At 40.1% G+C, this 124,499-nt stretch overlaps 2 protein-coding genes across 3 annotated transcripts; one reads left to right on the plus strand and one right to left on the minus strand.

Moving 5' to 3' along the window:
• Window positions 1-17,197: 17,197 nt before the first annotated feature.
• Window positions 17,198-96,971, minus strand: ctnna1 (catenin (cadherin-associated protein), alpha 1). Of its 2 annotated transcripts, none has more exons than XM_041047558.1 (18): window positions 96,902-96,971; window positions 94,904-95,021; window positions 94,525-94,720; window positions 88,264-88,430; window positions 87,477-87,596; window positions 85,372-85,641; window positions 79,875-80,078; window positions 54,898-54,978; window positions 54,431-54,583; window positions 47,629-47,721; window positions 45,728-45,884; window positions 44,740-44,940; window positions 42,215-42,366; window positions 38,761-38,871; window positions 36,388-36,569; window positions 30,556-30,661; window positions 20,453-20,587; window positions 17,198-19,197 (listed from the first exon to the last, which is right to left on the minus strand). In XM_041047558.1, the coding sequence occupies exons 2-18, from the start codon at window positions 95,006-95,008 to the stop codon at window positions 18,907-18,909; spliced, it is 2,724 nt and encodes a 907-aa protein (XP_040903492.1). In that variant the 5' UTR covers window positions 95,009-95,021; window positions 96,902-96,971; the 3' UTR covers window positions 17,198-18,906. The 2 variants fall into 2 exon arrangements, with proteins under 2 accessions (XP_040903492.1, XP_040903491.1); XM_041047557.1 differs by having other exon boundaries at window positions 96,684-96,961.
• Window positions 59,186-62,420, plus strand: lrrtm2 (leucine rich repeat transmembrane neuronal 2). The gene is made up of 3 exons (XM_041047923.1): window positions 59,186-59,338; window positions 59,555-59,645; window positions 60,778-62,420. The coding sequence occupies exons 1-3, from the start codon at window positions 59,186-59,188 to the stop codon at window positions 62,418-62,420; spliced, it is 1,887 nt and encodes a 628-aa protein (XP_040903857.1).
• Window positions 96,972-124,499: the final 27,528 nt, after the last annotated feature.

The following is a 124,499-nucleotide window of genomic DNA, read 5'->3' on the forward strand; positions in this document are numbered from 1 at the left end:
AATTGTTTAGTTTACCCTTCACCACAAAAAAATCTTTAATGTTGCGGTGTGACAGTTCACCAAAGGTCAGACCAATAAAAGGAACGAAAGTAAGTCGCACTCACTTTCTTGTGATTTATCTCTGCCCTGTTTTTCCTTGTATCAGTACAAGACAGATCCAGTCTCCATGCCGCACTCTGTACACTCTTCTTCTACACAGCAGTCCTTCTGAAACAGTTACTTGAACTTGTAGCTGCTTCTTGCAAAAGAAAAAAAAAAAAATTCAAAAATTCAAAAACAGTCCCTGCTACACTATTTTCACTGACAGTATACTCGGTCATAGGAGCCTAAACGAGGCAAAAATTCCACAATGTTAACCTTTCACCTTTCCTCTATGGTCTGTTACTCCTACTCCTTGTTATTAGTGTCAAGTGAACAGGTCAGCACAGGTTATGTGACCTACAGAAGGTCTGCAAACCTACACATAACTAGAATTTTACAGAAATCATAGGATATTTCTTGAATTTCTTATGAAAGAATGACCTCAGGCTACATGAGCAATAGCAATTGTAGTATTATAAATAAGAGAGAGAGGAAGTTTCAGCTGTCAAGTCATTTAAAAACTCCAGCATCATGAGAGTCAACTTCAAAAGAGGAAACAAACAGGCTTTGTAAATGAGCTGTGTCCACTTTAGCAATGATTGGCTTGTGCGGCGGAAGTGACAGTCCATCAATAACCTCAGCAGCGGCAGCTGGGCTGCTGTTATCTGTGTGAGCCCAATACTTCAACGCTGCTAAGCAGGTGTTTTACTTGTGCTTATTCTGCTTTAGTCAATAGCTGCATTAGAATAGGAACCAAATCGAGCCACATCTGTATGCTCTCTGGTAAGGATGCAGTTTTATACCAGTTATGTAAACACAAATAACATTAAAACAAATTCCCATCTCTGCTCTAAATACTACTGTAGATATCTGTGGTAACTCATGTTTGCCTCAGCCAGAGACTTCGCTCTACTCAGCCGTAAAGCTACTTCAACATGGACACAAAATATAAATAATGTGAATAAGAAAGTGTTATCAAAGTACAGCACATTGTCCGCACCGTGCACCAAGCTGTTCTGTCAGAACTATGATTTCAGAAACCACTTTAGTAATTTTTTTTTTTCCCCCCCAAACAGGACAGCTGTGTTGGGAACACAACACTGTGTATAATAACTGTGTGGTGTGACAATAAAATAAAAACAATTACTGATCACGATCTCCTATGAATGGCATCACTTTAGTACTTATCTACTTACCTATTATCATAATTTTGGTATGAATGGTTGCACTAAATGTGTCTAATAGCCTGTGCGATTCACAGTTTTGTGTGTCAAAGTGGTATAAGACACATCTGCTGAGAGAGAGTGTCACTAGTTGTCAGAGAGCCCAGAATTCATAGTGGCTCTCCTCCAGACAGTGCTGCGTGGCTGTGCAGAAAAAAACATCAGATATAAGTCACTTCTACATTTTAATAGCCTAAACCTTAATTATACAATGTACTTTCTGTAGTTTACATGAAGGTACAAGTCACTTACAAGTCAGTCAAGTCAATTTTAATGACTTCACTTCATCTCTAACAACCTTAAATCAGCACATCACAGAAGGGGATTTTGTGGGTTTATGAAGAGATGGCGAGATAGAAATTCATATCAATGTCGCCACTGCTGGTTTTACTTCATACATCTCTGAGTTTGAAAGGATAAATAGAGAAAAATAATGACTTTTTTTTTTTCCAAACCTCTCAAATGGAAGAGGTTTAGCAATTGCTAAGTTACGGTTGCTATGGCACAGAATAATTAGAGAGTGTGCACATGAGGGTGTGACTCAGCACTATCAGTGTACGAATGGGAGCCAGTGAATAAACATTAAGAGGATGTGAAATAAAGCATTGTTTATGCAGCTGCTGCCTCCGTTGAGTAAGTAGCCAATGCCAGCATCTCAATTCTATTCCTGTTCTTCAAGACTGTCCAAGGAAGAGGGAAGCAAAAAGACCAGAAACCAGCTTTTATGGTTGCTTATATAAATGCAGATGAGGAGTCCAGAGTCCTTAAATCTGTGAAAAAGTGAGTACAGCCTCCAGATACGATGCAGGGGTTTGTGCTTTGAGCTGTGAGAATGCAGTGATCTGTTCACAGCGTTGGTATATTTAGCAGAGATTAAAGAACCATGTGATGCAACAGCAACACAAATGGTTGAAAGATGCACTTTCTGTTTTGTGATTTTGTGAGGTTCACTGTGTAATTCATTTAAAAGAGGACGAGTCGATTCCACACAGTGGCAGGTAACATTAAAAGATGACTCATTCAGCACTTCTCCACGACAAGGTTCTCTCCTGCCTCTTCTCTCTCCCTTTCTGTTCTACGCTTCAGGATGAGCATTACATTCTCCTAATACATGTCATGTATATGAAGCCAGACCTTGATTCCCTAAGCTACACCCTCTACAATTTTCCTTTTTCATTTTCGGATGAATATCCTCTCTAACATTACATTTCGCTTAATAGTATGTGAGAATTTATGTCCCTAAGGATTTTTCACACTAGAGCTATGTAATAACCACACAGTGAAAAAGCAGCTCCAAACATCCATCATTCCCTGCTCTGCTATGATCCAGTTTAAACACTACTGGGCTTTAGCAGCAAAGCTGCAATAAAAGCATTGTCACATTGTCACATGATTCCCTGCCGACAATAGTCTCTCTGTGAGACCTCAGCACAGGAGGGATAAATCGAAATAAGCATGGTAAATACATTAAAACGTTTCTATGAAAGAATTTGCACGACGCAATGTTAGAAAGTTTTCTTGCATCTCACCTCTGTGTTCCTGTCATGTAAACTACACAAGCTCTTCAGTTTGAGGTAGTTTTCCTCAGGGTCATCCTCAAGAAAAGAACCGTGTACTTTAGTAGAGGTAAAGGGAGATCTACTGGTGCATGGCCCGATCAATAAGTGAGACACGAGCTGTAGGGTTGGGGTGTTACGAATTTCTTTGCATTTATCTATCTAATTCTGCCAGCAGCAACAAATGAATCACTGTCAGTCTGCAACTGGAAAGTCTGCAAAAGAGCAAGACTCAGCCAGTTCCAGGTCACATGGGGTGACGCGCTGGACTTCACAAAACTCTCTGAGCAGGACAAGCGAGAACTGCCAGAGGCAGTGTGGTGCAAAGCCTTGGATTACACCCTGGTGGAGAAGCTAATTGGCCAGTAGTGTGTTTTAAGTCAAGTCTGCTCATGATTTAACTCCCTCATTAATTGGTTCTTGCGTGTATGTATCCTCTGCAGTTGCAAGAAACTAAAATTAAAGTGTCTATGGAAATGATGTACCTACCCGCGATGAACCTCATTTATGAAATGCTCAGTGAGGAAGCGCATTGTGTGCTGCGGCAGGACTTAAAACTGCTGTCCTCTGAGCAAACGCTTTGTGTGCGTGTGTGTGAAAAAAAAAAACAAGCGCAGATTAAAGTTTGATTGACCAGTCTAGTGGGAAATTTTGAATTAGCCGATTTTTCAGATGTACACCTTTGGTTGCAACAACCAACATTCAGCACGTTGAGACATTTTAAGAAGCAGCTCAGGTCCAATTATTGACTGAGCAGATGTTGTGTTGCTATTTCGGGGCACGGTTGTCATGTCAACCAACAGAACTCAAAGGAGCTCATCCATTTCACTTTTAAGGCCAACACTTACTGAGGGACAAACTAATAAGGTTTTGGGATGTACTGCATTTACTGTTCTCCAGCAGAGGCCTATTTTTATAGTAAAAGGCATTTTTGCCTGGAAAAGAACAAATGTGACCAAAAGAAAAACAAGATCAGGACGACGAGTGTGCGTCTATTTAAAAACGGACACAGCGGCCGCTTTTCGGGGTACTGGGGGCAGCCGCGGCCTAGAGGTTCGAAAGCCGGTTCAAATCCCTAGGTGAAACAATATGGTTGGGAGGAGTGAATGAACAGCGCTTTGTTCTCCCTCGACATTCACAGTTGAAGTGCCCTTAAGCAAGGCTCCTAACCTTCCCAATTGTTCCCCGGGAGCTGCAGCTCAGCTACAGCCCACTGCTCTGGGTGAGTGTGTTTACTACTCATGGATGGGTTAAATGCAGAGGTCAAATTTTCTGTGTGTGTGTGTGTGTGTGTGTAAAACATGCTGGACAATAAAATATTGTTCTTCTTCTCCTATTTGGATTTGTCTGACCACGCAGGGAGGCTAACATGGGCCGCTGAGTTACTGCAGGTCAATTAACCAATGATTTTTGCAGTCATGGGCACTGAGTTCAGCACAACATCAGTTATGATGTGCAGTGACGGCTGCCAGTGCAGCTGTCACACCGAACACCAGTGCAGTTTCAGGTGGCCACTGGCTGGCCATGGGTGACTGCTACTAAACATTACATTTTACAGACAACGCCATCACACCTCACTAAAAGACGATTTAATATAGATACAACCAGATGGCAGAACAGCGAATGCATTCGAAGATGAAGCCGACCGGTTGCTCTTATTTGCATCCTGTCGTAAGGGCGTAACTTTATGTCTTATGTACACATTTATGCAAATGGCTGCTTCGTGTAACATTTAATTCAAATTAGAGGCTGTATCCTTATCACATATTCATAGGGCCACTCAGCATGTTATGAAATATTTACATTAAAGCCGTTGGTAAAAGATTTTACATACTGGAGCACTTCAACTTAGTTGCACTGCCTGGGGCAAGAGCAGAGGCAGGAGGCCTCTGCCACCGATTCAGATGCCATCGACTCACTGATTACCCAAAGTCCGAAAATCGCAGCTGCCACAAGAAACAGCGTGTGCTCTTCATTTTGCTGCACACCTATTACTTTGCACTCTTTCTGTCTGGGCAGAATCTATAGGGCAACAAAAATTACCCGCACGCAGATGTTTGAGTGTTTCTCCGAAGCGTTTAAGGCTTGATGTATGCCATTATAAAAGCAGTGTGACGGTGGCTGCATTGTCAGCACTTTGCGGTTCTGCTGGCTGATGGGGGCTGGGGGCTGTTTGAGAACAGGCTGACTGAGGATATGACAAGATAAAGAATATTAAATTACACACTTCCAACAATAATTACATTTTAAATTAAGCATGTACGTATTAAGGGATACTGGATAATTTTAATGATTCTCTCGAGACAACTTGCACTTTTGTTTTTCTGTTTTTTTTATTTGACATGGTGATTACCACATCCCTAAATTTAAAATGTTTTTTGTTTTTTTGTTTTTTCAGTTGACAGCCAAAATAAGACTAATCCATATTTCCAACAGGACGAAGTTGCTACTAGGGAAGCCCTGCACACATTCACTGATTCTCCTGCATGACAGACACACATCAAGACGTCAGTCATATTATGCTTTAAAAAAAATAAAATCCTATTTGTTGCTTTTAAACTGAAGATACGTCTGCAGCATCATCCTCCACGAGCTGGTGTGAAGTAGCTCTAATGAGGCTGAATCATGTTGAAATATATGACTTCATTCTAAGCCTATTTCTGTGCAGCGGAATCAATCTCCAGGAAAAACAGGATAGGACTGTCTGTGTGTGTATGTGTGTGTGTGTGTGTAATGCCATGACAAGTTCACTCAACCCTTAGACAAATCTAATAGCACTCCCTCCCTCCACTTTCATATTGAACTGTCGTCCATATTACGGAGCCTTCGAGGAACACAGGGCAATCAAGGCAAGAAAGCGGACGCTCCTGATGCACTGTTCCAAAGCAGACCCTCATTTCTGTGTCGTCCTGCTTCCCCCTCCGTCAGTGAATCACCCTGATTCACTCGCCATGCAAAGGGTTACTGCTAACAGGGGGAGGGTGGCGGGTACAAATCCAAATTTAATGTTATGGGTGGTTTTCTAAGGTGAGAGAAACACTCCCTCTCTGATAAAGAGAGTCTCTCAAGTGTGCATGATGACTGAAATCAGCCGTGGAGAAGAGTACCAGGTCGCACCGTGAGGCTGAGCCGAGTTCATGGCACGATCACCACAGAGAAATTATTTAACATCACTTTTAATTAAGTCAGCCTACACAGCAGCTCGTTACAATGGAAGGGTGATTTACTCGTGTATTTCGAGCTCAGTTCAGTTCAGTGGCGTTTACGCCTGTGTCTGTGTCCCCACCCCCTCCCAGGCTCGCTGGTGTCACTGCAGGCCTACAAACATTACAACCCGCTTGACAGCAGTAATATGGGAACTGACAGCAGAGTAAGAATAGCACTGGTCTTTGCGATGCATTAGTCTAAATGACCTCCAAACAGATACCACGTAAAGGCAGCTTAGGCGTCCTGGTGCATGCATTGTTTTTCTGAAGGTTAAACCTACCCTTCATGGAATTAATTCATTCTTAATGCACCAGCCTGGACCTCAGAAATGTCGTTGAATAAGGATGATGTGTGCTCCGTGCACAACTAGTGGGAAACTTTTCCCAGCATTAAAGGAATCGTACTGTAGGTTGACACTGGAAGAGCTGGGGTCGGAGATGTGAATCACCCTGTGCTTTCAGCTTCTCAACTTAGGTTCACCTCCCTGTCTGTACCATAAGGATTGTATTATGCCTGAGGCTGATTTTTTCCCCCCAATATACTTATATGACACTGATCAAACTGCTGTACATGCTTAACCATAAAGGAACATTCTGAATATTGTTATCCTTTGCCTTGTTTTGACAATATCTTTACTGTAATAATGTACGTCAGGTGATAGTCTGTAATTTCTGCCGGTGTAACCTCTAAAGCCTCTGTGCCATAGAGCTCCAACACTCCAATGAACCGCTCTGTTACGTTGGGTGACATGTTCCTTCATCCTGATAAACATGGGCACTGTTCACTGCCATAAATGCTCATCAGTGCACCAAGTCCACAGCTGAAAATAGTCCCCAAATTTACTTCTGTTTGTTTGCTAAAACTTTTACGGCTCCCGGCTGTTAAAGGAAATTAACCGGAATTTAGTTGGAAAATATACATTTTAGTCGTTTCTGCAGGAACAAATGGGCTCGGAGCTGAGAACCAAAGATAGGCTCGGCAAGTCAGAAAGTTTAGAGAGTTGGACTAAGACGTTGGTTTGGGGTTTTCATGGGATTTGTTAATGATAAGAAAAATATAGAACACTGCTAACAGTAATAAAGTTAATTATTCTTTGAGTTCAGTGGCACCAACCAGCCACCGTAACCACAGTTGCTCTGGTTGCTTACACTTGACCACTAGCTGACACTTCCACATGTTGCACAGATGGAAACGGCTTGTCCAATCTGTGTTGTCGCCACAGTCCAATTTGTGGTGGAGGAGCATTATCTTCATACAATTCCTGTCCACGAGAAATAATTTGCATCACAAAGTTTGTGCCCATCTCACCGAATTTTACGAGGCTCTTTTGGAAGCACTGGCATTTAGCTCATTAAATATTGAAATGCACATAACGTGTTAACTCCCCACCTGAGGGCTGTATTAGCCACTTGCAGTTGGATGCAGATAATTTAGGCCAACACAGCAAAATAGCTGCTTATATGGCTGGCAGAGAAAGCACTCTTAGTGTGTGGGGGGAAGACAGAATAAACAATTCCACCAGAGAAGAGGGGACAGGTTTTACAGCAGGTACGGCTGAGAACTGGGGAAGGATTAATAAGTGGAGAAATAAGCTGGGTGCTTTGCTGCTGGAGTTGCTGTTGTAGGTCTCACTTATGATAATTAACATGTGACAACAGCGGTACACAGCATCACAGGCAAAGAAACAGACCAATTAGTGATTTATATTGCCACTACCCTGCTCTATCACTTCTAATTCTGGCTCTATCAAGAATATGTCTGGACTAATAAATTGGTTATCATGCATGTTCCTGCCTGGATGTCACAACTTTCACAGGTAACCATGGTGACAGAGGCGACTGCCCGATTGGTAAATCATTTCTTTCCGAGAGATGCCTGCTCTCCCCTCTGGTACAGTAATAACTACACTACATGCTGGTACTCTGTACTGTATTAGACAGCCTTTGCTCTCTAAGGATAAGTGGTCCCGCTGTGTTTTGTGGCCTTTGTTTCACCACCGGCCAACTCACTGCCCTCTGAGCAAACACACATTTTTGTGGTCTAACTAACTCTCGCCCTAATTAGCCACAAATCACTGAGTGCATTTGAAAATCATCACTAAGCTTACCTATAAAGAACACCAATAAAAATGAGCAGGTCTTCGATTAAAGCATTTAAAGCCCATATGTAGAGTGGGGCAGTGGAGTACATTAAGTGATTGTAGTGGATTTCTATTGACATTATGCTATGAACAGAGAGGAATGCACACACACCCACACAATATTGCAACCATGACCTATGAGGTCCATGGTTTCTCTGCTAAATTACTATATTATGTAGTGCTGGGCTCTTCGCCTCTCAAAAAAAAACCCAAAACAACTTCCAATCAAAGTATTCTTTTGCCTTCCTTTGTACTTCTCAAGGTCCAGAATCACATTTCTACTTTAAGAACCAGACACTATTCGCAAAGTAAGATTTTTTTCTTTTTTTTTTTTTCAATGTGCTTTTGATCGGTGTCTTGACATCATTTTTATGCTTCTCAGTATTGTCTAAACACACAGCAAAAAACACCAAACGAAGATAAATGTGAGTAATATTAATATAATCAATAGGTCACCAGAACGTTTCCTGGCAGCATATATCTAAATAACCTTCTTTCTGGCTCATATTCAGAGCTCTCTGAAATCCTCTTGCCCTGTCAAATCTGTGTACAGTATGTGTGAGACGCTTACTAAACAAATAACTGCTGCTTCACAGCCTGTTACCACAGAGGAAGACATGTAGGACACATTCCCTCAATCTCCAAATGCAGAGAATATGTCTGGCTATTTGATTAATGCTGCAGCTGGGAGCGAGATCTAATTGTAAAAGCAGGATAAACACTTGCTCGGAGAAGGAGGAGAAGGAAACGGTGCAAATCAGACCACTCCCCAGAGTATTGAGGAAGGAAATTGGTTTAAGGATGAGACACATGCTTGCGTACCAATGCGGAGCCCTGTCACCCCTCTCTTCCTCTCTCCATCTACCCCTCTCTACCCCTACTGCGGCACCTTTGATTCAAATTTTCACTAAAAAGCAGGAATGTGACACAGCTCTTTTTTTCTTTTTTCTCCCCTCTGTATTAGCTATGCTTGCCCAGCAAGCACAAAGTCAGATCCTTGGATCTGATTGTAACTGATGACTTGGGGAGATATAAATCACACTTGAATTGCAGCCCTGAGATGTCAGCCATTAAAATACAGTGCCGGCTAAAGTGGGTACCCGGAATACATATGAGATGATTGGTAGTCAGCAATGCCGTATGACACTGCTGGGTTACCTTATGCAAAGGTGCTCGACTGAATGTTTAGTATCTGGGTCTGTTTAAATAGCTGTCAGCATGTATTTCAAGTAAAGCACCTGAGCGTATCATTGAGGGAATTTTAACGCCAAGAGTAAGGAATATATATTCAAAGCAGCTCTTCCTGAGGGTCACAGAAATCACTCCCACACAAGAGAGAGCTGATCGAACGAGTCCGGCTCAAGAAGCTGGATTTAGGTGTTTGCAAATAATCCACTGGCCTTGACTGAAGACAACACCGTGCCATGAGGGAAAACCTGATAGCCACAAATCACTCGAGCCAAAAGTCAATTAAAGAGCCAGCTAAAAAGCATTTTACATCTAATTACATCGCACAAATCGTCCCAGACAGCGCGCACATGTTCACCACAGCCATTTATTTCCAATACAATGATAGCAGCCCTCACTGCGAGGCTTACAGTATTAAGCTTTTTCTTCCGAGCTTGCGTTGTGAAAGGAGTTTTTAACATAATTACCTACGTCTGTGCCGCTGCTGATTCTATTACTTTTTACTGCCCTTTTTTTGTGATTCCTTGGGAGCTGATTATAAAAGTGACTTTAAATGAAAAGATAGTGCTCTTCTTAATGCTGGCACCATTTCACTGGATTACATAGCATCCAGCTCTAGTCTAGTCTGTTTTCAGACTCACAACCGCAGGGATAAGTACCCTGGGCCTGCACTCACATTAAAAAGAGGTGATTTTAGGATATAGATTTTATGTAACTGGACTCAGAAACCATGTCATGAAAAGGTAAAGATATGAAAATGTGTTCAGTGTGACAACTACACATGTGGGTGGGTGGTGGTGGTGATGGGGGTGGGGGTGGGGGTTGTAATGGATTTCACAGCTAGATGAGGCTTTTCCACCTGTATTTACTACCTGCAATTTTCATAATCATCACAAATACCAAAAGCGCCATTAAAAGTCTCATTTTCATTTCATACCGTGGAGCTCAGTCACAGCTCTGCCACCGTAACCAGTCCTGACAGGCTGAGTAACAGTGCTGCACGTAATGCATACAGCTCCTTCCTCGTCTTCGGCTAACACGGCTCACCACTGGCAGGCTCGCGCCTATAAAAAGACCGGCCGTAAGACTCAGCAGTCACAATAAAAAATCTCTGACCAGCCAGCAGGGGAGGAATTTGAAACTTTATGAGATGAACGCTAAGGAGATTGAAAGCCCCATACCACATCACTAATTACACTGAAAGAAAAGAAAAATGAAATCCCCCAAAGGATAATACTTCCATTAAACATGATAAGTGGGTTACCATGCTACTATAAACCTGACACAGGCTGCCCAATATACAAGTCAGTGCCTTTCAATAGTTGCCATTTCTCCTGCTGGCTGTCAGGTAATTAATGATCTCCCAAATTCCCAGACCTCAGCCCTGTAGCTGTGGCTTTAGGGGACTTCTGGAACCTTTTTCCTCCAGACAGCTCCTGGCAAAAAGATTTTTTTTTTTTTTTTTTAATTGATTTGAAGATGTCACTATCAATGATGATCTGGTCAGAGAAAACTGATGGGAGACCTACAAACTGGATTAGACACATCCCATTTATGTTTAGCACTTTGCTCAGTGAAACGGAGAGCAGACGTTTCATTGTCTGTGCTGTGACTGTAAAGTAACTCATCTGAATAAACAGAGTTATGATCCAATATCTCATTTGGTTTGATATTGTACATCTGAAACCTTTTCCAGGCAAATGATTCCACTACAAAGTAGCTCAACAAATGAAAAGAGCCGCTCTGGTGTGTTTGCAGGCAATGGAGAGTGGTAAAGCTCCAAAATAAATGAGTCTCCCCGGGGGTCCTGCTGGACTCGCTGGTCTTGGATTCCATGTAAAGCTATTGATATTTTAGTGATGACTACCTTATTTGGCAGTTGCACTCCGGCATCTGTAGGGTGTGGCTCACTGGACCTTTCAGCCAGTCATACTTAACGTTTATTTTCCAACAGAGCCAAGTCTATCTATGGGAGACGTCCACCTCGGCACTGACAGATTGTCAGTCCAGCAGCCTGTGTTTATTGCCAGTTCTCAGGGCTAATACTTCAGAAGCTTCTCTATTCCTGTGTTTATGTACAGCATAGCCTGACAGCTAGAAGCCCAACCCACCGCTTCCCCCGACAACCTGCTCTCCCCCTCCACTCCCTCCCCTCCCTCCAGCCTGGGTCGCTCCTAATTTTAAAATAATGGAAATCCCTAGGAAAACTTACTCTATTGATTAAACTGTCACACCTGGCCACTGTGATTGATAAAACTTCATTCAAACGTGTCATGCGACGACATCAGTTTGAGTGACACAGCAAAACACAAATGGTAGGAAAGCAGCAGCGGGGGTGGGGGTGACACGAGGGGCTGCTCTGTTGCTGTCATCTCTGCATCATATCTGCATTCAAATGCCTCACACAACCACACTGTATTGTTTTACTCTACAAGGCCTCGGTAGATTTAGATCTCCCGTTTCACATCAGAGGGGAACCTGTCTTCTTATTATCTGTCAAGACTCAAGTAGTCTCAAGGGGCCAGCCATACTCGCAGAGATGTATTCGTCTGAGGACGACTGTGGTGGTTTCTGCCTTGAACATGAGGTGGGGTGACAGCAATGAAACGCTAAGCCAGGTTTAGAATCTCCCAGCCTGGACACATAAATGTAAATATATGCAGACATGTTTTTTTTCCCCACATGCCTCAGACAACTTTAACACTAATCGTGTTCTGCGTGACCATTTTGCTAACGCCACATGAATAGAGCATGAATTCAACAGAAAAGCAGTGACAAGAGAAACAAGGGACTAAACCATTTTGAGGAACGCCCTGAAAATGTGCTCTCTTGGTATAAGCTCATTCGTATAATGGACGGCACCAGGTCTTGCCAATTTGTGTTCCAAGTCCTACTGAAAGGGCATTACGATGTATGGTTTTACAGTTGCACGATGGCATCAGTATATCATATCATATATTCACTACAGTTTACATGGTGACATCTGCAGGCTGCAGCTCTATAGAAGTGTTCAGGACCATTCCACATAAGTCTGGCAGTATGATCTTGTCTTTGGCTGATCCAGTACGGTCAAAAAAACACTTCTGCTCATTGATTTGCAGCTTTGACCACAAGGTCCTGATGCACCAAGAGACATCAAACGGATAACTACCACAGTACAAACATACTGAGAAAATCTCTGATGGTAGCCAAATGTATATTTTCTCACAGTATATACTGTCATACTGCCCACCCCTACAGCTACAGTGAATGTAGTTTAACTGTGAAACTGTGATCAGCACCACAACAGACTGGACAGCTCCAACTCAGCTTCACCGAGATTCACTGTCAGCTACGTTTAAATATATAAACAACAACAGTGTTCAACATGTAAACGAAGCACTGAGTTACACTAATCTGGGATTGGTGGTATGTTTATGTATGGTATTACCTACAGAGTGTAAACTAATGTGAGGCCAATACCGTAAAGTTGACAGCTGTGATTGGACCATGTGGATTTTTGGTTTGCATTGATAAGGAACTGCACACAATGATATCAACATCACACAGCTCGGGGAAAAATGTTTTGCAGAGGAATGCAAAGTTTTATGGGTGAAGGCAAAGCAAACTATTACAAGAGAAAACAAAAGTTATTTTCACAATTTCCTACCACGACCCTTGAGGGACTCCACAAAACACGGGCAGCATTGCAAAGTGGTGTAGAGTGTGTGCAAACAGTAATGTAAGCAAAATCAGAAGATACTGCAACGAAATGTAACATTATATTTACAAAACAAAATCCCACTGTGGCCTTGATTGAACTCCAAAGGTTGAAATCTTTAACTTTGTGGGGAGATTTGCTGTGGATAAGACAGACAGACAATGGTGGAGCATGCCCCGAACAGCAAGGCTTTGTGCTTTCGAGTGTGACAGAAATCAATTGCATTTCTCAGTCAGTTTGCGTTACAATCATTTAGTCTGCATTGTTGTCTGTACACTCTGTACAATTTCCAGTGACCACAGTTTCCATTGTTCTATAAAGTTTCTTACCTAGGGTCTACCTGCGCATAGTCAAGTTTAAGTAATTTCAACTTTTGACAGACCAGGTTACTTGTTTTTCTTTTTCACCTTGCACCACAACACTGTCAACCCGTGTCAGAGGCTACATCAACACGCAGAACTCTGTGAAATACATATTACCATTAACTGACGTGTGAAGCCTGCACGGTTTCAAAAGTTGAAACTTCTTCTTTATACAGGTCGACTCTATCAAACCACCCCTACAAACACTGCAGGCAGCAGAATTACTTTTATCATGGCCACTGGTAATAGTCAGTGAGAGCCCTCTTTACACAAAGATGAAGTGGAAGATTTAAATTTTATTCATGATAATGAGTGTGGGTAATACTGAATGGGTCATTATGGAACTCCAGTCCTACAATGAATTTAGGATACAAGCCTAAATACCATTGAGAAATGTGCAGCACACATTGACTTGGTCTGCCCTGGCAGTTTCCTCCCCCCCCCTCCTCTTCCTTTCTTTTTTCAGTAAACAATGTTTGTATGGAGTCACATACTTATTCACTTTATACAGTACAAGTTCCCAGAAGATGTCAGGGCCTGGTGTCAGTCACGCTTCTGGAGTCAGTAGGATAGTTTCAAGCTTGTGTGGAGGCACGGATACTTTTCAGATCCTGTACGTGATTAAAAGTGGCAACAGCCTGAAAGTTGTGCATCACAAGTCTTGCATCCAGACTTTTACATCCAGACTTTTACTTTACACAATTTTTGGCCCTCATTCAAACAGCACTGGCTAAAAAATAAACTGTATTCTGACACATGCTCCGGACACGACGCAACATGAGCATCCCATTGTTTGACACAACTGCATGAGCAACAAGATTTATGGACAAGCTTCAAGGCTGCTGATCAAGGAGGAATCAACCAGACTCCAAGGTAATCAAGGGTATTCATACCAAATCAGAACTACATGCACAGCACTGTCTGCAAGTTTTAGGCACTCTACATGTTTAGATTCATTCTGCAGTGGGATACTGACTCCAAATACACAGCTAGAGTCACAAAGTACTATCTTCAGAGACAACAAGTAGCCAGAGTCCTGCAGCAGATGGCCTGGCCCCCACAGAGCCCTGATCTCAACATCATGGAGTCAGTCTGGGATTACATGAAGAGACAGAAGACACTGATACTGCCTAAATCCACAGGAGGACCGTGGCAAGTTCTCCAAAACGCTTGGAACAACCTACCTGCCAAGTATCTGTGCACAAGTGTACCAAGGAGAACTGATATGGTTTAAAGACAAAGGATGGCCACAGCAAATATTGATTTGTTTTAGTTTTTCTTTTTTTTTTGGTTTGTTTACTGCACTTTGTATGAAGCTGATAAATAAACGTTTCTGGCAGTGTTTTTAAAAGCATACACACTTCACTTTCAGTGCCACAAACATTTGCACAATGCTGTAACACACAACCACATCACGTCCCAACACACAAAAGAATGTGAAACACAAGTGTAACCAATGCATTGGTGTCTCACATCCATCAACAACAGATAGCAACATCGACGTTGACACAAAAGTTGACTGTAGCACGCAAGAAGCGCAATAAGAGCAGTGATAGGAGACAATAAATAACACATTTTCACTTACCATTGAAACTTGAGAGGGCAGCAGGTGCAGGCGCTGAACCCATTTCCAGATAACGCCATTCCAGTTATTATCCAGGTGAGGTTGCTCTCACGGGTCAACTAGGCCTCATGTTCGGCAGCTCGTTTAACTGGTCCTTCAGCGTGTACATCGTGGCTTCTTTGTTTTTTTAAACAAATAGAGGAGGAAATGCACTTTAAAGATGGCTCGGTCCCTGGATGTGCAGAGCTCATGACACAAACCTATTCCTGTCCGCTCTGACACCTCAGCGCCATTCACCTTAGTTAAAACAAACTGGATGTAACCGCACTAGGTTTGGTCTGACAGTCGTAATGGCCGCCGCAGAGCAGCAGAAATGGCGACAGGTGTGGGCGGAGAGGTGCGTTTGAGTGACCGCACCTGTGCAAGGTTTGCGGCAGGAAGTGTTTGCTTCACTGACGCAGGTGCAGTTATGTTAAGAAGACAGAGGATTTAACAATCTTCTTGTCGCTATCGACTGGTGCGCAAATCGCCTCTCTGCTTGTTTACACTTTTGGGTCAAGAATTTAGGCAAAACAAGAAGCCAGACATGGCTGTTAGAGCACAGGTAACTAATATCATTAATGATGGCTGCGCTCCCTTTAGGTGAAGCCATTACAGGGCTCTGGTCTTGCGCATGCTCACTCACTGACTTCGCTTACACAGTCACACTTAATGGAAGGAAGCCATTGTTATTGTTTTCCTGCTTTGACAAGTTAAAATTAGTTATATCATCACTCCAGTGGACACATTTTCAGTTTTCCAACACTGTGCCCCGTGCACCCCAACACAACAGGACTAAACCATCCGGTACTATGGACAAATAAAACAGCAGATGTCATTTTAATATATTGTCATTGCATAGCATGTTCTTTGTCACACACTGACCTCCATCTAGAAAGGTATGGAGCAGTGATGTTTACTGGGACCTCCTGCATCCTTCCAATTCACTGCTCACATGTGTTCTTCCTGCAGCTATGCACTCAGTTGTTATTGTTCACTGAAGTTGGATAAAATATCTAATTGCAGTTTTAACATAGCACTAGGTCGCAAGGGATGTTATGACCTATGATCTAATCCAGGGATTTTGTAACATTCTCCCAGAAGACTTTTATTATTGTGCAATCCCAAACCAAGCGGAAAAAAGGTGTCATCAGAGATCAAGTCAGTACACATCATATATACAATTAAAGAATACTTAAGTATACCGTTTATAAAAGTTACACATCTCTCAGGTATGATTCTAGCTTTCATTTTCAGTCGAGTCTGTGATCAGATTGTTTTCATATATTTTCCAGCAATCTGCACATAAGCATCCTATTTGAGTCAGTGTATTTTGCTAATGTCCACCTCTGGTTTTCTAAAACTTTATCTGTAACCCTTTGTTTTTAGTTTACATCTGACCTGACAAAGTAATCTGTAAAACAAATCCCAAAGTAATGCAGCTTTCAGGAGAGGTTCTCCACTGTTTAACATCCAATTTTCTGTGGGTTGTTCAAAAGTTATAACAGAAAACTTAAGAAATGGGAATCTTAAGTGGACGTAGGAGTCTACCTAATCAATACAACAAATAAAAGTTGTATACTTAAACTGACTTGTGTTAGAATATGAAAAGGTGGATTTGTCTGCTCTGTGATGACTCAGACAGACTCTGATGTGCAATTACTACATCACTGGGGAAAAGTAGACAATTCATTACAAATACTTTGTTGCTTCAGATATATTGATTTTCCCATAGTGCACTTAGATCTACCCCTGCATTTTCTTCACAGGCAGTTGTTTAAGAAACACCACCAGAAGACTGAAGAATGTGTTTGATGTTAAAAGCTGTACTTATTTTTTTTTTCTTAAAGATCAAATACCCCACAACAGTAGAACAACCCAATTACAGGAATTACAAGAGCATACTGTATAAAGCCCTCAAGTCAGTAGTGCAGACTATATGGAAGGCATGTATACATAATATAATGTCTTAATTATGCACAGCAGCATATTTGGGGTGTGCTAAAACACACTTTAGAGTGAAATGACTCTTCAGGGCTTTCACTTTCAAAATACTAAACCTTGTTACTGCAACACAAACGCACACAAGGAAAGCATGGGTTCAAGTGAGGGGAGAAAACATCATTTCAGTCTGCAGTACAGAGCAAATGAAAATGAGAGGTTTTATTTCAATTGTTTATTAAGATATAAAGCAGGCACATGAATATAAGAAACGTGTGCACTAATAAGTCAGCTCTCAATAACAAAAAAAAAAAATCCACAGCAAAGTAGTTTGATATCACTCCAGATTCAAATCCAAACTCAAATACAGCAAAAGACGAACTGTGAGGAAAAACGTACTGAAAAACTCTCTCGAAATGCTCAGTTCTACAGTAAAAAATATCCACCTGTCAAATGACCATACTTGCTCATCCTGCTGTTGTTCACAGATGTCAAACGAGCAAAACAAAGATTCAGCCCCAAGACCAAAGCAGCAGGATTTCAAAGCCTCCCTGTACAACAATGCACCACTATGCAGCAGAATGCTATATGTGACTGGAGAGCAAGCTGCATAGAGCATCCATCCCACAGTTGTTACCTGAAGTAAAAAGAAAAAAAAACTTTATCCTATTTCGCTTTAAAGCTCCAACACCTGGCAACTTGTTTCCTGTTTTTTGTTGTTTTTTTTTTTAATAAAGATTGTGCATGACATAACAAAATCTCCATTAGTGTTTAAGCTTAAGGACAAGCAATACAAACAATAAAGAGAGTTTAAAGTCTGGTCTATCCTCCTCTTTTCCGCGCCTACCTCCAAGCTGTGGAGAGAAAACATATTGATCCCTCAATTTGGACACATTCTTAGATTGTGGAGGTGTTTGGTCTCATTGACAGTTAATGAAGCTTGACGGCTTGGGAGAGTGGCGACACATGGTCCGCTTACTATTAAACCCACTGGGCTCTTCCAGAGTCAAGAGGCATCGAGGCTTCTTTACAAAGTTTGACTGGGTAGATCTGTATGATCAAGCACATGTACCAGTCATGTAGCAAAACAAAAGGCTGAGAAGAATACTCTGTTACCTTTGGTTTGCTGCGTCATGCAAACATGAACAAATAATGTGGGATGCTTAAATTATAAAGAAATGACGTTTACCAGTCAAATGTTAACGTGGGAGGAACAAATCATTAGTTATACAGCACTGAAAATAGTGTTTAACGTCAGTTTAAACTTATTTGACTGTTTATAGTGGCATGACAATGTATCAAGGTAGAAACATACAGGCACACACGGAAATATATTGACCTTGGTTCGTTAAGGTCGAACCAAATCTCAGCAGTTAGCCCAGCACGTCCAAATTAATTACAATTATTGCTCGAGTTAAAATAAGGCAGTTGAGATTTTGCATAGTTGATATTTGCAGTACAGAAGGTATTTTGCCATAATCAAACATTATAGTGTAAAACACCAGAGACCCTGTGGTATTACTATAAAACTGGTTAGAATACAAAATAATCAAAAGCTTCTTGGAATTAATTCTTTTATCTATGAAATCCACTCCCCTTTCCTCCCATAAACATGAAAGAAAAAAGGAAAAACATTTTTTTTTAAAATGCCTTTGTCCAGTTGATTTCCCTCTAACTGTATTTTCCAGATAAGAGACCCTTAATGCTACAGACTAGAGCACATCTGAACTTATGGAATAGAAATGAGGCAGTGTAGGAACATAATGGGTCAAACAAACAAGCAGTCTATTCAAAGATAGAACAAATATGTTAAAACCTTTTCATTTTAATAGAATGACAAGCTCAATCTATTCAGAAACTCATTGGTCAATATTTTGTGTTCTCTCCAATCAGAAATCGGCGAGTCTAGATGCTATCCATGGCTTTGAACTCGCTCAGAGCCTGCACAGGGTTGATGTGTTTCTTGTGAGACGATCTCTTGACTCTGTTGGTCTGGCCGTCATCCTGCTTCTCTCTCTTCACCAGAGGCTTCTTCTCAGGAGCTTTCATCCTCCAGGAGATAGCTGGCATATTGAGGGACTCCATGCCTTTGCTCTTCTGGTACTTAGTAGATGCAACGTAGGAGGCCTTGACGGTGGACACCACTGTGTTCATCAGGTTCTTTGCAGCCTGGATCAGGGACATGGCGCTGTCCAACTGATTATGCAGGAGAGACATGAGAAAAGAGCAGAGAAGCAATTAGCCTTGTTAAAATGGTGAAAGCAAAGCCTGTTGTTTTTAATTTACATCCTTTTTTAACTCATGTTGGGTGAAAGCAAACAGCTCCCGTCCTTCTAATGTCGCCCAGTTTTGTTGTGCAAGTTTTCCAGGGGAAAACCAAAACTCAAGTGTTTGTCCTGAAAAATTAACGACCTTTCCAAGTTTGTCTGGCGTACAAACAGATGTGAGAAATTGGAGAGTATGGAAAAAGGTCACACCAATTTAATCTCCACAGTTTAATAGCCTCAGAGACACTGGTGACACTTGACTGGGAGTTTTGGAAGCATACTCAGCACCACAGGAAGGAGGGAGGAATTCATTATTTCCCACACACAGGCGCAATGTGTTTTAATTAATTTGACTGGCAGGTAAGTGGTTAATTAATGCTTAAAAGGGTTTGTAAACGCCGGCCTTGTACAGTAGGAACGTTAGGAAATATTTGGGCAACATAAGGCAGAGAAACCCATTATTGGTGTTATCTGTTTATTCGATAGAAACCATAAGCTGCAAATTACAGTGCAGAGAATGAATCATTAACTCATCACAACCAACAGCTAATGCTATTAAGTCCTAGTATTTTTAATTTATTTGGGCAACACCAGATAATAAAACTTTAGAAAGTAGCCAATGCTTTCTATTGATTTAATCATCTTTCTCGCTAGGAATTAAAGGTACCCTGTGGAGATTTCACTGAACACAAATGCAGTTCTGTTTATATTCATTGTTTCTCACAAGAAATACAATGTGTGTGTCCTTGAGGCTTCAGAAAAGGACAGCATTGCTCGCCTCACTTTTCTTCCCCCCTCCCTCCCCCCCTTTTGAAACCTGCACCGTTTGCATCAGTCTTCTTACTTTCCTCTTTTACTGGCAAGTTACTACCTCTGAAACTGAATTACTGCCAACAACTCTTATGGCCCTCTGCAGTCATCAAAACAAGTTTAGTGAATAGTTAAGCTTATTTCAAGTTTGACTTAATGCCCCATTTCAACTGCTCTTTAGTTACAGTTGAAATGGGGCATTAAGTCAAACTTGATGCCCCATTTCAACTGTAACTAAAGAGCAGTTGAAATGGGGCATTAAGTCAAACTTGATGCCCCATTTCAACTGCTCTTTAGTTACAGTGAGACCTAAGCATAATGAAGACTGTAAACTGTAGACAATGTGTCCACGACTCAAGTGATGTTGAACTTACCCCTGAGACAACCAGCTCTCCTCCCAGGTTCTGAACCTCAGCCTTGACTTTGCTGCAGATGTTGAGCTGGTGGCAATACAAGGCAATACGCTGCAGGTAGGCAAGCAGGTCCTGCTTACAGGTAGAGTCAGGGCACTGCAGGAGGGAGAAAGACAACGTGTCAACTAATATATACATCAATTAATATATAAGCACAAACAGGTTTGTTTATTATAATACTACCTGTTTGCAGGTGGTACAATGAATCAATTTCTGTCACTTATTCATCTGCTGCTACTACTCAGTCTGAATATTGATGTGATTCTACAGACGCAATGATCTCACACTTTATCAAGATGAGTTAGTACCAGTGTGACAGGTAAGGCAGACACCCACATAAGGGACGTGCTCAGAGCCAAAATGACAAACGCACGCCCACAACCTGGTAGATTGATAACTCATCTTCACAGTGTTAAGCACGATCAAGTCACACAAAATGCAAATTCTATTAGGAGGCAAACACTGCTGTCAATCACTTACTTTTAGGTGGTGGTAATAATCTTGTGTGAAGTCTTTCTGGAAACAAAACTACTTGTTTGAAGTGTCAACAGCAGCCTTGTTCATAATTGAGGACCATTTAAAAAATTAAACAGGTGAGAGTCATAATCCTAGCTGTCATTAATCTGGATTCTTGTAACAAAACTGTTTGAGAAACACTCTATTCCAGCAACTTGAACAAAGACTTTAGGTGTGAAGGTGGAAATAAACTGTTCAGCGTTGGAAAAGAACTCCAACAGGCTTCAGTAAGTACAATTAATTCTCTGAGGAAACATGCAATGGATGAGAGAAAGCTTAAAATGTGTGGCAAAGCAATTTTTTAGGTCATAGGTTCAGTACCAAGTTGAAAAAGCCTCTTATTCTTGTTTCCAACGAGGCAGAACAATACTGTCAAAAGTCAACTAGGGACACAAAACAAAATACATTGGAGCCATAAAAAAAATCAACTTCAAGAAATCCAATAAATTATCATAAATCCTTCTTGAAAGTGGAAGTACGTGACGAGCCCCACAATTGCACCTTGTTTAGAACTGGCAATCTTTCTGAATCATTTCATCTCATTATAATTAGTCTTGGGCTCTACCTTGGAGCATCACTTCCAACCCCCTTCCTAGTTTGCTCAACAGGTCCCCTGCCAGCATGATAATTAGGCCACAGGACTCTTCTTAGCCGCTCTTCAAGTGGGGGATGTAAACACCCTGATGGGGCCCTGACACTTAGCATCAGAGTGACCTGACACACGCGGAGGGTATGTCAGCAATTACCATGACATGGCAAGACTGACTCTGTTACAAATAATCAGTGGCTGGCAGATTTTCACATCACCAAGCTAACTATACCTGTGAAAAGCACCGGGGCGACCATGTGAGCGTGCAAGCCAAGAGAAAGTACTGGCTAAAACACCAGCATTTGCAGGTGCTTGGCTGTATGGAGGAGGAGTCATTTGGCAGCTGTTAATTCTGAGTGCAGGGAAAGGTGAAAGGGAGGTAACAGCCGCCAATATTTTAATTGATGGAATCTCTACAGGAAGAAGCTGGCGAGGCCAGTGCTGTGGAACTTAAGTATGCAGCGTGTTTGCATGTGTCTTGATGAAATGAAGATTGTCTATAAGTGAGCAAATGACACAGAGCTCGGACGTCATAGTTTCTTTACCATTTGTCGCTAATGGCCATTACCACCATTCAAGTGCTCTAATCCCCAGACGATGAGGAAATCCCCGTAGGACGGGGAAAACATATTTGGAATCATAATTTCTGGACACTTCAAACAGACTAGGACTTATCATGTGTCTAATCCTGCTGAGCGTGTCAGTATCCCTGGTGGGAGAGTAGAGTGCTCTGCTGAATATAGTGCACTCACTCCCAGACATACAGCCCTGCATTTACACACCGCCTCAGACAGCACAGCTATGCTTATTCATACACAGCGCACAGCAGAACATGACAGACTGTAGCTGAATATAAACACAAAGAAATTTATCAATAACATGTCCTTTCACCATACTCAAAATAAACCCACTCTATCTATACATGTAAACATAAATTTAAAGTTCACAGAAAGAAACAACAAAAAGCTATTACAATTGCATCTTACTGTTAAAAAAAATGATCTTCTCTAGCTCTACCATCCATTCCTGATTAATAAAAGGATGAGCTAAGTAGAGAGAAGGGAAATTTAAGAGTTGGCATTCTATTAAAGAAAGGTATGCAAGAGGTGATGAGGGGAAAGGGAGCTGGAGGGGATGATCATCATACAGGAGAGGACTAATACATGGCTGAGAGACTGGAGAAAATGGAAGAGGGAGGGGGGTAGAAAGAAAAACAAGAGGGAAGAACTAGAGAAAAATAAGTAGTTGGTGAAAAGACGAGGATGAATAGCGAGCCAGAGGGGGAACAGTATGGAGAAGTAAATAAGGGGGAGAAATCCAACTGGGGAAAGGGGACGCAGACAGGAGGATTCAACTGTAGTTGGGAGGGGGGTATAAGTAAGTAACAGAGTGTGTGTGTGTGTGTGTGTTTGGATGCACACATGCAATAGCAAAGACCTGGGATGAGGCTGAATGCAGCAGCCATGCTAATGAGGGCTTGGGGAAGTATTCAGACGGCTGAGCGCAGGGCACTGTGAAAGCATCACTTGTGCTCATACTCAGCTCAGCTGCTGGCTTCACTCAGCACTCAGGAAACTCTGTAAGGCTGCTCTGACTGTGACATGTGAATACATAAGTTGCACAGAGAAGAGACAAGAACACCTTGGATTGTTTTGGGAATGCAAACAAAAGCCCTGTGTGTGATTAACTCGAGGGGTATTCACAATGTGATAATTGTTTCAGAGACTAAAGTAGCTCACTGACTACCTTCGCTCTGCTATATTAATGGTCCCAGAAACCACATGTATCAGTAGGTAACTCACATTTCACCACAAAACCTTTTAGGCCCCTGCTTCTGTACTTGAAGGTATGAATAATTAATAGTGCGAATATCAATAAATGGGGCATGTAATGTAGGCATTTGCTCAACTTATATGTTAATGTAATGTGCAGGTTGTGCAAACAAAATCACATCTCGCCTCACAATTTAAACAAATCATTTCCATTCCACAGGACAAAATCTGCCGGTGTGAAAAACAAAGGGGCCATCACTCTTGTTCCCACTGAGCGATCCTCTCTTCTAATAGTGACTTCGGCCATTAGACTCAATCATTGCCATTTTTTGTCATCTTGTCTGAGTGCAGCGGTAAAATGTCCCTCAGGCCTGATGATATAGCCTTTTTCCCACAAGCTATGTGGCCAGTCATGGACTGGGACAGTTAACCTTGCTTGGTCAGCTACTACTGAGAGATGGCAAAGCAGGAAGAGGAGCACTAGAGACTTCATCACACAACTCTGGATACCTTTTCAAGGCAAACTAATAGAAAAGGTGAGTCACCATCTTTCAAGTGGAGCCAGGAACACAGGTAGAAATGTCAATGATTCTTGTGTAGTTGTGCTTGTCCCTCCACTGCTGGTTTTAAGAGCCTTCCCAGGAAAATACTAAAGGTGAAACATCAAAGTTGTGTCAAAAGGTGGCAGATCATTAGTTTAATTTGCTAATTCTCTTAATCTCTTAGGTAACAATTCTGTCCATGACTTTTAGTATTTTCCATATTCATGAGGGTCTCACTTCGGAAGCGCGTGGGTAGCGCTTCCTTTCTTTTGCATTCGTTACCATTTAAGCTGCTGCTCTCGTGGAGGTTCGGAGCACAGTGCAAACAAAATACAAAATCCACAAAATAAGAAAAAGGAAATGAGGCAGCAAGAATGACAGAGCAGGATGTTGAACAAAAGGATCTCACTGTGCTACGTGTTGGGTAATGTCCCTGATATAAATGATGATCAGGAAGGTCAGGTCCCATCATTGGAAATGCCATGCAGTTCCTCTGAATTCCATTATATAGACCAGAGACAGAGGCAGAGCCACTGTGCTTCTACCGCCCAGCACTGACCTTTCAGGACGCATCACCCAGAGGAAAAGCCAATTTCCAATATTTACTGACACGGCAGCATTCTAATGTGCCGCTACAAGCAACCTGTTGGGGAACGCCACAGGGCTTTGAACAGAGAGCGCGTTTTCTGATATGTTTTTGATGATATTGATACATACGCTGTTCTAAGATCGAAGTGAGGTGATTCTGAGTGTTTTTGCTGAGTGTCCTCATTGGAGGGACTCTGCCTCTGGACTTTAGCCTGGTTAATGGGGAACCAGAAAATGTGAAGCTAAGCTAAGCTGCTAAAAAAAAATGACAGCATTTTTTTCAGTTCACCTGTTTCATAAAGCTTATTTTTAGTTAAGCTGAGAAACTACACTGAAAAAGGAGAACAGACAGCATCATTTCTAAAGGTATACTGATATCTATGCTTCAACTCTATAAATCACTCTATATCATAATGTACTGACAGCCCAATTTGTCCTCCTGCCACAAAAAAACAACCTGAAAGAAACACAAAACCTTCATTCAAGCGAGAGCTAGAGTGTGTGGCTGGATTTTCACAGCTCAAAGGGAAGAAAATAAATCCAAAACCTTACACCAGCCAGCCCATTTCACCATGCAGCTTTACTACTCTGACATATAAAATATCTGGGGGGCGGGGGGTGGATCTGACATTTGTGTGTCTGTGTGTGTAGTAGAGGGTTGTGGATAATTAACTGTGCCTAACCTGAGAAAGGACCTTCAGGACAACGAGCCACAGGGCGCCTTTAGGTGCCATTACACCTCAAAACTGCAAGAGGGGCTGCAGGGATGTGGAGATATATGTTACAGTGTTCTATGTGGCATTGGGAAAAACAGTGTGACTGAGGTCCATGGCAAAGTTTAACGAGATACAGGGAGCAAAGTACCAGAAAGATCATTCTGTTACTTTAGGCAGGAACTGAAGCAGGAGATGGGGCTATGCGGGGATAGAACATGATCGATTCATGTAGTCCATAGATACTTCAGGATGAATGCACTGTAACATAAAACACGTTTAATATCTAAAATGATATTTAAAACTTATGAAAACAGCAGCGGTGGATAAAAATGGCGAAAATGACCATTTGAAAGTTTAAGTGAAGTGAAGTCTTCAAAGTCACAGAGGAAAGTGAAGTTCAAAAAATCTTGCAGTAAGAAATTTAACAGAGTTTTACCGTTGGATAAAACCTTGAGCAGACTTTCTATTTACAAGACCACTGATGAAGTTGAGTATGTTAGTGTTTTCTGTGCACGACCTCGATATTGGGCATTACAGTTAATGTGCTGTACATTAGATTTCGACCGTCTGGTGCTGATTATATTACTGTTGATGGCTAAATATAAATCTGCTATGGGCTACCAATATCAATCAAGATCCATTTCAAACAGAATGATGATAGCCAGATCTCTTCTCCTCCCTGCATCTGCTAAAAAGATGCTCCATATTTGCGTGGGGCCAATTCAATCACACTGGCACTTGGGAATGTTAATGTGACATTGAAGCAGACAGAGAGTCTGGGTATGACAGGAGAACATCAAGCTGGGGACAAGCCAAAAAGACAAACTTTAGAGGTAACCACAGGGACCAATTAAGTGGCCCTCATCAATTTTTAATGTCCACGCTGCACCTGTCTGTCAGGAATTTCACTGTAACACTTGTAGGTAAAAGTGATAACACGGTTGCTACAGAACAAGTAAGTACATACAGCCACAACATTCAGACACTGACTTTAACTTGGCCTCACCCTTTATGGCTTTTTGTCTCAACTGATACCTCAGTGCTCCTCAGATTTGCAACTGCAGGTTGAAAAAGCAAAGACAAAGGCCTTCAAAGCTTTCAAAAAATGTATGCAATAGCTGAGCACAATTTAGTCAGCCCAAATTGTAGTCATCCATTTCTCTTTTGAAGTATCAAAAGTCTGTCCACACATAAGTAACCTACAACCTCATACAACTATCTCAACACGGTGGGTATTCTTTCCCTCTCCTTCTGTTAAATTCTCCACCACTAGTTCTTTGGTTACAAAAGATGGTTCTTTCAAGGCCAAACTTCAGGACAGACAAAAAACATTAGAATATTGAATTGTCACAGGTACATGCTTTTCAAAACTATCCATGGGGAGTTTATACATTTCCTTTACCAGCAAAAAAAGTGGGCTTCACTTGGTTGGGCTGAACTGCAGTTGGCTGAAGGCTGACCCTTGAACTGCTGAGCCGAGAATTTGTGGGCTCTCTGGGTGATTTTGCTTCTCCACTGCAGTAGGTAATTTACAACCCTGTCTGCTGTAAAGCGTCTAGGGCCAGAGCTGGGATTAGACTGTGACCAGCAACAGAGCCCATGGATCACCATAAATCTCCACTGATTGAATGCAAATTGGAAAAGTACACTATGTATGTCAGTATACATCATGAGAATAAAGCTTGCACAACAAACACACACACACAGCAAGTGCATGCCCATTCTCTAAATATGCAAGCCTTATTTTATGTGCACGTGTTTGTATGTGTACATGCAAGTGTTTATGTGGTGAGCAGGCAAGCAGCAGAAATTTATGGGCTACATAGTGGCTAACACATTTGCATTATAAATCTCAATTACATAGCATTATTTGTTTACCAACCCGCTCAGATGGAATTCTCATAAGGTGCCCTGCAGAGGAGGGTCATAAATTCTTAATAAACTGCAGTGCAGACCTTTGTATGGAACTGACCTAAATCCTGCAGCTCATCTCTGCACTACACTCATTTCTTTAAACTTTAATAAGGCTCTATTACACATATTTAACTGTTTTTCAGAAACCCCAAACTAGACCATGTCCACCTGCATATTTCTGTTGTACACAATATGCACGTACCAAAACATGCGGTTGACACGGTCTTGCAAAGGAAAATGTGTGCTAAGACGCTGTGCTATCAGTCTGGGACCATCTGCCGATGTGTTTTATATGAGGAATAAACCTTCGTAGGCCCTCCAGGCCAGAGGCAAGGAGCGCAAGTAATTAATATGCCTAGGTTAATGAGCAGTCCCAGCATTGCCTTTGCTCCTCTGACTCTGTCAGTATGTGTGCATCTTGGTGGTGACTCACTTAACTACTACTGCTGGAGTATGTAGACTACCCCAACATGCCATGTCTTTGCTGAAAGTGGGCCTGTGGCATCTCCTGCTTTGTTAGAGATATGGCCCTAAATATAAACCGCCTGTGTAAATAAATAAATTTGAAAAAACTGCCACCTGGCAATTATACTGCTAATTAAAAGGCGAAGCACTCTTTAATGGATTCATCTCTCAGGAGGGATGTTCCGCTCTCCACACAAATGCACTGCCCCCCTCTTTCTACCTCCCCTATCTTTCCATCATTCTCCTCCCCTCTACCCCATGTCCATCCCAGGGAGCCCTGGCTGATGTGTTATGGGTGAGTGTCGCCAGGTCTGCTAGTGTTTTGGTCTCTGCTGAGAGAGAAAGGCTAAGGGGGACAGCTGGATGGGTTCGGAGGCTGGAGGGGTCCTCACTCTTGGCAAAGACTTCTGTTCCAACAGCCAAAGCTCTTCATTTATTCATACTTTGAGTGCTTCAAACCCCAAAATCCCCTAATAGTGTACAGACACAAACATACACACAGGCAGAAAAAAGATAAAGAAACCAGTGCCTACAAATAGTTGAGGATGAAAGAATAAAACAGTCACCAAAATCTAACACATCCATACACATGTGCCTGCAGAGAGGCAGGCCAGTCAACAGACATGTTCGTATGTAGCAATACACAAACAGGAACACATATGCACGCTCACACACCTACACAGTTGCCCATCTGTTTTCTTTGGGGGATTACACTGTTTTCATTAAAGTGAATAAGCATCTTCAAAAGCAGCAGTGAGGCATAAAAAAGTCACTTTCCAGAACAGCTTATTCCCTGTTCAGATGATTCGGATGCAATTAGGTCAGTACAGGTAGGACTTTCACTTTATGATAGTTGAGGGCCTGTAATATTAAGGATCTGAGGGCGCCTTAAATAAAATATCACACGTGCTGGGCCAGCAGCTCATTATGTCAGACTATGAGGGAGAGATCTCTGCTGAAAGCTAAATGCAGATGTTTCCAGCATGCGCTGGAATAATTGAAACCCCTGGTTGTGCAGAAAATCAGACAAAGGTAAGTGATATACCCCTTACACCCCCTTAGAATCAGAACAAAATTTATGGAGGTGTTTTATAACCATGTGCCTTTTTTTTTTTTTGCCAGTATGTGGAATATACTTCACATGTGCCTCAGCTGCCCTAACACATCTCTTCTACTTACAAACAATCCGCAGGAAAAAAAAGCTATGACTTAAACTACATGATCCTTAAAACAATTATTAACTGTCACCTTACATAGGAAACCCTTGACTGTTTAGAAACAAATGTTGAATTATCATGCATAGCTTCTAACAGATTTGATAATTGCTGATGTAGAACATTTAAATCCATGTGTTGGAGTCTGCCCTCAAACATTAAATTTAAATGAACACATTATTTAACAAACAAACTTTATGCTGTTACAATAATTTACCAACATGATATCAGTAGAAATGCCAACAAAACCGGAGTAAAAGAGAGACTGACAGTGCCGCCAATGTTATCGAAATTGAAATCTTACGGCAAACATCTAATGTCAGTTTGTGCCTTCCTGAGAGACTGTGTTCTTGGACAGAATTGGAACAAACCCACAGCTGGTACATCTCAACCAGAGATGCAATGTCTTTACCAGAAAAGACCACGTCGTGTTCAAAACATCACAACTAAACTCTTCCATGATTTAACAACAAAATGTATACATATTGCGGACATGGAGGCAATAAGTCTCCGCCTAAGAGATGGCACATGAATAAGTTGGAGGATAAATCATGTACAGTGTCTCCCTGAGGAGTGGTACAGTGCAAGTATTTAAGTGAAATATGAGGCCATGGATAATTGAATGTGTGTTTCCCCTATGTCAAGGACCATAGTCTCTGGGGTAAGGGATAGACGTGGAGAGATGATGGAATCAGGGAATTGGGGGAGTGGGAGATGGAATGACGAGCGAGAGAGGGAGGGAGTGTTTGATCCTGAAAGAAATTGGTAAAGACTGGTAAGGGTTGTCTCATGAATAACACAAATCATCGCAGTTGTTAACATGTGAAGGGCTTTGCTGTGCGAGTCCTTTACTTGGATTTGATCCTAAACGTGCAAATGAGAAAAAATGAAAAAATAAAATAAAGAGCACAATTTCATGTATTGTTGTTTTGTTATCATTTTTTTGTGGACATGGCTTAAAGTAAAAAGAGCCCAGAATATTCCAAATGAAAAGTTTGCCTCCTATTCTGAGTCTTTAAATCCAGCTTACACGCAGTGCAGTTAAAGGACAGCATTTAAAAACAAAAGGAAGGGCTGTCAAGATGCAATCAGTATGAAAGGTTTTTGCTTTTTCAAACTTGTTGTGAGCACTACAGCACGCAGACATGTCAGTTCCTTCTGCAACACAGGGGCTGAGAACGAGTAGTGCATTTGGATAATGAAAAACTTTACTCAACTCCAACTCGATGTCAACTTTTGCACTGAAGTCAGAACATCCATGACTTAATAAATCTAACTTCTGATGCAAATTAATGACCACCACAATGATGAAATGCATCCCATTATTGATACATAACTGAACGTTGTGTGGGCAGGAGTAGTGAATTGTGTGCCCCCATTTTCCTAAACACAGCAATCACAAATAGGTCAGATTAATTAAATTGATACTTTAAGAAAGAATTTACAAAGAAAATAACTTATTTTGGAGCTTCTCATTTAACAATCTTTCATGTAAACCCCTTGTCTTAAAGATGTAATTTTGCAATAGCTTAGCTTAAAAACTTTGTGCAACACATTTTTCTATATGAGAAAGTGAGCAACTTCCCTTTATTTGTCCTTTGTGTTGCTGCACTTGTTGCTAATTTATTGGACCCTGGCAGTGTCGATGTGGCAGATCTCTGCGATTCCAATTATATATTAGGGTCGCAGGCACAAAGGTGTAGTCTACATCACAAACCCTTGGGGACGGAGGTTCATTAATAACTTACGTTGTCAGCGATGGTGCGGCCCAGCTTGTCCATTCTTGAGCCTGCCTCCGCAATTTTCTTGGCAGCGCTGATGACATCAGACGTATTCTTCAGTGGCCCTTTACCCCTGGGAAGAAAAAGTGGAAGGATCAGTCAGTGTTTCTCATTTACAGCAGCCTCATTCAATATGCAGAAGCAGCATCTCAGTCATGGAGCTGCTGTTTGTGTCTCAGTTAGAGGCAAGTATGGATAGGGTAGCATGACCTGTGGGAGTGGTTCAGAGAAACGTCACAGAAACATATGTGTTTACTGATGAACATATGATAAAAAAAAAAACATGAACACAGCACAGCACCATAATGTTCAGTCAGAGCTGAGAATGTTTTATAACCCATTAAATGTAGAGAGGAAGCTTCCCTCTCAGGGCTGGGAACAGAGTGGGATCATAGAGTAGCACTATCACAGCCTTCTGTAGCCACATCAGCCCTCTTGCTGAATATTTAGGTATTAAACCCATTTTCCAGTAGTTCAGCATTTGATAGATAAAATATATTGATAGAGGGCTTTTAAGAAACTGGCAGCAGGAATTCTGGGGTAAAGCCTGATTAAAGAGACCATCATATTGTACTGGTCACCAGTGCCATACGCTTTCTTTCACAACAGAAATTCTCAGTTCAGTCTATTTGGCCCTTTTTATTCAAGCAACTCTGCAAGGTTTATTAGAAGGCTAAGAAGCAAATCAGACTGGTTTCATGTCTATTTGCGGAGAAATATTGGTTGCCCCCCGAAAACGCTACGTGCATACGGAGACACACACCAGCTCTTCATTTGCATGGTCAATTTCATCCAGGTATGGGATTAAGATGAGTCAAAGGAAAAAAAGAGAGAACTGAAAATAGAGGGATGAGAATACAACTCAGTTTAAAGGTTGGTCTGTATTATGTTAGGACTGGTCATTGTCCTAACACAATACATCCATCCTTGACCCTTCTTGAGCCAAACAAAGACAGTCCCAACACGGGTCAGTCCAGCCCTGACCTGACCCACTGTAAAGCTTGTCAGCCATTTTCCTTTTTTTTTTTTTTCTGCCACCACAAGGGACCATGGGACACAGTTGGCAAGAGGCACAAATTGGATTCAAAGCTTCTCTCTCCAGGCTAAAAAATGAGCCATCCAACCCAGAACAGATGGAATTTTGTGTTCTGTTCTTTCGCTTCCTCTTCCCTCCCCTCCTATCCCCAACCCTTCCCCTCTCCTGCTCTCCCTCTACTGCTCTGCTGTAAAGCAAGTCAGGGTCCTAGTGGAAGAGGCCATGCGTCAGAGCACACACTGGAAGTTCTCTGGGGACAAGTCAACCCCTGGAGACAGAGCTGGAGGCACTCTGATGGCTTCTGGAGGAGAAAAAAAGGCAGCATGGGGCTTTTTTTAATAGAGTGTTGCTAGTATAATGCTGCTTGCCCTGATAAAAAAAAACACCACATCACAATGCTTAAATACAGCCCCCACTGATTCCTCCCTAACCACTGATTTCTTCCCTAAAAATATCCCTTGCTTTAGCCCTAAGAAAAAAGGGCTAGATGCTCTATTTCCTCACCACTTCCAGCTCTGTCTAGGTGGCAAAGTGACAATTGGGAAAGGCACAAAGAGGCCATGAAGATAGACAAGAGAGCTCCTGAGAAGAGGAGACTCTTGTAAGATTTTCATAGTGGATTTATACATGGAGAAGAGGCTGGGGACTTCAGGTCCATTGACAGCTGCGGGCCTCCAGATGGGTATAAGCCACATCGGACTGAGCACTCCACAGCACAGAATGCTCTAAGACAGGTGGCTCCCAAATATGTTGCATGTTTCCAAGCCACACATCCCTTATTCATGAGAGCAGCCATAAGCGATGCAGGAGTCAACAAGAATCTCTCTCACTCTCTGCAGATTTGTCAGGAGAGAGGTCCAGATCAATTACCTCATACAGCATTAACCTTGGCAGAGCTTTGTGCCAGCTCAAGGTTGAGGGGGCAATAACTTGGGCGCAGGCTGAATTAGCCAGCTACTGACCTTCCATGTGCTACTGCCGCATGAGGGAGTGAGGGCATAATATGAAGATATATATTCAGCACAACAAACATCCAAGTGTGTTTCCTCAGACACACACGAAGATATGCAGTGTACAATCCAAAGTTTGAGTGTGCCACATAAGAAAAGTTGCGCTAGCTTTCTTTTACAAAGTATTTCAAATGGCAATAACAAAGCATAGAGAATATAATGTGACTGAAAATTTAATTCTGGCTGTGGTGACATCACTAAGGTCAAAGACGTTAAAGCTTATTACAATGATTAAAACTGTTGTTTTTAAAGGTATTAAAAGTCTGAGCTAAAAAAAAAAAAGTATGCTTCCTACATATTTAATTTGCAAAAATGTAAAGAACAAATAAGCAATTGTTACGAATTGCCATCGTAGTTAGGTTTCTAAAATGCAAAACTGGATGTATCCGGACCCCATCCGCAAGTAAATTTAGAAGAACCACATGAATAATGCACATAAGCTGAGGACATCACGTGGCTGCAGTTGCTGGGTAACAGCGGTTAGCAGTGGTGCATAACGTCCGATACACATTTAATTTGGAAAACCTCAGCTATTGGTGAGATCTAACTATGGAACTGCCTTTCAAATTTCAAACATCTTGTTTTTCAAGCCGATTTAGAGTGGTGTTTTGTTATTAAATCCTAGATGAAATATGCAGGGGATAAGAGGCTTGGAATATTTTTATAGTTCAAAATCCAGCCACTGCCTATAAAAAATGTCCCTTCAGGCATCCAATAGAAGACAACATTTCTCTTCTTGCACCACTCACACGTAAGCTACTGTAAAGCAGCCCACAGGTCATCATTCTCTTGAGCCTAACTTTCCAATGAATGAACTGATAATTTTGTGCTCATGATTGTTGGTTACAGGGTGAGAGGTGAGAGGTGAGCAGTTACCATTTTAGCAAGAATGACACCTGATGTTCGGCAACAACCTAATACTTTTTTGATGCCTTAGTGTAAAATGCCAAAATTCAGTGCTTGACATTTCAGTACTCAAGAAGTGTTAAGGACCTGTGCTGTAATTCTCAAACATTTATTCACAGCTTGGCTCATATTTGGTTTTTCTTTGATTGCTTTTTGCGGAGGTATAATTTGGGGTCATTTTCCAGCTGCAGTATAGACTCCTTCTCCACAAAGATGCAAACCAGAGGTTAAAGCATGTCTCTGAAGAATGGAGTGTAAGGCAAAACACCCTCAGATTTGAATATTCCCCCCACCATGTTTCACTGTCAATTTGATAAACTGCAGCATCATTCTCTCCTGTTCGTCTTCTTATATATACCCTTCTGTTACTGCCACAAATCTCAAACTTAAATTTATCAGTAAATAGGACTTTTTTTTTCCCAGTCATTCTCTGTTAAATGATGTTATTTCTTAGCCCATTCCAAGCATTTGTCCTCGTTTCCCTCCCTGAGAAGTGGTTTAGAAACTGCTACTTGTCCTCTGAGACTATTACAAAACAGCCTTCATTTGATAGTACTTTTGCTGATTGGAGTCTTGCATTTGTTTTTTGTTTTTTTGTTGTTGTTTTTTTTAGGAGATTAGAAGCTTTTAATAAGAAAAAACATGGCCAGATGGAAGCAGCATTATTTACATTTAATTTACATCTGTGTCTACAGTCAATGTAATGTATAAGAGGTTATTTTTTCTTAGTTCTTCTTTGGATGAATAGGAAGCAAATAAATAATTCCAGGGTTCAGTGTAACCTCAGTAAAATCCTGGCTGTGTTAATATTCTGAACTCTGCTACAGCTTTCCAGTATTCTTTGGCCAAGGAGACTGGATTTTTTTGACCCATTCAGAAGATGAAGGCAGAGTGACAGCATTTCATCGTCATTACGGATGTGACTCACAGTTAGGCACAAAATGTCCTCTAAGTAATTCACTCGAAAATCTAAAAAGACACAGTCATACTAATACAGTCAGGCGCAAATATAGTCAGCCAGTTAAAATGCCCCCACACATCCTCCACACACACACACAAATTAATTTACATCATGTGAGCTAGATGGTCAAGTCTAATGAGAAAGCGTCATTACCACACCCAGTCAAATTTCAATATCATGTACACACATGAATCCTCACTGTCGTACACGCAAAATATGGCAGGGATTTTTAGATGATGGTTATGAGGTTACAGTAGCTTCTGTCACATTTAAATAAAAAAGGTTAAAAGGTATCTGGATTCCTTCATTACTATAATGTTTTTTCTGAACCAGGCTTTTAGGGACTTCAGAATCTGAAGTCCCTAAAAGCCTGGTTTATCAATGTCCCATGCCTTGGCAAAGGGTTGCCAGGGGAAACAAAACATTAGGACTTTATGGCCGCTTAGCTAGAGGCATGAGGTAATAGGTACAACTATGAAGAGTAAAACTACGACAACTTCTTGTGTTGTGGTTCTTTGAACATACAGTGCATTTACATAGATGTGGACCACACTTATATAGGCAGTTTTTTTTTTTTTTTGCATTATGCAAGAGTCTTTGAGAGCCTGTGATAATCTAAGCACTGTGCATTGCTAAAAGTACTTGGGATTCATTACACTTGTCTATCAACACAAGGGGGATTTACAGTACTAATAAATTAAAAAATAAAAATCATAAAAAATGTAAAATCTGTTGTGTTTCTTGAGGGTTTACGAACAGCGCTTAGGAAAACAAACTATATCAGATATCATTACTTAAGTGCAGTGTGGGCAAGAGTACCAATTAACTTAGGAGTGACTAGCCTTTTGTTTTGTTTTGTTTTTTTATTTTGGTGGTAGCGATACCCGCTTGTTTACATTTGGATCACATATTTTGCTTAAAATGTTAGAAAACCTACATGATGATTAAATTTTTTCATCTCATTTTTCATCTCTCTCACGTAGTTGGTTACACTAGAAAGATTTGCCAAGTAACAGCTTTTCTCCAAAAATCAATACTTGTGAAATATGAACCAAGTTTGTGAGTTTTCAGTAAATACCCACAGCTTGTAACCACAGAATGTTCCAGACACGTACTGTTTTTAGTAAGGGCAGATTTTGAAGCCATATTTACTGCAAAGATGTTTCATACTATTCCAGGACACACTGTGATTCCAGAGATTTCTTTAACCACCTCTCTACCATCTTTACAGTCTCAACAAACCACTGACGAGGGTGAATATGGCCACCCTGTAGAGGCCCTGCATTTAAGATTTACAGTGCACACCCAGCTTTATTCATGAACCAGAGGGAGGGAAATTTGATGCACTGCTTATGGTTGTGCATATTTAGATTAAGGAAGGATGGAAAAATAATCAAGAAGAAAATCCCACCTTCAGTGCTACTTAAGGAAAATGAAGAGCATTGATGCATGAATAGTAGTGTTCCGGGTGCATAGCATTGTGCAGATATGGGCAAATGTTGGGAAACAAATGTAGCCTTATTGGGTGATGCTGGGTGTATTTGACACAGGCTTAACTTAAACACACATTCTGTCTTGGAGGCATTTTGCTTGAACTGCACAACTGCTGGAATATTAATGTGAGGAGAAGTTAAGATGGCATTTACATGTCGGCCCGGTGAATGAAGACGGCACAACAAAGACTCAAAGATCAATCTGCAGACTACAAATTTTGACTGATTGATCTCCTATAAAAGGGATTATTTAAAGTGCGTAGCCATACTACAAACCATTCATTCAGATGCATTTTGAGGCCAGAAAAATATCTACAATTACAAAATGAGCCATCATTTTCTAGTGAAGAAAAATGGCTCCGGGTGTGAGCCAAGCTGTTAGTCCAAACTCACCTGGTGAAGTCTGTCATCTCCATCATGATCATGCACATCTGCTTAGCCAACACAATGATGTCATTGCCGCTGTCATCCCACTTGGATACCTCAGCATCCAGCTTGCTCTTCTCTTCCTGGAAGCTAGCCACCTGTTCTGCAATCTTCGCCTTCTGCTCCTGGGGCAACTGGGCCATGATAGCCTGAAGGAGGAATTATGGAAAGCAAAGAGGGTTAGCACACTAGACCTCAACATACTGTTACTGAGGCCATTTCTGTATCCCCAGGGCATTTTGTTTTACATCATCCCCTATGGTTTCCATGGATGCACAAGAGTCTTCTTGCCAGGCAAGCGCATGAACCACTGTGGTACTACAGTGTACCACGCTACCGTGTTCCTAGTTTGATTTCTTTCATACATTCTTACATGCTAAAATAACATGCTATACTCCCTCACCACTTTATTAAGAACACCTACACAATCTAATGCAATCCAGTACCACAGGCTGCCATATTCCTCCTGAGCATTATTTTCTTTGTAAAGGCAGAATTTATGGCTATGCTGTGGTAGTGGACTACATCAGATTGTACCAAACAGAGTAGTCTCTGAGTGAATATTTATTAGGTCAGTCAATGTTTTTTATAACTATTACTGCTTTATTAAGCAATCAAAATACAGAAAAGGTAGGTTGGAGGTCTTATGTCTTAAGAATGAAAAATGACTACATGAATTGCAGTGTCTTCTCTATAAAAAAATATGCTATAAGACATATCTCTGACTGACCCAGGTTAAGTGGGGACTTTTTTTATCTTTAACTACAAAACCTGGGTTCAAAATGAGGTTCACAGCCACTAAGTAATATAGTGTGACCCCTTCTGAAAAAATATACATTTATTAAACTCAGTGCTTCTGGCCGCGGAAGAGGATCAATATAAGGGCATTTGTTTAGCAGGACTTAATATCATGTGCAAATGTGTTTAGCACCATTTCTATCCATCCTCTTGGGCTGGATGGTTAAAGGGCAGTTTCCAAACAGGCAATCAGACATTCAATAACTGGGCTTGTGAGGCCGAAGTGGGCAGACACTTAAGAGCAGGAAATCGAATATCATCGCAAGACCGTTCATTCCATTACTGGTAAATAGGACTCTTTCTCTCTGGAGTCACCTAAGATTGAGTAAAGCTGTCCAGGGAAGTGTAAAACCCCTCCCTAACAAAACAGTCATAATCTCCAGTGGACAGAACAAACAGCATGTAAATGTGCTGATGGATCACTCCACCATTAGAGATTTTTAAGATTAAATCATTACTCTGTATTTCTTAAGTGATAAAGGCACTTAGCCTCTAAAGTTTCAGTTAAGTGTGAGTCTAACATGGACAAAACCTGTTTGTCAAGGGGATAGATTCAGATTACAGATGCAGTGGCAATGCTGGCCTTTCTAGTTGATTACTGTATAGTACAACCACTGAAAAGAAATATACAGATAGAGCAACAAATTAAGCACACAAAGCTCAGATTCACACTTTATTTCACTACTTCTGTGAAGAGGGCAAACAACAGCAGACTTATTATCACCTGAGAGTCTTTTCAGGTAGCCTACTGAGTGCTTGAAAAGTCTGACCTGAACTCAGTTTGATTCAGTGCATCAACCACCAAATTCACCGGTTTAGACTAGCACTTGATATCTGAAAAACAGATGGCGTGAATGATTGAAATAATTCTGAAATACTAGAAGATGTGATGTGCAAAAGATTAATTCATTTAGACTCTTATGGCTACTCAAGAGTCATCAGGCCTGAAGCCTGTTAGAGCATGGATTAGACAGAGGGAAGGATGACATCATAATAAGATCAATAGTCTGTTATAGGACAAGAGGCTGAAGTATAATTCTGCCTTCTGACTTCTTTGGTCTCGGGCTTAATTGACGTGCAGGTCTTTGAACTGTGGTTAGCCCCATAAACATATCTGCATTATAACAAAAAAGACTATTAAAAAGTATGAATGTTCTCTAAAACTATGGCCGTATTTCCATGTACCATGTGACTGCTTTTTTCCTCCAATGCATTGTCAAACATGCCACATGAACTTAATAAAGTGGATGGCAATATTCAACTTAATAACTGAAGCATATAACACACACTAAGTCAATATTTAACCATCTTCAAGTCTGCTTCTGATCTATGGAGCACTAGTAAATGCAATTTCCTATGTGGACAATATTATATTCTATTATAAGAATATAATTGTGACTACTTTCAATATGTATATGTGTTTTCTTTTGCAGGTTTCCCATTTCTCACAAGGTAATACCATCCGATAACGAAAAAGTCTAGAGGCAGGAGATCAGACTCAGGAATGTCTGTAAATACTACAAGAAGCAATGTCCAACTTACCCGTGCGCTCTGGCCAGCAATAAGCTGGTCATCCTCTGTCTGCACGCTGGTCCTGCTGCGAACATCAAAGTCCTCAGTTTCAAAATCAGAATCGTCCAATTCTTCTGGAGTCTGAATTGGAACAACAAAGAAGAAAGAAGAAGCAAAGGGAGGGCAAAGGAGGTGAGACAGATCAAAGAGTAGAAAAAGGAGAATTGGTTAAGAAAAAGCTGTTGGTTGTTAGTGGAGGACATAAAATAATATTGGCATGCTACAGCCTTTTGAGCACTATTAAATAACCAACCTGCTTACTATCTATGAGAAATGCCTTGGCGCTGCCAGCCAGGGCAGCATTAGTTAAATCTCTTCTTCCCCATAACTTGGTACAAGAAACTGTAAACTCTAAATGAATTTGTAAATCAAGCGTAATGTGCTGCCTGTGCATTTTGAGAGGGAAAATGAAGGTATGAGCTGCTATGAAACATATTGGGAGCAAAACGCTTCAGAGTTCCATCTGTCGGTGCTATCTGTAGAAAGGCGGGTGAGGCATGAGTTGTGTTCTTCCTGAGTGTTGCTACTTCATCTCAGATTTTTCACCCCGTCCCTGACACTGAATGCAAAACAAGCCACGAGCAGCACTTTTTCCATAAATATTAATATTCAAAAGAATTTCAACAGGTCATGCTTATGGCAAAATACAATACTGACTGACAGAAAAATGTATTTGGTGTTGATATGGGCACAGGGAAGATGATGTGGACAGATAAAGGTGCATTATCACGCCTGTGCCGCTACTTGTGCTTACCCAGCTGTCTCAGTACCTCCCTTCTGTAATGGATTTGGACCCCTCACATCTAAAAATAGCTGAAGGTCTCTGAACAACCTTACACAGCTTTATGTAGAGATGCTCTTGTTCCCAAGGGAATAGGCATATGGTTTCAGATACAAAGCTGTAGTGACTCACGGGCATCTCTTTCAACCCAGACAATGCTGTTCAGTGGGGCAGAGATATCACCTGCTGTGGCCTGTGCAACAGATAACCTGTGAATGTGGGAGGCTCAGAAATGATAGCTCATGGTGAGCTCCCAATGGGAAATTACTGTAGAAGAGCAACAATAGCCTGCAGTTTAATAAAACAAGGGTTTTGACAAGGTAGTGCTGCTGTCACAGTAAATGAAATGTTAATACTATTTTACATGCTGTGGCAAAATCCATTAATCAGTATTTGATTTTGCAATGTCCAGCCTCTCCAGTGTGTGCATGAAAGCTGAAATGCTCAGTTTCACCTCTGTGATGCATATATAACTAGATGGTACCTGAAGTGCAATAGTCAAGAGAAGATGGGGACAGAGTCAAAATTACAGTATCATGGCAGTGCTAGAGAGTAGGCCTTAGCCTTATCTAGGATTTTCGTCTGCTGCTTTAGATATGGACAGGGCAGCCCTTTCTGTGATATTCTGCTCATTGTGAGTAGAACAGATTTTTTTTTTTTTTTTTTTTGAGGACAAAGTCAGCAAAATCACCTTGGGCTGTGGCGCACTGCACAAATCATAAGGTAACGGCAGCTGCCCCCTGTATCTTGCTGTCAGCGGCTCCCTGACTTTGAGACAGTTGATGTCTGGGAGGCATATTCTCTAATGTGACTGTAGGTGGGGAGAGGGCTCTGTCCACCTGTCAAACCTCTGAGGGGACATCCAACATAGACCGTCTGTGCACCACTTACAGAGGTTAAAGACTTGTCTATCTTAAGTAGCCCCAAACACACGCTTGTCTGTTTTGATTTAAGAGTAGGTCACTGTGCAGCACATGCATGTGTGGGTTTATAGAAAGATGGCTACAGAGCGTGTGCTGGTGTGTGTGTGTGCTTGTGCTTGTGTGTGTGTGTGTGTGTGTGTGTGTGTGTGTGTGTGGACATGCCCTGTTGAGAAGTTATGTCACAGTCAAGCTGATTTGCAATATTTCATATTTCTTTAGCCTCAGAGCTGAAGATCCCCAGTTTCACAAGTACTGAAGGACAATTCAGCCAAGTATTGTGTTTTTTCTAGATCGAAATGAATGTTTTTGATACATCTGTCTAATCTCATTACAATCAACAGCAATTAAGAGTAAGCTTAAGGAGACTGCTGTGTGGATGCTACCGGAAATTCAATAACTATTTCCAGCTGAATAATGACCACAAAACCCGCGATGATTACCTCTCACACCTGATCAAGAAATCCTGGCAAACCCAGGGGAACTGAATCATTTTTCTGTCTCATCGCTATCTCCTGCTCTCAGTTAATGGCAGACTGAATCGGACGGATTCATTATAAATCAGCAACATTTTTTTCATAAATCCTCTGTTATTTTTAACACACATGCACTCCTACACACACCCATCCACCAGGTAGTGTTCAGCCTGCCCTATAGGCCAAGTGTTAACAGCTTAATCAATCTGGATAACAAGCGTGGAGCAAGGGCAGATGGAAATTGAATGTAGTTCTCAGGCTTGCAGTCCAACTAAAGAATGCAAATTAAAACTTCCATCTTAAATCAATTGCTTATTATAATGCAAATACTGCATAATGGCCCCTCTCTCATTTGTTTTTTGTCTATGTCTGTGCAGTATTATTAATGAGAGCCCGGGCACAGTTTTGGAGCACCACTGTCAACACCAAATGTGCTGTCAAGACTAATGATTCCAATTCAAAAGATTAAAGTGTTGAAAATAATGGAAGATGGCATAATACAACCAACCAGTACATTGTAACTCAACGTGGTAAATACATAATTAGGTACAGTTACGCATGAGAAGCGGTTTAAACAAATCAACTTAGTTCTTAATCTATGACAAATCAAATTTGGCAGTTTGAAGTAGATAACTAGTTATATTATAAAGCTTTAAGAACTATCCATTTCTCTTTACAGCTGGAGTGTGTTTTGTTGTCAGCTCATTGTCAGTCAATTAGGTAATGCTTCAATGGTACCCAACTACCATCTGTCTCAGTTATAGTTCTACTCAAGCAAAGGCCATTAACCCACGAACAACTAAGGCTGTTGTTACACTAGATTGCAAGTCTGGTCAATTAGGTCGGCTCTTGCCTGAGACAAGTTAATCATCAGCTTCTAGGACTGCACGCATATACTGCTTCTCACATACCATTAAAAACAGCATCTGGTGCACAGACCAATACACTATATATATATATATATATATATATATATATATATATATATACGCACACATGTGTGTGTGTGTGTACATAGACACACACATAAATGAAAGATGTTTTAAATGAAACCACATCACATTGATGCAGCCTATGTTTACTGAATCTTTTTTTTTTTTTACACAAGGTAACTCGCACTGTCCAGATTTAATCCCAAATAGGGACGAGGACATGCTATCATTTAACATGAAAGACTGATTTTCACCCTGCTATGAGCTTAAAACCAAGTCTTATGATGCTTGAGTGGCAAAAACAGTGTGACTTACTCTGATCATGAGGACAGCCTTGCGAATGTCACGAATACCATCATATACCAGACGGGATGCGTCAATGAACTCATTCTCATCCACAGGTTGTGACGGGTTTGCACTCAAGGCCTCCACTGCAGACTCCACCTGCTCTGTGAACCGTGGCATGACTGAAGGAAGGTGAGGTGAAAGGTGACAGGAAGAAAGGAAAAAGGAGAAAAACATCAATCATACAAAAAACACAGAGAGGGAAGATACATAACTAAAGAGTAAAGCACAGTGTAGAAGACAAACTGTACTCACATATCTTGAATAAGGCATGGCATGAACCAATGGGTTTGTGACTGCATTAGCACTAAGATGAGAATTCACATCTATTCTATGTCTATAACATTCCTCCTGACAGTGCAGGTTATCACAAGCTACTTGACACAAACCTATCAATGATCTCAAAAGATACTAGAAAGGCTTAATTCTGTTCTGCCGAAAAAAAAAAAATATTTGTGTCATTGAAAACAGTTGCCTCTGAATAATTAATTAAAAAAATGCAGTGATCACATCTAACTCTGACATATGGAATTTTGCACTATTGATCAGCTTATTCACTGCCTTGTATGGTCAGAGGAAAAATGTGCAGCTAAATGCTGATGGGAATAGATCCCAGATTTGGCATAACAGAATTTTCCAATAGAAGGTTTCACTAAGCCGTCCCAGCAGACATGTATTTTGCCACACTGATGATATAATAACAGCTCCAGAGGGCTCTCCAGCACATCTGCATTAATAGTATTTCAAATTCAGTACTGAGGATTCAGCTGGGCCTTTATGGGAGAGGCATGGAAGTCAGGATGCAGATGTGGCAGCAGAGAGCAGCAGGGGTAAGAAAAAAAGAAGATTATTTGGTTTCGTGCTTTTAGGCCATTTATAACCTGCAGGCTTATGTAGGAAAATGATGTTAAAAAGCCATGTGAAAATCTGGTCATATTGTGATTGTTACAGTCACAGTGATCACTTCCCTCAACCCACTGCTCTTTCATATCATTTCAGAGACAAAATGCACAATGTACAAATAATGAACTCTGCAACCAACCTTCAGTCACATCATTTTTCTTAGTGGCACAATCCTATCATACCCAACGCATTATACTGAGATCATGAACTAAAATAACCTTTTGCAAATAGATGCCAATGTAGAGAGCTTGTGATATTTTCACTGTGATCAATATATTTTATTCAATCACCTAATTAAGACAAGGTTGCGGCTTTTATTCTTAGTGTGTTGTGAAATATATTCATACTTTGAATTTTGTCAAGGTAATAAGCTTTTTGCGATTATGATCCTTAATGAACACGTACTATAAACCCATAATGTCAACAGTTATTTTTAAATCAATGAATGAAAGAAAAAACTATTTCGACTTTAAGTCAGAAAGACTAATGAAATTCAAATTCTTTTAATAACCTACAAGTCTCTGAAACTTGACTTTCCTATGAAATACAAATGTCAGTTTAATACACTACTATGTGTATATAGTTACACTTGCATACCTATATATATTACACAGATGTGAGTGCATGTCAGAGCAGATATTCTACAATTAAGGTGAGATTGTGTTGAGCCTGAATCCCGTCACTTTGTTGTTGACAGGACGTGAAAGAATATGACAATAGTCTCAAGGCAGTCTACGTCTCCGGAGCTCATCACCACTCTCAGACTAGACAGGAATCCTGCTTGAACTACAACAACTACAACTGAGCAGTGACTCCTGTGCAAATTAGGAGTGTCAGTTGAGTCGCAGGTGGATGAATCTCACAATGTACCATTCATAATAAATAAGGGAATGGCTGAAAAGAGTCTCAATTTCAGGAAACAAAAAAATTCATTGTCTACGCCAATTCTGGGTATATCAGCAAAAATGCTCATTTTTTAAAATGGCAAATCAAACTTGAAATAACAGTAAAGACAAATAGTCAAACAACATAACCCCGTAACAACAAATATCTGGATGTGGCTTTGGCTGACACTATATCAGGCATAAAGTGGACACTCATACCAAGATAGATGGATTCAGATAATTTAATATATGTTGAACCTATAATGACCAAACATGTAGAAAAACACTCAGGGTGGTTGTACAAGTTCACTATGTCTGTCTCACTAACAAAGACCATGTAAGGAAATAGTTTAAGAAAGAGGGAGGAATGTTTGACCCTCCTTCTCATCACACTGGGCCAAAACATGGCATCCCTGGGGGGCCCATTGCATCCTGGTTTTATGTGTGCAATCCACCAATATGGATGTAGCAACTGTTAAACAGAACGTATAATTTGTCCCTTTTGAATATATCCATTAACTGTATCTGTGCACAAGCAGAATCATCATCAGCATTATTACAAAGGCACAAACATGCTGCAATAATTCAAAAGCTAGAGCAGTAATCCTGGTATGTCCAAGTCTAAGCTATGACAGTTCAATGACCTGAACTCTGTGTTATTAGTCAAATCCTTTAAGAACGTGTTCGACAGAAACAGATTCAACGTACCTGTGTTAGTGAGGAGCTTGGTAGCCTCTAAGACCTTCTCTGTGTAGACTCCAGGTTCATAATTGTCCATTTCAGAAGTGACCACATGGACAACTCTGGCAGCTCGGCCTCGAATAGCTCCAGCAGTGCGATCCAAACCATCAACATCTTTCTCCTGCAGAGCGATGACACACTTATTCACATCCTCCAGGATGTGGTTCTCTGGGGATGTAAAACAATGATGCAGTTAGTGGTGTTTATTTTTTATTAGTTAAACACATTGCTCTAAACATGCCATCAGCCTGCCTGGATACAAAGAGGTCTGTATGAAAGTTTAACTTAAAACTATATTTTCTTTTTTTCCCCCATCCACAACATGATTTAATCAAATATGGAACATGTTTATATGAAAAATAATAAGAAAATAAATATAGTCAGGAAATTCTCAGCCTTTATACTGTGTTTGCATAGGGCTGAAATTAAGAGGGCAACTGAGAAGCTCAGTTATAGGATGGGGAGGGCTAAAGATAAATTCTCAGACTGCTTATTAATGGGGAGCTCGCAAAATGCAAATGTCCACTGTGTAAATTACAGTCTGTTCTTAGCTGGAGGTGAGAGAAGTCACTCTGCTTAATGCTTAATGAGAACTCTTTAAGGGCATGCCTGACAAACCATTTGTGTGCTTTAACACACGTGACAGAATGTCAATTTCAGACGTAGTTCTGCTGATGCTTCAAATGCTTTCTTCAGTCAGCCTTGGTATGTATGGCGCTCATCAGAAAAGACTAATACCACAAATCCTTTACAGCTGTTTTACCTCCTCTTAAGAATGGTCTTAAATGCTTTGTGCAAATCTTTCTTAATTCTGACCAAAACCTGCTGTCTACCAGTAAAGAGCGCACTGTCTGTTTTCACGTTTTAAAACATCACAAATCCTGATCATTCCAAAAGTACGAAACACTTCTTTTGTTTCTGCACTGGCAGCGACATGCAAATGAATAGTACTCACCAGACACACAAAGGAAGTCATCAATGGATGTTATGTCATCAACCGCGTCAGTGAGGACACGGACCTGCTTCTCCCACTGCTCCTTGAACAAATCCATATTGTCCTGGGCCACCTTACTGTTGGGTTTGGCAGCAAGGGCTAACGCTGCATTAATCACCTGTAATCACCCAATTACAGCCATTAAAGCTCCATTACAGCATAGCCCTCAGCCACAACATTTGCATAGGTTGATTGCACGAAGCCCCCCGCTCTCCCACCTCAGTGTTGGGACTGCAGCATGATGCCAATTCATTCCTGGGAGTGATTATAGACACAGGGTGTTTTGAAGGATTGAATGAAATAAAACTAATAGCTGCTTGTTTTTTGGGGAAGAAACATCTGTGGGTATCAAAGCGCACAATGAATGGGAGTCATTAGATGAGATTAAAAAGAGCAGCAGCAGCATAGTGGAGAGAGCTGGCAGAGCTCAGAGGTACAGATCAGGGACTGGTAGTTAGCATGATAAGAGGTATAAAAAGATGGGCTCTGAAAATAGGTATGAAAAGATGGTGGACACGTGGACAACAAGACTCCAGGTACTGATGTTTTGGGGTTTTTTTTCCCTTGCACTATCTGACTTCTCTTTATCCATTATAGTATGCATGAAATTAAAACCATAGAGTTGTGTTAAACCATTTACAGGTTTGATAGGGACAAATTAAGTATCTAAACTGTTATATGAGGAAATGCAGGTTATTGGCTGGACCACAACTATAGGGCCATTGGCTACTACCAATGGCTTTTATTGGCCATTGCCCTTTTGAAACATTTAGTGACTTTTTGAACAGGCTACTGTTCAAAAAGTCAGCTATTTCCCAATGAGTTGTTTGCAGCAGTTCCATGACGGTTTTCAGCTAAGTCCTCAGTAACCCATATTGACCATACACAGGCCAGCCATTTACTAAGTCTTGATCTAGTCTTGTTGCACATGGATGGAAGATCGTTTTGGAAATGGGGAAGGGGAAAGTGCAATATCAGAATCAATGGCATTCAGCGAGTCCAGTACAGATTGAGAGTTGAGGTGGCGTGCTTTGATCTAATATATTTGTTGCACAGCTTAACAAAGTGTGTTCCATGTTTATTCCCCTTCTCTGCAATACATCTTAATGGTGAGGAGGAAGGGGTGCAAAAGTTGATGGGGGATCACTTCTAACCAGCAGAGAGACCTGTATTTCAGTTCCAGTTAGCATTACCTTTGCCATGGTTGCATAGTCCAGCGAACACACAAGTCAGTGTTTACAGGTGAGAAACCAGTGGAGGATCTTGTCCTTGTCACTTTCCTTCCAGCTCCCTGTTTTGTTTTGTTTAATCATTACCACTAGCTATGCTTTGTGTGGCATGTTATGTGAGTGTTTTCCATGTTTCGTTTAATTTCAGTATTGTTAAAAAGAAAATAAATACACTGTTGGAAGAAAGACAACACCCACACCATGTTTCATGTCCAGTGCACTCCACCACCTTTCTGGCACAAATGCAGAATCACAACACTGCATCTTTCCCACACTAATTTAAAAGACTGACAAGTAATCCAGGTCTGTTATTATGGTAACTGACTTTGACCTTAATTTGGTAACTCAATTACTGTGTGAACATGGCAAATCAAAAATTACAATTTTTGTAATTAAGATGTAAAATAGTTAACTGCATTTAAGTAGGCCAGAACAACTGAAGCCTTTATATCAAAATCATGATTTGGAAAGAAAAAAGGGGAAAGCTGCAATCTTAACTATAGTCTGCAGTAACATTCATAAACTGTAATTTTTATACTGGCAACTCTGGCGCTGGAATTAAAAGACAATGTGGCAGAGTCTCAAAGAGGTGCAGTGAACTGGATCGAAGTTGGAGCCAAAACTGGCAGGTACCTGTGGGCAAAGAGTTTCCAGTTGAGATGCTGCCATGCGGACCAGCTTCACTCCCTCCTCATTGTTGGAGATGGAGCATGCCAGGTTGGCCACCTAAACAGAAAAATAAAATGCACAAATTTTACTTTTTAGCCACTGAGAGGGATTCTGACACAGACTTATTTTGAGAAAAATAAAGTGTGAAATACATAGATACATAATTAAACTAAGATAAGTTCATTACAGTAGCCTAGTTTAGAGATTCTTTCTCTATCAGAAATGGAGCAGCTCTGCAACACAACTAATCCCTGTGGAATACAAACCCACTGCTGAGGATTAATTTATAAAGCTGCTAAAATGATACAATATGATGCCACAGAGGGGGAAAAATGAGAAGTAGGAGGGAAAACAAAAGCTAAGCTGCTGAGTGAATAGATAAAATAAAAGTTTTGTATTTGTTTTCCAAAAAAATAGCACATTTCTCAAAATGCAAATGTAAGTTTTAGCTCTAGGATGGGGTTATTCTCAGCGACTAAATTACAAGGCTGCCAGATTGCCATTACACTCCTGGAATCAGAGAGGCAAATATTCCTGACACTTTCAAAACCCAACCAGCCGAGTGAGAGCTGGAGTGCTGAGGTAAGCAAGTCTTGCTTTGCGGCTGCCAGCATCATGGGTTTGTGAGTATATTTTCATGTACTGACCAACAAATCAAGCGCTCCCACAATTATTTCTAAATATTCTTGCATCTCCCAGAGTAACATTATGCTTCTACTCAAATTCACAAAAATTTAGGTCAGAGACTTTGAAGATTCCCATTGGTTGGTTGGGATGTGCTGGCAACAATGCTGAAACAGAATGCCTGGGATGTGAGGAACTGTGCCAAAGTGGGATTATCCAATAGACAGAAAATGTGCTGAAACATAATCAATTACAAAGGCAAAAACCAACTGCTGATTGCACTATATGAGGAGCAAAAGGGTTTTTTAACAACCTGGGTCTTATTTTTGTAGTTGAAGCCATCAATGTGTGTTTTTTTAATTCACCAATTTAAAGACTCAGATCTGGGTCAGAAACATAAGCAGTGAGAATCTCATATACATTGTATACAAATCCTAGTTTTACCATCACATCTAAAACCGAGTGCGACAGAGGTGTCAGTTATGATCATGCACTGCACTTCAACAATACATGCAATTCAGACTGAACAAAGCCGAAGCAGAACGATACGTCTGAAAAACAAACAGATGTTTAGAATTAACAGCTTGGGCATTAATTTTAGTTTTTGTTACAAATACTAATTTTTACTCAACCTGTGTGATTGCTCATGTTTGCCCTACTGAACTCCACTGGGTTCTTGGGTCTAAGCTACTAAAAGGCTGAAATTGTACTATGAAAGCATAGAAATGTGGGGCAAATCTATGAAAAAAAAAAAAAATCCATTAAAGTACTGGTGGCAGAATGCCTCACTGGCTACAGGGGTGGCAGAGTGAATGAGAGTGTGAAAGATCCTCTCCTAAATTCTACGGGATTTTTGCTTATCGAATTTTACAATTTTGCTGATGAGAAGCACTTATTCCAGTGCACTGGTGAAGCACTGAAACATTGATATAAACATATCCTACATCAATCACTATGCAAACACGTTCAGGGACCACAGAGAGAACATTCAGGAACCCCAGAGGAGGGGTGAGAGAGTGGTTACATAAAGAAAAACTGGCACTTTACTGAGAGACCTGTGTTTTTACTTTCATGATCTTTCACATAAGCTTTCCCTTACTCTCACTGTGATACCACTGGGACAGGGACTGTGGAGAAAGTCAAATAAGGAAATTCTACCCCCAAGTCAACTGACGCCATTCTACTTGCCATGCTGTACCATACCATTTAAAGCGTCATGGGAGTCAAGCATTTAGCAAGTCTGTGCAACCAATTACCAAAATGGTCCAGTCTTAATTCTCAATTTGTTTGAGCCAGTTTAAAAGCTTACATGCATAAAGCCTCACAATAAATACGGTAGAAAACAAATTATCTCAGCACCTTCATTTAAATATGCTAATATATAAAATTGTATTGCTTCATATAAATGATGTTGCAAAACCCTGTTTTCTTCTGATTTACATTACTGAAAGCAAAAAAAACCCCAAAATTATTAGATGGCTTAAAAGTTAAAGTACACTGAACGTTTTCAAGCAGAATATCAAAGTTGCCTTGTTTAGTCTTTCGCAATAATTTCTGTTGGTAAACATAATAGATACAAGGAAGTAAGTTTGGTGGTGTAGGTGTGTATGGTGTGTGACTAGACAAAATTACAATGTCATGGAGAATTTATGGGAATTGGTTGAATTTGTGTTAATTGTTGCAATCGCATCATCCTGGAGGGACTAATTATATAGATTTAAATAGATGAGCACTTGTTGTGATCAGAATTGTGTACTACTACTGTCTCATTATTTCAAAATTATGCACTAACAGCATGTTCACACTGTATCTCACATATCATGCCAAATAATTACTTTTCTTCTTAATAAAAAAGGATTTAAATGCTAAGAAAATGCAGACAGAATGCTTAAGGAAGTATAGCCAGACAGGGGTAGATACTAGATTGTAAATATTTCCCTTTGGCTGCCAGGAGAGGAAAGAGGACAGGATGAGAAGGGGGAAAGGAGGAGAATGTGTTTTGGAAACTAAATATGCAATGTCATCACTTTACTAAATAAAATCAGAGGTAAAAACGTGTAGCTGTATTTCTTTTTTAGTAGCTTAGTGAAAAAGGCTGGAATCTTAATAAAAGGTCTGTCATGCAAGAAAAAAAGCTTACGCCCTAATTTCTTGTCTTATTTTCAACAGAAAAACTCACTATTTTTATATACAGGAAAGGCATTAGAGTTGAACATCAAGTTGTTCATCATAAATTAAATAAAAGGAATGTAAATTTAAAAAAATCATCTTACTATATTAGAGTACATTTCTGTGTAAAAATGAATGAAAAACAAGATTTTTGCCCAGTGTAATTATTGTGGAAAATAAAAAAAATCCAGAGTAGGGTTCCCCCAGCACTGGCTTTAAACAGCTGATTATTTCATTGGATCACTGGTCACACCTGAATTGAATCTTAACTTTTCATGTTGCAGATCTAACATAGGACTTCATAATAAAAACCAAATGTTCACTCAAAACAAGCATACATATCTAAATAACATGAAGTAACGTCCTACCCAAGGTCACTACTGTCCCTCTGCCTGGTTAAGAGCCTCAAATTTTAGTGTATGTCAAACTGAATCCACCATCATTTCATCTTTTCATTGGGATGAACAGACAGCTGGTTTTTGTCATAAGGAGAGAATTCAAATGGGTTTACAATATCTAATGAGGACATTCAACTGCCTTTCTAGTTCATTTTCTTCCTCTGCTAACTACATGCTGAAATCTCCAAAGCACCCTGAGCACCCTGGAACCTTTAAGAAGATGGCCTTGAGGTAAAAATATTAAGCTTTTTTCACAGTCTTTTTTTTCACAGTGCAGTTAAGATGGTGAATTTCACTGCTTAAAATGGCTACAAACATGGGAAAACCATTGGATTTGGCAATAGCAATGTTTATTGCAATAAGTTTCTTTCCAATATGACTACGTTTGAACAAAGTTAATAGCATTAGAAACGAAGTGAGTAGATTATGAATCCAATGTGGAACATTTTTGTCCAACTCCCATGAGCAAAGAGCTCCGGTGGTGGCAACGTCTGTTGTCAGGTCAAATAACCTTGATTTAATTCACTCAGACATTTTTACGTCATACAATTACAGGCAGCTGTAGCTCGCACAAAAGCCTATCAGCAGGATTTTAACACTTTAAGTAAATGAAATCCATAAAGTAAAACATCAAATGCAGCTTTATTTAATGATATAAACACTAAGTTTCAAAAGAATAACAAACAAGGGTAGAGGAGCTGCTTAAAGGGGCCTACAAATGAATGTGGGTCAGTCATGATGTTGCTTTCAAACAAATGTGTGTGAATTAATGGACCATTTGCCTCTGGGCAGCCCACACTTGCACAACTCATGATGTCATACAAACGGAGCCTGAGATTGGTGGCACTTTGCTGTTCCTACCTCTGAAACGAGGACATATTACAGTTTCAACATATTCACAGGCTTATTTGATAAGTAACCAAACATTTTGTTACTTTTCACTTCGTTTCAACACAATTCATTTACATCTGTAATGTTTGGCAGAGGCTCTTTTCCTGGGCAACTCACAGTACCGCTCAATACCCACTTTGCAGAATGCATTTGCAGGGAAATGTCAACCATTTTCAGGGACAGGTGAAAGCCAAGAGTCCTACTGTGACTTACCTATTGCTCAGCAGACTGCATTAATGTTGAACTGCTCTAAAGGAACGATTTTCATGAAAAATGATACAATGCTAGACTGTGTACTTTTGGTAATTACATTAGCTTGTGCTGAAAAAAGAAAAAAAGCTAAACTAAAACTAAAGTAAACTAAAATGATAAAAATGCAACATTGGATTCTCCTAGAAAGACTGCAATTCTTAGCCATAATGAATACATTATGACATCCAACCTCTGCATATTTCATTACAAACATCCATCCATCCATTTTCTATACCGCTTAATCCGTCAGGGTCGCGGGGGAGCTGGAGCCTATCCCAGCTGGCTATGGGCGAGAAGCAGATTACACCCTGGACTGGTCGCCAGTCAATCGCAGGGCTTCATTACAAACAACAAAATAGAATCTGAAAGTAATTAGTACCGCTGTATCAGCTCCTCAGAAAAGAGACTATGCATTTGTCAACTTACTGATAACATCCTCACTACACACAACTCACGCAGACACATCTCTGCCTCAGTTTACGACAGCAAGAGTGAATAAGAGTGAATAAGTGCCTGGTTGCACCTGCTCCTGCCTCCACTTTGCCTTTGGATGCAATCACCCCTCCTCCACAGTTCATTTAGAATCTGAACATATTTGAACATTAATTCAGTTGTCTACATTCAAGTCCTTTGTTTGCGTCGTGTGTGCATTATCTTGAAATGTGATTTGAATGTGTTTATGAATTTTATATATTTTAGAGGTGTCTTGATGGGATGTGATTGCATCACTAAGAATTTTTAAAGGGGAACATATGCTTCTCAAAAAAAAAAAAAAAAAAAACATAGCAGATTCCTGCTGTTCCTGCACTTCAACAGTGTAATAAAAGATAAGCAGGAGACACAAGACTGTAGTTACAACTAAACTGAGCTATCAGGTAGTTTTGGATGTAACCAAGACTGCCCATAGCTTACAACAACCTAACAATCACAATTATGTGGGGGGGGGGGGGGGGGGGGTTGTAATCTATAACCTTCTATAACCTATAATTTTATAACCTAAACCTGTGTCCGTGCTGTTCTGTTATCTTGATCTGACTCCCTCCTAGGTTTAGTAACAACTGAACTTACGTATCAAAGCACAGCAACTATATGCTACTCAATGGTGCTCCTCAGACATATACAACTGCCATTCCTAATTACTGTGTGAACACAGATACTTTTACTGATTAACTGATAAGATTTAGTAAGATTTGGATCAAGCTAGAGGTTTACATGGATATCACTCAACACTGCTTCATTCAATGCAAATGTCTTAAAGTTGATAGTGAGAGGAACTCCATCAGATCAAACTGCATTTAACAACTGGGAAAGTATGTTTCATTTGATGCCATCCATCTGTAACATGAGTAATTTTTAACCATAGCTGTACCTCTTTGTGTTACCCATTCAAGTGTTAGCAGGAGTAGAACCCGCACATTAGGTCCATCAATGTCATGCTCTAATGCCACTTCTGACAGTTTGGCCTTAAGAAGCTACTTAAGGGTCTATTCCCCAGTGTGGTCCCCTTTTCCCTCTGATGCTTCAGCGGTTTCCCCAGTGAATGTTTCTGCTGCTCTGCACTTGCTGGACTAACCGATCCAACTATACTCATGGTCATCAGCCCATGGGGAGAAGTCACTTTCAAATGTCAGAACGTGATGCTCTGATGTTTTCGTTAGCTTGTTGCTCATCATGACTTGCCCATCACTTTGCCTCACCCTTGCATCTGTATTCATCTTGTCACGTTATATAGCGCTGGAGACACAGAAACCCCTGTCATTCTAAATAACATGCTAAGACATGTTAATACATGACACCAGTCACAGTAAGGGATAAGAAGCAGGATGCCGTAAGTCCTATTGAAGATGTTTATCTTTCTAAGTATCACTACAGCGCACAGGGAGTTTTTCAGTAAGAAGTCATACATCAATCTGTTGGGGCAAGGACGACATTTTCCCAGAGGTAGCATTTATCCTTGAGTTGTGGTTGTTTCTCTCTTTTGGTTTTGCTTAAAAATTTGATTTGTTGCTATAACCAGAAATGGCAACGTTCTGTTTGTCGGCTCTCTATAGCATCACAGCATCAGATAAGAGTCGAAAGTGTTGTGTGTGTGTGTGTGTGTGTGTGTGTGAGACATACTACGCACACATAGTGAAAGACAAAGATAGCGACCACAGAAAATAATTTCAATGTTTACGGCTTTGTTTTCATTAGGGAAAAAACATCCCAGATTGCTGTTTTCAGAGGCCTTGTAATCCTAAAGTTGTATCACGAGGGAATCTCTGAGAAAAGAGCCACAAATAGAAAACAGAGAAGCTGGATGAAGACTGATGTTTACTATAAACTAAGATAAAATGCCCATCACCGATGAGATGGAAAGGAAAAATATGAAATGTTCTGTATTTGGGTCACGTCAGGTTTTGACTGTGGAAGCACAAAAAATCCTGCATTACCTCAATCAGCTTGTTGGCATGCTCGCGGAACACCTGTGCATATTCCTTGACTTCTTTCTCGTTGCCATTCTTGGCAGCTTCAATCAGGACCAAGAGAGGAACATTGGTCTCCAGGAAAGAGTCAGAGACATGGTCCATCACGGCTTTACGCAGCTGTGAAGTAAGACATTTTGGAAAAAATTAAAAGGCATTATTAAAATAATACATCCCCTTGTGTACATGCATTGACATCTTACAATACAGCTCGCTGATCTGACCACATAGTATACTTTCCCTTTGTGTACAAGATGGAGACACCAGACTTGTAAAAGGAAAGCTAATCAACTGTATTAATAACACTACAAATTAAATGTGTTCTGGTGACAAAATGATAAAAATTGTTTGTATTAAAATCTCAGTGAGCTCAAATACTGAAGTTATGTGCAGACTGATAGAAAAAAGTTTCAAACAGAAAAAAAATAACCAACCTGTCTGCGAAGGTCCCTGGTCTTCTTTGTCATCCTGTCAATGGCTGTGTTCAGAGCATCACTCCTTTCCTTCCTTCCCGCCTGAAACATAAACATGGGAGAGGAGTTAGTATGGAGTTGCACAGTGAAATCCAACCTAGTTATAGCTGAGGCTTATATAAACCTACATTCTGATGAGAACAAGGATCATACTGAATTTAATTAATCTGTGTCTCAGGCTGGAAAAGAACAATCTATGGACTGGAGCGAATGAAGGCAAAAAAGGAATAAATCTACAGATATACCGTAGTCAGAATTTACAATTAACAGGAATGTCACATATCACTCTGACATGGTTACTTTTCAGCCCACTTGAATTTGTTCTCTCTTTCCTTCCTTATTTTTTCTTTAACCTTTTTGGACTAGCAGGGCACTTGGGCAACTGAAAAATGCTGTTTGAACATTTTTGTGTGTGTTTGCTGTCTAAAATGACAGAATTGGCAGTAGGTCCTTTAAAAGAACTGCAATTTGTGTCTTTTTTTGCAGTAAGATGAAAAACTTGTGAGTTGTAAAAGAAAATTGTTTTCAGAACTTTCTTTATGAGGTCAATAAATTATGCTGTTAGATGCTGGTGAGTACACATATCAGAATCTTTAGTTTATTATTTATTAATATGTCTGAATAATGCTACAAGGGATCCATGATGTCAGTGACCAGACACAAAAATAAAACTAGTCATTCCTCCATGCATTCATTCACAAGTAGTAAGTTTCGACTAGAGTAAAAGTCATCTTCAAATTTTAGAGAAGCTAGTGTTGTGCAGATACCCAGCCTGATCCACTTCTGATCCTTTTATTTATTGTGAACCACTGTGCTCTGGGTAGACCAGCTGTCAAAGGCACCCTATTGCTCTCTGTTAAAACACTGGAATCATTTCCAAACTCGCAGCATTGCGAGTGAACCATGGAGCACACAAACAAACGGTGGCCAACTGTTTCATTTAATAATATACGCATATTGAAAGCATGCATCAGTAAAAGGCACAGCTGCTTTGCATCTGTATCAGTGCTATATTTCATGGGCACCACATCCTCTTAATTGTTCATGTTTGAAAACTGCATTTACATCTAGTATTTAATTCATAGACAGATCAAGAGAGGGTATCCAAATCCTGACCAAGCCTTCCTGCTACCGCTGCTCTTTGTGGATACTGTACAGAACATTGCACAAAATCTTTGACTAAACATTTAAAGGCAACCTGTGACCATTATAAATATTTAATAACTTTAATAAATAAATAATCAGATAAGGACAAGGGGCAAGTGAAACTTGATTTGGGCATCCCACATTTTAAATAGGTCTGTCTTAGTGTTTCGTATTCATTTTTAATCCATTCTCACCTAAATCGTTTCGTACTTTAAGAAGTTATTTGCAAAGTTCAATATCACATACACTTTTTTGGGCTAAATAGGCCAACATCAGTAACAGCTCCCAGTTGCAGAGAACCTGGAAAAACCATTGTCAACATAGCAAGGACTGGCTTGTGAGAGAAAGTTGACTTCCTCACACTGTTACTAAGCAAAGGCACGTTGCCTGTGTTTGAGAAAGGCTGACATGCTGAAAATCCCGTCAGCATTTTCACAAAGCTCTGTTCTTCAACCTGAGATCAGTGTTTTCACAAATCACACAGCAGCGAGTCCACATGCTGTTTGTGGATGGAAATCCAGAACTAAGATTTAAAAAAAAAAAAAAAAAGCATGTATTTATAGGTATCCACATCAGTGTGGATAAGGTCTACTGTTAATAAAGAAAAAATAGCTGTAAAACGCAGGGATGCTCCAATCCAATATTGATAATTCATATCGTTCCAATACTGACTCAAAAAGCTGGATCAGCAGTGCACTGCTTAACCCGTTTCTTCAAATTTTGAAGATTTTTTGCAAAGCTGCTTGTGCACAATAATTTATTTATTATATTATTATTCATAATGAATAAAATTCAGTAAATTTATATATATTTACAAGTTAGCAAAGTAATGTTTGAGTCAAGCCTGATGTTGCCATACACATTCCCACATAGTGAGGCATACAGCTCATCAGTTAAATACTGGTGTAAGTGCAAATCCCTAGTAAAAAGGCTAACTGCTATGACAACACTGGGCAATAACAATGTAAAACAAAACTGAAATAAATATTCTAGTCTCTTCTCCACATTTTTTTTCTCATCTGAAATGAGAAATGTGTGATTAAAAGGTCACAATTTACTCGACATGGCTAAATGTGGAAATTAAGTACAGTAACACTGCAACACCACTGGCAGCAGTCACACAACTAAGCACTAGGGCTGTAGTCAAAGCCCTAACCACTGCTCCCCACTGAGAGCAAAGAGATGTTCAGTCACATTCTGCAAACTGCTCAAGCAAAAATTGAAAGTATAAAACTTTCAGGAAGGATGGAGAGATGGAGCGAGAGAATGAGAAAGAGAGTGAGAGACAGACAGACAGATACTGAAGTATAATAAAATTAGAGCAAAATTAGATGAAGAGGAAAGGGCAACAGAGAAAAGGCAAAGAACCAGTTGGACTCTGGGCTGTTCATCCCCCTTATAATGCTTAAATCAACTGCGACATAACACCATGGATGGTGGTGGCACTGACCTACCCCATCCCCCACTGCCCTTTGCTCATTGGGGGGTTGTGTACATAGTTAGGGGCTGCAGAACTCCAATGGCACTAATCCCCTGTGATTTTGTGCCGGCTGGGTGCACTGCTGTGGTAGGGTTTTAGTCTGTTTTGCCCCTACTCTCTCAATCTTATTTCATTCACGCCTAGCCTATATTTCATTTCCACGCCAGAGGGTTCTAAAGCACTTCTTCAGGTGCTTATTATGGAGGCAGTTTCTCTGCGGCATCTTTTATGATACTCAAGTGAGTCTCTATCCATCTCCTTCAGGACAGATTTAGGAACATCCCTTTTCTACAAAACCACTAGTCCGCTGGATTATAGAGAAATTCAAAGGAAATAAAGTATGCTCCAAGCGTCGAATGATCACTGAGCTCGGTGGTATTGCTTTTTGATATTTCGGCAAGTTCACTTAATTGGATGTCCATTTATAATTTTAAGTATTTCTTCCTGTAAAAAACACTTTTTAAACAGTTTAAATTTCAAATGGCAAGCTGGCACCCATCAAACAGAAGGAATATCCATCATGCCCCCTGAGATTTAAGCGTTTTTTCCCCATGTTTTCCACTCTCACATTCTGCAGAAGAGTCCCAGAGGGAGATGTAGTCTGCCACAATAAATGTGGAGAATGACAGCAGCATGCTGGTCAGCTGACCTGGAAAGTCACAGCCAGATGCATGTGTTGTCTTAAGAACTGAGAATTATGTTATACAATTAGGGAGAAAAGCTTTGTTAATAACATTTTTTCTCTGCACAGTTCAGAGACTCAGAGACTGTGGTGTAAGTTAGATGTTCTGCATTCAAATTTCAATTAACAGTAGGAATTTAATTCTTTGCTTTCACTAAGTACAACTTATTACCTGTGACAGGTGCAACAAGGGTTAAAATCCCTATCAAATAACCAATGTAAATTTAAGTATGAAGCAGAGAGGGGCGTGGTTCTCTCCACCAATCCAATGTCATGTATAAATAAAAGATGCTTTAGTAGATGGTAGCAGAGGGATGACAGGGGATAGAACATCAAAATCTTAACAGTTTCTGTGCTTCATATGTTCTGGTATCTAGTCTATGGCTGCTCTGAATCTAGTTCATTGTAATTACGGTCACACCCATCTCCACCCACATTAAATAATCAAGGAAAAGTCAGTATTTTCAGTCACTGAACTACAGACATCATATTTTGTTTAGCACTCTAACTGGTGCTGAAATACATCCTTCTTTTAACAAAACCACATATCAAATCCATTTGCTCAAGATCGGAAAAAAAAATCTCATTAACAGCATTTTACTACTTACTTTGATCTCACCTGGTGGATCACACTATCAACCAAGTAGTTGGCCTTGTCTATTACATGTTAAGAGCTTGCCTAGTTTAACTTCAGAGTAGCTGGCCATACATCACATGCCAGTGCTCAAAAATTAAAGCACTGCAGCCAGGATATGTAAATTATGAATATAAGCCAGACACCCCACGTTAGCAGTGCTATAGCATACTCCTATGGCAATGCAGCACACCTTTGTTCACCCTCACTTATGTTTATGTTGTTTAGAGCCACATGTTATGAACTATATTTAGCTTTGTTATGCTGTTTTGTTTATGTCTTGGGTACACACATTCATACATATCGCATGCAGGACAACGGCAAGGCGAGGCTGAGATTTACAGCTGTGGTTAATTTCAACAGCAAGCTACCGCAACACGTTCAAGATATCAATATTCTGATGGTGACGAGCCAGTGGGAGGGAAGGGGGGATGCCAGAGGGAGGTGGAGGAAGACTGAGGTGCACAAGCACTGTGTATGAGGCAGAGAGCAAGTGACTGAGCAAGAGAGTGAGAGGGTGTTTGTGTGTGTGGGAGGGAAAAAGAGAGAGAGAAACAGTAGTGATGATCGACGCCAGGCTGCCACCACTCTGTAGCAGTGAGTGGCTGCAACAAAAAGCACAGAATAACATCCCTGACTCCCTGCTCTGCTTTTTTTCTCTCTCCCTGCGTCTCAGCTCGCAGACGAGGGCTCCACTCACAGCTCTGCAGAGGCTATGCTGAGACTCAGCCGGCGTCGGAAGCAGGATCTCTGGCTGCCATCAACAAGTTAGGGTTGGAAGACCACAACCATGGAAGAGGAATGCTTGATCTTCAATTAACCATTTGAGCTGACATCATTGCGGTGGAAGGGAAACAAAAGGGTAAAAAAAAGAAAAAGAAAAAAAAAGGAGAGGGGGGGGTCTGTTCACCGGAGTCACTCTGGATGCAACTGATCAACTTAAAAAAAAAAAATTATAAATATTTACTTCAAGGATTCGTGGGATGAAGGAAAAGATTCAACCCTTTCTTTAAGCTTGGATTTTAAAGGACTCTTAAGCAAAATAAAAGGAATAATCATCATCTTGGGACATGGAATTTCATATTTTGTTTCATTTGGGTGGGCTCAGAATTGCTTTATTTCCAAAGAGGCTGATTCCTTTTGTGCTTATTCAAAAGGGTTTTTTCCCTTTGGATTTTTCTTCCATCTGGTTGCTCCAAGAGTCTGCGGAAAAGGACAGTTGAATGCAGCCTCCGATGTGCACAAAAGAATGGGTAAGTTAGCCCCTTTATATGGCAGGTCGGGACATGAATAGGGAATACAAGTCAGAGCGAGGGAGGCTATGGACTAAAAGCTCTTCAGCCTTGTCTATTTTCTGCAACTGCCCTTCATTTTTCCTTCTTCACTCATGTGAATGCATACTTATTAAACACCATTAGGATTTTACAGCAGACCTCTTGAGCAACGAAAAAAGCACAATTTAAAAAAAACCTAAAGATTGAAAAGACGACAGTGTACTTGAGCTGCTCAAATGAAAAATAAAAAACATACAGCAAAACTGATAAATGAATGACAGTAATCAGCAGAAAATAAGTATTTATGCCAAATTACAGTGTACAAAATAGGAAGAAAAAAGACTAAATATAAATAACAAGGGAGTGGAAAGTCCAGCTCATGCATGCATTTGATCATTAGATGCCTAAGTACATGATATCTCCATTAAACCTCAGCTCTAAGTAATCATGTTTACATACACTGTGAAAGTTGTCAATGTAAAATACGTAAACTGGTGTGTGTATGGGAAAGAACGAGAACACACACACATAAAGCACAATCGGCACCATGAATTAGTAATAAGTGCTCTGCAGAGATTAGCTCTGCCACCCGACAGTTCATTTTCTTATCTTTGAACCCACCTAGGTTTCCATTCAAGGTGGCCATTGGTGGGACCTGCACCAGCGGCTCTGTGTCTGTGTGTGATCAGCATGCTTCTCGTGTGCCTGCTGCCTCCTGCATCGTGCACAACCTGCCCTCAAAAATGCCGCTGTGAGGACCTGCAGTTCTACTGCGACACCCAGGGGCTTCAGGCACCCCCAGATGGTGTGGACAAGGGGGCCCTGGGGTTGTCACTACGCCACAATAGCATCACTGAGCTCAGCCCTGATCAATTCTATGGATTCAGTCAGCTCACCTGGCTGCATCTAGACCACAACCAGATTACCACAGTACAAGAGGATGCCTTTCAAGGGCTCTACAAGCTGAAGGACCTCAATCTGAGCTCCAATCGTATCACCAAGTTGCCCAACACAACCTTCATCCACCTCATCAACCTCCAGATACTGGACCTGTCCTTCAATCAGATGACTGCATTGGAACCAGAACTGTTTCATGGACTGAGGAAACTCCAGATACTCCACCTTCGCTCCAATTTACTTCGCACCACACCTGTTCGGGCATTCTGGGACTGCCGCAGCCTGGAATATCTGGGCTTGAGCAGCAACCGTCTACGGAGTCTGGCCCGGAATGGATTTGCTGGGCTCATTAAGCTTAAAGAGCTCCACTTGGAGCACAATCAGCTGACCAAGATCAACTTGGCCCATTTCCCTCGCCTTGTTGCCCTGCAGTTTCTATATCTGCAATGGAATAAGATCAGCAACCTAACATGTGGCATGGAGTGGACCTGGACCACTTTAGAGAAGCTGGACCTAACAGGAAATGAAATTCGTGTCCTGACACCTGATGTGTTTCAAACGCTGCCAAATCTAAAGATTTTACTGCTGGATAACAACAAACTAAGCAGTCTGGATCCCCAAGTCATGGATATGTGGCAGTCTCTAGGCACCATTGGGCTGTCTAGCAACCTTTGGGAATGTACCAAAAGGATTTGCTCTCTGGCCACTTGGCTAAGCACCTTTAAGGGAAGGTGGGAACATTCGATTCTCTGCCATAGTCCTGAGTATGCCCAAGGCGAGGAGATACTTGATGCTGTTTATGGATTTCAGCTTTGCCAGAATTTTTCAGCGCCAGTTGTTCAGACCATTAGTACAACCACAGACGCTACTACAGCTGCAGAGATCACAAGCTCCTTGTTTGGAATTATGCAGCCGACACCCACGCAGGACTATGCAGAGGATTTTGGGAGCTTTACCACAGTCACTACCACGACAACCACAACACAAACACCACGCAGCACTCAAGCAACTACCACTACATTGGAAGAGGCAGCTGTAACGGATGACTCCTCAGTAATGGACAACACTGTTATGACTCATAGGGTTATCATTGGAACTATGGCCCTTCTATTTTCATTCTTTTTCATCATTTTTGTTGTGTATATCTCACGGAAGTGCTGCCCTCCCACCCTGCGCCGGATACGCCACTGTTCGGCTATACAGAACCGCAGACAGATGAGGACCCAGCAGCGGCAGCCTATGGCAGATCTAGCAACACAGGTACCGTATAATGAGTATGAGCCCAGCCATGAAGAAGGGGCACTCGTGATCATCAACGGCTATGGGCAGTGCAAGTGTCAGCAACTGCCTTACAAAGAGTGTGAAGTATGAACTCTTATTTATTCCTAGAGCATATGGTTTGCCATTTGACCATTTCAGATGATACAGGGTTTGCTTTTTTGATTTTTTTTTTCCAGTTTATGTAAAAAGCATAATTTCTACAAGTGAGATTTGAGAACATGTGAGAAATGTTGAGTGCTACAATGACAGAGGTTGGACGTGACAGTTTAGGGATAAGGTAGAGATAGTCACAAATTTATTTTTCTATGAATGCAAGGTTGTTCATATCAGGCAGGGGGGCAATCATTTTAAACAAGAAAATTGTAAACTGTGAGATTTGTCTCCACATTGTCTCTATATTCTGCAGCACAGAGAAAATACTTAGCCAAATGGCCCTCTGCTTACGGAATACATTAAGTGGAGAAATGTGATTTATGTCTTATTTCTTTTACAAAGTAAATATTTGAAATCATGTTTCTTAATGCACCATGGGCACTGTAAGCCAATCACTCAATCACTGGGGCAAATGAACTGGATCGGTTATCATAACATTTTTGTTTCACAGTTTCATTGTTGTGGGGGGACCATGATACATTAAAGGCTACTAAGACCAAACTCAAACTCTGAATTACAACTGAAAAATAAATGTCATTATTGTTATTATGTTACAAATAAAAATAAATCCTCTCTTAAGGAGAGAAGAACCCTGAAATTCTATTCAGTATACACTAATGACATTACTTTTGCCAAGTCTATAACCTTTCATCAGATCAAAAGGCTCTCAGTGTTTCCTTTGTACAGAATTTATTTGGGCAGTCCACCCCAAAAAATTGCTGTCCTTAGCCAAAAGGGGATTATTTTTTGTACTTGGAAATTTGGGTTTCTTCCCAAATTTCCTTTGTGTGCAAAGGCAACTAATAGTATGTACTGTCAGAATGTTAAATTTATGTTCAGTTCCATGAATTGGAAAATAACCCCTTCAATAAGACATCAGCACATAAACACAATGCTGTTTTGCAGCTGGCTCTCAAGTTGTTGCATGTTGGAACTCCCACCCATGGGGTGCCACAAATAAATTCTCAACCTGTGGGAAACACTAAGCATTGTTCGTCTGTGGTTAATCTCCAATATGCTACACTGCTTAGCTAAACACAAGGATGTCTTCCACACCTTGGACATCAAGAACAAAATTATTAGACCTTTAAATGTACCATGACTTCTACATGGATTCTCTAGCACCCAAATGCCATACACACTGTGACCATAATATTTCCAACAGCCTCATCTTGTTATAACTGTTTGCTGATCTCCTATTACCAATATACCAGGATCAATATACAGACAAGCTGCTGTGAAATTTGAAGGTAGCAAGTGAAAGGGTAATGAACAGTGCAAATGCCAGATAGGAGAGCATTTCACTCTGAAAATAAAACCGTTCCCGGTAGCCCAGGCTCTTTAGTGCTTATACTCTAATCAGGACTGACAGGCTCAAGATTGAACCAATTAAGGCGAGGCAAAAAGAATCTAATATTCTGTCACCCACACCAGTGATCCAGCAACATTTAGCTTGTTGAGCCACTCAAAAATAGTTCTAGTAGAATCATCCTGCACACCACGCAAAAACATCATTGAGCCTCATATTTTAAAACACTGTTCTTGTTAGGGATACTGAGCTGTCATTTACAGTTAAAAATGGGGTTAGGGTGAATAATAAATATTAAAGCAGTTCCTCGGTTAGCAGTCACGAGTGTCAAGTTAAACTGTGGTCAATACCCTGAAAGCAAATGGAGATCCAGTGATAAGCAAACAGCAAGCCTGGGTCAGGACGCATTTGCATGCAGCAGGGAGAGGATGTGCATTAGCATCAGACTAAAGCTGCTGCCGCAGCTCCGCACTTCTTTGTGTTCAGTTTGGTGGTGGGGGCAGGGTGAAAGAGAGAGGAATTGAGAGGAATTGATGGGACGGTGAAGAGGGGCAACTATGGGGTAATGTTGTAGTTTAACAAAACCAATGAGCATCTCTAGCCAAGTAAATTTGGTAGAGAACAGGATGATGAATACTGACTCACAGCACCTTGGGCTTGAAATGTACACTGACCACAGCAGCAGTGAATAGATGAGCTGTCCAGCATTTGAATAGTGCAAAAAAAAAAAGAAAACCAAGCAAAATTCTTTGCACTGGAATTCAAAGTATGTAATTTTCTCAACAATTCAACGTTTGGCTATGTTTAACATAATCAGCCATTAAGACAGTAAGATGTTTCTGACAGCACAGGATCTTGGAGTGAGATATCAGGTTTTGAGCAGTTAGGATGCAGTTCGTTTGGCTGGTGCCCCCTAGAGGTAGCCGGGGGGGACCATTTGTGGCTTAGTCTCTTGTAAGCCTGCCAAATTTGGCTTCAAACTTCTCAATGAATGTTTGTGTCAATATTTCTCGGCACATGCTCAAAGGATGCCTAGAACAACTTCTAAGAAAGTGTGTAAACCAAAAATTGTTACACTTCACATTTGAATTCAACGAAAGACATTGCAAACACTGATCATACTGATTTCCAAAGCCAAGCACCTCCACTTTGTTTCTAATTTTATTTTCTTTCAGCTTCGCACTGCTTTGACTATTGCCCTTCTAATCTGTCTTGCATGTTCAAAAGTCAAAACTGAGTTGAATATTTCTTAATGTCATTCAGCAAACATTATGGGGAGACCTCATTTTTGACAACACCAAGAATGGGGATGTATGTGGAATTCCTATTAAGTTCTGTCAATCATTTGACATTTCACTGTTTATGACTACGGTTGTACTAAGTGACTGAAAATCCACAAAATTTGTAGAAATATGCATCCCTTTGCACTCTGGCTCTTTGTAAACTGTTTTTGTTTCCTCTTGTCATCCTCTAGCCCTGGTCCCCACCCTGCCTAAAAATAAAAAATAGAAAAGAAAAAAAAAACAAGTGAACCAATCCCCTCTCTCATACCCAACCTCTTTGTGCAAAATGGATGCTTTTCTCTTCCCATTTTCCTTTTGTATTGTAATATGTACAATTTCATATCTGTATAGTGGATAAGATGTGCCAAACTGAAAAAAAAAACATTTTCCCCTCAAAACATATATTTTTTAAATAAAATGGTTATAATTTACAGAGTGTTTGCTAAATGATGGATGCTCGCAACATGGTTTGTCTTTCATCACATTCTGGTTCAATGTGTAACTCTTCAGTTCTTAAAAAAAAGCCCTTGATGAAGTTGATATGCAAAATTATATTGTGAAAGTAAGCTTTGTCTCAATTTTAAAATATTCATTTTTTAATTTTTCTAGTTCCCGTTTAAACCATTAAAGTTTAAGAGATTAATTAAATTCTAGTTCCCTTCCACTAATGTATGTCAGCACGATGACTAGATTATCTAGTTTACAAGTCAAAAAAACAAAACAAACACTTCTGGATGCCTGGACCCCTTTGAACAAATACTGAGTGGATCCAAAGTATTATCCTTACCCACAAGTTTGTAACTCTGCTTTAAGAAGCACTGTGTGTAACATTCAGACACCAGTGGCCATTAAGTGAACTGTAGTCAGCATCCTGTTGCTCACATGCCACAGATAGGTGCAAGCAAGCATCCTGGGCATCAGCCCAGTGACGTGACACAGAAGAGACTGAACATTGATTGATTGACTGGAATCACATTGATAAGCTAATGAAAGTTATACTGTTTACTGTTGTTTGACAATAAACTATATTTAAGACCAGAAACTATTTGACTCTCCAGCGATGGTACAACGCTAAAACGCAGTGTTTGGAAATAGGTTTGGCTAAGCAACGCTGTAGTTTGACTAACATTACCTTTTTTTGAAAAAGGATTTACAAAGCGTAATACCATTATCTGCTTGCTAGCTAGCACACCACAGGCAAGTGTCGCTCAACTAATCCAGTCTTGTTACATGATACACTGACTGCCTTTATATAATAAGACAAATAAATTGCATTCCTTCTAGCTTTCACCGAGAGGCTCAACATAATCAGCACAGCCAAATTTAAATTACAACGCTAACAGTTACTGAATAAGACAGAATATTATGAGTAAGGTGTGCTGACGCACTTCATTGTTGACCTGACAGTTTCCATCACAACTCTCATTTCGCTAAACATATGATAATAGAGAAGATGTTTTATGTTTTTACATAAAATATAACATAACATAAAACAACATAAAAATTCCTTCGCCCATTTGAGGAAAAAAATGACTGTTTTCTACATGCAATGTTCACCTAGATTGCAAGAGGAGAAGCAACACCCATGTCTTACCCGGTAAGTCATTACTGTTTAGATGCACTGCAAAGATGCCAAAGTATATGCAGAGGGTAGAAGTAAAGAATGTAGCATCCAGACCACAACTTGTTGAAGTAAGAGTTTGGGTGGTGGCACTGAACCCATCCCCAGTGTTGGTCGTGCTGTTCACAATCACTGCAACACTTATATGCTGAACTGACAGCAATTAGTACCAACGTAGTCACACAGTTATATTAAGAAATATCATGCTGCTATATTTAGAATACCCCCAAGAGGATTCTGTACAAAATTGAAGAAGAGAGCTTCAAAAGGGAAATTGTCATTCAAGGTCCATTTTCCTAATGCAGAGGCACTCTTCTGTTGAACTATTTTTATTAAATTGGCTTGACCAATTTCAGTGTATACTGTGTCGCTGTTTTATGTTAGAATTAGATCAGATCAGAACTTGATATTGGTAGATACTTAGTATTTCATGACTGATGTGGCAGGGGACAAAAATACCACAACTTTATCAGAAAATCTCTAATCCAACCTTTGCAAATTCATCTGAAAGTCCCCACGACAAATTTAATGTGCTCAAAAGAAAGAATAAGCTTTTCCATTAAAGGCTTCGGGTAGCCAGTTTCAGGCAGACATGTTTACTGATGTATACATCATCTAAAGGCAACTTATTTTATGTCAAGCAGTTCTGAGCTTTGAAAGATGCAAACACAGTGACAAATATAGGCTGACATGGCTATCCAACTGTAAGAACCACTTCAATTTTACCTGCTCTTTTTTGATGAGGCCTACAGAATGCAAGCTTCACTAATTAACCTGCAGAATGTACCCAGGCGAGGGAGGCACTAAACTCATGAGTCTGGCTGCATGGCTTCAGTAGTCTGCAGGGTTCAAGGACTCAGAGCTCATATATGCTTCAGGTATTCATTATGAGGCCTCCAATAAATCTAGAAAATGCTTAGGAAGGACATATTGATCTGAACTCTCATCAGCAAATACCCCACTAATGTATTTATTGCTTAACACATTTAAAGCCATTCCTCAACCACATCTTTGGAGGAGGGCGTCCAAGCACAAACAATAGAGAGGTGTGCATAACAAAAGTCCCTTTCAGAGTCTGTGAACATGGAAAACAGCAAAATGTTGAACTTTCCAGTTGGTCTTTTTAGAGAAGATGGGATTTCTTCTTCAGACACAGAAAGAAGCATTTTGGCTATCGACATCTTCAGTACATTCTTTAGATTCAAAATAAAATTCAAGGATAAGAGCAAAGTCAGCAGCAGACCCAGATACAGAATAGTTTTGTTTGCAAACCCAAATCTTTCAAGCAGTCATATACTGACACACCTTTAGAGATTAATGCCTCAAACTGCAGAAGAGTATATACTGAGCTAACATACATCTGAGCATTAACATTTGAAAGCAAAACTAATGAGCCAATTGTAGAACAGCATTGCTATCACCCATCAAGACTAGGTGTCTATACTGATGGCATCCATGACTGATAACATCAGCCAGTGGCTCACTCACTCACAGCAGCTGTCAACAGCCACAGACCCCAGTTGTTTAGTTCAGTTCTAGTTATTGTTTCCGTCTTTGTGATACATTGAGTTAACATTCAGTTAAAAAGAGGCTAAATAAGAAAAATCCACACACTCAAATATTGATAGGTTACCTCAATACTTTTCCAAACCGCCATATTACAAACAGAACTGGCTAGCACTGGTTTCTCAAAGCTAGAAGGACCTTTACTCAAATCCAGCTAAGGACTTTTCTGTATGGAGTCTGCATATTTTCCCAAATGTCTGCTGGCATCACCTCCAGGTGCTTCGGCTGTACTATAGTTCAAAGATATGCACACCAGGTGAACTGGAAAAACCTACTGCCCACAGGTGTGAAAGTGTGCCAAAGTGCTTGAATGTGTTAGTCCTGTGAAAGAGTGGTAACCTGTCCATGGTGTATACTGTTTCTCACTCAATGCGTGCCTGGATACGTTTCACCATCAACAGGATGTAAGGTGTAGATAAAGGGTGGATGGATGCTGTTAAATGTTATAACAAAAATATTTAACGTCTTGAACATGTAGAACACAACCATGTTAGAAAAGTAGGTATAGAAATGTACATAATTTTTAAAAGGAGTGCTTTTTTCTTGACATAATAAAGTAAAGTAGTCTCCATTCTCCTTTGTCATTTAATATCAGAGCTTCAAACAGTAATTTCCTGTTGCCAAGGTCAATGGCATGTCTGATGAAAACAAAGGGACCTGCTACAGCTGAGTATCTGAGTGAATGTGTGTGCGTGTGTTAAAACATGCATAGATGTGGTTTGCCTTCCAGTCAGGCGCATTCATCACAGCTCAGTTCACTTTGGTTCTATCTCACCTTCAAACCAATGTAATTCTCTAGCTCAACACACCTGCAAACAGCAGATTCTAATTCTGGTTCTCTTCATGTTTTAACATTGGTTGTGCCACTCGCTGGAGGACAATTGCTTATCAGACTTATTGGGGTAAGAAACAGACTTAAAGGGTATAATCATACTGAGGATAAAAAAATGTTTTTTGATTTTATTTGATTTGTGCATGTGATAAAAGTGTGCCAGGGAAGATGCAAAATGCACACTAGAATCATCTAGACTAGAATCTTTTTTTTTCATCAATAATAATAATAATAATAATGCATTTTATTTATAGTGCACTTTTCGTTTAAAAGCAAATATCAAAGTGCTACAAGGTTAAAAGAGCATAATCACAAACAATAGTATAATAAAACAAAAACATACACCAGTTTAAAATGCTTTCTTGAAGAGAAAGGTCTTCAAGGCCTTTTTAAAAGAAGCCAGTGTCTGTGGTCTGGAAGGGAGTTCCAAAGGCAGGGGGCAGCTGAGCAGAAAGCTCGATCTCCCATTGACCGTAGCTTAGTTCTGGGGGTATGGAGGATATTGCTGTTGGTGGAACGGAGATTGCGGGATGACGTTTGCTGAGTGAGGAGTTCTTTGAGGTAGACCGGGGCGTTGCCATGGATGCACTGGTGTGTGAGGATGGATATTTTATATTGAATTCTGGAGGAGATGGGGAGCCAGTGAAGGGATTTGAGGATAGGTGTGATGTGTTCGTGTTTTCTCACTTCAGGATCCTGGCAGCACTGTTTTGTATATATTGAAGTTTTGTAGTTATCTAATGTAACAGAATCAACAATGGCTAACATGACTAATATTTGTATGTGACTGAAGCAACAGAGAATTATCACCCAACTCTGTAGCTCCCCCACAGCTTTATGGAGCTTTATTGAGTCTTTCAATTCACTGTTTTGGTTTTACAGGCCAGGCCACTTACCAGTTTTGGTTCCCACTCATCAGGATCACAAAGGCTCTAAAAGCCCCTATATGATATGTGTAAACAGGCAACTGTTTTCTTACAAATTTCAACAGGAGCACAGCTTCTATGGAGAAGTTCAATGGGGGCTTATTTAAACTATGATTAATGTGAAATTTCCAGCATTTCATTCCACCAGGTCACTTTCTTAATTTATTGTTAAGAAGAAGTACAGTAAATTAAGGTTAAGATGTATATCTGAAATCCTATCGTAAAACAGAATTAATAGATTAATTGATTAATAGTAGATCTGGTCACTGGCACTGATCTCCTGACTCAAATTCAGTTCACAAAGCCCAGAACTGATTGATTTCTGTTCACTTTGATTAAACTCTTGTTGATTCAGTTACATTAGATAACTACAAAGTGCTCGTCAGAATTTACTCTGGGAACTTACATTTCTTCTACAACAAGCAAGTTACGCTGTTCTTTCCTTGAATATAAAATTGTGTTTTCCCTAGCAAATGGAAAACAACTAAAACATGACATCTGTATTTTTTGTCCCTAAATGTGCAAAACAGTTGAGCAAATATAATAAAAGACCTGCACCACTTAGGAGGACATCATCATTATGTATATTTTAAAAAACAAATGCAATTTCATACAGCTACGCATGGACTGTCAGTAGCAGATGCTTTAACTAAGCACATCCACTTTAATGATCACTTTAAGCAAAGGCAGGACAGAAACTGAAAGTGTGCTCACTAATTCATTTGCACAGTTTGTGTTGACAAGACAGCCTGATATCTGCAGACAGCTGTTAGCCAGTGTTAGCTCCAGCAGGGACAGACTGAATAAAATAAAATGTACACACTATTCACTCAACTTCCACAGCCTCACATCTCATGGCAAGAGAGAATTTCTCTAAACACAAACAGAGCGCACATCAGCAACCATTTATGTTACTTTCTAAATTAAAACCTTTCTGTGCACATAACTCGATTTCCACAAAGTAGACATTTCACACATCAGCGGCCCTAACTGAACTACTTACAACAAGTAACCACTGCCTATGCATAACAATTAGCGCAGATGCAGATGTTTGCTGAGAAAAGGGACAAATACAAAAATCAATGTTAGGATTTTAAGAATCCATATGCAAATCGTTCAAATAAAAGTTGCAATTACTTGAAAAATTGTTCTTATCCAACGCTAATTAACAGTAACCAAATGGTCTTCTCTTTTACACTACAAAACCAGTTTTCCTCAATTTCTTAAGGAGTAATCAAACTGCAACTAAAAACAAGAATGCAAGAAGAATTAGACTGTTCTGCAGCATCACATCTGCCATGTGTGCACTATATGGATGAATTAAATAATTCTATAGGCCAAAGCAAAAAGATTTTTAGGTTGAAAGGCAAATTGTGCTTTTAAATTAGTTCTGCAGCTTTATGTGGTGGCAACACACTGTGCCTCAAACTGTACAACTAAAGGGGAAACCAACAGGCAAAGAAAACACAAGCCTGTAGTTGGGTTAAGTTCATTCATCCACATGACTGAAAAATGGGAAAGCTAGACTTTTGTCATAGTATCACAAAAATGTCCATTTGTGAGAGCATGACCTTCCTCCGCCTGCTTAGCTATTGTGGAAAAAAAAGAGGTGCATCTCATCTACCTGCCTGCAAAGCCGATCAAAAAAGCTTAGAATTCACCAGCAAGAGATCAAGGGCCAGGTCCGGGAAACGTTGCCTGACGGCCTGTTACTGACAGACTAGTGTTTTATGGAGGCTGTAAATATACGAAAAGCCTTGGGGACACTAAATCTTTTCCCTGTTACATTGTGTGGTGCGTAATTTGTTTTAATTATGCATTTAGATGAGATTACAACTAGATAAATTGAACTCCTTTCGTGCTGGTCTTGCATTAGGCCTAGTCCCTCTGAACCTTCTTCCACTTTTTTTCCAAAGGTATGTGGGGGGGGGGGGGGGGGAAACACGGACACTATGGGCCATTCCATTGCATTTGTCTGCTAGTTCCCTAGCCTAGACATACAAAATATTCTTACCTGCGGGCATGTCATACCTAATGTTTCATAAATTTGTAAAATGCCCGCTGGTGGCCCTGTTAGAGGTAACTTGGTGTGTAGTTGTTTTTAACTTGAAATCAATAATCATTGTCAGTTAGGTTACACATAGCTCATAATAGTATCATGTAGGCAGGGTAGATGGGCCGAGATCCATTCAATCTAAAACCTGTTTAAAATGAGAAGCAACTGTGAAGACACAAGAGAATAGAGATAAAGCAAAATTCTGCCACTTACTGTAGATGCCCAAGGCAAAAAGACAGCAGGAGTTGAGGAAAAAGTGAGCTGCCGAGAGAGAAAGGGAGACAAACGGGAAGAGAAAGATGGCAGGGTTGGAGAAAAATGGGAAAGAGGATTCAGCAAGGAGAAAGCAAAGTGAAAGAGAACTGCTGAAGAGCGCAGAGTGGGAGACTATATTGAGATACAAAAAAGCAAGTGAAGGGAGAGGCAGGGCTCCCACTGCAGTGGACAGGCATGTCCTTTTCATGCAGGTCCAAATGATAATGTATCACTTGAAGTTGAAGAAATTTAAATGTCAGTAGCCTAATATGTCAAAGCAACCTTGCGTCACTCTCTTATGTGAAATAAAACCCTGACAGAAGCTGGGAACAAGAGATGCATTATTAATAAAAAGTGGCAGAAACAATTACACTCAACACACACCATGCCAAACTGTCATGGCAATATGGAATAACTGAGGTTATACTATGTGGCAGTGCTGGGGCAACATTAGCCCCACCCGCCTTTCCCCTTCACCGGCTGAGTGAACATGCTCTAGTCTTGTTAAATGACATTCATAACACTGTACACAATTTCCACTCCAGGAATGGAGAAAAAAAAAAGAAAAGACACTTGGTCTTATCCGAGTCATCCAACAACATTATGTATTCTATGTGTTTAGACATTTTCCACATTTCTGTTTCCCAAATCTCAAAGTCCACCTTCCTTTCCCTGATAACAGTTTAACCCGAGGCTATTTCCCCTTTTCCAATCATTGTGCTGCATAAAAGTTTCAGGAGTTCTCGTGAAAACAAAAATAAAACCGTGGTTTTAAAAAAGAGTTATGTTAAATGAAAAACGTGATATCTTGACTCTGAAAAAACAGGGAAGCCAGTTCTGTGGTCTGTCAGACTGAAATTGAGCTATTTATCCATTTTACTAATTGCTTGTATTATAGGTCTAATCCCTGTTCTATGCGAAAATGGGGAGACATTTATTTCAGAGCAGATTCAAAAAAATTTTTTTTATAAATCAATTCAAGACCCCTGTTTCAGCATGACTGCAGACCTGCTTATTCTGAGATGGATCACTTGTACACTGGTGCTGGGGGTTGTAGCAGTTGTAGTATCCCTAATAACACAAACCTATACATAACTCAATAAATCAATGAAAACATTCTCAATGTGCATGACAAGAAAATGTCATGCATATCAAAAAATTTGTTCTGGACGTCCTTGTCTGAGCTCATCTGAAAAATGAATTCAGTACAAAAAACAGTAACCAAACCAACTGACAGATGTCTTTAACATGTTATCAGGGAAAGAACTAGAACACTGTCCTTTCATATGAATAATTTATGTGCAAAAGTCTGATCTCTCCCATTTAGTCAACACCTGTAGGATTCCAGCAACTCTTCTGTTCTTTGATTTGTCCCCTGTTCTTCTTTAAGAGGCTGTAGCTGTGTGAGCAGTGAACATATGTGTGCCTCTCTTCTGTTTAGAACAGTGGTCTTATCTGATCATGGTCTTGATAGAGCTTTAACTCTGCCATGGCAACAAATTTAATTTTATCTTTCAAGAAAACTAAAACCTTGTCCCTAAAAGATGCTGGGATGCCAGAAAAAATACTTTGAAACTGGGACATGCAGTCACCCTGCTTCACAATTACATTCTTGTGTGTCGTGTATATATAAATAAAGGAAAAAATTATGGAAGACATGCAAACAGCACTATTCAGTAGTCAGTGAATGATTTTGAAAGTCAGTTTCAATCCTTGAAAATATGGTGAGTTAAGAATCTCCAACTGACTTTTTATTTTTTCTCCAAAGAGACTGAGGGAGAGGAAGAAAAACGAGGTGGGGGGGTAGAGACAACTTGTAGCTAGAGGGAATGAAGAAGCAGAAGGGATGAGAGAGAGAAAGAGAATGAGGTGGGAGTCTATCCAACAGCCTCAGCTGTGACTGTAAAGCCATATGCTGTAATGGTAACATATACCATTTAATGATTTGACTTGCACTGCCTATTCGACAATTATAATAATACACAAAATCATGGCCATCAAACCACATACATGGCAAAATCAGTGTTATGTATGGGCCTGTAGTGTATAATCTGCTCAGAGAGGATATTTTCTTTCCTGCATGAGTTACATATTTCAGTACACCCTACAGCTGTGCCTTAGAATAAAGACACAAATATGCTCATTAAGTAAGCCAGTGTGGCTTAATGTTTGTTTAGTCCGTCAAGCTTAATCACGGCACAGCCAGGTTATCTGTCACAGTGTCTACTGCTGGCACCAGGTCGAAACACCAGCTATCTCACTATCCTAACGACATATCAACCACAGTTCTCCAAGGCTATGCTAGGCCATTAAATGCAAACGGTGGACAATGACATATTATGCTCCTCATCTGTTTCTTTCATCTGGTCAAATGAGTAGCCAAATCCCTGTCATGTCCACTCATCGTCACTGCTGTGATAAGATGTGTTCCTCTGTAAATCCAAGTTCTAAAGTCATACAGGGATATATTGAGTGGCATGGAGGAGTCCAGTGAAGTAGAAAACTTTGAAGCAAACCAGAGATGCTGCTTGAATGGCCTGAACCTTAAAATAAACTGGCAGTGTTCTGGATGAGCAATGCAAGCAAACTACAGCTGTAATGCCTGAGCAAGGACAGGATAGTACTGAGAGAGAATATGTAAACTGAGTCGACGTCTGACTGCTTATCATATTGTTCGTCAATGTCCAGTGAAAACATATTTAAAAATACAAACATAAAAGCGTTTTGTAACTGAAGGTTGTTGTCAACAGCATTCAAAGCTGGTTAATGTGATAAGTCTCCACAAACCTTTCTGGAACATGACACTGAAGACTAAGTTTAAAATTTCTATACATCTACATTATCCTATTTCTCCTGCTCAATGCATTTCATAAATTCTAATCACAAGTCATCAGTGCTGAGGAAAAGGATACAAAGGACAAAACAAATTAAAAAAAGCCATCAGTGTATCCTTTTAATGTGGTATATATTAGCCCCAAAGACTACTGAAGCGAACCAAACTACTACTGTACCACAACAAAGTATGTCTTTGCCATACTTAAATAAGGCTACTCTCTCCAAACTGCAAAGTTCCTCCAATTCATCATAAAATATTCAGAGAACACCTTGATATGCAGTTATTATCTCTGCCAAAGAGTTACTTTACAGAATCCCTCAAAACCTACTTAACAGATTTCAGTAGCATTGAATCGAGCATTAGGCCAAGGGCCAAGAAGACACGCAGTACATTTAGGTGCACACAAAACACCAATTTGCTCACCTTAATAAGAAGACAGACTTAGGCCATTGCCCATTTCCCTGCTATAGTAAATACCCTGACTGGGCAGCCAGGGCAGTGGATCTGCCAGTCCTAAATTGCCTCATTTATAATGCTGCCAATAGCCTCACAAAAATACTGTATCTAAATGATGTCAGGTTAACTCTTGGGTGAGGACAGTCATTACTATAGGCAGTAAGCTAGTTAGCCAAGCATGCAAAAATTAGCAGTCACCTTTTCGGGCTATAGCAGATGAGTATTTGAAACAAAAAAGTAACATGCTTAATTAGAAATCAATTTGAAGCATTTCCATTGTTAAGATATCTATGCTCTGGCAGAACTACTGCTGTGTGTGTGGATAAGAGTTCAAATCTGTACTACTAACTCCACACCGTGCCTGACCACACATCCATTACAGCCACAGGACCACTGTAACATTTCACAAATGAAATGGGCAAGCTGTGCAGTTTATGATTTTTGCTCTAAAAGCCACCAGGAACAGCAGAAAACAGATAAAATTCAAACTCATAGATAGTAATGAATAAGGCATTACCACAGCCATGACATTTATCTGGATGGCTGGCTCACACTGAAATTCTGCTGTTACTGAGTGGCTATTCGAGGGTGGTTCCACTGAGTCGTTTATAAACAGAAAAAGAAAAATCTGAATAAGAAATGGGCTGAGGGAGAACACAATGCAAAAGAACATTAGAACACTTGAAGAACAGAGTGGAAAATGACAGGAGCTTTTTTTTTTGGTTCTTGTTTCATTGCTACTTCCTTAATATAAGCCCTCGCCACAGACAACACAATGTTTTCTACTGAAATGACGTCTTGGGAAAGTTCTAATAAGAGACATAGTCCAAACTGTTATTTCAATATTCAAAATCAAAAATGATGCACTGACATTTACAGTACTTGAATGTCAAAATAATTCAATTCCTTTATATTAAACAATAAAATATAATTTCTTACAGTGAATGCATGGGCAAATGTTTGTGCGGGAAACAAAAAATTTAATACTGACTTAATAAAAGAATTCCAGCGCTTTCTATTCGTACCTGGGTGGTTAAAAGTTTGTGTCTCGGTATCCACATGTCACGTTCTCAATAAAACACAGTGACAACAAAGCAACTGATTTTTCTAAACTCTTAAGTAGTACTGAACATCTTTTTAAAGAGATATGGCAATAACTCATTCAGATACTTCACTGATCCTTTGATTACACAGTAAACATGCACTCTGTAGGCTTATCATTTCAAGGAAAGACTTTATGAATTGCCTCCACAGTCAGCAAACGCTGATAACAAATCTAGATGGAATCTAAGTGGATTTGAGAGTGTAGGATGGATTCCAACTCTGCATCATTTGTGAATTTTGGATGAAATATTTTTCTGTCTAGAGGAGCCAAGATGAACCAGATGAACCAGATGTAACATCCCTTGCAATTAGGGATGTCCCGATACAACTTTTTCACTTCCGATACGATACCGATATTGCAGCCTTGAGTATTGGCCGATACCGATATCGATCCGATACGATATCAGCACAAATCATACATACTTTTATTACTTACTTTGTAGTGTGTAATGTTGAAAAGGCTTGATCAAGAGATGTTACTCAAACAGAGAACAACAGTGAGCAACAGTAGGTATGAGAAAAACTGACCCATTTATTATTAACCAATTGGTTACATAAATTTTAACCTTCAACATAATATCTACAGTATTCTACAATTAAAAAAAAAAATAAATAAATAAAAAATAAATTAGTAGACCCTGAAAATAACCTAAATAAATCCAATAAAAACAAAGTATACCTTTAAAGTGCAAACAATTCAAGTTCAGTTATTTTTTACTGTCAGTATATGGTGGGAACAACTGAGGGCGGGGACAAAAACAACACAATATTGTCCACTGTCCAACTGCTCAAAGAGTTCACAGCTCCAGTTTCACTGACTGTGCCCAAAACAATGTGATCATTGCTCTTCACTAAAAAAAATAGTGTAAACAAAATAAACATATCACTCTAATAATAACAGCAGAAAACAAATAATAATCAGTCAGTTAACTAAACTGCTGACTACCCTTACTACTCCTCCATCTCCACTTTCTGCAGCCCGAGCATGATGTGGAGATTTTTTTAAGAAGAGGCATGCTCTGCTGTCAGCCTGCTCCTGTGCTCCTGTGAAGCTAACAGCATTTGCTTTCTCCACATGTGCGACAATAGACTTTTGAACTTCTTTATGCATCTGGGGTATAGTTTTGTCGACAATGTAGTGGCGGCTAGGAATAATGTAGCGAGGCTCGAGGTGCTCAATTAAGCGTTTAAACATTACTCACCACCGACAGGGGTGGTCATCAAGCACAATAAACTGGGCTGGGTTTTCTGTTATAGCCAGTGCCTTTTTGCCGTCCCGTGGGAGGTTTGTTGTTTCTTCGCCTCGGTGATCTTGCGAAAATCCTCATGCTGTTTTTTGTGATGCTACTTCAAATGCGCAATAAGGTTGGTCGTATTAAATTTTCCCGGTTCTGTGCTACCACGGGAAACTTGTGCATGACAAGTGTTGCACTCAGCTGCAACGTCTTTGTCCGAGTTTACGGTAAAATCTTGCCACACGGCTGACATCCCACAGTAGCGCACACACGTTGTTGTTGTTGTGATCACGTGGGCTCTGCATGCTGGATCAGAGACGCTCTATTGGCTGGAGCCGGGTGCTCTTCTTCTTTGGCATTTCTGGCGGGTGGCACCAACGTTAAGGTGCATTACCGCCACCTACTGTGTTGGAGTGTGAACCAGAGTCGCCTATGGATAGAAGTGCTGGAGCAGAAAATGGACTGCTTATCGGAGCGCTTATATCGGAGATTTTAGATGGAGTCCGATAAAATCCGATAGTCGTGTTTTGGCTGTTATCGGACAGATATCCGATATTAATATCGGATCGGGACACCCCTACTTGCAATCTATATATTAAAAATAAAGTAAATTAAGTACATAGAATAGCAGCTGACTCTCACTTTGACAAGTACTCTACTGGGGAGAGAGTGATACCTGTGATGTGTTGCTGAATAGTTAGAAAATGAAACCCCTGGACAGGTAGGACTGCAGCCAAGTTCATATTTTTGTGGTAAAAAGAAAGAATTTTATGTTGTTGGAAAGTTGCCCAATTACCTCTCTCATCCTTCAAAACGGATGTTGATTTGTGTGACATAATTTCTTATCATTTGTTCAACAAAAAGTAATAAAACAGACTATATGTGTTTCCCAGAATCACTGTGACCCCACTTATACATTGTCACTTCATGCGTCTTGGAGCAGATCACAGTGTAAATGCATCCAAGAAGTATTTCAGATGGACTACAGTCCAAATGCTGAAACCACCTCCATAATTGGTTGGAGACACATTCCAGCCAGAAAAAGTGTAAATGAATCCATTTCTCCAAGACGTATATGTCATCTGTTCTCCTCCTAAAGCGGAACATTTTCAGTAAGTAGTCTGTGGAAATATCCACTCACTGTCTGATTTTCTTAATACATATCCAAGTTATCTCCTCTGTCCTTGTGATAATGGCAGTGAAAGTTACACTAAAATTACAGTGAAATTAGCCATCGCTCTCTGACTCATTAAAGCAACCAGAGAAATAGCTCCAGTGATTTCTATGCATACTATCAAATACAAGGCAAACTGAGCAACTGTGGTATTTATCTGATCCCTGATCAGTTCAACAACTGCATGATCTCTGTGGCTGACAGAGCAATGATCTGTACGGGTTAGGGAGCAACTTGAGTTCAAGTCTGTGAAGACGATAATATTTCTGGCTCTAAAATACAATTCATTCAAATGCTAGCTAGACTGTTTATTCCCGTAACGTAACTACTAAAGTGCAGAAGTTATTTGTCTTCTGGCATTTTGGCAGTTACCAAACACCTTTAGGTGCATTCCCACCACAAGGCATGGACTGTATTCAGATTTGTGATCTGACTAACAGAGGCACATATACAGACATATATTCAAGTTTCATTCCATATATATGTGTAATGCAAGGTAAATGACTATGTAGACGACAGATATAAGTATTTTTTGCATTGGGTTTAGTGGACTAAGAATGATTCATAAATGAATTTTTGAGACTTTAAAGTATGTTTTGACTTTAGCAAATTTACTGCCCAGCGGTCCAATTGAAGTTAAATGCCAATAAGAAACTACAGAGATCTGCTGTGCTGTGGATATAGAGTAGGCGGTTGTGGTGTGGAAAGAGGAAGGAAACGGAAAGGTAAGACACTTACATTGCCCATATACTCAGACAGAAGGTCCTGAAGAGCCTGGCGCACAGAATTGCATTCGGCCACGATCCGCTCCCTGCGGTCATCACGTGTGCAAGAAGAGTCAGCCATGAGGGCAGCACCACTGATAATGCTCTCAAGGCGTTCCTCCAGGGAGGGACGGAAACGTTCCTCACTAAACGCCAGGGGGTCCACGATTATTTGTCTCTGTAAGGAAAGGGGCAGAGGGGAAATTACACAGGGAGAAAAAAATGTAAAAGTCATCATGGTACACTAATCTCTCCCTCTCCAAGCCCGAAGACAGAAATCTGCCAGGCAATGAGAGGGCAGATTTGACAGACTGACAGGTCGACTGGAAAACCTAAAGGGAAGGATGCGCTAAGCTGTCTTTTTTGTGTCTGTGGGCCCAACACTTGATGTATAGTTTCAGAGACAGTATCATAGTGTCCACATCTTCAACAAAATGAAAAGGCCAAGAGTAGTGTGAAATAATGCATCATTGTTTGACTTATTAATGATATAGAAAGAAAAGGAATTAAGGTATGATCACTTTCATCTTCAGTTGAATGAAACTGCCCCATACTCAGCACACACAATCATGTCACCAGCCCAGTGAGGATAATAAAAAAAAAATAATAGAGGCGTTTGATTCTAAAAGTTGAATGTCTGTCATAAAATACTCAAAGACGGTTAACAAAAAGATATATTTTAAATTTGAAAATAGGTAAAAGACCACCCACTTACTTTCAAATTAAATGTACTGGAAAAAAGTTAGAGGGATAATTTCAACATACTTTCAGTCTTTTCTGCGAGAAATGAAAAAATGAAAATGCTTTATTCTTTGCTAAACAACTCATCTCCAAGGCGATACATCCTTATTAAACCAAAATTTCTGACAAAGATGAACAGAAGCATGAAAATGTGAAAAATGAACGTTTCTGAATCCAAACTCTGAAGTCTCAAAAATATGAAAAATGAAGTTCTGAGAAGTGGACTAGCCTTTCAAGAGTACTCCGCTTACTGCAATGCCTTACATAGTGTTCATACTCAACTGAAAAACTATTTGACTGGGTTTTGCAAAAACATAATTGGCTTTTCAAAACTGGACTCAGGACAGTCCTCATTCGTTTTACACAGAGAAAGAAAATGTCTCATCAAAAAATGCCACGGAAAGTCAATTTTACAAACTATGGCATTAACATCAGTGAGTGTATTATTTTATATCCTCTTTAAGCCTATTCATGCTCTTCTGTTCTACTAATTTGCAGGTTTTTGATTTGTACATCTTCAAGGGATACTTTTACGGGACCCTGACAAGAGTAAAAAAGTCACCAAATCACCTTAACTGGGAATGGTGAAAAGTTCTTCTAAGGACCTCATGAAAGAATCCACTATGTGCCGAAAAAGAAAGCTGTAGTACCAGGTCTGCAATGTAGACTACTAGATCCATTTCAGACAACAGATGAGCCTATGAATATGTAATTATATATAAATATATAATCCCTTTTGTGAAAGGATTTGATGTGCTACCTTGCATTTGAGCCACAGAAGTGCTATAGTAACTCGCTCTCTCCTCTTTTATATCTGCAGGATGAGAGAGAGCACTTAAATGTCTGATTTCACAGGGGCAAGCCTGCTGAGAGAGGCAACTAGTTGACATGCTGGTGAGGCACTGCAGAGGGTTAAGGTATCACCATGACGCTTGTGGCAGCGAAACAAAGACAGACAACTTCTTCAATGACAAGTGAACTCTGTGCTTCTGCAGATGCCTTATTGCTACAAAACATTCAACAATTCAGCTGTTAGATTTGTGGTTTATTAGGCAGGCGCCCTCTATCACAGCCACCTCCAGCCCCCTCCATTCCGTCATCTGACCTCCTCTGCTTGCGTGTCATATCGCCATGGCAACAGGCACACGAGAGAGACACGGAGGAGGAAACAGAGAAAGAGAGAGAGAATTGGGGGGGTTGACTCATGTGCTAATTTTTGCCTTGCACTTGAAATTGGGCATCAGAAAGGAGCTAGTCTCAAACAGGTTTGCATTCAAGTTTTTTTTTTACGAGTGCCTTTCTGCATGGCCACCTGTAAAATAATCAATGATGCAACACATCTGAGAGACGGCACTGTTGCCACTTGTTTTATGCACATTAATCACGCGGCATAGCATCTATGATCTATCATTACACAGCAATACTTTTATGTCTTAAAACAATTTAGCATACATTTCCATGACTGTGATCCAGTAGAGTGGCAGCCAGTCATCACTCCCTTCCTTAACACAAAAAAATAGAAACAGGAAACTGACAATGATATCTAGTACACAGAGTTTCTCTTACTTTTACCATCAGACTACCATTGCCCTAAAAACACAAATCTGTTGAAAGCGGAAATGGCAGGGTTTTATATGCTCTGCACTGAGACTTTTCTGGAAAGCAATGCTCTCTTGATGAAGGATGCTCTATGAGTAATGCTTAAAGTACCACATTTGCTGCTTAAAAGTACTAGTAAAGTAAATTTTTCATTAGTCTTGCCAAGAGCTACAGTCTCAGGATGGAGAATCTAAAGATGGGCCTGAGCATTTTTGCCAACAGAAACAGGGTAAAGCATGTTGGCATGTGACTGACATGTGTCACAGATGTATGTGATACCTATCTTACACAGATATTTTGACCTTGAAAAAGAGATAAAGTATTTCCACAGACTTCCTAGTTAAATGCAGGTTATAATAATAATAATAATACAGTATGCATTATTTTTATGACACTATTATTATATTTCTTTAAATAAATATTATATCTTAAAATATAATATATTTTTTCCTTAAGGCAATGACACTTAAAAAATCAGAGGCAAGGACAATATTTTTTTTTGAATCCCTCTAGATAGACTGTACCGCTTTAAGTTGTACCAGCAGGGCCAGATTTAGGTTGATATGGAGCTTTTGCCAACATTGCTCAATGACAGTAACAAAATACATCTTTAATACTTTATATACTTTCCACCCAGTCAACACATGACAGAGTCCAGTCATCTGAAAGAGTCTACTGGACGTAAAAATTAACATCTGCAGGCCACATAAACCCTGCAGCAGAAATTGCAGAGTCAAGAGTCACTGGCACTAATAAATAACCCTAAGATTCTTCCATAGTGTGGGCAGACAAAGCAACAAGGAGCTGTTTAGGGCCAAACAGCTCAATATTCTTGACCGGCCAAGTCAGTCACCTGAATTCAGTCCAAGTGAGCATGTGTTTTACAAAAAGCCCCGAAACAAGCAAGAGCTGAATTTGGCTGCAGATCGGGCCTGGCAGACGATCATCACGGAAGCTGCCATGACTGGTGATGTCAATGGGTCACACACTTCAGACAGTCATTGACTACAAAGGATTTGTAGCAAACTGTTCAATTTTATGACTCTAAACATTTATTTTAAACAATTCTCCTATATCTTTTGTGATCACCTATGTGCTCGGTTCAGGATCAGTATCATCTGTGGATCCTATCACAACAACACAGCAGTCATGTTGTCAATGTCCACAAAACAATTACACTGCAATTTACATACGTGAAACTGGAAATCCAGTCAATAGCTTCTTTAAGGAATTATTATAAACATCTATTTAATAAAAACCTTGTTGCAGTTCAGTTCAGACTTGCATCCCATGCTCAGAAAAACCTGAGTTTACAATGACCCTTAAGATGCCTGCAAACAGCAGTGAGTAATTTAACAATGCGTTATATGGCCACAGGGACGTTAATCCCTTGGGTAAACCATGTTACTGCAGGAGCAACACATCATGTTACACCATATTCAGACACTTTAGACTTACATGGAAAAAAAACACAGCAGTCTCACTCATTTGAATGGAGCCAGTCCCTCAGTACAACAGGAAAGCCCCAACAAAACAAAACAGAAGTTGAACCAAGTTCAACTTTTGCTGTAACACAACACAACATCATCCGGCAGGGTGCTGTACTGGCCTATCAAATACATAACGTGAACGTTATGTTGACACTGTGCTAGCTTTCCAGAATTGTGTTCTGCTAAACCTGAACTTCCTGGATCATATTTCAGTCTGTCGCAAGTGAAACAACACACTCCCACCAATGCAGCTCCTTGCACTGTTTTAAGGCAGGGCTGTTTAGTCTCCCCTTACACACTGCTTCTTGCTAAATGACTAAATAAGTGATTAACACACAACGAGTGCTGTATCTAGCGAAAGGGAGGACAAAATGGGACCTGAACTTCTACAGAGCTCAATGAACAAGATTTAATTTGTCACTGTGAATCTGTTCAGTTTTTTGTAAGCTGTCTGAAAATGAATGATCTCCTCTGCATAAAAAAGGTGTTTTGAAAGTCTGGCAGAAGTCAGTGACGGTGAGGAGAAAAAACATCAGGCTAATCATCTTTGCATTTATCACCACATGCAGCATTAAGATGATTAGCTCAATGCTTTATCCTGCTGTTATTCTGATGTTGTTTCATGTCAATATTATGACGACTCATGTTATATTTTTATGTACCTTTTCAGTTATATATTTTTAATAAGTGCTAAGCAATCTTTTACTGAATAAGGTCTTTTGAGGTTGAATCTGTTTGAGGTTAAATCTGAATGCAGTTACTCTGTAACAGCTATATAAGCAATTAGAAATCCAGAGGACAACGGATAAACAAATTAATTCAAACAAAATAAAACAAAAACTGAACTGTAGATTTTATGGAGACGCTGGATATAATTTGAATAAACACTGTCTTATACTAACCAACTTTCAAAGATATAAAGGTTTTAAGAACAAATATATGGAGGGACATTACAGTAACAGGAAAAGTGTTATAGTTTATTAGGGTTCCTGATTGTGCTAAATGTAAAAATTAAGTACACCTTTGGTTGCAATGCAACGACCATGCAACATCTCCCCCTTTCCCCAAATGAAAATATTCAGGTAATATTTCAGTTTGCCCTGATATACTAGCTGTATCCTTTAGATCCAGCCAACCCAGCCACAGAAGAGCAAAGCTGAGTAGCAACCAGCAGAGAAGGGGTTACCCTTTATTTACAAGATGCATTTTTAAGTGCAGCCTCATGTGTGTCTATTTCTGAAAGCTAGAGTTATGCAAATTTACTCTGTTTGACGTAGAGATAGAAGCAAATCAAGGACTGAAGTAGTAGTGACTCAAGAACATATTCAATGTACCCTAAAGCTATGTCCCAATTTGTCCACATTATCTCATCCTTATTTCCAACTCGACCACAAGCCCTTCAAGGTTTTTGGTCATTTTATGACTGGGTTGAGTTAGCTCTGTCAACTAAAAAGCTGACCTAACTATACCCTTCCCAAACAGACCATCACATACCTCTATTAATAGATAATTATTTTTAATATATCTTAGGAACTGAGCCTTACAGTTGTTGGGAAAATATAATCTTAAAGTTCATGCTGTTTAAGTGATTTGGCAGATACCTGGATTCAATGCGACTTGTAAACGGCTCATTTGACTTACATCAAAATTGTTGAGGGCATAGGCGAGCTCTCCACCCCCTGCTGGCTGACTGAGTGCTGAGTCTTCAGTGGTAGTAGCCTGAGCAGCATTGGAGATGCCGGAGACTGCATGCTGCAGCTGCTTGTAGATCAGGTCACGGTTAGCCTTGTAGGCTGCCACGTCAGGGTGCTGCAGGCAGGCCCGGGATGCTGTGTACAGCATGGGGATGTTCCTTTGTAGAACCCCACGAGCAGCAGCCATTTGGTCCTTGTGGTGGACGTCCTTTAGCTCCTAGCAGAATGAGATTAAAAGGAAAGTAGAAAAGAATGGAAAAAAATCAAGGGTTAAACTGGAAGATTGAATACCTACAGGGGGCGGGGTGGTAATGTACTTTAGATTCAAAATGGGCCTGTCATGCCCTTATGGAGACACTAAGTGTGACAGAGTTTGTTCTGGATGACCCAGATTTATTTCTGTCCCCTGCGGTAACACAACACAGTCATAATCAGGCCATTATACTATGCCTTTGCAATTTAATGCGTTGCTATTCAGACCTCAGCATTATATTGCAATTACATCTTCATAGGAGGGAGGAGAGGAGATAGTGATCGCTGGCACAGATTTATGGCGTTAAAAAAAAAAAAAAAAAAAAAACAGCTTGATTACACAAAACGAAAGCCTCTCCTCTAAATGGAACACTCCAAGGGCTTTTTTTCCACTACAGCTTAAGACATGCTCTGAGAAAAAAACAGAAGTCTTAAAGCCCCATTACTTCCTGCATTCACTTTGGTTAAACACATTTTGCTATCCATAAAAAAGTGCAATTACAAGTAAAAGTAATTTGCTCACAAAATCATCAGTGATCACTTTGGCAAGTTTTCCATTTAAAGAGCGGTAATACGGAGAACGAGAATTGTCTAGTCTCCGGGTGGATTTTGCAGTTAGAGATGTTATTTAAGTGCCTTTGAAGTATGAAGCTGGTACTCATCGCTGCTTCAACATTTGATGCAATTACATCATTCAAATATTTTTCGAGTATGATGTGACAGCTGCAAAAACCTTATTATGCTCATTATGTAACTTCTGTAAATCAGAGTCTGACTCAAGTTTGTATATTGGTAAAAAAAGGTCTTAATGTGAGGATCTTGAAACTAAATAACATTTGGTAAAAATCTGGTGTTGCCTGATAAATTTCCAACACAAAGCTTTATTATATTATTGTTATTGTATTATAACAATAACACATGTAATTGATCAGAATTTGATCAACAAGAGGCTGGGAAATGGACATTTTCTACTATCAGCTTCATTGTCACTTTGTAAGAATGTTCCAATTTTAATGTTTTTGTGCTTTAGATACTGTGTACTCCATAGATAAATGCTATATCAAAGTTCATGATGATCATGATGTTGGACTCAGTATTGTATAAAACTAGTAGTTAACAAAGTCCTACCACCTTCACAGGAAAAACTAAGATATTCATACAGAATGTATACCACAGGCCAACATGACAGCATAACATTACTAAAATGTATACTATTTCCTTTGTATGCTTGGTTATAAGCTGGATAAATAATGGTACAGAGGGCATATAATCTCAAAATAAAAACCACAGTCACTAAGCTTTCTTCATTTCCAGTCCAATTAGCAGGTGTGTGCATGTCCTGGATCTGCACCTAGAACCTTATGAAGTTGTTTCACCTGGAAAATGCATCATGAAATGCATTTCACCATTGACTAGCACTTACACCATAGTGGAGAAAAACAATGTAAGTGCCATTTCTTATCACAAGGAAATGGGTTTTGTCACATTTTTGTCAAGCCTATGCGCTTGCACTCCCTGCCCACTTCACTGCAACTGGTAATTGATTGTTCATGCCCAGATTGTTCCTGCTTACTGCATCTTATTGTCCAGCTAAAGCATGAGGCACTCTTGTTCTTGTTTACTTCCTCCCGTTGTTTTACCTACCATTTTCCGTGTCATCTGGATACTATGTTCTGTTATGAACAAGAGCACTAACAGCCATTCAAGTACCTGATAACACCCCCAACCCAATTAAAACCACCAGACTCACCTGCTCCTACAATCTGACCTTGTCCTTCTTTTTTCCTAACTGTAAATTACCTGCTGTCTCTTGGCAGCCATGATGTTCAGCTTGTCCACCTCTGGTTTCAAGGCCTTGTATTGGATTCCCAGGTCCTGCTCTGTTCCTGCATTGCGCACTTTGACCAGATTGTCCTCCACCTATGCAAGGTAGATGGAAAAGGTTAGGCAATACTTATATGCAAGCTAGCAAATTTTAATTAACTGAATGATCTGTTTGGACAATACTAACCTACTGAAAACATTAAGATTTCAAAGAGCAATTTTCAAAATGCAGAAGTGATTCTTAATTAGCTGTAGCATGTCATCTTCAGTTTCAAGAGTTGAAAGTTTTTTCTTCTGATACATTTACATGGGATTTTACCAGAGAAATTCAAACTTTTAATTTCATTTATTAAAAATGAGTTACAGACAAAGAAACATGAATTCATGCTGATACCATGCCACTTCTTCATCCAAAACAAAGACATTTGGGCTAATTTCAGTGACACTGTGATATGGGAGGGCTTTTCCAAAAATCTGGCCCATTTAGTTTTACTTCATTATTCATACATGTGTAGGGCCCAGCATCCCCTGGCTCTGTAATGTCCCTGAGCTAGGGACAGAGAAAGAGCAAGCAGTTCCTGATCACACCGCGGCCAAAAAGTACAACTTAATAATCAGTCTTGACCCTGAAATATATTACCACATATCTTTCTGGGCATTATTAGACAACTCATGTAAACTTTCACTGCTTAATGAAGTTGGTTACTCCAACCCATGTACCCATTTTTGTAATGTATAACATACACAGAAAAATCTATCTCACCAGTTTAAGCTGCAGTAGAAGTTTGTAGACATCTGACATGTCTGCCAGCACCAAAAGATGTGTGACCGCAGACAGGAGGGCTCTGGCAGCACGAACCATATTGCCCCTCTTCACAGAAGAGCAGGGGTCTTCAGCAAACTCTCCAGAAGCCAGGCGCATTGACTCACCTGAGAACCAGCAAAAAAAAACAATAGAACTGTAACTTCAAGATTTAAACTGAAACATTTAATGAAAACTGATTCAAAAACAAACTGTTAAACCAACAAATGTTCAAAAACAACTGTTTGGAACCATTATGGACTATCTTTCATTGTGCTAAAATGTGTACTTAATCCCTGGTTGCCTGTGACCAGTTTTCCCATCTTTTACAATCATTTCAATGCAGTCTTTTGCAAAGATCAAATATCATGCCATCAAACTATTAACATTTTAACTACCTAAGCACAAGTCTCACCAACAGACTGTGCTATGAAAATATGACACCAAAACTGTATGTAGCAATATTAGCCTACTAAACCAGGGGCAGCAGCAGTCATAGTAGTCTACAAGAGCCAGCAGCAGCTGTCTGAGTAGCTACAGTGCATTCCTGGCTACACGTTTATTGCGTCAGAAGTCTTCATTTGAAATGAAGGGGAGTATGTGGGAGAGAGGCAAGAGTCTGATGCATTTTCCTGCTCGGCTAGGGTCAGCATGTGTCACACAGAGGAACAGAAACACACACAGGCACTCGCACCTCTTCAGTGTCCTGTAATAATTCCTGCTTGCTAACAGACATGCACACACATGTCCTCTAAAAAGAAAAAGGTCAAAGCCATGACAAAAGGCTCACTGTCTGGTTTATCCAGCACCATGCTTTGTCCTACATTGGCCGGGCCTGCACAGTTGACTGGGCACACAAATAGACTTGGTAGGCTCACATTATGAACAAGACAGTAAACCCGTAAATAGTTTATTTCAGAGGAGGCACGGCCAAATTCAAACTCTGAACTAGAATTACCACATCGTGGTTGTACGCCTTCACCAAACAGTCAAGTTGCAGTTTACATCAATGTCCGTCCAGACCCACATAATGTACATGCAGTGAAGACTTTCTGAATCTAAGCAGTTCATCCTGGAGTCCAAGTGGACATCAGTGCCAAATTTGAAGAAATTTCTAAGGGGTTCCTGAGATATCACATTCATGAGAATGGGATGGACAGATAAATGGACAGACAGATGAACAACCCGAAACATAATGCCTCTGTCCACAGGTGTTGCCAACACAGAGGCATAAAAGTAACTGCTATGGCTGCTATTAAACATCAAAGCAAACAAAAATATGTACTTATCTTATTCGCTTTCAGTTCCATAGACACTGAAGAAAAATAAAACAATACAAGATGACAAACAGCAACATGAATAATTTTCTTACACCAATGAAGTGTGTTCTGGAAAAAAGACAACTGAAAATTAATTCAGCAGCAGTTTATTCTTAGTTAGTTATTGCCATCTTGCTAAATACTTTTTCAATGACAATCGTGTATTTAGAGAGCAGCTCTGTTTTTTTGGCACCGCTGCTTAGAAAGAAGAAGTGCTTTCACAGAGGGTGTACTTCCCCTTTTTCCTAATGTGTGCAGAGACCGACTCCAGCCACCTTGACCCTGAACAGGGTAAGCAGTTTAGATAATAATGGTTTCAACAACTGGTTGCCAACAGTGATGTAACAAAGTGCTGTGGCATGGTATTTTATGAAACAAAAAGGCAACACTGAAAAATGGATTGCAATATCAACTAAATCTTAAAAACTGGCTGTGTGAGCAGCGTGGAATAAGCGCTGTAGAGTGTTTTTTTTTTCTACGTCAAAGCATCAGTGCACTCTCTCACTCCAAGATAACGAGCAAGCTGTATTTAGATACAAAGTGAAGTGACTTCTTGGCTTAGACCTCTGGAATGTTTTCAAAGACTGTGTTCTGGCCACAAGCAGACACTGAGTTTCCAAACTGACTGAACAAGAAGCGACTGTATGTGTGATAACTCAGACAAACTCATTTCCAAACTCATCAGGAACTTCACTTTCTCTTATTTTCCTTCAGACCATCTCCTTTCTGCCCCTGTCGCTTTATATTCAATGAGTCATGCAACTCAGAATAACTACGTTTTCACTGGAGCTGAAAATTTTTCAACTCAGGCAGATATGTCTTTGCTTTAATTTGCAGTTTCTGGAGCTTCCGTCCGTCTATGTTCAAATCTATCCACAGACTTTGTGTGCATGTCACCTCCAAATATCACTTAGCAATTTAAAATCCAACTGAATGGTAGCATTTATCATATTTGCATGTGGACTTTAGTCTGGGTCCAGTTGATGAATCCAACTAAGTTGATACATTTGTGCTTCTTGGGCCAACTTCTTGGCCCTCTCAGGTTGCAAGTTTCAAGTCTGATTTATCTGTGACCACACCCGGCATTACTGACGGGCGATGACTGGATTTCCAGGGGGTTCTTGATTACTCATTAAGCTTCATTTTTTTGGGTATGATAATTACATTATGCTATTCATTATTGTAATAAGGCCTCCACATATAATCAAAATGTATTTTTACTCATCAAATTTGTGCCTCTTTAAACAAATCTGTGACAGAAGCTGTGGCCTGATCAGTATAAGTGTGAGCTAAAGCAATAAACCCATAGGCTTGACTGGACTGAGAAAAAAAAAGAAAAGCTACTGAGCTTAGTATATAAAACATCAGTAACAAGCCAACAATAGACACCCCCCCACCCCTGATGAAAACAAGATTGAAATTTTTGGCCTCAATTCTAAAAGTGATATCTGGAGGAGCCCAGGCACCACTCATCGCCTGCCCAATACCATCCCAAAGGTGAAGAATGGTGGTGGCAGCACCATGCTGTGGGGGGTGTTTTTCAGCAGCAGGGACAGGGAGACTGGTCAGAGTTGAGGAAAAGCTGAATAGAGCAAAGCACAGCAGTCCAGAGCACTCACGACCTTGGACTGGGCTGAGGGTTCATATTCCAAGAGGACAATGACCCTGAGACACCATTACAGAAGTGTTTAATAGACACGCTGCCAAGACAAGACAGGAGTGGCTAAGGAGCAACTCCCGAGTGAGAGCCCTGACTTGAACCCAATCGGACAAACATCTCTGGAAAGACCTGAAAATGGCCGTCCACCAACAGTCCCCATCCAGCCTGATGGAGATTTAAAGGATCTGCAGAGAAGAATGGCAGAAAATCCCCAAACCCAGTTGTGCAAATCTTGTCCAGGCTGTAACTGACTTCAACTAAGTACTGAGTAAAGGGTCTGAATACTTATGTCAACCTGATTTTCACCTTTTCCTTTTTAATAAATTTGCAAAAATTCAGTTTTCACTTTGTCATTATGGGGTATTAAGTGTAGCTATATTAAGTATAACATGGTGACCTTCTGATTGCTTGTATTTTTTAGACCAAAGGTACTAAATGTGTCAATTCTAGCTCATGCTTTCAGTTGTTGTGGTCACACAGTCTCACACCCTGTCTATAGTGAGTGTATCAAAAGCAGCACATCTGCAACACATCAGTAGCCACAATGGTCTTGCATTAGTCTTTACACGAGATCCATTCTGCCACAAAGTTGCTGTGTAGCATCAAAAATGCTCTCGTTGTGTGCACAACCCAGTTCACAAAAACACAGCTGTGAACAGAGTGCGAGAAGTGACAGTGGCTTTAGCAGCACTGCATCAGCAGAAAATTTCTTCATATCATCAAGAACTGGATCTTTAAAAAAAAAAATCCTGAAGGATTTCATCTAAAATTTTTTACGACCAACTATGTCAAAAAATCATATTGTTCATCCCAATTTGCTGCAGCTATTGATTATCTTAAATATCAATTAATCTTCTGGTTATTTTCTCAATTTATCTTTTTATCCAAGATAAAAAATAAAACAAAAATTGGCCTTATAATTTCCCAGAGCCCAGAACAACATACTCAAATGTCTGGAATTATCCAATAGCAAAAAGACCCAAAGGTAAGTGACTTAGTAATATGAATATATGATATGAACACAGAAAAGCACAAAATCCTCATAAAATACACTAAGATGTAAATGTTCTTATGGCACTTTTACTAAGATATTACTTCAGAGCTATAAAAAAATAGTTTGTTACTTTTATGGTTATCAACAAATCAGTCATTTGTCTTATCACTGTTCCAGTAAAAGAAACAGTATTTGCAAAGATCTCACACAGATCCTGACCATTTTACCCCAACAGAGAGCTAAAGCGGTTTGTGCAAATGATCGACAACACAGACCTCAAACAGTCCGCACCTTCAGGCTGTTATTCCCCCCTGTGAACAAAATCAATAAGGCCATTTTCAGGGGCCAGATAGTGATCAGTGCTCCTTTAATAAACTTCCATTCATCTAATGCTCACCTGCGGCCCACCAAGAGCATGATGAAATGATTAAAATGTATATCACACAATAAGCCTCCCAAACAGCAGGACAACAAAGACACAAGGCAGGGAGGGAAGGGCAAGACGGAGAGAACAAGGACGAGAGCAGACAGAATTGGCTCAGTAAAGAAAGTCCTTAAAGGGTCCCATTATGTGAAAATGGGTTTCGACTGTGCTTTCTGTTTTTTTTAACTCTATAATATGAAGTTGCTTACTGCTGCCATTCCTCTAGCTCCCCTACAACAAGGTAGCCCCCCAGCTTTACAAGCAAGTAAGAAGCTGGTTTCTACGTTGAAACCAGATAACCAATAGGTGGGCGGCAGCTGAGCTGTCTGTCGCAGGATCAGACAGTGTAAACAAACTTGTGTTGGTAACTGTAAGTTAAGTTAATTTGAGAAAAATAACCTGGTCCACTAGCCACTTCAACATGCATTTTATGCATAGTCATCCTTAATAATCTTGTCAGAATTTTTTTCCCCATTTTAAACAGCTGGTTAGGCACAGCTGGTTGGAAAATGTTTTCTAAATCCAGTGGGGGGTGTTACCCCTCTCAATGGCTGTATTATCAGTCCAGGCACGCTCCACTGAGCGGCATGGCATAGCTGACAGCCAGGTCTAGGCACCATCTAACAACAGTTACTGAATTCCAGCCCAGTGACAGCTTACCACAACTACAGTAACATTCCTGGGCACTGAGCACTGTGCAGGCTATCTAGAGACATGTCATCTACCTCCCAACTACTCAGAGCAGAACTCGAGCAGGGGACGTATAACTCGCTGGGCATCTGGGGAAAAGAGACACAGTGACACAGATGTCGCTTCACAAGGTGATAACAGCCACCCTCAAGTCATAGCTCCCCGGTCTCAACGGTCTGCTAGTGTGTCAAAAGAGAGTCAGATATCTAGAGCAGAAAGGAATAAATGAGACTTGCAAGAGTGGTTGTTAGATGATGGAACCTGCTATCATAAGACAAATGGTAATTTCATTGGCGTGTGATTTGATGGTGGATTCCTGTCTCGAGACTTGTGGAAGGCGTGAAATTGAATTGGAAATGGACTGTGTGGGTTCAGTCCCACCAGGCAGGTGGATATAGCCATTTAAATACAGCTGACATCATCAATGACATCTCCACACTTTTTTTTTTCTTTTAACCCTTGACGAAGAGCTCGCACTCCCCTGTTCTGATCTCCGTGGCAACAACTGAAAAGGGAAGCATTTTGATTATATCACAGAAATAAAAATCTATGCCCACGTTGGTGGATACCTTATGTGTCACTTCTGCCTCACAATGAGCTGGTAATCTACTAAGCAGTCGACAACCTTTTACACAGAATCTAAGACAAATCTCCACTACCACCATGTTCCCTCAATCATCTACGCAGACAAGACTCCTGCTGTTTCATGATCCACTTTTGATTTTGCCATCATCATTACAGACAATCTCAGCTGTAGAGGATACAAACTTTCAGATTCACAAAGTACCAATTTTTTCCACTGGTCTGAGCTGGATGACACAGGTAAATCAGGCTGACATATGTTCCTGCTGCTGACAAGGGCCTATCAAAGGTCTGACACCGTCAATGACAATCTATGTACTGAAATGTACGTGAACCATCCACGTTTAAATAAAAAAGTCCCTATTAATGGGATCCCTCAAAAACCTATAGCAAAAAGAAATCTACCAGGCTCAAAGAATATTCTTATTTCAAAGTCTTCCACTGGGGCAGATGATATGTACATAGCTTATGATTTATTTATTATCCCTCCTATCTTGAGAAGCACTCTGTACGAGCTAGAAACCACACGCTGCAATATGTATTTTCAATATACCTTGCTTGCGGACATCTTCCACAGCAGCAGTCAGCTCATCCTTTAGGAACTGACTTTCCTTTGCTATTTTTTCTCCTTTCTCCAGGAAGTTCTGGGTAGCAGTCTCCACTGATGCAGCCAAAACATGAGCCTTCTTGGAGCGTCCCTTCTTCTTGTTAGATGGGCCTTTGTTGCTGGAGTTCACCAAAGTAGTGACCTGAGTAAAGCAGAGACATATAATGGGTCAACGTGGCTGCTCATGTCAGAAGCTGCTGTTTCAAGATCTTAAATGTAGTTAGCAGATTATCCGTAGTGGACAGCATTTAGTTATATCTTATCATATGACTCCCATATTTTATCCCATTATTTTAAATAAAAAGGCACACTGTATTTATATTACCTGGGTAACCAGGGGCTCCAGCAGCCTCTCCACTGCCAGAGTACGGATCTCTAGACTCTTTGGGTCCCATTTAAAGTTGATGTTGGCTGTGTTGATGCTTGTCATGGTGTCTGGATTTCTGAGGGTAAGAAATGGACAAGGTCACTTCAGACTGCATCAAAGAAAACGTCTTTGCCCTCCAAAACACAGAATATCTGTTGTGAAATGAAATGATTCTATGTTATAAAGGACAGTTCTTTGCTTTGTCAAGGAATAAAATTAGTGAGTAAAAAAATAGAAGTTTGCCTCCTAAATCAGGATCCCTTTATGACTTTCAAACTAGTCTCTAAAAGTTTGTGCAATAGTTAAAATATTAAGGTCCTTGTTAGAGCCTGCAATGCCTCATCTCTCACAGAATCACTGCCAAAGGCAGAGCACAGTAACACTGTGGCCCAATTTCGATTTCTCTTTTCAGGCAGTGACTGCAGCTCCATTGATTAACTATCAAACATGGAGGGGCAGGGATAATCAGCAAGCCCTGAGGGCTGAGGGGCTTCAACTGAAAAGCATGTCAGCTGTATTATGAGAACAATGTCGTAGCTTGCTATTAGCCTACATTGTCAACAAAGAGGCCAAAATATTAAAAACTATTTATTGGGTGGGCGTGCTTTCAATTTTGCCTACAAGAATGTTCAAATTTGAATGGGTTATACTTGTTATGATCTATGACACCTTATAATGTTTAATAAAATAAAGAAAAAGATGCCAGCCAGCATGGCTAGAAGCAGATTGTCTGGCACAGTTGTAACTCCTTTTATCATGAACCAAAATCTTAAGACATTTCCAGACTACTCACTGAGGCTTTAATCTACAGTTACTTATCAACCACTGCAAGATTTGACATCCAGTACAATATTAAAAGGTCATGTTTTGAGATCTCCACTGTGGAAAAATCGCGGACACTGTTTGAGGTGTACAAATGAACTGAAAAACTACATTTACAAAACTCTGCATTAAAGACTCATTTTTAGAAACCATATAAAAGTCAACTGTGGCAATCCACAAAGATCACTGTGGATTATTTCCAGTGAAATTATCTCTGTCTACGAAACAACTGGATTTAAAACCGGTCCCTGGATTATTCCAGGTAACTGCGACATCGGTGATGAAATTTCGTTTACCCCCCTCTGTCTGGGTGTGGCAAAAGAAGTTTCAGAGGCAGATATCTCAAAATCTAGGCCAATGAAACCAAAACAATCTGTAAGGCTAGATACTACCGAGGATATTATATTATTACAATTAATTACCCAAACAATAAAGATCACTAATTACTAGGAGCGACTGAGTGGGTCGAATACCTGGTCAGCTAAGTGCTAACAAGGAACGTTAGGTGAAGTTACACCTGTTGTAGCCAAGTTTCCTTAAATTAATATTGATTTTACCCAGCCAAAGTAACGTTAAATGAGACTGTAACCAGTAAATGTTGCGGTTAAGCACACTTTAACCCCGGTGTTGACAAAGTTAACCGATCTTCAACGGTTTTTTTATATACAACTCACCGTTAACATTCGAGCCAACTTAGCTTTACCTGCTAACGTTCAGTATCCCAAACACGGCACCTTGCTAACGCTAACGCTAGCCGACACACCAAACATAAACGTTAGCGCCGTTAGCCTGTTTTAATGCTGCGAAAAAAAACTATAACTGTCGTGTTAACAGGCTGTCAAATTAACTATTCCACGTAATAATGGCTAAAGTGTGTATCGCAAATAGGGCCGCGAGGAAAAAACAATAAACTTACCGACAACAGTCCACGAGAAAAAACTGAGTTTAAAAGTTCAAAATGGAGGAATATGAATTCCGGAATTCCTTGCTTCAAAAAGTTTTCCTCCCTTTTTCTCCCCTCACTGACACAGTTTAGTTGTACTCCTAGCTGCAGTCACACTCTACTTGTTCTTGGAAAGTATATCGAAAAGAAAGCACAAGAGTGTCTTCAAATGGTCTTCAGCAGTTAATTACCTGAAAAGTTTCGGTTAAGATTGTTTCGATGTCGCAGACTATTGCCCAACAATGGATGAGGCAGAGGAGGGGAGGAGAGGTGGGGGGGACTGGGGCGGTGACCGAGTTCCTGAACTTCCTGGCAGCTAGGCTGGGCGACCACAGGACACAGCAAGTCCGCAAACGAGGAGGTGTTTTGGGCGTGGCACTCACTGTGTGTGTCCATATATGGATTAATTATTGCTTCCATAAAACTAGTGTAGGACCAGGCCAAGCTGTGGGACACCGGTTGTACCTTATTAACATTCAGTCTGAAAAGGGAACTACTTAGCAGGGATGACAGACCTTGGAGTGTCGCGGTCATGTGGGGCCCCTGATGTTAAAACATGTGATAAAAAAAAAAAATTGGAGTTTGTCAGTTTAACATAAAGGCTTTGTCCAACACAACAGTGAGCCTCTAATTTAATTCTGAAAGCAGCTGTTCGTTTGGCCCCTGTTCCAACACCAAAAACTTTAGTGTTTGATCCAGAATTCGTCTTGGGTTATCTTACTATAACAAAGCAACATACAAAGCACCATATTGCCACCTTGTAAATTATTCAGTGGTTGGGGATTTTACTTTTTTACTGCAGCAGTGAAATTTAATTGTTCTTTTATCTTTTCTTTTTAGTTTTCTAACTCTGTTCAGCTGTACCACATCAAACCTCACAAATAAAGTTCATCAGAAAATGATCCCATTGTTCCAGCCCCCCCAGCCCAAAACACAGCATTTGTGCTCACCACAATAAATAACTGATGTAGGTTAAAGATTTCCTTCTACAAAAAAAGTGCAAAAAAAGCATAACTTTGATCTATTATACTTAGTCTTTTCGAATCATATGTGACTGAAAAGTATTTTTCCTTCACTTACAGTTATGTGGCAGCATATGTTCCATATTTTGTGAATGGTACATGGATCATTTTGGGGGTTGCTTTATTTTCCTCTTGTCTGTTTGAAAGTTTGTTCTCCCAGGATGCACAATAGAGCCTTTTAAAACTCAGCGGTGTCAGATGTTGTTTCAATTGTCCAGATTTTAAAGCTACTTGTTTAGCACTTCACAGTCAATCTTCATTGCTACCATATGGCCCATTCTGTTCGCTCTAGAGCAGCTTTATTTAAAACCTTCTCAGAAATTACATACTACTGCGTTCATACTTTTTACCTAAACTAAAACTATGTGTATTAAAAATATCAATTAGTTCAAATGTTGGATTAACAAACTCAAGTAACTCCAGAGAAAGACAGTTCTCCACCGTGAGCTGATGCAGCTTCAGGTGCACACACAATGAGCAGGTTGTAGCTTCGGTTGCTCATCTTTTATTAATATATAATAAATATCCCTGCAGAGCCGCACTGACATTTTAAATGAGGCTTTTGTTCAGATAGCTAGAGAGGACTAGCAGATGTCACAGATTTTACAATTTCAGGGTCAGCTATAAGCTGTGATCAGTATGCAGTAGTCACACTTTAATGGTTTGTTGCAGCTGTGACTGATAACACTGAGACATTTGATAAACATATTCAAGAGGTAAGTATTTTGGTTTGGGCTTAATGAAGTGTGAAAGCCATAAATAGATTATCTGAAGAGGCCAGGTGCCACACTTCCTGCTTCACTACTTCTCTACCTTACACACAAACACACATGAACACACAATAGAAACAACGCCTCTTTAAACAGTGGTATCTATGTTAACAGATTTACTTCATGGTTCTTTAAACTAAGTAGAAAGGTGGTGACAGGTGGTAATTTGGTAATTAAGTTTTTACTGCCTCCATCCTTTTCTGCACCTTCCTTTTGGTGTTTGTGCTCAGTAAGCCTCACTGGCTGAGGATAAGTCTATTTACACAAGAGAAAATATAATCAAGTATGACAAAGTCAGTGTAATCCGATAGGTCATAATTCCAATTATGATTATTGAGAGAGAGAAAATTGCCAAAAAAGAAAAAAAAAGGTTGTGACCATAGAGAACATTGCAAGGAACAATGGTGTTTTGTTCTGCAGGCAAGTACAACTAACACACTTCTATTTGTTGGCTGGAGTAGGTGTTAATTAAGAAGCCCAACCAGTGCAGCATGAATTACAGTCCTGAAGAGAATGAGCTTACAAATGTACTCATGAAGCTCTTTAATGAAGGCCTCAGAATATAATTATCTTCTGGAAAGACACTACTGAATAATTTTCAGTAATTTATGAAGTAATTGTTTTCTCCACAGAGTTTTGACCATGCCAAAATCAAAGGGTCATGCATTAAACAGGCTTATCAAATTCCTGAAAACAGAGTTACATCAGTGAACTATCTTGTATGTAATATTAATTTCAGTCAAGAACAGAGGGGCCTGCCACATATATAACGCAGCAGAGATTTGTTTATCCAATTAATACTCTGTGGTGGAGAGGGATTAGATGTGGTGCTACTGTGTGCTTGAATGATGAATGTTAGCCCAAGTAACAGCTTGCTGGGAGGACAAGATTGGGTGTCCTTGAACTTCATCTTTTTGTACCTGTTGGGCCCGACAAATGATAAGAGCACAGCATGCTATAAATAATTCCTTCTCATTATGTGGAAGTGCACATGTTTGTCACACACTGAATGTATAATTGAGTAAATGCAAATCGGTAGTGTGTGGCTCTAGAAAAATTAAAAAAAAAACATGGTGAATGTGTGGTATAATCTATTTTTGCATTTGTAATCAAAATCTTGGGTGTTATTTGTCCAAATGATAAAATATTCATTAAATATACATACTGCATTAAATGTCTTTTCCCTAGATTTCTGCTCAGTGATACTACAGATTAGTTTTTCATTTCTATTCAGGAAACACAATGCCTTATCGAATAGCAGGTCCTGGCACTGCTCCATGCTGATAAGAGAAACACTCACGGCTGTAGCCACAGGTGAGCTTCTTGCACAATTTCTGTTATCATCTATTGTTTTGCAGAAGTTACTGTACGTTATAGCTTCCTGTCAAATTAGTTACTCATACTTTGATGTTGACTAGACTGGAAGCTCCCTCACTGCAGGAGGATTTTGTTCCCTGACATAAGGAACACAGCGACTTTCAGTCTGCCCACATTCACCTGACTCATCCTGACAGCTGTCCATGGAGCTGCATGATGTCATCTGCAGGCTCTCCCTTCCTGAGAAAGACCTTGTACCTTCACAATTAGAAATGACTGTGCCGCGATGTAGGCGTCACTCTTCCCCAGCAACACCCAGGGGGGTGGAGAGCAACGTCAACAGGCTAGTAACACCAATGATTGACCTCGATTGCAGTCATTCACTGTGACTTTCTCGCAGAGGTGAAAAGGAAACATACATTATCATGGTGAATTAACAAAAAGTCCCCTGGGAGGACATATCAGACATGTTTACAGTGAGGTGTTGGGACAGTGATGTAATGGTTTCAGAAGACAGTCTTGCCATCTGACTGGACCATTGAGAAGGTGGCAGTTCCCATGACTCAACTGCTGCTAACTCATTGTTGGCAGTCTGTTGAGCTCCACCTGCTGGTTTAGATTACGGCATCAGACTGATGCCTTCTGTTCTGGTGTAGTTGGTCTGTGTAGTGCCTCTCCTTGGCTTCAAAAGGGCCAGGAAGTGACTGAATGATATGCTTCTGCCTGTTGTGCGACCACTGTGAAACCTTTGATAGTGTATCATTTGTTGTCTGTTCTTACCAAGTGTAGCTTATGAAACTTAGATCTGCGAGTTCCCATCTGAAGCACTGTATTTAGTCTGAGAGGAGTCTTCAAAGTCAAACAAGTGTTTGTTGCAGCGCAAGAGTTCCACTCAAGGAGGTGATATTGACATTTCGGGGGAACAGCGTTGCTGACAGTGTTACAAGTGCATATGATTAGCTGTTTCTGCTCTCCCAGCAGTTTTTCTGTGATTATATTACCTCTGTTTCTGGATATGTTGTGTCACAGATGGGGAGACAATAGTGTGTTCATAATCATTTTTACGCAGTCAGTGATTACTGACTGAAATGCAATTACCAGCAGACCACCGACTGCAAACGCACTTGTCATTCACCGTACATGCACTATTCCAGAAACCTTGTTTTATTCTACAATTCTCCTGGGAGCTACTGCCCTAATTTCTATCTTGCCATATGGGATTCAGGCTAAAAGGGAAGGTGAAAAATGCGGAGGAAGCCTCAAAATGAAACATAATGCATTTCAAAGCGATAATGAGTCACAGGTTCAGACACCCTTCAAAGCCTTTGAACCAAACCTGTCATATAGATATCTACACAAATGTGTACAACGTCACAGTATCACCAGCACTGAAATCACTGAAGGCACCTTATATAACATTAGACTGTACATTACTGGATGGCTTTAATTTTTAAAAAAGTTCTGAGTGCCACTGTGTTTTTTTTCCCTCAAAAAAATCTTAATTTAATAAATAATGTCAAATTCAAGTGTCACATAGCTGGGACACATGTCTGAGTGAAACGGGTATGGAAATAGAATTAAATAGAATGCATAGAAGGATTCTGGCAGGTAGAAAGTGAGACTTCTTGGAGTTTTCAAAACTAATTATGCATATAAAAGCAAAAGTACCACTGTAGCCTAAGGTTCCTAATTAGAAGACTACAAGGCAGCTGAAAGAAAAAACAATAATTCTGGAGTTATTTCTGGATTTGCTGTTGTTGCTTGTGACTTCTAATGTGCCAAAATAGTGAGAGAACAGATAATGTCACCCATGTAGGAAATATAACAATAGAAACTTGATCTTAAAACTGGCAACAAATCAGTGTCCATGACTCAAATATCATTGAAGCCTCATAACTATAGCTATATGACTGCTCGGTAAATCAAAGCAAGATTTGAATATTCAATGCAGGAAATACAAAAGCACATTTTTTTAAAAGTAATGTGACATTGTCAGTGTCCATATCAAAATCGCATTCAGTCAGGCTTTAAACATGAGCTATGCACTGAAAATATCATGAGACTATAGTAGGCAGGCAGTGGATGATACATTATGCTGCCTCTCCAAGTCAAAGGCTCTATAGGAAACAATAAAAGAAGTAGTCAGCTAATTTCCAGAGGAATTTTACAGCACTGTTAGGTAGTATTTTCCCTGAAAAATAGTAGGACTGACCCAAGCAGTCTTGTGGCAAATTGGAAATTGGGCCCAGCATGTGATAGACATGACTTCCAAGTGGGTGAAATGACCTTTCAATATTAATGATGCAGAGAGCCATGACATCTTCAGGACCAGATTGGGTCTGTGTGATCCATGGGAACTGAACAGATGCGACTGTTCGAGGATACCAGCTCACCCACATCCCCCATTTACGCCATATTTACTTTCATAAAAATTTATCAAACCAACTACCACACTCAAGGCTTGAGTCATTCTTTATTGAATGCCGCAGCAGAAGTGTAGTAATTCAATGAGCACAGTCTCCCACTCTGCACACAAGTCGGATGATGTCTTGTTGAAATGCAGGTAGTTTTTTCTTCTTGTCTCCAGCTGGAGGAGAACTGTTACCCCCAAACATTTGTCTGTTTACTGGCCTGCTTAGAAAGTACCACACACATTGTACTGTAAAATCAAAATTTCTCCAAACATAACAAATGCAATCACCTGCGCAGAATGACACAAGTCTTCTTCAGTCACCAAATAGTGGAAAAAAGGGTGAAATGATGTTGTTCTTTCGGTGTACTGGGCTGTGCCTTGTTTTTGATACAGTGCATAACATGGGTCATTGGAAGCATAAGATTCTCACACATCACAGAAAATGCAGCAGGCCAAAGCGATGCTCTGTCGGTCTGACATTAATTCTTTCCGATGTAAGGAGTCGTGGTGGGGAGGATGTCACCAGCATCATCATTTATTTGTGGTTTCCATCTTGAGCTGTTGTCAGTCACTTTCACCTGATGTGCTGCTGTGATTTGAATGGATAATGAGGTGTAGACGTGAGTGAAAAGTTTTTAGCAGCACCTGATGGAAGCAAAAGGCATCTTCCCTGTTAAGGCCTTTAAAATTCAAGAAGCATTTCTTACAAAAATAGCTGTGTTTTGAATAATGAATACGAGATTGAAGAAAAGCTGATCCACTGATATGCAAAAATCTTGTACGAAATAAAAAATACACAAACTACAAATGCAACTTAAGTGAATGTTTTACGTGCCTACCATTTCCCAATTCCCAACATGGTAAACAGCAGTTCTTATTCCTCTAAGAGTACTTACAAACCTGAAGGGAATTCAGTGAAAATGTTGATCGTCAAAGTGCGATGGATAATTACCCATAAATTATCCAGACTGACGCTCCTCACTCTCTCTGTAAAGGCAGTACACCTGGAAGTGAAAACATCAGTCTGAAGAGGTAACAGCCGAGGCAAACCCAGCAGGACTGTGCTGCAGTTTAGTCACAAACCAATGATGCTTACTTGGGAGTGTGTGGTCGCAGTGGACCTGCTTGCTGATGTCTCCAAGGAGTGAGATACAATGTTGAAATACTGCTGGACCAGACAGCAATAAACGACCAGCCGTTGCCAGGGTCCACCACAGTAAACAATCGCTGGGTATCTGTCAGCTGGATGTCTAATCAATCATGGGGATGTGTCCACTTTAATGCACTGTCAAGAGAGGTTTATGGATTTCTATTTTGACACGTCAATGTTGCCAATAACAGGGAATCCCTTGCGTCTATTATCAAAATTTCGTGATATTTCATAAGAGGATATAACTTCTGGTGTAGCATAAAATCAATGGACAGATTTCTTAGACTGGACATTTTCAATTCGGGGATTTTGAACACTAGATTGCCTTTTCCAGCCACACACCACGAGTAAATGTGAGTTTGTCTAGTTAGATTTTACTCCTATAGTAAACACTTAAAATGCTTAAACTAACAATTATTTTCATTATTGATTAATTTCTTTATTTTCTTCGTTAATCATTTGCTCTGTAGAATGACAGCAAAAAAAAAAAAAAATGCCCATCACAAGTTTCCAGAGCAAAAAGTCAAACTGTGTTAGTGATATCGTAGTGCTGCTGTACTCAGTTAGCAAATTTGAAAACAATTCAATGTCACAAAGTCCTACCTCTAATAAACTGTAAAAATTTTATGTTGCAAACTGACATTTCATTCACTGACCTTTCACTGAAAAGTCCTCTAATTACACTTGGATGTGTACAAACAAAAGACGGGGGTTTATGTCCAGAAAAAAAAAAAAAAATCACACCCTGTCAGTTTACATTTTGTGCGACAGAGTTGACATCCACTGTGTAGCAGCACATCCACAGTAGAATAAAGTACATGGCAGTGAAAACTAATCCCAGGGTAAAACTACAGTTGACTGTAGCACTGACATGTCTTTGCAGACAGACAAAGACCAGACAAAGTGATAATAAAAGACACTGTCACATTGCACTTTCATCTGAGAGAGAACCATTGTTGCTCCATTTAACATACCAAGGTTATCCAGTGACAGGAGACAAGCCTGAAAAAATACAACTAGCCTGTGACAAATATAAAGCAGCTTATCCAAAAAATATGTCTTCTCCTAAGTATAATGAAACCATTAAGCATGAAGCATGAAAAGATGAGAATAACAAATGGAATGAGAAGAATGACCCAGCTGTGTTTTTACTGAATCGGAGAGGGGGAAATGGGTCTGGAGGAGCAGAATAAAGGAAAACACAAAGCGAGGAATGGGCCTAGTTAAGAAGAGGCAGTGATCAAAGCACAGGAACATGTAAAAAAAAAAAAAAATCTGCAGCCAGACTCGGGTGTTGCAGCATCCATTTCCCCAACTGCAGGTACGGTATGTCAAAGAACTTTGGCTGGCTCTTTTCTCACACTCAGCACCGCAGTCTGCACCTTCAACTCATTTCCTTCTGATTGCTAAGCTTCATTTCACTGATTGTGGTAAATGTTTCATACACTATTGGAGGGGGTATGCCCACAAGGAGGGCTTTCTTATGAAAAATTTATCCGGACAGATGTCTAGGTCTGCCTCTCCTGCCACGGTAGACTCATCCAAGCCTGCAGAGAATTGATTAGGAAGCTATCTGTACTCACTGTGAAGACAAATTCTTCAAATGCTGCCCGCGCTGGGCTGCATTTGAACAGTATAGCGCTGACTCACACAAAATGATTGCTTGCATATTTGAAGGTCATTAATGTTAAAGTTATTGATCCCCTAAGCTGAAAAGCACAAACTACACTGGGGTACTGTGTACACCCTGTTTTAATTATTGTAGAATTAAGAATTTTTGAAAATTTCCCTAAACTTAAATAAATCAGTATTTCTGAGCATGTGCATTCAGTAACAGTTATGTTATATGAGAGGTGTTGATCATGGTGAACTAATAATCAAATCTTCAGCTCTATAGACCTTTTCAGGCTGTTTTAGCTCATTGGTTTAATTTTTCAGCACACTACACATTCACTGCTGCTGGAGAAAATTTAATACCTAAGCTTAAAACCCAGATAATTTATCTTGGGAGTTGATGGAGCCCAAAACAGAACTAAAAGAAAGGTGAATATTTGACTTAAATATATATCAGTCATTGAGAAAAATGTCTCCAAATTCATGCTAATGTTGCCCTGTGTCTGCCTGAGGCGTACGTAGGCAATTGTGTGCTAATACATTATAAGCACAATAACTTTTTAAAGCCATGATACGACAGTGACTCTGTGTCTGTCAACTTTTCTGCCCCCTATTGGCCAAACATTGCCCTTAATACAGCTTAAATGGTTTTCTGGAATAGAGTCCCTTTAATTCAATTTGTAGGTTGCATGTTGTCACGTTCCATGGATTACAAAATACTGACATTTCCTTACATATTGTTCAAAAAACAGCCCTCAGTATGTGTATGCGTGAGTGTGTGTGGGTGTCTTGAGCTAGTAGATCAAGACAACACATTTTTCATAATAAGTGCCCTTCACTCGTCTGCCATTCTATACAGAAAGATGAGCCACTTCCTAATCTCTTAATGAAAAATAGTAGGAGGACAGTTAATACTCCTGACAGATTCGAGTGTTATTTGTCCTTCTGCACTGTCTAAACTTTAAAACTCTGGAAATGTTCCAGAAACTAGTAGTATGATGTCAGTTTTACAATATTCAGTAATCAGTGTTCGTTAGTGGATGCTGACCCCAAGTTTACCTCAACTGTTGCTAACTTTATGTTTTGTTGTTTACAGGCCATCCACCCATCATTTCTACTGCCTCTCCAGAGTCTGGTCACGGTGGCAGCAGGGTAAGCATGGTAGTCCAGACATCCCTATCCTTTGCAACGCTTTCCAGTTCCTCTTGGGGGACCCCAAGGCATTTCACGGCCAGATGAGATATATAGCCTCTGAAAGTGTGTTCAGGGTCTACCCTGGGGTTTCCCACCAGTTGGACATGGCCAGAGAACCTACAGTGGAAGGAACCTGGAGGCATCCTGATCAAATGCCCAAACCACATCAAGTGGCTCCTTTTTGATGCAGAGGAGGAGCAGTTCTACGCCGAACAAGCTCCCTCCAGATGCTGGAGCCCCTTTATCTATAAGGGTGAGACCAGCCAGCTTAAGAAGGAAACCCATTTCAGCTGCTTGTATTCGCAATCCCATTCTATCGTTCTCTACTACCCAAAGCTCATGACCATATGTGAGGGTTGGAACATAGATTGACAGGTAAATCATCTACATCATGGTGAGGGAGGGTAGTCATATATTAACCACAGTGTTGTGGTGTTGTCACACCAGAGACACTGCTGGTGGTTCACATCCACAGCCCTTCCTGTGCTCAGGCTTAGGGAACAAAAACACTTTGGTGGAGGCTTTGGGAAGGATCACAGATTTTGTTAAAGATTGAAGCCACTGTAAACTTTTTCTAAACCAGACCACAATCTTCACCGAACCTTATCCATGTGCTCAGTGCCTAGACATAACCATGAAAAAGTTTAGTAATGCTGTACTCACTATTGAGCATTCTGTTAGTGGATATCGTACCGCAAGATCAGGAATTGTGGCAGAAAACAAATACACTGTCTGTGAACATTTAACTGATATGTTCGGTATCTACATATATGCGACTTGCTAAATACATAAATTTACAGCATTTGCTCACTACATTAACAGCAAGTATTTTTCCTACAGTATAAATCTTCTGTTGCAAATTAGTAGTAATAGTAAAAAAATGTAAAAAGGGGCATTAAAGGCTACTACTATAAGACCTAATACTTGGACTAACATCATCCTCTATATTGGATGTTGCTGTGTTGCAAAGTGAATTCCACCAGGTAGCAGAGCTTACATTTACGAGACTCTCTTTCATTAAAATGGTTTTCCTGTCGAGACCAGGGAGGCAAACTCTATAGACCTCCTTAAAGCCAAGCTGAAAATGCTGTTTATTTTCACTGTAATGTGGTCAGCCTCGGCTTTACACAGTTACTGCGAATGACTCAGTACCTCACAGTTAGCATTAGGTCAGGGGCCTGCTGATTGGAATTGATTTTGCCTTTTCTGTTTTCCAATTCTGTGTGTTTCTGTTGATTAAAATTTATACACGTCTTTTAGTGTGAATGAGAGTGAAGCATAAGGCTAAATGGACCTACTACTGTGTGTGTGGCTGTCTACAAACTCATCATGTATTAATTATAGTGCAGTGCTATTAACTTGGCCAGCGTTGTTGGAAATGAGGCATAATTAAAAATACATGTTGTAATGACTGAGTAAACTGAGGTAATAAGCATTCAGCCTTGTACTAACCCTTGGAAGATTACACATATAGTGTGAAATGTAATTCCTCCTAAAAAAAAATAGGTTTGCTCTTTGGAGCTGTGAACTTTGTGCAATACCCAAGCACTGAAATCTGAGAGTTAACTGTATATTTCAGCATTTGTTTGTTGTTTGTTGTGAAAACTGAACCAAATCAATTAGAATTATGTAACAGATGAGCACAAGGAGCTGTAGAGACAACTCTGGACGCTGGTTTACTCATTGATAGGCTTACAGTATCCTCTCTGCACTGCACTGAAATGCAAAGGTGTTCATGGCAGAGTGGACATGAATGTTGAGCAGGAGAGCACCAGGGTTCAAACAGAGATGCAATAGAAAGAGGTATGAAAGGGAGAAAGCAACACTATGGTCAGTACATGTTAGTTAATGGTGTTAAAACAACCTGCATTTCTGTTGGTGGGTTCAAGTCATCTGTAACCTTCTTGTAAAAAAAAAAAAATTAATGAGGTGGAGTATTTTTTGATGAAATTCATCATGTTATGCAAGTCTTATATAAATGTGAAAATATATCACTGGGTTTTCAGTCAACAGTCAATGATGTGTTGCGAAATCTCTGCGGAGCCTGGTATGAGTGTGCTATATTAAACCTAAGAATGTGGCAAGAAAGTGCTGCTGTTTCTGTGCGTATGTGTATGTGTATGTGTGTCTCTGTGCATCCTGAGGAAATGAGGAGGATCTCTGGGCATGCATGTCTAAACCAGATTTTTTTTTTTTCCTTTTGCCTCCACATGCCCACCTGCACACCTAATGAAACTGCAGTTCTAACACAGCAAATTGTATTACATCTGCAGCAATGGTGTGAATTTCATTATTCAATTGGAAAATAATTGTACATTATTGACACTTTTCACAGCTGAAAATGAAATTCCACATCAGCATACACAAGATACTGCCTTTGAGCAAGAGTGTCAGTGGCAGATCGAATATTGCCTAAATATGAATCTAAATGATGATAACTGAGACGTGACTGCTCGTAGTGCAGTGCTGGTGCTTACTTTTTTTTTTTTTTTTTTTTGGCTGCTGCCTGCTTCTCAACACTGTCAAACCTACAGCACAGAAACTGAGCAAATCTGTCTTCAAAAAGAGTTTTGATGGCATATCATCCATCATGCTCTGATGCAAGGCTATTGTGCTGCAATCATGAATGTGTTTACCGTGGCCCATTTACAGTGGTGGAGAGTTAATGTCAATTGTGTACCCTGCTCTACCTGGAGGTTGTAAATGCATAGGCAATGGACTGTGATCATTCTGAGGGTGGCAGAGGACATCATAGCTGGTCTCAGCCATGCCATTTACTGTAATGTGCTGTGTTATTAGAAATAAATGACTGGCCTTGGGTGTGTGAAGCCATTTAGACACAAAGACACAGCACACAGGTAGAAAACCCCAAAAGCAATCACACAAATAAGTGTTATGTAGAGAGTATTTTCTTCCCTTCTGCCCTCTTGTTCCCTAACAAACAACTCGAGCATCGGATTGTAATGTTCTGGCCTAACAGAGTTGCGATTGGGATTTATTTTCTTTTCCATTATCTGCCTCTTGATAACAACAAGGTAAATTATTTGGTGATTATGGTGGATGGGGAAGCACTGAGTCAATCAGTTTCCAAATGGAAACTGGATGGAACAAATACAAATTGAATATGGAGAATCTGTCTCCACGGCCAAAGCAGATAGATAGACGCTCGGTCAGATTCTTGACCAGCTGAACAACTTTTGGACGATTCTAATTCTCACAGCCCACCCAATGGATGGCGCCGGCCAATTCAGCTGACAGTATAAACAGCAAAGGTTAAAGCTTTATTGAGACCCTGTGAACCAAAATAGCCGGGGGGGAATTTTCATTAAAAAACAAGAGAAAACTAACGACTTTGCATGGACCCTGGCTATAGTCAAGGTTGAAATTCCTTCACAAAGCTTTCATCACAATGCTCCACTGACTTTGATAAATTTCATTTCGCATAGCTTCAACCCACTGATGCCCCCCCCCACACTCACCCTATACACACACAAAAACACACACGAGAGTGTAGCATGCACGATCACATAAACACAAAGAGAGAGGAAAGAAAAAGAAAGAGGGGCACCAATTCAGTGCCTTCAGGAAGGTGAAGAAGAATGAATCCAGGTCTCCTTGCTCGCGATTTCATTGCCACGGAAAAACATACTTTCAAGTGGGTTTTTTTCTGCAACCCCCAGGGGCCGATGCTCCCCTGTGCATGATACTGTCTGTCCTATATTATAGCTTTTTCATATCTGCTAAGTATCTGGGAAGATTTGCTCTTGCTCTGCACAGTGATGTGATAAGTTTTCACTATTAGCGTGTTCTTGGGTGAAATCCTCTCTTTCACCCATTCTTCTAAACCCTCCTGAAGAGCTGGCATGCCATAACTCACACAGCCACCCATGCTTTGCAGCCAAGCCCAGGAGCTTCCTTGGAGGAGATTAAAGAAGAAAATTCTGAACGCATGGAGAAACATTCGCTGCTCTGAACACTTGTCTTCACTGTCAAAGGAAAACACATGCACAATAACATCTGAAGGTAGAGGGAATTGTTCACATGTAAACAAATGCAAACAAAGCAAAGTCACGTCATCTACAGTAACGTTTTCTGCTGTAGCCACCACTGAGGTTGCAGACTACTGTTTTTTTTTTAATGAAAAGAGTAGAAAACTTGCAGCTTTCTATAAAACTATGATCTGTTGAATACACTTCTTCCCTGTCAGTTATCACTGTGGAAACACAGGCCTACTAAATTAAATCTAGCCTGTTGAGAATAAAGCTATTTTTACCAGCATCATGAGACTGAGAGCCAATCCAAGCTGGAGCTGCCTATAAAGAGGAGAGGCAATCTTTGTTCTGAATGGGTCTGAACGCTCAATCAGCAATACACTGCACTCCAAAGGAAATAAGGCAACCTCTTCAATCCTGGCATTGATTTCCTTCTCTTTCCTCTCAAACACTGTCTCCGTGATCACAGACAGTCACATAACGCTACATTATACTCATGGAGATGAGTGTCTGTGATATTTTGCTCAGATGAAACATTGGTGCTATCCATGCACTTTCATTTTTTTCTCATGAATTGCAGATTCTGAAGCACAGCTCCAGCTCCAGCTCACTTTCAGCCTCGGTGCGGTTATCAAAAGCTCTAATGACTGAGCACAGTCAAGAGCGACAACTGCAAAGCAATGTAATATTGCATCAAACCACAAGAGGGGGAGGCACCACCTATTTTATTCCCAACTGCTAAACATCAGAGCAGGTTTAGATGACAGGCTCAGTGTAAAATGCACCACAAGATGTGGCTTGCACGCTGTGTCGCCCTGTTTGAGAGAAAATTTGCAGCATGGATCAAAAAAAAAGGACGCACTGGACAAATTACATGCAGGAACACCTGAGAACAGAGACACAAATCAGCACAGGCCTGCTTTTTTTTTTTTTTTATAACAGCCATAAACCTCATAAGGCTGCCTGTGATCTGCTCAACTGACTGCAATCTATTATATAAATATGCTAAAATTTTATATGCTAGTCTACTATCTGACCAAATCTCTATTTTGCAGCAGTAATTTAGATGTGTATCATAGGCTGAAAAATAGGGGGTGAGGAAGATGTGCAGTGTTATCACTCGACCAGTAGGTGGAAATACATGCATATTAAGTGGCTGAGTCAGTGCCATAGAGCTTCCACTGCAGTGAGAGGAGCAGGCAGAAGAACCTTTAAAGTTTTAAGACACAAACAAAGTTAGTTATTAAAAACGGGTATTGCCTAAAATATTGTATAATATACTGTATTTGTACCATTAATACACAATAAACATTCACTATGCCACCAAAAACGACAATACACTTCAGCATTGTTTCACTTACTGTTTCTAGTTCCACTTAATCACTTGTTCTGTAGTTTCAAACACACCACGTGTTTCTCATCAGTATATTGAGTTTGCTCAGTTGCCACAGAAATGTAATGCTTCTGTTGACTTGAAAGTTGAGCTTGACCTTGGAAACAGCAGAACAGCCTCAGCTCAAGGTTCACTACATCTCTCGTTCTGACCACATCAAACAGGTCCCTTCACACAAGTTTTTAATTTGCTAATGTTAGTTTTGTAGCTCTGTGTGTGGCTCTGGCCTGCACTTATTGATTCCTGTGATCTCTGTGTTTGTATGTGAGCATTTGCATGTGATTTTAGATGTTCCTTTTAGCATAAAGACTATACTGTTACTCATTTTTTATGTGCTCTAAATCAAATCAAAAGGAAAAAAAATAGATTTTATAGCCTGTGTATAAAGCATAGGGACCATGCTGTAATCATGTTACATCCAGTGGACTTGACTCCAGAGAAGAGTGCCTTTGTCCCTGTCTGCCCTGACATCTGCTGTGCCCCAAACAACTAAAACATGGCTTGAGTCACATTTTGAGGTGGATGAATGTCTAACACAACAAAGATTGTCAGTTGTCAGGAATAAACCGTTCCCCTCTGTGGTGTAAAAATCTATTATCGATTCCCCCTGCCCCATAGGCTTAGTGCTTGTCCATATCTCTGTGGCGAAATCACTAAATTCCACAGAGGATTATGTTTCAGGTTGCAGGTCGATTTGCTTGTGACCACTTACACTGATGCAGTTTCTACTTCTGTGAAGCAAGGCAGCGGGGAGATGTTATCTTCGATGTTTATCTTAAGGTGAGTTGGACGTCTGCAGATGAACATGATTTTATCCTTTGTTCATAAGGTTCTAGTGTGTTATTGGTTACCGTGCAACTTGAGTGCAATATATTTAAAAACTAATCAGATAAACCGACTTGACCACCGGTTCCATCTGCATCAGCACCTATTCAAATTATTCATTAGATTTTATGACGAGTGGGGAAAAATTTGCACAACCCCTGGTTGATTGGAATGACTGTTGGAGCCTGTATATTACTCATAAATATAGCAATAAAATATAGATCAACAAAGGGGAGGGGTGGGTGGGTTGGGGTGGGTGGGTTGGGGGGGGCATGCCACTGAGTTATTTGCAGACCTGCAGGCGTGTGTGCTGCATACTGATAATGCTGAAACCCCACAGACTCTGTATGAATCCTCAGATTCTACAGAGGTGAAACCTCTCGCTGTGGAGATGAGTACTAATTCACAAAGCCCACTGGCCCCAGCCGGATCAATACACCATACAGATATATATATATATATATTTTTTTTTTTTACATCTTGAAGGTGAAAATAAGTTTTTTGAGTGGCTGATGGTGACTGATGTGCAGTTATGCTCTTTACAAAACCATCAAAAGACAGGACAAACTGCATGGAGGCATTTTATACTTTCAAATAAAGATACTTTGATGACCGTCAGGAAAAAACAAACAAACGTGTCCTCCCTAAAGCCTGAGGAATGAAATACTTGTGCCAGTAAAACTCAAGAGGACATGAAAAGAACAGCACTAGTATTTTGTGAATTCAACAATGCAGTGTTTGGCACGCCACATGGTGAAACAGCTATAGTCATGGCAGGAAGACAAATTGTGAAAAAAAAAAAAGAAAATCTATTTTAAAAAATGTATAATCAAATGCTGTGCTCACTACTCGGCAGTTTCACTGATAGATTTTCCACATCCCCCAAATTTGGTAAACATATTAACAGATTTAGTTTTTGAAAATATGGGAAGGCAATCAGTCACTGGCGTGTGCATCAATGGGTGTTCAGGAGCCAGGACAGGAGGAATGATGAGAGGCTGTGATTAAAGAAGAAGTAATCAAAGTTCTCGATCAATGGCCCTGTTGATACAAATGTCATGACAGAGTAGTGTCAAAAAAGAGTCAGGCAAGAGTTAAATCCTGGCAGAGCTTATTTGTTACAATATATATATTTTTCTAACACAAATGACTGATTAACACCGGCTCTGCTTTTCAGAATAGGGACTTTTGTCTCCTCTAAATAGCACTTCTTTCGCTTTTTTCTTTTAGTGGAAGGACTCCATCTATAGAGGCAGTATTGGCCTACACTAAGATATTGTTGTCCCTCACTCAGCACCACATGTTAGTGATTCAGTAGATAAATCCATAAACTTACTTAAATCAGTTTATGGATAACCATGTTAAGTGTCTGCCTTTACTAGACTATGACTGGTCATAAATGGTCATCATGTTCATAATCAGATAATCAGGGGTTGTATGTGTATATATATATATGTGGTTTTCTTTCCTTTTCATGTGTGGTATTTTGTTGTTCCATGTGCTGATATGGGAAGAGAAGGGAACCAGTGGGAGTGTCACTGGTATTTTAGTGGCATCATGCCCCTTCAGTGTGTAAGATTCACCACATTTGTGCGTCAAAATAATTTGACAATGTGTATGGAGAGTTGCAGAGAGTCCTCCCAAGAAAAATGAGAGCACTGGTCATTTCAGTAAATGTACCAAAATATGTTTACGCTTATGTAACTAAGTTCTTAAACAGCCATGGAAATGATGACGCGTGTCCATTTGGATCAAAAGAGGAAGTCAGGTGATGTTAATATACAGCCATAAAGTTTGCAAAGAGAGGAGGTTGTTGTGGATGAATGGGTCAGTAAATTACTGGAGTTCAGCTTGAGAGAAATCAGGACCATGATTGTTCCCTAAACTTAACCAAGTCGTTTTATTCTATTGTCATTTTATTGTAACATGAAAGAAGACAAAGGCCCCATAACCTTAATGAAGAAGCACTTTTAACCCAAGCTTAACTTAAACCTAACAAAACCTTAACCACAGTGTTATCACATCATACATATATTTATTTTTCAACAGTTATTTGTAATGGCTTTTTGAGGCACTGACAAATGACGTCCTGCCAACGGGGGCATCAGGTCAGACATCGGGTTGTTGGTGAATGTAACTCATCACTGGGAAAATCTTAGAAAAACAGAGGATTTTTCAATTCAGCTGCAAGTAATCTTCTCAGTTGACAGTAAATGGACTGCACCTATGTAGCACTTTTCTAGTCTTATCAACCACTCAGAGCACTTTACACTACATGCCACACTCACCCACACATTCACGCATTGTATTCACACTCACACACCGATGGCACAGCAGCTATCAGGGGCAGTTTAGGGACGCTTCAATGTGCGGACTGGAGGAGCCGGAGACTGAATCCTCCACTTGGTGGACGAGCTGCTCCACATTCTCTGTTTTCATAATCATATTTTTGTTTGTTTGACTTTTACAATCTTACAGTAAACACATCAAATGCACAGAAGCAAAGATAATGTTTTATTCTGATTACAGTCTTGATGCCAGGAATGCATACATGTCTAATCCAGCATCTCCACAACTGCTTACATGCGGCATGAAGGCCTCCCTTTTCAGATGATCAGCTCTCTATAAAATCAAATGAAGGTGGAGGGTATGCGGTCACATCACTGCATGATTATGTGTGCTAGATCCACAGTGGCGTCTTGATTAAATCTTGAGCATCCAGCATAAGACCACACAATTTTTTTTATGCTTATCTGCACATCAGACTGGTTGGTTATGACTCAGCATTTGTCATGGTTTTCCAGTTCATGCTGTGGGTGGGATGAATAAAAAAAAATATACAAGTGAATGGACGTTGAACGGTGTCATTATGGAGATGTGTCAGTTCATGCAAACATGAAAAGGCTTAAAAAGACTGTTGTCCCTTGCTTATTTGGTTCATAGTGACATTACTGTTACATGTAGATGCAACCGAATAATACTGAATACATTTTTAGTGATCAGTTCAGTAAAGTCCTGACCACCTGCAAAACATTAAACCATCTAGGGAAAGATCGCAGGCTGAGCAAAGTGACCTAAATGTCCTTCTCTCCAGCCACATCCTCCAGCTCTTCCTGGGGATTCTGAGACTTTCCTGGGAAAGCTGGGATATATAACCTCTTCAGTGTTACCTAACATCCAGTTCCATGTCTCCAATACCTTGTACCGAAAAGCGTCCAGGAGGATCCTGATCAGACTTTAACTGGCTCTTTTCAGCTTGAAGGAGCAGCAGTGCTACTCTGAGCTGTGATTTGTTCTCTGTTAGAAGCATAGGTTAGAAGCCTCGCTGCAGAGTTGTGGGCCAGTTAGAGTCGAAGCTTTACTAAGGCAGGTACCACCTCCGTACCACCACACCCACCCTTTTTTATCAACCATCAGCACAATCTTTCCTGAACCAAGCCTTTTTGTTACCTAACCCTAACCGCTTTGGAGATTAAGCTGTAGGTGTTATCGTGGGAAGGGAACAGCGAGTGTCCTGTTTTTCCAGACCTGCTGTTCCATACCTGCCCACCAGCTGTCACTAACGACTCCACGCCTCAGCTCATCATCTGATCCAACTGGCCCTCCCTGGCATTCAGTGGCAGTATTTAAACAGAGTTCAGCGATCTGCCTGCGTTATTTTGTGTTTCCTTGTGGCCTTACAGTACTTTTAAGGACGCGTTCTCCACATTTGTTCAGCCTTTAAAATACTCTTTTGGGAACAGCATTTGTGATCTGGGGTTACGCTCGGCTTTCATCAGCATGTGCTATTAGTAACCAGTCGTTACTATATTAATTTGAAGAACCTAGCCTATTTTCCATATTAGTCATTAGATGCATTATGGGATTAGACGAAAGTACTAAGAGAGAGCTGTTCTTCAAGCAGAAATGGAAAGCTTTCAAGTTTTTTTCTCAGTGGGTAATGGAACAAGTGAAAGGTCGATGGAAAATCACTACTAATTATGATCTCTTTCTGTTCTTTTTGATGTTCAAAAGAAATAAAGGCAGAGAGGCACCAGGGAGAGGGAGAAGGAGGATGAGCAACATGCAGCTCTAAGGTTTATAGAGTAACACTAACATTAAATCATTAACAATATCACTGGTGTGTGATGCAAGGGGCAGACAAAAGGAAGAACATTCTGGTAATTTTGTTCTAACGTCATGATTTTCATAATTATGTTTCTGACACATACATCTGCTGTTCATCTGGCATCTTGGAGCTTTGCTTAATGTTAAAATAATCAGTCAAACAAACACCAACCTGTGGTCGTTAAAGTGCTGATGTCTGCCATTTTTTTTCCTCCTTTGTGGTCTTTCACAGCCGGTGTTTACATTATTTTCTTTACATTTATTCAGAGGCAGGCAATCATCCTTCCACAGTCTGATTTGTTTACAGTAATTGTACTAGAATATCACAAATGATGCTTTAATAATGCACTTTGGAAACTTGCTAACAAAGTCTGTCCGAATGAAATATATTTCTTGTGCTAGAAGAAGAAGAAGAAGAAGAGAAAAACTTTTGGTAAAGAAATAGCTGCATGGGGCACAAGGTCAGAGATCATTGTTTAACTGTCAGTACTTAAAACACAAACCCGTCAGATAATTCTTAAAACAAATACAAAGAAAAATAGAGTCAAACACAGCTCAGTCTGGGCATGCTTTGTTACTGATTTCATTACAGACTTATTTGTTTAAATGTATATCGCTCCTGTTATGTAATGCAGCTCAATCACTGTAATGTGAGAAAGTTTATAAAATAAACATCATACATTAAATCCTGTGGAAATCCTCATGTTTTCTTTAGACATTGGCATTCTGTGAAATGCTAAGAGGCACCCATTTATAACAAATCATATTTTTTAAATGACTGATTATTGTTTTATCATTTATTAAATCTATAATTAGATAAGCCCCACAGAGCGCACTCTGCTTTCATCTTCTTAACCCGATAGTGTAAAAAAGCATCACACATCAAACAAGATCGGCACCTGTCTGCTGTCAAATCTCTGCACTCTGAAGGCAAAACACTAAATATCTGTATTCTTGACCGTTTTTGTCAGGATGCAAGAACGTTCATATCCAAAATCTACATATTATGTGAGTCCAGGCAGCTTAAAATGGACACAAGTTAGCAGGCATCTTGTGATTGCTACCTCTGTAATGATGTATTGAAACAGAAAGGACATACAGTTTGTTAATAGTTGTAATAGTAGTTGCCTTCAAGAACATACTGTACATTATTTTCTGTTCAAAATGCAGAGGCTATATACATTGTTGTGATCATGAATTCTTAGAAAATGAGTGTCTAGTAAAGTGAGATCTCTGTAGGCCTATATCAGTCCCACTATCAGGAATGGGTTCACCGCAGTATGTGAATTCGTCTTGCTCGATCCCCTGGAGGAGCTGCAGAAGGAGATCATATGATTGTCCAAAGATCCTCCACAAGATCTGTGTCATCCAGCAACCAGCGGAGAACAAAAAAAGCATGTCAAGACGAACGCTAACGGTCTGACTCATTTCAGAGGATCGACTGTCAAAACTCATTTGGTTTCTGATTCAAACAAACACAAAGTTATCCAATGTGAACCGAGCAAGAGTTGCATAACTCTACAATTTGATAATATGCATGACTGGATGAAAAGTATTTCTGACATGTGTTGACCTATTGCCCATTCATATTGACAGCGCTGCCCCACTGGGAGTAATTCATAATGTGATCGACCGTGGCATCTGAATAAATTGTACATTATAACAACAACTTGCGTGGGAAGGCACCTACAGGGAGCAATGTTATTTCTATATGTTATGACAGATGCAAATAACATCAAAGCCACGGTGTTGTTCAAGACTAATGTTTTGTCATAGTTTCAGGATTACATTTAATTTTTATTCAAATCTTTCTTTGTTTTATGTGTGTGTAATTTTCATGAATATTTCATTGGGTTTAATCTGAGAGGAATCTGAACAAAGAGCTTCCTTGTAGCTGGTAGCGTTAGCTGATACAGTGCTGCACATGTGAAGAGTTACACTCTCCAGATATTTACAGATCAAAAGAAAGAAATACAACATACTAACATTCATGGCCAGAAGAGATATGCGAACAAGGATGCATAGCAATGGGAAATCCCCCCCCCCCCAAAAAAAACATAAAAGTACTGTAGGAATGTATCATGACCTTGAACTCAGCTCAGCTCATCTTGACCTTTCCCGTTACGTTCATCACATGTTTTAACCCACTGAACACACTATTTGGTATTGTCTTTCCCAGCATTAAAATATAAACTAAACACTGACCAGAGCATGCAATTAACATTAGCAAAGTCCCGGAGCATTTATTGAGATGTGTATCTTATCTTGACAAAAAATCATATGACATCTGAGCCATGTGATACTATTAACTGTGAAGCAGACAGGGCAGGCCACTGTTTCATTTTTGTTGCTTCATATCTTTTTTTTTTTTTTTTCTCTGGATTTGTTCTCGGCTGTGACAACAACAGATGCTTTTAGACCGGCAGAGCTGAACGTGCAACAAAGGCCAAGGTATATCTGTGATCCACATATGACTATAGTTGCACAATAAATTATCTCATATCTGTGGGAAATCAGACAAATATTAAGTATATATTCATTATATATGAATGAATATTATGTTCATTGCACACTAATGAATATTAGTCAATTTAGTTCCTTTCTGTAATGCACGTAGAAGCTGTGGCAACTGTGGCATTTAAGGTCACATTCTGATAATATAATGATAAGCCTCAGGCATACCGGCATATATTCAATTTATGATTTTCTAAGAAAAGTTAGTTAACTGCTCCTGGTTTTACTACACAACACAGGCAGTACTTGTCTCTCACTGTTTTCAGTCCCATGTCTAGAGAATGCATTTATGGACACAAAGCACAGAATGGTCTCAGGTCACTGTTTCTTGAAGTGATAAAAACAGATTTACTGGAGGCGACCTGATGCCCAAATGGTTAGGTTGGCATGTTGCATGTAGTTCCAGGTTTGTCTGTCTCCACTGCATTCCACTGCACTTTATTGTTTGTTTCCAAACAAACAATAAAAAATAAATAAATAAAAAAAAAAAGGTTTGCTGCTGCAAGCCACTGATCAACACTGTGTCTGTCAACGGTTGTTAAATCATTATATTTCCCAAAGGGGATTTGCAGCTGTGTTGCAGCTGCCTCTTTAGTCAAAAAACAAAGAGGTAGGTAAATAACAACCAATGCTTTTAAATTAAATTAATAACTGAAACACACAAAATAAATACAAGTAATACGAGTAAAAAATGGAGACCCATAGATACACTGTGTGCTGAATGTACACTGTGCAATGGTGGCAATGAATTAAACACAAAAGCAAAGAACACAGTGATGTTAATGAGAGCTCCTACAAGAGGCTGACACCAGAGCAGCTCCATCTTGAGGAAAACGAACGACAAAATGAACTGTAGTGTAGTGCAGGGATACACAACACACCCAGAATGTGTTTCTAGCAGTCAATCAAGTGAAAAATGCTCACCATGAGTGCTGTGTTATCCCATCAGCCCTAAAAGTGACACAGAAAAGCACAAGTCAAAGAAAAACACACACCAGTGCTATTTATGTGATCTTGTTTACATGCACCTTTGACACCCAGAGACAGAGCGTCTCTCTTTAACATGGAAACACTGTTAACTAAATGCTACCTCCCACAGACAGAAATAGCGCACACTTAATGCGGGGAACAGCTCTGAACTATCTACCTGAGCTGAGCAACAGCAGCTTAATTCTCTCACAGAGAGAGGAATGATGGTCCCACTAGAAATTTCGTAATAACTCCATAATGCTCCCGTCAAATAAGTTAATGTCACAGGCAATTATACCCTTCAATTTAACAAGTTTTCCTCAGGACTGATGGGAGAAATGCACAAAGAGGAGGATGTTCAGTCACCAGTGACATCGGAGTGCACCAACCCTTTCGACCTGTAGTAGGGAGAAAGAATCAGATTTTAGTCGTATTTTTTTCTTCTTTGTTTTGACATTTACTCTTCATTGAATCAACACTGGATCATTTACTGGAAAAATCACTCGGTGCCTTTGGGGTTCCAGGGAGAAATTAGACTGCCGTTAAGAAATAGTCTGGCACATAATCTTCCTGGAAAACAGGAAATTGTTGTCGAGCAAATGCAAAGCTAAACTAACCGGCTGCTGAGATCATGACAGTGGTTTCCATTATACTCAGGAAGACAGCGAATAAACACATTTCCCAAAACTATTCCTTCAATTAAATGCATGCATTTGGAAATATGCACCATTTAAACTCGATAGTTAAGGAACAGTCACTTATGTCTTTGTAACATGTTGTTCCCCATCTCTGTCTCCTTTCATTTCCAGCTCTCTCCTGTTGCTGTCAAACAAAGGCGTAACTATACCCAGAAGCAATTTAAAAAAAAAAAAACTAAACAAAACAAAACACTTCAAGTGCATTAGTAATAGTAAATGGACTCTGAAAGCTGGTTTAGACACCTAGTTCTAAACTAAAGTGGCCTTTCCAACCAGACTGAGTCAGAGTTGCTCTCTCAGACATCCTACATTTACGCTACAGCTGAGACCGAACTGATTTCCTGAAGGAAGACAAAAAAATTGTCCTGGACTAAATGACAGACTAGATGAAAGCTTAAATTAAACCTTCCAAGGAAGCAGCCGTGACTTCAGAACAATGCTGTTGGTCAAATGGAGGGCACATGCATTACTTGGTCTATTTCAGTGAACAAGTCGTCACTGACAGAAATGACCCACGCAATTATTTTGCTGAAATTATTTTCCGGCACAGCTTTTACATCCTCACGTGAGTTATCATGACAAAGAATAAAACCGATATTCCTCCTCCATGTGCCGATCATTTGTGTTTGTGACTTTCTACTTTTTTTCTGCTTCTGTTGTTGTGTCTGTTTTTGCTCCTGTGATGTCGCCATATTGTGATCAGTTCCAGCTTTTATGAGAAGCCTGAGGCGAGTGTGGTGTGCACATTATCTCATTAATGAGAACCCAACATATTGTAGGTGGTCACATTTAAGTAGTCCAGGACTCTGTTGCCAAAAAGTAACTAATCCATATTTAAGATGTCTTTTAAAAAGCCAGTTTTTAAACTGAGGGTGGAATTTAGACCTACTGTGGGTTTAATTTATACCCTGAAACTGGCTATAACCATGTATACAATTTAACTAGCTGTCATTTATTCATGTTTATTTCTCACTTGACGCAGGTTAGAGTTTTACTGAACCCTCGTGCTCCTTGTTCAGCAGTGTCCTGCTTCACATTCACACAGGTGCACACCTTCATACTCAGGAACTGACCAGGACAAGCACTGTCCTCCAATGTCGGCCACTGAGCAGATGGGCGGTACGACCCTACTAACCCTGTCTCGCACCAGTACTCACACTGGCAGCAGCAGAAGGAAGTACAGCTGAGGTTTGGAGAGATTTGTGGCAGCCACAAGCCCGATTCTCCAAGGTTCAGAAAACTGAGGCCCAATACTATTTACACTAATGCAAAAAGTGTTGTTTGATGAAGGTTACACAAATGGCATTTATGACTAATATGTTCCCATAAGCTTACTCTGTCTACCCATTGTAGCTTTAATGGGTGGCGTCTAAGAGATGGGTAATGACATGAAGCACAGACAGATTGAGAGCACTATATTCCTCTGAAGAAGAACAAACCATAAAAAAACATAATATACAACCGTGAAAATGTTGAGGGAGCAAATGGGAGCAAAAAGGAACCTTTCAAACAAATTATTACCAGCAGTTGGAGAGACATTTTCAGTTTGCTGGAAATGTTTCAGAAGTCTTAATAAGCTAAAACTTGACTTTAGCATCCTACTGCAATTATGCCACATTTTCCAGACAGCTGGCCGTTGAGGATGAAAGGTTCTTAATAAGTGTGAATCTGACAGTCCAAATGTAATGTGCACCAGAGAAGCTTTAACCCTGTGAGCCCGTACGTATCATATATGATACCCACATTTCTGGGACTCATTGCATCACCATCAAGCATAAACTTTGCATTTAACCCTTTTAGATGAACTCTTATGCTCGTATACTGACTCCTGGTAGACACTCCTCACTTTTCTAAATGTTTTGACATGTGTGATACAAACAAAAAATATACTTAGAATTTTTTTTTTTTAATTTTTTTTTTTTACATTTTGTCAAAGGGACAAATAAAGAGTTCATATTTGAAAAATTAGAATTTTCTGACCATTCTTTCATAGTTCAGGTCTCACAGGGTTAATCTGCTGTCGCTCTAATTTAACATTTCGTGACTTTGGCAACCCAATGAGTGCCGTCATGGCAGAGTTCAGCATCACTATTGCTTCACCACCATTGCTCTCACTCACTCAGAAATCAGCAGGAACCCATCCCAGACATGGCTGGAAGAAGACACCGCTTGCTGGGCTGTCATCGGTCCTGACTTTCAAACTGACAAAACGTGGATCTGTGGTGGAAAAGTATTCACGCTCCTCATTAATTTAATTTTAATTTCATCTAGATCTGGTTCACAATCAGCCTCGAGTAGCGTCTGACAAATGGCATTTTATTAGTAGAAATGATATAACCTAGTATTTGTATCATCAATCACAGTAACAACAAGACTGAGAGTCTACAGCCTCTGAGGCTGTACTTAGACACAGTGGTGCTTTTAGCTAAGTGCTCGGCGTGCTAGAATGCTGATGTAAAGCAGGTATAATGTGTATGATGTTCACTGTTTTAGTTTAGCATGCTAGCATGCAAATTAGCACTAAACACAGAGCATTTCGTCTAGTAGCATGCAACAGTGAACACGGATTAGCCCTGAGTCTCACGGTTTTGCTCAAGAACAAACCTCGCAAAATTACAAGCCTCACAAAACAAGGCTGCTGGACTCGTTCTGGGCTGCTCTGTTAGAACTGATTGTAGTGACTGATGGCAATCAGCTAATGGGAATCCTTTGAATAAACAAATAAACTTGGAGTAAAAGCCATATGACAGCCTACTTGGAGTTTGCCAAACGGCATTTAAAGGACTCTGAGAGCATGAGGGAAAAGATTCTGTGGCCTGATGAAAAAATGTCACCACTATGTCTAGTGAACACCAGGCACTGCTCATCATCAGGAAGGGGCGGGGGGTTGTTCTGAACCAGCGGGTTAAGTTATACAAGCCACAAAATGTGAAGGACAGTGTGAATATAATTATGTTATTGTGCTCTTTGAACAGTCATTGGAACAGAGAGGAGCCATCTCTCTCTGTTCCAACGACTGTTCAAACAGAGAGGAGCCATCGCAGTGAACGAATAAATGGCACCTGAATCCAGCATGAGGAGAGCTTAAATATATTCCTGCTGACCTGTGGTCAGATCCCAGCAGAGCCGTCTCTGCTGAGCTGCTTCAAACCATGGATCAACCGCTGTCCTTTAAAGCAGCTCTGAGTGATGTCAGAACAAAGCTCCACAGAAAATCACATCTTTGGTGTGAGGGTTGCACAGCAGCCTTGAGGGCATGTTCACCATTAAAAAACTTAATTGCTAGTGATAGCCCGAATCAACTCAATTTCTTAAAGCTGAAACTAATCATAATTTGGTGAAAACAAAAAAGGGGAGATGATTAAAAGCCCCCTGGTGATGTGTGTTTTGATTGAAATGTGGAAAAAAAGACCTCAAATCTCTTTTTGTGCAAAAGTAACTGAACCACGTCTCAATTTTACAGATGCTTCAGTCGTGACAGTCTCTTTGATTTGTTTCTGTTTCATCTATCTTCCCAGTGTCTTAAACCTTTTAAAGTCATCTTAAAGATGTAGCCTAACTTTTAGATTAAGTTTTGATCCTGAGTCTTTATTGAGCTTATCTTAAAGTTTGAACATGAAAGCCTTTGTAATCTGCGTATTTATCACACTACAGAGAGGACATTTCTTGACACTTATTTAAGTATACAATAAATATGTAGCAGATAGTAAGTATAGGGGGGGGGGGGGGGGGGGGGGGGCTCATATTGAAATAACTGCTTCAAAGCGCTTCGCTATAAAAGTTTTACTTGCCTCTTTAATTTCAAATTGTT

This window comes from Toxotes jaculatrix, chromosome 10, assembly GCF_017976425.1.
Source record: "Toxotes jaculatrix isolate fToxJac2 chromosome 10, fToxJac2.pri, whole genome shotgun sequence".
NCBI lineage: Eukaryota > Metazoa > Chordata > Actinopteri > Toxotidae > Toxotes > Toxotes jaculatrix.

What these genes read in the sequence shown, in the direction of transcription:
- lrrtm2 (XM_041047923.1), top strand. Translation starts at nt 59,186, where the DNA reads ATGCAGGACAACGGCAAGGCGAGGCTGAGATTTACAGCTGTGGTTAAT. An exon ending in GGAGGTGGAGGAAGACTGAG is followed by an intron (nt 59,339 to 59,554) that starts GTGCACAAGCAC and finishes CCTGCGTCTCAG; the next exon opens with CTCGCAGACGAGGGCTCCAC. An exon ending in TCTCTGGCTGCCATCAACAA is followed by an intron (nt 59,646 to 60,777) that starts GTTAGGGTTGGA and finishes GAACCCACCTAG; the next exon opens with GTTTCCATTCAAGGTGGCCA.
- ctnna1 (XM_041047558.1), bottom strand. Translation starts at nt 95,008, where the DNA reads ATGACAAGCATCAACACAGCCAACATCAACTTTAAATGGGACCCAAAG. An exon ending in TGACTTCCTTTGTGTGTCTG is followed by an intron (nt 44,941 to 45,727) that starts GTGAGTACTATT and finishes TTACATCCCCAG; the next exon opens with AGAACCACATCCTGGAGGAT. An exon ending in GCCGCACCATCGCTGACAAC is followed by an intron (nt 20,588 to 30,555) that starts GTAAGTTATTAA and finishes TCCCTCCTGCAG; the next exon opens with TGCCCTGACTCTACCTGTAA.